We start from the raw sequence: 143,285 nt of genomic DNA, 5'->3' as shown, positions 1-143,285 counted from the left end.
CCGCTGTTCACAGTCCCCTCTGGACAGATGAGGAAACTGAAGCACGAGGAGGAAGATGCCTCTGGTCACAGGCGGGGACGGGGCGGGGCACCCCAGCCCGTTCCACGTGGGCCAGGCTCGCTCCCACCCGCCGTGCGCCGCCGCCACTGCCCCCGCCCACTCGCCGCCTCTCGCTCCCCTTCTTCCTGTGAGGCTGGCGCCTTCCCCTCCGCAGCTGGTCTCCCTGGACCCTCCTCACGCCTCTCCTTGTCCACCTGGGATCCTCTTTGAGCCACCACCCTACTTTATCCTTTTTTTAACATGGATATTTTAATGAAATTATTATCCTTCATGTGTGTCCTCTACTAGAGTGAGAATTCATTGAGAGATAAAGTGAGACTGTAGTCGTCGTTTTTTATCCCAAGAGTCTGACGTGGTGTTTGGATCACATCAGCAATTCAGTAGATTTTCGCTGATTGATCGGTTGATTTGCTGGCAAGGAGGGGAGAGAAGAAGGAAGGGAAGGAGGGGCCGGCTGGGGTGTGGACAGCGGGAGTGAGTCAGAAATGCACGGGTTGGAGCTGCGGTCTGAACACTTGTTAGCTGTTGTGCAGGTAACTGACTCTCCCCAAAACCTCGTTTCCGAATTTGTTTACTAAGCATAAAAATGACTATTTTTGCACAGTAATTATGAGAATTAGAGATGTATGTAAAGTGGCCTGCAGGCAATAAACACACTATGGCCACTATGCTTAATGACATTTATGCTCACAGTAGCATTTCCTTTGCTCTCTGGTAACTTGTACCCTGCATGACATGAAATCAGTCATTCTCACTTTCAGGAAAGGGCACCTGAAGAACAGAGGCAGCGTTGAATCCTCCTGAGGCCGCTCCTTTCCCAGCTTTGAAATCAAACGATCACCGCAAATGTGCATCACAGATACTGCGAGGTTAATCATTAAAATCACTGCAGGAATTCTGAGTGATTTCCAAGCACTGGCTATAGGTGCAATGAGGGAATTTTTTAGATAGTGTAGGCCTGTCATTTTAGAGCATAAGTATTTATGGTCCAGTTCATGGAGGCCCCAGCACTCTCTCCTGTGTCCTCGTGTCCTGTGCGGTGTCTAAGCCCAGACCACTGGGGACATCCCTGAGGACTTCAACAGGCAACGCTGCTGAAAGCTGGGAGGGGTGAGCGAGCCCTCGACAAGCCGACGGGCATCTGTCCATCGCCGTGTGGGTGTCTACCCTTCACTTAGCTTTCCTCCTCTTCTGCCCCACCAAGAGGCTCCCTGTAGAGGAACAGCCTCAGCCCGGGGAGGACCAGTGACAAGTGGCGGCCGGAGGGAGACAGCGCCTGAGCTCCCTGTGCTTGGTTATTTCACTTGGTCCCAAGCGCGTAGTGTGTCCTTACCAGACGGTCCTGTGTAAATGTCTCTCTCTTCCTAAGTCCCAAAGGGCTTGGAGCCGCTGTGCTCAGTGGCACAGACCTAGTACCAGAGGGCAGAACATGCATTTTCCTTTTACGCAACTCAGCCACACGTCGTCATCTCCAGCCCTCAGGAGATGCCCAAGCCCAAAGCCTCCTTCCTACTTATTTTCTTCCCGACTCACTTCTTGCCGGCTGCATCGGGTCACACTCTTGGTTTGCATGAGCCCTTCGTGAGCTGTGTGTGGTCAGGGCTTCATTTCCCTCCGTTAATGAGATCTCCCCGCAGCCAGCACTTGGCAGACAGGAAGCGTCTGCTCCCCCCAGAAAGACCTCAGGATGAACGGCTCCCCACCTGACCCCAACACAGCCACGCACCTCCCAGACTCGAGCGCCGTTGCCCGGTTACCTGAGCGAAGGGCATCTCAAAGGATGTCAGGATAGTTGGTTATCAGAGCAAAACAGGACAAAACGGCCCCAGGGATGTCAGTGGTTCTGAGGCAGAGAGAGTGAGAGGGAGAGAAACCCTGTTCCTACCAGGCCCTCCCTCCCACCGGTAAAAACAAGCCATTAACAAAAAACAAGCCTATGAGGACTCTGAGAGGTGAAAGGAAGAAGGAATTCGGCCCAGAAGCTCAGGACCCGAGGGCAGCACGGCAGGAGTCCCCTGGGCCCCCTCGCTGCCTCCCAAGCCTCTGAGAAAGGGTGCTTCTGAGGCCTCCAGTCCAGGACCACCACCAGCACAAAAGGAATTCCAGTAAAGGCTGGTTTCTCCCGGCCAAGAACCTGGAAGGGGGTGGCCAAACGACGGAAAACCATTTTGGAAACGTGTCCTCCAGGGCGGGCAAACACCAACAGAGGACACACCACTTTCTCCCCGTCCATCTCTGCGTTTCCAGTTGGCCAAAAGGGCATTTGGTCTTCCACATCCCATCCTGCCTGTGGGGCTGGGAGGGGCCACAGGACTGAGCAGGGAGCTGGCTTCCTTCCCCACCAGGGCCCTGTCCCTAGGCCCCTCCCGTGCAGGGGCCCCTTCTGCACCCTCAGCCACCCCAGACGGGTCGGGGCCCCAGTCGCCCCAGGCAGACCAACCAGACCAAACAAAGGCCACAGGGGCTCTGAGCTTAAACTGTCCTTGGAGCCAGAGCCAAGGACCTACTCAGAACCTGCTAGAACGCAGGGCTTGAACAGGACCCAGAGACTCCTGGTACCACAGGCAAAACTCCAGGGAACAGTCCAAATTCACCTGTCACACAAGAACCAAGAAACGTCACAAACCGAGGGAGGAAGGACGACCGACAGAGGCCGACACAGAGCAGAGGCCGACGTGGGGAGCAGCTGAGGAGAGATTTAAAGTTGTCGCCCTGAAAGCGCTTCCTGGGCAATTTCAAATCCTTCTGAAACTGATGAAAGGTAGAAATGGAAATTCTAGAAACAAAGAAAGAGACGTTCTCAGTGGAAATTAGGAAGCCGAAAAGTGCAAGCAGCAAAAAGGTGAAACCACCCCGAGCGGGCCGAGTGGCAGCACGGAGGCGACAGAGGGTAGAGGAGCCGCCGGACTTCGTGACGGATCAATAGTGTTTGCCCATCTGCTCAGAGGAGCGAAAACAAATAGAGAAAACGCAGAGAGTCTCGGGAACCAGAGAGAACACAGCAAAAGGTCCAACATCCATATTATCCGGGCCCCGGAAGGAGAGGAGGAGAGCGGGGCTGGGAGAGTTGCAAAGCAATAACGGTGCAAGCTTCCCAAATGTGAAAAGTGAAAGACATAAACCTACAATTTCAAAAAGCTGGGAAAACCTGAAATCGGAGGAATGCATGGAAACCAATGCCGGGACAGATCACGTTATCAGTTTATATCACTTAAACTGCTGAAAACAAAAAGCAAAGAAAAGAGTCCTAAAAGCCGCCAGAGGGAAAAACCAACTGGCATGAGAGCAGATTTCTGGTCCGAAGTCCTGGAGCCCAAGGGAGCTGCACAGGCTCCTGTAATTGCTGAGGGCAAAGAGCACAGAGCGGAGCCTACGACTTCTGTCATCTGCCAAAATGCCTTGCAGGAATGAAGGGGGATGGGAAGAAAACTCAGAGCACGCGTTGCTAGCAAACCAGTCCCTCGAGAGTGGACACTGAAAGTTCCCCAAGCGGAAGGGAAACGGTATTAAGAACTACTCAGAGCTTTGGAAGGAGGGAGTGAACCTCAGAATGGGTAAAAATGGAGGTGAATGGAGTCGATACTTCTTCTTGTGCTTTACCTAAATCATACTTAATGGTCGAGGCAAATTCTATCAAACCATCTGACAGGTGGAAGTAACACCTATGAGAACTGCATTGAAAGAGTGAGTGAGTCAAGGGGCCTGAGTGGAAGTGTGGCTTCCCCACTTCCCTGGAATTGGTACATTGTTGCCTCTGGCTGTGGCTGAGATAGCTTACCCGTGCAGATCGCGAGACTTGACGGGCCCCCCCGAGAAAGACGTACAAGACAAAATCCTAAAAGTCACTCTGAAGAAATCAAGAAGAATTGATCAATTAGGCTTAGTCAAAATTAAGAACTTTTTTCTCTGTCAGAGACCCTGTGAAAAGCAATAAAAGACAGGATAACAATTTGGGGAAAATATTCGCCACAAATGTTAGTATCTCGAATAGATGAAGAATTCTCAAAGCTCAACAGTAAAAACATAACTAATCAGATTAGACAACTGGTAGAAGATATGAAAACACCGATTCAGGGAAGACAAATTTGCACATGACAAGATGTCCCACATCACTAGCTATTGTGGAAATAAAACCACAGTGAGGTTCCCTATGAACGTGTTAGAATGGCTAGAACACACGCCTGTGAGGACGTGGGGAGGCTGGCCGCTCACGCATCGCTGGTGGGAAAGTCCAGCGGCGCAGCCCCTCTGGAAACAGTGTAGCGGCTTCTTATGAAACTAAGCTTTCAACTACCAGGCCGCACAGCAAAGCCGCTCTTGGAGAAATGAAAACTTTTATCCACAAAAAATCTATACCTGAATGTTTATAGCAGCTTTACCTGCAATAGCTGAAAACAGGAACAGCCCAGTTGTCCTTCAATGGGTGAATGATTAAACGCACCGTGGTCCGTCTATACTGTGGAATTCCACTCAGCCGTGGAGGAGAATGAGCCACTGGTACATAGAATAGCTTGGATGGGTCCCCAGGGAATCGTGCTGAGTGAAAAAAGGCAAATCCCAGCAGATTACACACTGTGTGATTCTATTCCTAAAACGTTCCCGAAATGGCAAACGTACGGAGATAGAAATATGTTAGTGATGGCATTGGGCCAGGGTAGGGGCAGGCGGAGTGCGGGGCGCGTATACAGATAGCACGGTGACGGGAGGCGGTGTCCCCTCAGTGAGGGAATGTCTGTGTCTACACTGTACTGGTGTCGGCATCCTGGTCCTGACACGGTATCTCAGTTTTGCAAGACGTCACCTTTGGAAGAAACCGAGCCCAGTGTCCACGGGAACTTCCTGTATTATTTTCACAACTGCACGTGAATCTATAGTTATGCAAAATATTTAAGAAAAAGGATGGACCCAAATTTAATCCCAACCTAATAAAATTAATGAACCAAAGGTTCTAATGCCATTAAACATCTGGCTAGTATTTGCATCTTCTGTTAAAATTTGAATGCTTAAATTAACTTTCAAGCTGGTCGTATATAGCAACACATTAAGACTTGTTTGCTCTTTAGAAAACTACATTTTGTTTATAGATTTTTATATTAATAACTCATCCACTTGGGCAACATGCCACACGAAAATTACACCTACAAGACAACACTTAGAACAAGAATGGAAACAGTTAAATGTATCAAACTGTGCGTAGGGTGGTCAGTAGAATAAATATTGGGGTCTGAATTTCTTTTTTACAAGAGAAACACTTTAAATAAAATAGGAAATTTAATTCGATTTGGAAAATATGTATCTTTTCAGGAAGATCCGTGCTGTTTAAAGCAAGAGTAAGGTTTCACTGGAAGGATTTTTTTTCCTGCTTTGGCCCCATGACATTCAGTTGAAAGCATGACACACAGTATGTGGCAGTCTCGGAATCCAATGTGCTGTTTCTTTAAGCAACATACGTACGGGAGAAGGATTTGGCTAGTTGACAGTGAACCGAGGTAACGGTCAGTATAGTTTTGTTTATAGATGGAAACAGAGAACTTAAAGTGATCATTCGGTTGATGGAGTTTAATCAGTGTCTGATGCTCACGTTTAGCTCTGGTCACTCCTTCAACCTCATTGGTCAAGAGTGGCTGTACCTGGGGTCACACCATCCTCAGGCCCAGGGGTGGGCAGACAGGGGCTCACCCTCAAGTGCCCAGTGTTTCCAAGCTCATGTCAGCAATTTGTGTCACACACACACACACACACACACACACACACACACATACAGTCGTGTCTCGGCCGACTTTCCTCTTCCAGCCAGCTCCATCACCAAACATTTGAAGACCGTGGCTACCGTAATTGAAAAGAACAGACTGGATATATCAACTCAATGGGTTTTTATTCTAAACGGAGCAGTTAGCATATTACTCCAACCTCTTGTAGGTAAAAAGAAAGCTCTTTTTATATATAACTGTTACTGTTATAGCTGTTGTATAACTGTTACTATTGACTCTTATTCATAAGGTCTTTGCCCAGGAGGACTCAAACGCTCAAGGAGAACGATCTATAGCAAGTTACATGCAAATCCAGCTGGCGAGTCTCACTGATTAACCAGGACCTCACCAAGGAAGTTTCCTCAACTTAGCAGCCAAGATTTAAAAAGAAAAAACATGTATACATAGCACAAATTCTTGCAGCATAGAATAAATATTATTTTAAAAATAATTTAGAATTTACCCCTTTAGCTCCATTCCCAAATGCATCAACTTTGAACCAAAATCATTAAACCTTCCAAAGTGATACGTAAACTAAAGATAACAGGAATTGGGCTGATTTGTAATCATACACATCAGGGGATTTTTCCTGAGTTTTTAGTGTACACTGACTTGGAAAGAAAGGAGAAGGGCCACCCAGAGAAGGATTTTCACGTTTAGACCCAACTTGTCTATTGGCTTTTCTATCCAGCATTCGTTCTTAATATTTTATCTTTAAGGTAAAGAATAGTTTTGACTACTTCAGGCCCCTCTATGAGTTTTTGTCCCTGCACCCTCTCCTGACCCACTATTTCATGTTATCATAAGAGGTGAAATAAGTGAAGCGATTGATGAAGTGTCTGGACATCCTCCTTCTGTCTGTGACTGCATCTCAGCACTCAACACCTGCTCAGGAGAAGCCAAGGGACAGAGACGGAGGGGCTTGGCCGGGGTCACTGGCTACTCTCAGTGTCTGGAAAGCAGCATGGGTCCCAAGACCATCTTCTGATATTTGCCACTGAGCCCACAAATATTTTACATGGAAAACGTTCACGTGGTGCCCTGGCTTTGGGGTCTGGGAGCACACACGAGGGACCTGTCCCCACCACCAGGTGTCTGCAGCATAGGTGACATGACGGCCCAGCAAGGACGCATCCCACACCCTGGGTCTTGAAGACGATGGAAAAATGGTCAAAACTCCCATAAGTTGCAAGGAATGCTACTTTTCCTTTTAATCTTCCCACCATTCTTCAAAGGGAGGTGGGTGATGACCTGACCAGAAAGGATGCCGAAACCTCAGGGGTCCCCAGGCCCAGGCAGGCAGAAGGCGCCAGTGACGGAGGTTGGAGTGACACCCCGGGAAGGTCAGGGCCTCCGGGGCCGGGAGCTCACGCCGCTCTGAAAACTCTTTCAGTGACGTTTCGTAACAGTGTAGAGTCCAAGCAAATCGTGACTCCGAACAAGATTTCATATGTGGCCCTCACACGACCAAATCTCGATCCCTGTTTTAAGCAAAAACAGAGCAGAGAACAATTTCACTCCCTTCGTTCACTCTCCCCACGAAGCAGCCCTGTATCATCACCGGCACTCTTATGTTTAATCCGAACAAAGTCTGAGAATGGAATACCGCAGTCCCCCTTCTACTGATGTGGAAACCAAGGCTCACAGGTAGGCGCGTGGCCCCGGTCCTACAGCGAGGAAGGAAGAGCTCACCCAGCTCAGCCTCCACGCTCTGGCCTCCGTGCTCTGCCTCAGCTCCACAGAGCGCGGCATCAGAGCAGGAGGCTTGGGCCTCAGCCGGCGCAGGGCTCGGCGGCCCCCAGGCACCGACCTGCTGCTGTTAAGGGGGGCAGTCTCAGCGGGGGACTGGGTCCTTGGGGTCCTGAACCAGAACCAGATGGCCCTGAGCTCCCACCCCAAGCCTGGCTGCCTGGAAGTCAGGCACGTATTTATCCCTCAGCATCTCATGCACAGGTGAGGGCCTTGGTCCAGGGCAGCCCCTGGACCCGCTGCCACCTGGCCATGACCTCTGCGGCCTTTGAAGAGCTGTGGGTACGGCCTGGGCTGCTCCTGGGGCGCCAACCAGAATCAGCTTTGGTCCATGCTTTTCTACCTCAACACTGAGTGCTGGAGTCCAGGGGACCCAGGATGGGGTCTGAGCTCCGCTCTTTACTTGCTGTGCGACTTTGGACAGTTTAGTCAAATACTTAAAATCTCGATGTTCTCAGGTAAAGTGGACCTAGTTATATTTCCGACTTCCTTGGATTGTCGTAAGGGTGAAATGAGATAATGCTTACGTTACTGGACCCAGGGCAGGGACAACCCCGTGCGGGTATAACCCAGAGCAGGTACATAGCTCAAACAGAGTTTTCTGTAAACTTGATTAATAATAACAAGCATCAATAGAATTGATTTTATTTCACAGCCCATTCGGATCAAAGCCAGTCTAATTTAAGACCTATCTGCATCTACTCCGCTTCATAAGTAAAAGAAAATAAACCTGAATTGTATTAAGCATCTTACGGAAAAATGGCATCAGACATAAAAGTTATGAATGCAGCTAGTTCTTGTTTTCACTCCACAAATCTTAGTTTGCACACTCAGGCCTCAGCGGTCTCTATTCCGACAGTGTTTGCTCCTTGACAGGTACGCCCATCACCCCAGCCCCTACCTCTGCTGCCATGTGGGCTTCTCCCTGTGTGTCCGTCTGTGTCCAAATGTCCCAATCCTTATAAAGACACCAGGCATATTGGATTAGATCCTACATGACCCAGAAAGACCTCATCGTAACTTGATTACGTCTGCAAAGACCCTGTTTCCACCAAGGTCCCAGCCACAGTATCGGCGTTAGGACGGGCACACATCTTCCTGGGGTCACAGCTCGACCCACAAGAAGCAGACGCCCGACCCTCTTGGCCTCTAGAAGCTGTCGTTTCCCCTGAAGTGCGCCTTGTTAGGTGTTGAGACAGCCATGCCTGCTTGCTCCTTTTATTATTAATGTCGCATGGCCTACCTTCTCCCGTCTTTCAAGTTTCACGTGCCCGGGTCGCTGTATTTGGAGTGAACTCATTACTGTTAGTCTGGGGGCTTACAGTGATGAAGGTTATCCATCACTCCTCACACGTCTGGCTGGGGGCTGGGGTGTTGCTCCGTGGGCTCCACGCAGAATAGGGCACGTGGTCATCAGCACGAGAGCGGCCCAGAGACGCACCGGCCACTTCTCTGCACGGTGCCCGGCTGACGCATGCGCGTCCGAACAGCAACAAGGTTGGATGGTCTCAGCCCTGCCCTGTGGGCTGCAGGGCAGCTGTGCTCTGCTCCCCACGTCGTCTCCGTCCTGGGGTCCGGGCTGAAGGCGCAGCCTCTCCCGACACCTACACGCCACCCTCCGGGCCTGGATGTTGCAGCGAGCTGACGTCTCATCTCCTGCCCCGCACCTGGACGTGTGTATCCAGTTCCTCGGGCTAACTCCAGGGCTGTTGGCCCTCCGTGCTCTCCAGGCCTGGTCGGTGTGTCGAGCAGCCCTCCTCTGCGATCAGGAGCTTGGCGGGTTCTCTGAGAATCCTCTGTAGGTCTCTCTCCCCTGCTGTTTGCTGGATGTGAACAGACACGGCTCTGTTTCGGTGAGTGGCTGGATCTCTCTGCAGCAGCACGGGCAGGCGGTGGACCGTCTCCTGGCTTCCTGCTGAGGCTCCACCGGCCCGGCAGGCGGCTTTCCACCCGGGAGACAGGACCCCGGACCAGCTGCCTCCTCACACAGCCTGTACCTGCTCTGGGGAAACCACTGGCAGCCTCGCCCCAGAACATTCTGGGGGCGTGAGGAGAATTTCTTGTAGACGGCATATTGTTGGATTCTCTCTGTATCCTTTCTCGCCAATTCTGTCTTTTGTTGGGACCCTCAGAACCCCTAAGGGCTGTCATCAATGTGTAGGGCTCGGTGTGCCATTGCATCTGTTTCTCATTGCTTGGTTTGCCTTTTCTTGCCTTTCTGTGGGTCACAAGAACACTTATAGGACTCCATTTTGATTTATTTATACTGCTCTTGAGTGTGTGTTAATTGCTGTAGTTATCACTGTACATGTAACAGATCGCACCCACTGGCATCGATCTTTCACCACCAAGGTGAAGTGTAGGCTTCCACGTGGGTCCCATCCACTGGCCTCTGCACTTTCACCGAACAGTTGTCTTCAGTATCACCTCCACACAGCCACTCAGCACCATATCACATGGAGGTTAACAGACACGATTTAGGATCCCTGTGCTTACTCATTCCGGTGGCTTTCTTCCCTTTCTGGTGTTACAAACAGCCCCGTCCTGCCGCACTGTTTAGAGAACGTTCTTTACCTCTTCTTCAAGGGCTGGTTTGCTAGCAGTCATTTTCCTATGTTAGAGAAAACCTAAGTTGTTTCCCCTTCATTCCTGAAGGCTGTTTTCACTGGACATTGAATTCACGGTTCACATTTATTTTTTTCCGGTACTAAAAAAGGTTGTGTCAGTTCTTCTGACCCCCATGGTTCTGGACAAGAAGTCCGCTGTCATGGAAACGTTGATACTTTGTAGACACTGTTCCCTCCTCTGCCAGCATCCGCATTGTTTCATTCCTCTACTCTTCAGCAGTTTAACGTGATCTGTCCCGGCATTGGTTTCCACGCATTCCTCCGATTTCAGGTTTTCCCAGTTTTTTGAAATTGTAGGTTTATGTCTTTCACTTTTCACATTTGGGAAGTTTGCACCGTTATTGCTTTGCAACTCTCCCAGCCCCGCTCTCCTCCTCTCCTTCCGGGGCCCGGATAACATGGATGTTGGACCTTCTGCTGTGTTCTCTCTGGTTCCCGAGACTCTCTGCGTTTTCTCTATTTGTTTTCGCTCCTCTGAGCAGATGGGCAAATACTATTGATCTGTCACGAAGTCCGCCGGCTCCTCTACCCTCTGTCACCTCCGTGCTGCTACTCGGCCCACTTGGGGGGGGGGTTACCTTTTTGCTGCTTGTACTTTTCGGCTTTCTAATTCCCACTTAGAACTTCTCTTTCTTTGTTTCTAGAATTTCCATTTCTACCTTTCATCAGTTTCAGAAGGATTTGAAATTGCCCAGGAAGCGCTTTCAGGGCGACAACTTTAAATCTCTCCTCAGCTGCTCCGCACGTCGGCCTCTGCTCTGTGTCGGCCTCTGTCGGTCGTCCTCTCTCCCTCGGTTTGTGGCGTTTCTTGGTTCTTGTGTGACAGGTGACTTTGGACTGTTCCCTGGAATTTTGTCTGTGACTAGGAGTCTCTGGGCCCTGTTCAAGCCCTGCGTTCTAGCAGGTCCTGAGTAGGTCCTTGGCTCTGGCTCCAAGGACAGTGTGAGCTCAGAGCCCCTGTGGCCTTTGTTTGGTCTGGTTGGTCTGCCTGGGGCGACTGGGGCCCCGACCCCTCTGGGGCGGCTGAGTGTGCAGAAGGGGCCTCCGCACGGGAGGGGCCTCAGGGATTCTGGGACAGAGGACGCGTCCCAGGCCAACACGCACTGTGGCAAGACAGCCCAGCTGCTGCCCGGCTGTCGCTGTCCCTAAAGAGGGGACGTGTCCCGGGGTGAGTGGTAGCTTGTGGCTGAATGTACGGCCCGCTGTGTGCAGGTGCCGGGGCAGCTCCTGCGCTGGACCTGCAGAGCACTGCCAGGTCTGGGCGCCTGTCGGAGGCTCTGCGAGGTCCCACGTGCCTCTAGGTGGGGAAGGGGTCTCCGCCCTGTGAAGACACAGCGCACGCACGGGCGAGCACCGCTCTGACGGTGTCTCCGCCGGGGCAGCGGGCGGGAAGGACAGCCCCACCCTGGCCTCTTGGTGTCGGCAGGACTTCTGCCACTCCTTCTGCCTGTGTCAACCCGGGGGGAATAAGCACACCTGGGTCTCCTCCTTTGGGGAGGGGCCCCGAACCCCCTCCGTGCTTCTCCTCCACAGTGCGGGTGGATTTCGTCCAGAAAGCCAGTTATAAAGGAAACGGGAAGACGTAAGCACATTTCTAAGCACACACAGCTCTCTTCTCCTGTCCATCCACTCACACGGCTGCAGCCCCTACAGAGCGGCCAAGCGGGCCAGGGTGTCGGCTGGCCCTTGTAAACCCCACCTTCTCACCTGCCCCCAGTCAGGTCGCGGATGTGACCCCTGCCTCATCGTGACAGGCCGACTCAGGACCCTCTCCTCCCACAAGCCCGAGGGTGGTGGCCCAGCCAGTCCGCACCCACCTTGGACGTCTGAGCACAGGTGGGCTCCCATGTCAGGGACCTCCCTGTCCTGCTTGTGGGCTCAGAGAGCTGCCTGGAAACCTTCATACCTGGAATCATTTCCACTCTTACCTGGAAGAGCCAAGGCATCCCCTGTAGAGAGAACGACGTGTAAGAAAGTACAGAGCATCCCTTCTACACGCGAACAGTCAGTGCCGTGGCCATCACATTGGTTTCTAATCAATCGGAGTATGACAAGGAATACTCATCGTAGAATTGTTGTAGCTGTCGTCTTAAAATATGCTTCTCATTTACACTGGATGAAGATTTTGCCTTAACCTTCTAGCAAATAAGCTCATTTTCGTCTTTTCTCTCTAACACTTTCTTAGTCTTTGTGGCTGGGGTCGGGGGAGGGGTGTGTGATGCCCGGGTCCACCCCTCCCCTGCCTGCTTCAGAAGGGTGCTCTGAGGGAGTGCCGGAGGCATGGGAGGGACAGGAGGGGACAGAGAGGGATTTGGGGACGCTGCCTCTTCCCCCAGGGGCCCGGCCACGCGGCCTAGGAGCTCATTTCATGGAGGGACCCATTCAGGCAAGACCCAGCCCCAAGTCAGTGCCACCAGGGAGCCCGCCACGGTCCCTTCCCCAGGATCCGGCTCTGGGAGCGCTTGGAAGGGGCCTGGCCTCAGGACTCCCGTCTGGTCCCCCTTTCCCAGCCCAGTCCGCTGCCGGCCTGGCGCTCAGAGGAGGGGTGCTCCCTGGCGGTGGGGCTCTGGGCGCAGCTGGGAGCCCAGTCCTGCTTCACTGGGGGGTACGCTGGGCCCACTGGCAACCTCATTTCCACGAGGAAAAGAACCCTGACTTTAAACAACCAACTCACGACTCAGCTTTGAGATCACGACGAGTTCATCAACTGCGAAATCCCAGCGATTAAAACTCGGTGAATAATGATTGTTGTCTCAGCAAAGTTGCTGCTTATGGAATATCACTGGTGGAAGCGAGGACCCACCCTGGAGGAGCAGGTGTTCCGGGTGTATTTTCTTTGCTAATTCTTACGTGTTCTAGCTGTTTTCCTGGGAAACCAGGTCTCTATGCCTCTGTCTCTGTCCTCCTCTGAGACTATCTGGAAACGCCTAAAGGAGCCGAGTTACTGCCAGCAGAGGCTAAACGTGCCGTCTGTGTGTGAATCGGGCAGGAATAGAAAAGACGGGATTAAGTATGTCTGGAAATACCAAGTCCCTGGACTGGTAACCTCAAAAAAAAGTAAAAGAAAAAAGCTGGGCTTCAATCTTCATGTGAAGCCCTTGCCCTGCAAACCCCACAAATTATCGTCCATTAAGTGACCACACGTGACGTAACCCCGGCTCTGCTGGTCTTCGTAAGTCCCTGCAGAACCACAGAAAATACAAGTGGCTGCCGGGCCACTGGTGTGAAAGGGAGAGATGATATCACGTCCTGGCCACTTTGCTGCTCAACCGAAACCTGTTTATTCCCATATGACCTGGGGAAGCACTTTGCAGACGGGGCGAAGAATCCACTCCTTTGAGCATATTTGATCAGTGCTTCCTAAAGCCAGCCTCCCCGTACAAGCAGCAAATCCAGTACAAAAGCCCAAGGAAAGTAACTTTGATCTTAATTAAGAAAAACTACAAAAAATGGCCCCAGTCTCCTAGCTCTTAAGATGTCAAATATAAGAAGAGTGCTAGCTAGTTTTCAGAAATTTACTGACTTTCCCCTGCAGTAAGGGGGTCTGTCAGGCTGGCGATACCGCCAGTAAGAGGACCCATCCCCTTCGCTCTGCACTGACCACCACGATCTCCCACCTCTGGAAGGCCGATGGCATCGTGGCCAACGCGAGCCCCTTCCCCACCTCGTGGCTCTCGCAGAATCAAAGGCGTCTCTGCGTGGAGGAAGCCCGGGGTCCTCAGTCATCTGTGGGTTTCTTTCCAACGTAAAGTTTAATTTTAGCGTCACTACTTAGAAAATACTTTTTAAGCAACATGTGGACACAGCTGTTTCTGCTTGGTAGAGTTTAGAGCTTGCAGTGAATTACATCTTCCTTTAAAAGGGGGCTGCTTTCTACTTCTCTGTGAAAGCAGAAGTCAAATAATTACAAACTGATAATAAACACGTCTGAACTTTCCTCTCCAGCCCCGAAGCCCCGGCGTCCGTCCATGGCCTCTGCTCCTAGTTGGTCTTCCCATTTTTTAGGAGAGAACTTTCATCTGCTCTAAAGTATGGACTTAATGCACAAACACCGTTTAGGTTTTAACACTCTTCATTTAGTTTGATAAACAAGAAGAAGGAAAAAAAGAAAGAAAGAAAATGCTACCAAAATTGAAAGGTCACTCTCTCACCAGAAAAATTCTGCTGTCAGGCAATCTATTAACTATGTAACATTAAAAAGGAAAGTGGGGGCTTCCCTGGTGGCGCAGTGGTTGAGGGTCCGCCTGCTGATGCAGGGGACGCGGGTTCGTGCCCCGGTCCGGGAAGATCCCGCATGCCGCGGAGCAGCTGGGCCCGTGAGCCATGACCGCTGAGCCTGCATGTCCGGAGCCTGTGCTCCGCAACGGGAGAGGCCACAGCAGTGAGAGGTCCACGTACCACCAAAAAAAAAAAAAAAAAAAAAAGAATGCTAAAAAGGAAAGTGAATATATTAAAATGCATTGTCTAGGGTGGTGAATGTGGAAACTTTGATCTGTCTGCCACCTTTAAAAGATCATGATATATAGTAACCTTTAAATATATGGCAACCTGGGCTTCCCTGGTGGTGCAGTGGTTAAGAATCTGCCTGCCAATGCAGGGGACATGGCTTTGAGCCCTGGTCTGGGAAGATCCTACATGCTGCGGAGCAAATAAGCCCATGAGCCACGACTACTGAGCCTGCATGCAGCAACTACTGAAGCCCACACACCTAGAGCCCGTGCTCCATAAGAGAAGCCGCCGCATGAGAAGCTCGCACACCAAAACGAAGAGTAGCCCCCGCTCGCTACAACTAGAAGAAGCCCACATGCAGCAACGAAGACCCAACGCAGCCAAAAATAAATAAATAAACAAATAATAAAATAAATAAATTTAAAAAGATATATATATATATATATATATATATATATATGGCAAGCTGCCCCACAGAAGTTTCTGCAGTGATGTGAACGGTCTGACCAATGCGGTAGCTGTTACACGCATACCTGTTGACCACATGAAATGCAGCTGGTCCCACTGAGGAGATAGATTGTTGATTTAATTCAATTTTAATTTATTTGGAGTGAGATAGCACCTATGGCAAGTGGCCACCACACTAGAGAGTTCATCTACGGAGTGCGATGGGGTTACGGAAGGGATTAAGAGCTGGATGGCCCAAGTGACAACACTGTGTGTGGAAGGAGAAACAACAGGAGGTGTGGGGAAGGTGCGGGCAGACAGAGTAAAGTCAAACTAACAAACACTTGCTGACGCTTGGCGCAGATGACAGCTGAGGTGCCCTGAAGCACGTCCCAGGCCATGGTGTTTTAACTCTGACTGTGCACCACCGACAGTGAGCCCTCGTGTAGTGTAAACTACAGATCTGGGCGATGATGACCTGTCAATGGATTGTAACAGATGTACCACCTAGGGGGGAGGTTGACACTGGGGGATAATGTGGTCAGGGGGGGATGCAGGAGGTGGGAGGCACCTGGGAAATCTCTGCACCTTCCTTTCAATTTTGGTGTGAATCTAAAACTGCTCTAAATAATAAAGACTATTAAGAAAACATCTCAGATGGTTAAGAGGGACGTGACCAAGATGTGGCGCGAAGGGTTTCAGAGAGCAGAACGGAGCAGAGTGGGCGGGAGAGGGTGCAGGGAAGCGAGAGGTGGGCTGGAAGTGGGGGTAAGAGGTGGGCTGGAAGGGGGTAACAGGTGGGCTGGAAAGGGGGTAACAGGTGGGCTGGAAGGGGGTAACAGGTGGGCTGGAAGGCTGGGGACAGGTGACCAGGCAGTGCACGGCCTGGATGCCACACTGGGGCAGTGGGACGTTTCTTGTGTAGCCATTTGGAAGGCTGGCCCTTGCAGCCCTCCCTTTCCTACCGTTGCCTTTGCTTCTGTGTGATCAGGGCACTGCCCAGGCGCAGCAATAAAGAAGGTTCCCCGTCCCTCCGGGCAGCAGGCAGCATCTTCTCATGGACCGAGGAAAGGACGTGGTCGGTCGTGGGCGCTGAGCCGGGTGTTGACAGTGGTGGATGGGCCATCCAGCGTGGAGACCCCGGAAGACGCCCCCCGGAAAGACGAGGGGCAGCTCGCTGACGACCAGAGCTCAGAGCGAGGGGGTGGTGCCACTGTCAGCTCCTTCTGGGGGGACACAGTGCACCTGCTACTTTCACACAGTCGTCGAGGGAGGGGCTGCCGGGACGTGGAGGACCCCCAGGACCCCAACTTCCTAGAAGGCGTGTACAGACCACCGACCCTCAGACAGGTTTGCATGAAAGGTCACCGGCATTTTATGCTAATGTCCTCTGAAACTTTAAAGACTGTCATCAGAGTCCAAGGGGGCAGACTTTGATCCTTCTCAGAGAGCTCACCTGAACCCCCGGGTCTTCACGCCTGAGTCTGCCTGGCTGGGACAGGAGGCCACAGGGCGGGCCCAGCGCTGACTCAGCCCAGACAGAGCAGGGCGGCCACCCTACCTGGCCCAGGAGGTGACACAGTGCTGAGGAATGCAGGCCCCTGGGAAGGCCAGAGCGGAGAAGAACAGTCACCTGTCACCTGATCTGCCAGGTGGGAAGGGGGTGTGGTCACGGCTGGGCCTGGCTCTGGCCCCGGGATTGCGGCAGGAAGCTGGCCCCTGCGGGTAGGATGCGATCCCCCCAGTGGCCAGGTCCTCCCTACTGGACCCTCCTCCCATGTGCCGATGTCACGGCAGGACCATCATCCCCTGTTGTTGGTTTGAATGGTGATGCCGTGTCACCTGTTTAAAAAGCCCTGCTCTGTTGCCCACAAGGAATCTGACACTTTGGGCTCCACCTTTCCTCCAGGAAAAGAGTCAGGATGGAAGCAGCTAAAGCAGGACCGGGAGAGGCAGCCAAGGGGCTGCCACGGTCTCGGCCCAGTGCATCCGCCCAGAGCCCCTCTGTCATGGACATGGCACGGGGCCCTCCCCAGGCATACATGCATTCATACACACGTGCACGTGTAAACACACGCACACACGACATGCACGTAAACATGTGCAACACAGCGCACGCATAAACACACATGCACGCACACAGCACACACATGTAAACATGCATGCGCAAACGCTCGCACACGCATACACACGTGCAATCACATGTGCACACGCATACATGTGCAAACACACATGCACGTATGACACATGCACGTGCAAACACATGTATGCATACATACATGGCACACACATGCACAGACACGTGCACACACACACACTCCTATGGCTTCAAGCAACCCCATGTGAGTCTCCAGAAGGTGCCTGACTTGTGTGCAGAGGGAGGGACAGAAGGACAGAAGGACAGTGGTGGGGTCACACACCCAGAGCCTGGGCAGCTCTGAGGAGGACGTGCCCTCCTCTCCCCTCAGGCAGGTGGGTGCAGGGGGGTGTGGAGATCCCGGGGGGCGGTGCCCTGATGGTGCTGGGAGCGGGGTGATGGCGGAGAGTGAGGGCTGGACCGAGCCACCCTCTGCAGGGAGACCCCGGGCCCCCAGCCTGCCGCCAACATCATCTTTGCATGAACTTCAGCGTTGCCCTCACATCTCATTTTTTTCCAGCTATTTCTTGAACAAATCTTTATGCTGGTAAATGTCAAAGGCCATTTTCCTGGGTGGATATAGAGCCTGGGTGGAGAAAGCACATTCCACTCTCTTCAAACCTCCTGGGGCATCACTGAGACCTTAAACAAGACGTCCCCAAGCAGATTCTCCGTGCGGCCGCATCCAGGGTGCTGTCGGCGGGTGGAACATGTCCTGTGCCCGGGGCGGGGGGGCACTGCGGCTTCCTCACCGCAACAGTCCCCCAGAGCCGGCCTGGCCCCGCCAAGCCCTTCTGCCCCCGGGGCCACACTGGAAGCAGGCGGGCCTGGCCTGAGTGCCCTGAGGCCTCTGTGCCCTGGGGCAGCGTGGGGTGTCTGGGCCGGGCGTGTTGGTGGGAGAAATCGGGCTGCCGTCTGTGGTCCGTGGTCCGTGGTCCCAGAGTCCTGTGCACCGCGTGCTGTCCCCAGGCCTTGGGCTTTGCGCTGACCCCTTGGCCTGGCTGTTCTGTGGGGAAGGCCTCCCGTGGGAAGGTGGCCCCGCCCCGGGCCTCTTAAAAGCCTTGGGGGAAAGCTCTCATTTGCCCCAAACAGCTCCAAGTGCAAAGCCAGCCACTGAACTGTGCTGGGACTCTTCTCTGTGGCCATGGGGCGGCGGGTGGCTCCGGGACAGGTGCCTCGTGCTAACGCCACGCCGTACCGGGCACCAGGACTCGCCGCGGGACTGGGTCAGCTTCCCAGCATCTCTGGGGGCCCCGACCCCTACGGGGCCGTCTGGGGGCCAGCAGCTTGGACGTGCGTGGCCCCAGGCTGCGCCCACACTCCCTCTGGGACTTCAGGCCCTGTTGTCCCCACCCATGGTGCTCACCTCGCTGGACGCCCCGGGCTTCCGAGCCTGCACTCCGGCTCTGGTTCTCCTGTGACCCAGACGGGGAGAAGGCATCCCTGCTCCCCCAGACCACGCCCCCTTTCCGGTTCTCGGGAAGCAGGACCAGGGGCATCCTTCTCGCTTGCAGGAAGGCAGGCGTGCTGTAAGGGACAGGCTGCTTAGTCCTGGTTGTGTGGGGCTGGCGGCAGCCTGGAGACCCAGGGAGGAGCTGCTGCTGCTGCCCGAGGGGGGCCCTCAGTCTTTTCTCTCGTCAGGCCTTCACCTGATTGGACGAGGCCCACCCACATGGCAGAGGGGCATTTATAGATCACATTTTTAAAACATCTCCACAGGACATCAAGGCTGGGTTTGACCAGGTGTCTGCAATGGTGAGTCGAGCCCTTTCGCGCTTCACGCTGCTCCTGCCGGGCTCTCTGTTTCCCCATGTCTCTCTCTGACAGCAGCTGGGGAAGAGGCCCTGCTTTTGAAGGGGCTGTGATTAGACTGGGCTCCCCAGGACAGCCCAGGAGAATCTCTCCATCTCAGGATCCTCCCTCACATTTTACAAGGCCCTCTGCCATGTAGGATAACATATTCCCTGGTTCAGGGCATCAGGACGTGGGCACAGTTGGGCCGTCGCTCTGCCTGTCACAGTCTGTTTTACCTTCTTGTTCTCTGATGTGTCTTTTCAGGCGGCTTCAGCCTCTGATTCACGGTGGGGGTGGGATGACGGGGCACAGATGTCCTCCAGAGTCCCTGATATTCCCTGAATACCACCGAGGTCACTCAGCGGGTACGTGGATAGGTAGGTGGATGGACGGAAGAAATTTTTATTAAAATCCCCCTGTGCCTTAGTGTGATGCTGGCTGCTTTCATGTATGTAATTTCATTTATTTGGAAAAAGAGGTCTTCTCCTCTGTTCTCACAGATGAAGAAGTTAAAGCTCAGAGTGTGAAGCTGCTGGGGTCACCCAGCTGATGGAGATGCGACCCTAAATCCAGACGTACCTCCCCTTTCATAAGTACGCAGTTCACGTTTTCTTTTTACCCTAGACGATCAGAAATCAATGGAAAATATCTCAGGTTTTCCGGCTGTAGTTTGTCACCACGGGAGATAAAAGGGAGAGATGAGCGGTGTCATGGTAACTTGCTCTGGAGGCAAAGCAGCATCACAATGACAATGCTTGTCATTGCGAAGCATCGTTGTGGAGATACAGGCTATTACTGAAAAGGCAGGAAAGGGAAACCTGCTCTGTTGTTGCCTCACATTGATTACGGCTTATGATGCACCAGTACCCGTGCTGAACGACTTAGAGATATCGTCTTGTTTCATTTCCTAAAACCCAGCAGGATAAAATCTCTTATCATCCCATTTCAGAATGGAAGTGACTTGCCCACGTTCACACAAGACATAAGCAGGTGCTCCAGGAACTGAACTCAGATCCATGCAGACCTGCAGGCTGTGCTTTTAACAACGGTGTCATATCAGGGAAAAGAAAACCCTGATACACGTGGTGCTTTAACAAAACTAGCCCATGATATGAAAAACATAATGAATTCTCTTAAGATAGTAACATGTTTTCCGCTAGACCATCAAAACAATTTTTACAAAGAAAAATCCAACTATTTCCTTCACCAGATACGGATGTTCTCTGCTGGTGACACCAACCTCCTCCTTTTGGAGCTTCTATCAAAACATTAATGAGAATTTATTTTAAAAGCTGTGGGTCGGGCTTCCCTGGTGGCACAGTAGTTGAGAATCTGCCTGCCAATGCGGGGGACACGGGTTCCGGCCCTGGTCTGGGAGGATCCCACATGCCATGGAACAACTGGACCCGTGAGCCACAACTACTGAGCCTGCACGTCTGGAGCCTGTGCTACGCAACAAGAGAGGCCACGACAGTGAGAGGCCCCTGCAAAAAAAAAAAAAAGCTGTGGGTAGAAGCTGCTGGCCCTGAGGGGGGCAGCGAGACACGAACACACGTGGCCAGAGTGTCCCCACCTCTGCCTCAGGAGGCAACTCAGGAGTGAAAGAGAGAGAGGGGTTCAGGGAACTTCCGCTAAAAGGAAATTGCTCTGGGTTCAAAATTCTCCAAGCAAAGAGCACAAAGGGTGACAGGGGACAGTCCAGAGGTGGGTACAGAGGAGAGAGCTCTGTGCAGAGCGACTGTCTTATCACCCGGTGGCCCCGGTCACCCGCAGGGCAGGGGGTCAGCACTGCTATGTCCCCGGGCTGGAAATCCCCCCCAGGAGTCACATTCTCTGCTGCGTGGACACGGCCCCAAAGCTCTGCTCCGAAAGGCTCCACGGTGAGATTTTTCTGTTGTATTTCAGGACGAGAGATAACGTTAGCCCTGGTCGTTTCCCATCACAATACATCACTATATCCTGTCAGCATCTCCATGACAGAGGAGTTAGAGGAAAGGAAATAGAGCGAGAAAAAATGTCACTCGTTAATCTAATGTCTTTTCTACACAGTAGAAGTTCCCATCCCATAACTGGGAGGCTGTCAGAACAGAGGGTCCCCCGTTCACGTATTAGATTTGAATATATATTTAAAGATCGAGGAACTGGATTCTTCTGAAACCTACCATATATGTCCCACACTGATTTAATCCCCATAGTAGATTTTTGTCATTATAAGAGTCAACGTGTAGGAATTATAAAGTAAGACCCTTACACAACCCAGAACCCGCGAGAAAAAAGCCTACAACTTAAATCCTCTTAATTCACATCCTCTTATGTGAATTGCTGTTGTTTCACTTCATGGTGACCATCCAGGTATAAACAGACACATACAAGTAAGGAGTAGCAATGACAATGGTTTGGAAAGCAGTGCTTTCTATGATGACAGCCGGGCGAGTCCGTCAGGTCAGGGCTCTCACCTGTGGGAGGTTTCCTCTCCCACACCTGGGTCCACATCATCTGTGCACCTGCTGACTTGAAGCCCTGGGCTCTGCCCGTCTGGCGGAGATCGTGGGCTGTTCTGCGCCCTCCCCACACACCCGCTTCCCATCCGGGCAAACTCACTGAGCTCCTGTTTGCAGTGGCCGGTGTGCCCCACAGACCTCATCATCTCCTCTGCTCCTCTCGCCGCCTCTGCCCGCCGTGTGCTGCGGCCTCGGGGACACGGAAGCAGTACCCTCTCTGCTGCTTCAAACCGTGTCCCCTCACCTTCCACGTCTCACGTTTCTGCTGCAATTTCCATCGCCTCCAGGAGTTAAGATTAGTTCTATATAAAGAAGTCAATCCAGAGCTTTCAGGACTCCAGGAGAAAGGAAAAGAAAATAATTTCTGGTGTCAAAGTATTCATACTAACTTTTTTTTTTGCGGTACGCGGGCCCTCTCACTGTTGTGGCCTCTCCCGTTGCGGAGCACAGGCTCCGGACGTGCAGGCTCAGTGGCCATGGCTCACGGGCCCAGCCGCTCCGCGGCACGTGGGATCTTCCCGGACCGGGGCACGAACCCGTGTCCCCTGCATCGGCAGGCGGACTCTCAACCACTGCGCCACCAGGGAAGCCCTCATACTAACTTTTATCTTTTAATCCTCCAATTGAATTTAGTATTAGTAGAGTTATTAGCAGTGGAGTACTAACTGTACGTGTGTAGTTAATATTAGTTCCAACTAGTATATCTTATCTTTCAAAACAATTAAATTTTAGATTAGTTCAGATGCAAATCTCTCTGAATTTCCTTTGGGCGTTAACATTTCAGACTGATAGAATGTAAGATTTATGTATAGTTTGTAAATCTATTAGATCGAGCAGAATAGTCTAATCATCTGAAAGTTATTATATGTTGTCCCATCAGTATGAAGTATTTTTTAAAATCTAAATGCACGTTTGAACTTAAATGTTATCTATTACAAGATCTAAAGATTGACAGTGCAGAGTGAGCTTTGGAAAAGGTCATAATTAATTGTACAGATCTTCCTCAACTAACGATGAGGTTACATCTCGACCGACCCATCAAAGGTTGAAAACACTGTAAGTCAAAAATGCATTTACTACCCGACCTCCTGGACCTCGTAGCTCAGCTCGGCTGCTTGAACTGTGCTCAGAGCATCTGAAGCGGCCGTGGGCTGCCTGGGAGCCGTGGCCGCCACCGCCCAGCTTCACGTGAGAGCATCCACAGAACGTTACTAACCCTGGAAAAGAGCAAAATTTGAAGCACGGTTTCTACTGAATGTCTATCACTTTCACACCCTCATAAAGTCAAAAAGTCCTAAGTCACATCATCACGAGTCGGGGATTATCTATTTACTGAATGTGTTTGCAGCCCATTATCAGTCATCACACTGCATTTCTCCCTAGAATAATGATATAAATAATATTCGTCACCAGCCCTTCCGTCCTATCAGCTGGATGCTGTCATCGTACCCATTCTTCAGATAAGGACGCAGAGGCATAGGTGAGGCTAAAACCTTGTCTCCATTCCTCAGCGAGTAAAGGGGGAAGCTGTTCGTCACATCCAGCACCTGAAGTGTTAAACGCTGGGTGAGGGACCTGGGTGGTACCTGCCCAGGGAGAGGCTATGTCAGGGGCCAGGCGCAGGGAGCAGCCGCTGGGACCCCAGCTCCCTCCCGGGCTCAGCTCTCAAGCTGCTGTCCACATGCGTGTGCTAGGCCATCCAGCTCCTCTTGGAAGGAGAACAATGCTGAAATACGCTTCGGTTCCATTTGGGACTTGCCCTGGGTCAGTGACGACTTTCTTACGAGGGCCCTGAGTCAGTACAACCACCTGCCAAACACTAAAAGATATTTTGGAAAGAGCTGCTCAGGAGCAAGGCTCTCCGTCCTGAAATGAACGCTTCACAGCCGACCGGGACAGAAACACGGGGACCGCTCAAAACACTCTGCCGGGTCCCGTCGACTCCTCCGGGGCCAGGGGCAGCTCCAACGCCAAGTCGTGAGGCCTCCTTCAGACGGGGCGTCTGCGGCAGCCCCCCCGGCCTTCAGGAGCCAGGAGCCTGGTCCTGTGCGGGCTGCTCTCCAACACAAGGTCTGCACACAAAATGTCCTGCAAGGGAAAGCCTAGATGTAACCCTGCAGGACAGAACAATTGCGCTGAGGTCCTCCGGGCCCAACTTACAGCACAACCAGCAGAAAGGCATCTCTTTAAGAAAGCAAGCCATTGCTTCGAACGAGCACGGCTACAGAACATGCTGGAAAAAGTCTAAATCTCCAAAGGTTGTCAGGCAGTCTCAGATCCTACGAACACACGCACACACACACACACACACACACACACACACACACACTGACTCAAAACCAAATAAACGCGCGACGACATGTTTGGGCCTTACTAACGCGTACTTGTGTGATAAGGGTTTATTTCCATCCAAGTCTAGCTATGCTGCTGCTACGTACACAGCCCATGAGTGGTACCTTGCAAATACTTGCAGTTTTTGGAGTGTGAGCACAGCAGCGTTCTCGGGGTGACCCACAGTCTGTTCCCTGCACCCACCTCAACAAGACGCATCACGCCCGCCTGGTGGACAGCACGCGTCCAGATTGCGTAACACCTGCTCAGAACAAATGTTTATTCTTTCCCTTTGTGTCCCTTGATTCAGTTAATTACGCTTCTTGGCATGTTGTCTAGCTCAGCACTGAAAAAGGAATCAAGCGATTTTATCAAATTACTGAAAGCAAACATTGTTCTTTCCCTTAGAACAGTGAGACTTTCTTATTCACCTTTAAAAGGAAAAATGTGCAGGAATAAAAATTCTAACATTCTTACATATCTTGCTCATGTCCAAATGTTCTTCAAATGAATGATCTAGATGCTTCCAGAAACTCTGTATTATCAACAGATACTATCTTTCCAGAGGTCAGAGAGGAAAACCTTTTGTAACGTGCACCCTCATGGTAACAGGTGCCCAACAATTCTGGTCAAGTTCGCAGCACCACCTCCCAGAAAAGACAGAGAGAGAGAGAGAGAGAGAGAGAGCTCTCTGGTGTGGTCCTTACTATTTGCCCCTTAGAGGAGAGCACTTTTGACACTCTCTTAGGCGGATGAGACCTCGTAATTGTTCTACCCTCTGAGTCATGAGTCCCAGACAAACATGTAACTGTTAGGACAAGACCTGCCAGGGCTCTCCCTCCCTGTCACCCACAGCTGACATCTCAGGACACTGCTGGCCCCAGCGCCCAGCGTGGCAGGGCCCCTGGGGAACTCCCCGGCCTGTCTGGGGCAAGCTGCCACCTCCCGGGCTGTGAGCCGGGCTGGCCGTTGTCCCAGCCCCTGCACCCCTGCACCGGGGACAGCCGGGTGGCCCCCGAGTCTAGTCTGGTGCCGGGTCTGCAGGGCACCAACCGCATCCTCTCAACCCCAGCCCCAAACTCACGAGAACTCGTACATGGCTTGCTCTGCAATGCCACCCTACCACAGAAGGGCACCGCGCATACACGCGGGCACACGTACCCCGACAGTGGAGGGGGCGGTCCTCGCAGCAGGGTCCCTTTTCATGCTCTCTCACTAACTGGTGGGCCAAGGGCCCCCTTCCCTTCCCCGGTCCAGCGACAAATTGCAGGACGACTGGTCCTCCAAGTCAGCTTACTAGTGGGTCAGAAAATAAGACAGAACGAAACAAAACAGACAGCATAAATCAAACCAGCTGAGTCCCCAAAACTACGTCACACCATCTTCCCACAATCTGAGTGAAACCAAACCTTTCATACACTCGGAGTTCAGTTAATGCCCTGTGAACAGATGAACAACTGAGTGAGCAGATATCCTCGACGTGCTCCCTGCAGCCTCTCCCCTCCAGCACGCGCTTTCTGGAATAATCCCTCTCGGGCTGAATCATGGCAGCTGGTGGAAAGGGCAGCTCTTCGCAGGGAAACTTGGGGGGGGCGTGCTTCGATTTCACGGATCTTACACTCTACAGAGTGAACTCTATGCTTTTCCCGAGGTAACAAAAGAGACCTCTGTTTAGCAAATTCCTTTGCAAACTGCATTTGTGAGATATAGTTTACAAGTTATTGAAAACAATCCATTTGGAAAATTTTCAGCTGTTACTTGTTTAAAGATGGGGCACTCCAACTGAAATCAAGTCTGAGCTCAATCTAAACATCCCTTAACAACCAAGGCTTCGCCCGAGTCGGCCGCCTTCATTCGGGTGGCCTTGGAGCAGAGAGTAGGAAATCCTGAGCCGGCGGCAAGGCCACGCGGGGCGCCCTGTCCCCAGCCCAAGGCGGCCCTGCCCTGCGCGGACGCACACCCTACCCCGGGTCCCGCAGAGGCGGACCCAGAGCCGGGGCTGGGGCGTGGAGTTGACTCGGGATGTGATCCCCACACATGCTGAGGAGGTAGGAAGTCGAGTCAGAAAAAAGAGGAGAGTCACAAAAGAGGAAGCAGCCGGTGGTCCTGTGGTCACCTCCGCGCAGACCCCGGGGGACAGACAGCTCAGCCCCCGTGAGGGCCGCGGAGGCTGGACGCGTCCCCACGGGCCCCTTTCTCGGCGGGAGGGGATGGCGCCGGCTTCAGGAACCCGGCAGGACAGTGGGGACCCGGCTCAGTTCCCTGCAAGGAGGCCATCGGCGCCCTCAGCCGACTGCCGCCAAGGGTCCCTTTCGACTCCTATTTGTCTCCTTCCGAGGACGCATTTTCCCTCCGTAGATTGTGAGTCGACTTCCTGACCTCTGCTGTCTACTCACTTGCCTTCTTGTGTAAAACACTGTCAGGGAATAAAGACACAGACGTAGAGAATGGGCTTGAGGACACGGGGAGGGGAAAGGGTAAGCTGGGACGAAGTGAGAGAGTGTCATGGACATATATACACTACCAAACGTAAAATAGATAGCTAGTGGGAAGCAGCCACGTGGCACAGGGAGATCAGCTCGGTGCTTTGTGACCACCTAGTGGGGTGGGATAGGGAGGGTGGGAGGGAGACGCAAGAGGGAGGAGATATGGGGATATATGTATATGTATAGCTGATTCACCTTGTTATACAGCAGAAACTAACACACCTTTGTAAAGCAATTATACTCCAATAAAGATGTTTAAAAACAAAAAAAAAAAGGTCAGGGACCTCACAGAGGTTTATGACATGTTTCCGTGGCACTTTGCAAGCTTCCACAGGTAAGGGAAAGCAAGAGGGACTTATTATCTCCGCAACGAGTCTAAACAGAAATTGACTAGGTATCAAATCAACTTAGCAGATACGGAGACAGAGGCTCACAGAAATTAGGCAAATTCCTTCAGTGCAGAGAACCAGGTAGGGCCCAAGTTGAGACTGATGGTTATTTCACTTACCGGTAATTTCTTGCAAATGTTTCAGGGAGCAGTAACATCAGTTTTTACATAAACTTTCTCAAAGAATAGAGAACAGAGACTAGCAGTCAACTCATCTTATGAGACCAGCATAAATCTCATACCAAAACCCGACAAATGTGTTGCGATTTTCAGACCAATCTCTCCCATGGACAGACATAAAGATTTTAAACAATATATTAGCAAGTAAATCCAGTATTATAAAAAGCATAATACCTGTGTTTCCTTTAAAAATGCCTTTTTTTCTCTGCAATGTCAAGTTTAGATTTCTTGTTACATTAATGAGCCACTGAGGGATTAGAGAATTGCTTCCTTGGTCAGAGGAAGCAGACTATTGAGACCATCAGTGAGATCCCTAGGCCTAGTTTTCTGATGCATTTAAAATATTACAGTCTCCACCTTCTCTCTTTCAGTTTCCCCCGGAAACCCCACAATATATCACTGATTAGAGGCACAGGTTGACGGAGATCTCGTCTTGGCCACACACCGGTCAGTTCGCACAACGAGCTGGACCTGCAGGGAGGTTAGAAGTGTCACCCAGGGAGTGAATCAGGACACCGGCCTCCACTTTCGACGAATAAACTCCTGACGCTCTTTCAGTTTCCTTTCTTCATGGACAGTGCAATCTGTGGAAAGTGAGTTGTTTTCCACGTCCATGTCAAATTTCTCAGTGTATGCAAACTCCAATTCGAGTCTCTGTTCTGTCCGCTCTGTCTTGACAAAGCCCCCAGGCGCCTGTCTGTCTCCTTGGGCTGCGGCCAGCTCCACCCCAACCAGCTGGGCCCCCGACCACCCAGAGCACGTGCCTGCAGAGACCTCGAAGCTGACGAGTCCAAAACCAGAGCCCGTCCCCTTCCGCTCTGCTCACAGCCCCTGCTTCTCAGCTGGAGCAACCCCCCTCCTCCGAGGCCAAAACCGAGCAGCCTTCACCCTTCTGTTACCAGGAATGAAGGAGCACGTGGTTTAGATGTATTCAAACAGCTGGGTGATCACTGAAGCTTTGATTCCATTTTAATTTCATTCTCCTAATGTGTTTGAGATGTTATGAAAGTACTACATAAGTAAGAGATGACTTCAAATTCAATCTACAGTCTTAGAGGTCGGTGGTCCCGTGGTGAACTCGCTTCGCAGCTCATAAAATGACTTCTGTGTAAAAGTTATGCTTCCAAGTTTTTTCATTTTCACTTTAGGAAGTACTATTTGGTTGTCCCCATACCTTGGCTATTGTGAATAATGCTGCAGGGAACACAAAGATACGGACGTCTCTTTGAGACAGTGTTTTCATGTCCTTTGGATGAATACCCCGGGTGGAATTGCTGGACGGTATGGTAGTTCTAGTTGTAACTTTTTGGGGCACCTCTACACCGTTTTCCACAGCAGCTGCACCGGTTTACATTCCCACCCACAGTGCACAGGGCCACAGCCTCACCTACACTTGTTGTTTGTTGCCTTTTTGATGACAGCCATTCTGACAGGCGTGAGGTGGTGCCTCAGTGTGGTTTTGACTGCATTTCCCTGATGATTAATGTTGAGCATCTTTTATGTGCCTGTTGGCCATCTGTATGTCTTCTGTGGGAGTCTATTCTGGTTCTCTAGGTTTGAAGTTTAAAGACTATGAAATCTAGGTAGAATCAACAAGTGAGTATCGATATTTAAGGATCAGATGTCAGCGTTTTCCCTTTCTTCAGTGTTTGAACACTGCTGACTGTTGCAGATACCAAATCCCTCCTGGGTGGGTGGGAGGGCACAGGGGAAGGTGCTGACACGTGGTACCTGCAAGGCCTTCGGGGAACGGAGAAGGGGAAAGTCTCAACCTGCCTGCAAAGGGGAGGGAAGCCTACTTCGGGAAAATGAAAGGCCTTCTATAGCAGACGGGAACACGAGGCAGAACGCACAAGCTTCGGGTGCCCAAGCAGGGGGCATCTCAGGGTGACGACAGCCCGACGTCCAACACAAAATCGAATCGCTTATTATCCTTTAAAAGCACGAGAACGACTTATGCTCAATTCCACCTAAACGCTTTAGAAAATAATTCTCAGCTATTTTACTATCGCTGGGCGAGAAGAGCCATTGAGCGGATCCCGACAGGGCGGTGATTCCCTGGAGGAAGGTGCCCGTGTGGCCGGGAGGCCCTGGGCCCCGTCACCGGCCCGTCTGCCCCAGACCTTCCTGATGCTTCTCAGAGCCCAGCGGCAGCAGGCCAGCCCTGCCCGAGGATGCTCACTTCACTCACCCAGGAAGTGGACTCTCATTGGATTTTGCAGCTCAGTGTGGGCTGCTGTCTTCCGACCTCTGCTGCACTTAGTCATTCACGCTGCTCTTTAAATTATATGCATTTAGTCACTTGGCTGTGTTCCAGCCTGGGAACCCTGTGTCAGGGAATCGTTTCAAAGCCTGTGTTAGGACAGGGGCCATGGCCTGCAGGCATGTCTGGCGGTTGGTTCAGGCCCTTTCTTGCTGGGTTAGGAGGTGAATTACCGGGAGGGTTGGGGGGAGGGGCAGGTGCACTGACAGCTTCTCTCCAAGGACGCCTCCGGGTGACAGGTGGGGCGGCCAGCGCCCGGCCGGGCGAACTCTGGGGGACTGGCCCCGGGCCCGTGGAAGGAAGGCGCCGGCGACAAACACCACGCCGTGTCCACGGGGCCCGGACAGCCAGGGTGGTGCTCTGGAGGGATTTCTCTCCTGAACGGCAGGATGCGAACAATCAATAGGTTAGCAAATTGTTAGGAATTCGCTCCAAGTCCAAAAATCTGAAAAATACCGCAAGCGATGCCACAATTCCTCTGTCATTAGTGGAATCTTGCGTCCCCTGGAGCAGCACAGCTTCAGGCTTGTTAGGAAGGGATCGCCTGCTTCTTGCAGTTTTAAATTACGTTTGCAAAATGCTTCCAACTGCAAAATCAAGAGACGAGTCCCCCAAACTCGACTTTGTCCGGGGTCCCTGAGTGTCTATGGAACATCGTGCGTGAGTTTAATTCAGAACAGCCGACAGCTGGTGTAGGGGCCGGGGCTCCGGCCGGCAGGGCCTCACGTGAGCAGCAGGAATGCCCCCTCCACGCCGCCACCCTGGAGAGCCCGCCCCCCGCCAGCGTTTGATGACACTCAGCTGACGGGCGCGAGGACGGGGCTGGGAGGTCCCCAAGGGCCCACAAGCCCGGTTGGAGCCCTGGATTCTGGGACTGTCTCCCATCTGCCCAGAGCTGGCTTTGGGCCTCCTGGACCCACTGCCCCAGCAGGTCAGGAGGCCGGGAAGTGACGGCCCTCAAAGTTCTGGGCCAGGGTCCTCCCCTGAAGTTTACCAATCAGGTTCTTCACTGAAGTAGCACAAACCACCCTCGAGTGCCCTCCATGACTGGCTATAGTCATTTTCCAGAACATTTCCACAGATAAAGGGAACACTTAAGGGGCACGAGAGAGGAGATTCAAATCATCACTCCTTGACCTTCCTGAGGAAAACAAAGGACAGCTTAAGTTTATCGTTTAAACTTACTTATTGTGTGAGAGAACCTTGTTTTCTTTTATTGCTTTTCTTAGCTATGTCTTAGTAAGAACTAGCCTATTAGACCTCTGGGCATAATTTATGTGAAGTGGTGAGAAATTAACCTGATTTTACGCATATTTGAAGAATATGACTGTAAAACTTGCTTGAAGTTGACTTAGTCATTATAAGTGTCATTAATAGACAATGTATATATTCGTTTCCTTTCTAACCTCCACTTTACCAAGGCGCTCAGCAAGCACTTCTGAGTAAACGGACTTACGTTACATCCACATCTGACGTGGACGCGTGGCTATGCCTCTTCGCAGACCCCCTTCCCACCTGGATGACTGTCCCTGAGAAGGTCTCCAGTGGAATCCAGCTTTCCTATCTGAACGGTGCGAACACTGTTCATTGTGTGTAAATGGAAGTATATCTTTAGGGAATACATTCCCTGAATCAAGTTCCTACAGGAAGAATGGTTTTCAAAAAAATATCTATCTCATTCTTCTCTTGAATTCCTTATTCAGTAACGAGGAAATAAAAGGAAATAGATTCAAAAAGAAAAGAACAAATCAGGAAAAGACAGAAATTTGAAAGGGAAGGAAAAAACTGAATGAGAGGTTGTATTAATTCAGTTAGCCATTCAACAAAGATTACATGTCTGATAGTTAAAGAGTTCTGGGGATGTAGGAATGAGTCAATCATAATTTCTGCCTTCGGAAAGTTTATAATCTAAGTGAGGAAATAAGCGAATAAGCAACTGACACGACGGGGATGACGGCTGTGGCACCGGCCCTGGGGGAGCCGGCCACGTCGGCGGGGCTCAGAGACCACGGTGGGCTCGGCGTCGGGAGAGCCCTGAGAAGGGGCACCTCCCCAGCCTGGAGGGTCAGGGAAGGCTTCTCTGGAGAGGTCATGCCTAACTCAGCTTGTAAGGCGAGTTACAATCAGCCAGGAGGGAGCTGACCACAGTAAGGTAAAGACTTGGAAGCAATGTTGACACATAACCCACAAAGGATTGTATCCTGAATATATAAAAAGCTCTCGAAACTCAATGTTAAAGCAAACAGTCCAAGTTGTTTGGGTGAGAGACGTGAACAGACATTCCACTGAAGACCACCTACAGATGGTAGATCAGCCCATCCCTAGCCCTCAGGGAAACGCACATTAAAACGGTAGTGAGAGGCCACCTACCAGAGTGGCTAAAATAAAAACCAGTGACAGCCCCAAGCCCCAGGGAGGGCGCTCCCCTCACACGTTGCTAGTGGAACGTGAGGGTGTGCAGCCATTCGGGGCACAGCGTGTCGGCTTCTTATAAAACCGGACCTTCAGCTATCATACAACCCACGTGCACAAGCCATTTATCTATTCCGTTTTTATAGCCCTGAAGAATGTGGGGCACATGGCTGTTTCCCAGGCTGAGCCAGAAGTGGGGAGTGCAGGAGGCTGTGGGTGCCACGCGGGCTCTGTGAGAGCCACAGGAGGGGTCGTGTGGGTCCATGACGGCGGTGGGCAGGTAGGAGTGGGGCTGAGAAGCCGCACAAGCGATAGGATGGGACGGAGCCTAGCGCACACACACCAGGAACACGGGAGAAGCTGGGAAGTGGGAGTAAGATGGGTGACTGCATCCACGTCACTCTCTCCTGCTTGGGATAAGAGACTATAGTTCCCAAAATGGTACCATTGGGGAAAAACAAATGTGTGGAAAGGATCTCTCTGTACTGTTTCTTGCAGCCAGATTTGAATCTATAATTATCACTATAAAAAATCCAATTAAAGTAAAAACATGTTAGTTACTGTAACTAATAAAACAAGATTTATAGACAGCATGTGTAAAACCTTGAGGGGGTTATTCCAGAGGGGGAGGGACCATGGAGAGGGAAGTGTGCAGCATCTGAGGGGAAGCGGTTGCCTTTTGCTGGGTGACCCTGGGTAACAGCAATTAAAAGCTCAGTTGTGGGGGGGGGCGGGGACTGTCCTCAGGGGTCTCACTTTTCTGCATCAGAACTGGCTCAGGCTCCCCAGCGGCATCTGGCCTGGTAGAGACAGAGAGAGCGGTCCCTATCCGAGCTCAGTTTTGCCCCAAGTTACTAAGGGCCTTTCTGGGAGGTGGCTGTGTATTGCTTTTCAGAGAAACACCCAGGCCTAAGAGTTCTCAGGCTTCAGGAACATTGTCAAGGGTCCTAATGTGAACCATGTGATGTTCTAAAGACCAGACGAGGATGCTGGTTGGTAGACAGACCACGAAGGCCTTCGTCAAGGGACAAGGTCAAGAGGAGGAAATTTTGAGTCTCTTGCTCTGAAACCTCCCACTTTTAGTCTTGTAGTTAAAGCAGATCGCTGAGAAACAGACCTCGCGGAGAGAGCGGATGTGATGCGTGCCTAGGAAAACATGCATTTCTCTACATACACGGATTCTCATGGAAACTGAAAAAGAACACACAAGTAAATCTGAATTTAACCAGACGTAGATATTTTCTAACATCTTATAGGTGATACTAAGGAAACATTTCAAGCCAAACCAAAAAGAAACATCACCGGGCAAATGAGGGTATTTCCTTCCGACCGCCATTTTCCTTTTCCTGTCATTAGTCACTGTTCACAAAGACAATTTCAAAACTCCCCAAAACTTTCTTTTCGTAATGTGCTTGCTTTACACAAATTTGAAGGTGTCTCATTCAGCACATTTTATCCATCATAATTTGCACAAATCTACAATGTCTGCGCAGAACGGAACTGCAGAGTGGTGAAACGATTCTTCAGTTTGGGGCCTGACTGTCAAACGTCCCTCCTCAGTTGCTTATTTATTGTACCCAGTTTCTACCAGTGCATTCCCACTGACGTATGCAATGGAAAGTCATTTATTATAACTTGGAATCTCCATTATTGAGGAAAATGGCAATGTTTCAGCAGAGTTCTCATTCAACTCGATGGCCAAGTGTTCATTTCCAGCCTTTCTGAGGCTTTCTTTTCCCAGCCAAGGAGAACAGCACACTGGGGGCTGAAAGGGGCTGACAACTGCCCTGTGCAGACCTCCTGCCTTTACCTCCGGCCTTTACTCCCGTCCACCCGCCTCTGGGTGGGACGCTGTCCCAGGACAGAGCAGAAAGGGAGGGTCTCTTCCTGCCAGGCCCCTGAAGCCCCTCCCCAGGCCTGAGCCTGCTGGACCCAACTTCCTTCAATGAGAGACATTATGCCTTTTTTCTTTGCATCTGTCCACCATCACCCCAAAATTCCTAGCACTGGGATTTTACATAAAAGTCTGCACTCAGAGTCTTACAACTTATGCAATTAATTTAGCATACATTTAATTGAGTCTGTTAGGAAACTATCCCAGTGTTATTGCATTTTAAGTTGTAATTACAGCTATTAAATGAATGTCTCTTTGAAGGATTTCCTTGATCCAGTGGTCACATGACAGTTTGAGGGTCAGAGAGCCCTCGTCCGTGGCTCTGATGCCCTCGGGGCTCACGGGGACCCGCTGAGTCCTGGTGAGGTGTCAGTGTTCTTCTGAACAGTTCATCGGAGGAGAAATCCACCTGCACTGTTTCAGGATCCAGGGACTTACACTCTACTCCATTTCTCTACACTGAGAGGCACTCGTTTGCTTTCAACTTTGAACAAAAATAAAGTGGTGGGAATGAAATCGAGTGAGAAGTAATATTTCTGAAGAAAAAAAGCTAATGAAATACTTGCCCTGAGTCCTCTGAGATAGGTAGGTTTATTTTTTTTCTTGGGATTTTAAACAATTCCTCCCTGTTCTTTCCCGATGGGGCCCCGCGCTGCCCATCAGACTGCTGTGAACCTTCTCCCTTTACGGCCTCTGACACCTGTTCCAAGATGCTGTCCAGTCCTGCTTAGTGCAGCACTTCTTTTCAAATCCAAAGTAACAAATAAAACTATTTAAAGAAAGTGTCATCTCAAGTCCTTTTTAATTCTTTTATATATATATAAAAAAGGAGACAGAGAGAGAGAGGAAGAAAGGGAGAGAGAGAAAGAGGGAGAGACATAAATCTCCGAAAAGTAGCTTTCCTCCAGATGTTGGAAACCCAGATGTTCAAGTCCTTTTTAATTCTTTTTTATATATATAAAAACGGAGACAGAGAGAGAGAGGGGAAGAAAGGGAGAGAGAGAAAGAGGGAGAGACATAAATCTCTGAAAAGTAGCTTTCCTCCAGATGTTGGAAACCCAGGATGTGACGATGAGAGACAGAGCTCGCACACTCTCCAGAAGCCTTCCCTTCTTGCCCACTGTGTCCTCCGCACTCCTCTTTTCTGTCTTCGAGACCTTATGCTTCGCCTTCTAATTATTTTTGTATCTATTACAATTTGGACAACATCTGCATTTACAGCTGGCTTGGGAGTCTTGGCTGACCTGGATATAAAACCTCATCTCTATGAGAACGAGTATCATGATGTTACGGCAGCGAGAGCATGATGAGAATTCCTAGGAAATGAAAAAGGGAAGAATCATGAAATCCTGAAATGTTCAAGTCTAGCATTTTTCTCTGTGTCATTCATACAGATTGATTCACCAAAATCGAGTTGTTTTCATCAGCTGATTTCTTTTGATCTCGGGACGATTTATCTGACATTTTTAAACATGGAACAAGGGAGTGGGGTGTGTAGAGCCCAGAGGGGCCCGGAGTGTTGGGTTTCTCTTGAGTTAACAGGAAAATAACCCCGATGGCAAATGACTTCAGCTGAATTCGAGCTAATAGCACAGAGACGCAAATTGCTTCTGGAAGAACTGGGGTAGAAACGCTTACTAAATAGTTTCCTTCCATTTCGGCCTGCAGCAGAACAGAAAACACAGTTGAGAGTGAGAAGTACAAACACAGAGAGCCAGCCAGCAAGGGCACATGGTCCTGGACACGCGCTGATGCTTGCAGAAGGGCGTGAGGTGCTGGAGGCCCTCAGGTTTGCATCAGAGACGCCCTCGGCCTCCAGCCAGCAGCCTCTCCCAGGCCCCGCGTGCCCATCATGGCATCACTTCAAAAATAAGCAGAAAGAGAAAGAAAGAAAAGTCTTGCCATTTACAGGTTTTAACCTTTAAGCGTTGAAGAGGAGGTGAAGTTGGTCACCCCACTGCTCCCCAGAGCCTCCCACTGCTCCCCAGAGCCCCCAGAGTTCCCCACTGCTCCCCACTGCTCCCCAGAGTCCCCCAGAGCTCCCCAGAGCCCCCCAGAGCTCCCCACTGCTCCCTAGAGCTCCCCACTGCTCCCCAGAGTTCCCCACTGCTCCCCACCGCTCCCCAGAGCTCCCCAGAGTCCCCCAGAGCTCCCCACTGCTCCCCAGAGCTCCCCACTGCTCCCCAGAGTTCCCCACTGCTCCCCACTGCTCCCCAGAGCTCCCCAGAGCCCCCCAGAGCTCCCCACTGCTCCCCACTGCTCCCTAGAGCTCCCCACTGCTCCCCACTGCTCTCCAGAGCTCCCCAGGCACCAGGCACCACAGGCAGCAGCTGTTTCCTGGCTTTGGTGGAGTCACATCCAGCGAGGGATGGGTCAAAATCAGCCCTCGGGAATTTGACTGCGTCCCCTGGATCGGAGCGAATCCCCCTGGGAACATCTACAGACGCCCTAGGTGCTGAAGGTCTGAGTCTCTGTCTTGCACTTTTCCACAGTAGACATTAAACCAAGCTCGAAGCTTCAAAGGAAGGCTATTCAATGTTTCTCAGCTGCACCTGAGGGAGTCTCCCCCTGCCTCCTAAGTGGACGTCGGGCACCTATGGGGTGGGCATAAGGGGGGCCCAGTGGAGGCTGCCCAGTGGTCTGGAGAGAAGTGATGACCGCGTGGCCAGGAGCAGCAGGAAGGCCTGTAGGAGACGTGGGTGCCCCCCTTCCGCCCTCCTCCCAGATAGGATCTAGTCTCAGGTGTTCGTCTGTCCTCCGAGGGGGTCAGCAGGGACCTCGTCTCAGGTCAGCCCTGATTTTCTCAGGTTCGTCCCTCATGGCCTTTGGGGCAGGTAATGCTTCAAGGGGGCTGTCCTGCGTCTCAGGGGGGTCAGCAGCGTCCTCAGCCTCTGTGCTCTAGCGCCAGCCCTCACCAGCTGCGACAACCCCAGACATGCCCGCGGCGGAATCACCCCGGTCCAAGCCGGCAAGCACAGGGTCCTCCTCTGAGGTCACCATCCCCCGGGCTCGTCACTCAAGCTGACACAATGCCCTGGGGACAAATGCCCCCCCCCCACCAGTCCCTCTAAAAGGAGGGAAAAGGCTGCAGCCTCGTTGGCAGCAGGACTCAGAGCCAGCCAGATCTGCTGGTCCTGGGCAGAAGCTGAGGACAGCAGGGCGTGCAGAACAAGAAGACGATAGCGACGTCCTGGAGAACTCACGCTGAAGCCGGTTTCCGGAGGGGCATCCTGACCCCGGCTGGTCACGTCGTCTGAAATGATCCTGCACGTGGATCCAAGGAGAGGCCTGCCGTCCACGGGTCTGCGTGACTGGACGGCTGTTTAAGGGCAGAATTCTCCAAAGTTCCGATCGCCATGCAGCCTCCACCTGAGCAGGCGTGTAACAGGCAGTCCGTCCCTGCCCATCCCTACCTGCACGGCTTTGCCCCTGCCGGCAGCTGCATCCCTGACAACCATCCTCACCACCAGCGTTCGTCCAGAGTCTGTCCTCTTCCTACAACCTTCACTGCTTCTGCTCTGCTCCAAGCCTGCACGGGCTGTCTTGGCACCGGCCATGGGCCTCATGACCGATCTCCCCCCACCCACACCCACTCCCCTCCGTGCTCTCAGGAGTGGCTTGAGCCATCCTGTGGACAGAGTGTCACTGGCTGGCTGGTCCGAACAGCCCTGGTCTCCAACCTGCTCTTCTCCCCGTGTTTCATTCTGCTTCGTAGCAGGTGTCACTACCTAACACGCTCTGTGTTTCCTCATTCGCCGTGATCGCTGCCCACCACCCACCAGGGCGACCCCTCTGGAGGGCAAAGTTGTGTTTGTCCTGCTCACAATGACTCCAGAGCCCAGAACGGCGCCTGCACTTAGGAGCCACATTCCACGGATGGAGGAAGGAAGGAAGGAACGTGTGCTCAGCACTGTGTTAACTGAACTTGTTATCATGCTTCCGTGGGGAAAGAACCAGTCCTGCACTTGACACACACCTAGAAATTCTGGGGAAGGGGAGCGTCACCTGGGTGAGGTCCAGAAAACTAACCAGCTGCAGGAATCCACGGAAAAACGCCTCCCGGGCCTCCAGCTTCAGGTTCCCACGTGAGGACCTTGGAAGCCATGCCTCCATCCTCAGGACAAGTGACAACCCGAACAGACTGAAGGATGGCAAGTACTCGTGGATCCCTCGCGGGGACACGGCATCGGCGCGAGTCCAGGCCAGCGTGGTGGTCATTCTTTCCCGGAGCAGAGCACAGGAGCAGACACTGCCGTGCATCCAGAGTAGGACCCGGACGGCAAGGAAAGGACAGCCGGGGCCCCACGTGGGCAAGTCTGAGAGTTAACGCTCCAGGGGGCCCCAGCCCCAGGCCTCATGATGTGGTGGAATCCTGGCCAGGTTCCCACGGTAAAAAGCAGAGAAAAGTCCCCCGGGCTTCTGGAAGGGGGAGGCGAAAGCTCTCTGAAAAACACCAGAGCACCCTGTTCTTCTCAACAAGGCCTGGCCTCAAGGAAAACTAGTTAACCAGAGTCTAACCAGCTGGGGTTTATCAGAGACTAACTGCCCCGGGGGAAGGGAAAGACCCAAATCCAGCCAGCTCCAGCCAGCCTGACCCCAAGGGGTTGGGGAAATAAATCCAGATTAGGAAGGAAGAAATAAGACCACCTTGTTCACAGTTGACATGATCAACTATGTGGAAAATCCAAACAAACAAAAAAACGGCATAAACTTAAAACACCATGAATATTTATAGCTTCATGTACATGTGTCTCCTCCCAACACAGGCTCTACGCTCTCACACGAAGGCCAATCAGCTGGACTTTCCTCTCTGTCCTTCCTCAACGTACCCATCTTTAAGATACAAATGCCAGCTCTAAGATGTAAAAGAAAGGGCTGTCTTGGGCACTCTGCAAGTATTTGGGAATAAACTACTCCCATATAGACTCTGTGGCATAGAAAGAAATTTGACCTGATTCCTTGAAGAGTATAACATCATAAAACCTATCCAAATGTCTAGAAACTGCAGACAGAACCTTGAATCCGAGACCTTGGTCCAAGGTCTCAGACTGATGCCGCTAGTGTCCAAAACCGTCACATGAGGTAAAGAATGATGTTTCTGTTCCTGTCACCTCTTGTCCATGTTCTATTTATTTTCCATTTCTCCTCCCCCGCATGTGTATACACCAAGCATCACTCGTTCGAATTACCCTTTGTTATTCCTAAATACTGGCAAAAACAGATGAACAAGAAGATGGTAGAAACAGAGTTAAGAGATACTAAGTGCCTCAATTGCATTGAAATTCTGGGAGTAAAGCCACATTTTAGGAAGTTTGGCATCAAGTCATCAGGTTAGAGATACAATGATGACGGGATACAGGGCCTCAGAGAAGGATGCCACATAATGGGAAGCTGCTACGTCGCCTGGACCAGGTTCCTTTAAAGAAGCACTTGGTGAACTTCTCTTACGTGTAAAGGAAGCTAGGAGATGAGAAAAAGGTGTGTCTGCAGCCCTCAAGGGACAGAATTAACCCCCCACCCCCGAGTCCCCAGGTTACAAATCTGAGTGTCGCTAGTTCATACCATTTCCAGCACAAACAGCTGGGGGCAGGTGCAGGGCAGCTGTGAATTAGGGCTGCTGCTCCCCGAGGGGCTGAGTCTTCAGGAAGCAGGCCCTTCTCAGCCCTCTCTCCCCAAGAAATCCAAAGAGTTTTACCCACTTCATTTTGCTTATTTGATTCACACCCTCAAGGGACCGTAGAATTTCAGGATTTTCAGATGAGGAATCAAAACGATAATTTTTCAAAAGATTCAGATAATTAATCCCAGATCCAAGTTCTAATATTTCTGGTTATCAAGAAAACTCTGCTTCCCTTGAGGTCCGTCTCTTGTTCAGATTCCCCCTCACTTACCCCCGGAACCCCTAGTTATGTGTAAAGGAAAAGAGCAAGCCAGTAATAGAGGTACAAATACATTTGCATTTTTCAATGTCATGCTATAAATCACAGTCAATGGCATTCTTTGATGCTGCATACCTTTAAGAAGACCGTGATTGGATGATATTATGTAAAAATACATTTTCAAACCCGATCTTGGATGGCAAGTCAGTGGGACCCAGTACAAATGCACAGGAGGTCGCAGCCACGTTGCTGGTCTAGCCGCAAGGCTGGGCGCTGGCCAGGGCACTGCTCTGGGACCCGCCGGCACGCCGGTGACTCTGGAGAGGACGGAACATTTTCCCAGAATGGGCTTTGCTGGGGCCACTGTCCCCGCCCACCGGGGCCACGCTGCAGCCTCTGGAGCAGGCAAAATCAATGTCCTCCATGTCGCGCAGCCCCTTTCCGCCCACGCTTCCGTCCACATCACCCTCGCTGTCTTGCAGTAAATGCCTGTCCCTGCCTGACCCACGTCCTCCCAGCCACCTAGAGCGGCCAGGGGCCAGTAAGCCTTCAGAGCAAGGTGTCAGGACATCGTACCGAGCCCCTGCGTAACCCAGCATCTCCTCCGGCAGCAGTGGGCTCAGGAGAGGAAGCGGGGATGTCGCCCTGCGGGGGGATTATCCCTCCGGGGGCCCTTCAGCGTCGCCTCGTCACTCTGCAGGCAGGTGTCCTGGGTCGGGGGGCTTTTCTCTGTCCTGTGGGGACAGTCACGTGCATTCGGTGCCACGAGGGGAGGGGTGACAGGACACAGCCTGTCGGTTCCCCCATCTCAGGCGACAGAAGCCCAGTAGTCCTGCAGGTACACACGCCCACGCAAGATGACACGTCTGCACAGCGTCTCCCCTCCTTTCCTCACGGATCCTCCACTAGGTCACCTTCCTCTGTCAAGGTGCCTTTCATGTGCATCCCTTACACAAAATATATTTAAGACTTTAAGGTAAAATCATGGAACGGCACTGCTACATACACTCGTTTATTATGAAAGCTCACCGTGGGCAGCCGGAGGAGAAGTCTAGGGGCGTTTAGGTCCCTGCTCAGTGCTCTCCACCGGATCTCACGGGTCTTTGTAAATCAAATTCTGGCTCTTCCAGACCCTTTATTTTGAACATTTCTGGCATCAAGTTTGGCCCGGGAAGTCACTGTGTCATAATTGCCGAGAGTCTAACAGAGACCCCCTGCGGTCAGGGATGACCAGGTGCCCGCTGCCGGGTCCACGTCCTGCAACTGCACGGGCCGCCACCTCCCAGCTGTGCGACAAGGTGTAGCTTTTCCTGTGCCCCGTAGCCAGGTGTGGTGGGAAGGAAGCTTGCCCGCTCCAGTCCGGAGCCCACGGACACGTGTGAGCGTGGGGCTCGGCTCCCAGGCACAGCCACGCCTGGCTCCCTCCCCTTCGGCTTGAGCCGCGCTCCAGATGGACCCGCGCGGGGTCCCTGCGGAAAACAGCTCAGGGGTCGTCCTGGAGCCGCCCCCCTGTGCCTGCGTGAGTCACCACCCACCAGCGGCGTGAAAACGCGGTCTCAACGCTCGGCGCGGGCGGCCACAAGATCCTTAAACTCATCCATCAGTAACGCGGATCCACATTTTATAAGCTGGTCTAGAAGGCTCCTCTCTCCGGGTTGCCCCCGGAGCACCGAGAAGGCGGAAATCTCGGACAGGCCCCCGGGGGTGGGAGGGGCCGTCAGGGTGAGCCGAGGCCCGTGCCCCTTCCCTCCGGGCCTTTGGCAGCAAACTCGGTATATTTTCAAATTTTTACTAAGTTTTTTCCCGAAGAGCTAACACTCCTTATAATTAAGCTTCTGGAAAATGTACGAAAATCAAAAGTCGGATATTTGCCCCCACAAGGATCATTACTTAATGCAGTTCTTTCTAATTAAAAATTTGTGTTTCTTACGGTGGGAGATGGAGTCGGCAGCAGGAACAAAGGGAACGTTGGCAGGTGCCGGTCCCCCACCTCACCCGGGGCTGAGCCCACGGCCCACAGGACCCCGACGTGACTCTGCGACCAGACGTGGCAAACCCGGAAGGCCGTCCCTCCTCTGCCACCCGCGGTGGCCACGCCTCATCCCTCCTTCCTCCAGCCTCTTCCCCTCCACCCCGAAGTCTCCCTGAACATCCCCCCGTGCGCTGTCACGCTCGCTAAGACTGGGAAGCAAAGACGAATTGCCGAAAACCGCCTAGAAGACGCCGAAGGCAAGAAGGGGGGAGAGAGGCGTGGACCCAGAACAGGAAACAAGACAGGAAAGGGCGGAAACCTTCAAAACACAAAGGAAGATTAATTCCGTCAAACCCCTTCCACAGGCTTCGGGACGAGGGGTCATACGTGGAAAGATGCTTCAGAAACTACTGACGCGGCCGACACAGACTAGGCTGTCAGCAGGCGGGAACAAGGGGGGAGGAAGAGGCTCTGTAACACCTTCCGCGGCTTCAGGGACAGAAGTGGCACCGCCGCCGGCATCGCAGCCCAGAACGCACCTCGGGACTCCACACGGATTTTCTTTCTTTCTCCAACCTTCTCCGATATCCCACAAGCCTAGCTACGATCACCTGGAGAAAGTCACGAAGGGCCACGCGGGTCCAAGCTGAACGCCAACTCCGCCTCACGCAGGAAAAGCAAAGAAAGAGGATGGAAGCTCCACCACCTCGCTGAACTCACTCATCACCAGGATGGGTCCAAGGAGTAAATACAAGCCAGACACAGGGACAGAGCGCGTGGAAAGGACACCCGTGAAGAGGACGGGACCTTGAAGACTGCGTGGTGGGGGAGATGGCCTGTGTTCCGTCAAAATGCAAACTTGGATCTGCAGGCGGGCACGAGACAGAGCTGGCCCAGCGCTGCCCCAGGAGATGGCTCTGGCCCTGCCCGCGCCCCGGCCAAGCCCTGCGGGCCACTCCTCCCTCTGGGCCACCCAGGCCCGGCCTCTGTCCAGAGCTTCCCTGGAGTCCTGGTCCGGCTGCCATTTCTTTTTTAAAAAAATAAATTTATTTATTTATTTATTTTTGGCTGCGTTGGGTCTTCGTTGCTGCGTGCAGGCTTTCTCCAGTTGCGGCAAGCGGGGGCCACTCTTCATCGTGGTGCGCGGGCCTCTCACTATCGCGGCCCCTCTTGTTGTGGAGCACAGGTTCCAGACGCGCAGGCTCAGTAGTTGTGGCTCACGGGCCTAGTTGCTCCGCGGCATGTGAAATCCTTCCAGACCAGGGCTCGAACCCGTGTCCCCTGCATTAGCAGGCAGATTCTCAACCACTGTGCCACCAGGGAAGCCTCCCAGGTGCCATTTCTGACACCCCTGACTCCAGACGCTGCTGGCCACCCAAGTCCCCTCGTTCTTCCTTGGAAAAGTGGCCTCCTTTGGGCTGCAGCATCCTTCGAACCCTTTGGTCAGCGAGGCCTGAAGCGGGAGCCCTCGCCTGGCACCATGGGGATAACACAGACTCAAGGCGTCTGGAAGACAGAACACACACCTCTGGCAGATGTGTGCACGCCCACATCCCTTCCTGCCGCTCCCCTTCTCCTGACCCCAGGACCAGCTCTCCCACCGTCCTCACCCTGTCTCCCCCTGCCCCCCGGGCAGTGCTGACGACGCTACAACAGGGATGCAGAGGGGTCTGGACCGCCCCCAGGGGCCACGTGCTGAAGTGGATGGAACTCGAGGCGGAGGAAAGAACACCAGCACCATCTCTGGGCCGGGGCTGGGCATCCGGAAAGGGTTTCTTTCCAGTAACACCAGCCCTTCCTCTGCCCCGACTGTAGTGCAGAGACGGAGTCAGCCCAGGACAGGGGAGCTTATGCAGGTCGCAAGCCTGAACAAATGCCGGGACTCGGGTGCAGACTAACTCTTGCCCCATAGTCAGGGCTGAGCAGGTCGTGGAAGGGCTCCAGGGGCGGAGCAGACAGCACCGCTGAGGGCCGTGTGCCCCGAACTCCTGCCCAGCCCCGCGCCCCCCAGGGCGAGGCAGGGCCTGCCCGATGGGGCCAGGCGGGGCCAGCCCCTCCCCAGAGTGAGCCTGGGGGCCTCAGCCACGTGCAGCCGCTCGGGTGGAAGGCAGACCCGAGCGCTCGCCTGAGCTCCAGCCCACGCGGGACGGTCCCAGCCCGCCCAGCGGCCAGCGCACCTGCGCGCAGTGCCCACCCCCGCCGCCGTCCAGGCCGCCCTTCCTGTGCTCTTCTGGTGCCCCATCATTCTTTGGAACAACTTGATCCTCTGCCCTTCCCTTTGACACTTTGAAAATCACACAGAGAAGCCCTAAACTGTTAATTTAAAGTGAATATCGGTCCAGTGTCCCAAGCCCCTTCCTTTAAAAGCAGATCAGTAACCTGGAAGAAGGAGGTGCACTTTGGCCCCACTGGACTTCACGTGCCGGGACGGCACCTGCAGCCAGAATCACGAGGAAAGCCTGCAGGTCCCACACCCGCTGGGCCCACCCACCTGCCACCCCCCCGCCGCCTGCCCATCCCCCCTCCTGGGGTCCCACCACGTGCCCATCCCCCCACCCTCATTCCCCCGCCACCTGCTGTGAGTCCCTGAACCCCTCCTGAGGGCCGGCCCACCTGTTGCTCCTGACCCTTCTGTTCTCTGCTGTCCCACTGGGTCCCAGCCGGATTATTTCCGGGGCTGACTCATCCGCCCGGCTGTCTGGCAGCCATCCGCCCTGGCCGGGCTCCACTGGGGAGCGGCTTGCAGGCGTGGACTCAGCCGCCTGGCGCTGCAGGGCCTGACCCGATGCTCTCACTGTGCCTCCGACCAGGCTCCCTGCGTCCAGAGCATCCGCCACCTGCTTGGAGCCCGGGCTCCCGGGTCAGCTGTTCCCGCATCTGCTCAGAATCCGCGCGTTCACGGTGGAATTCTCTCCCTCTGTCACGGCGTGGAATCCCTAACGCCAGGGCTGTGGCTCAGACCCAAGTTCACAGCCACGTGATATTTCGTGTTCTGTGAAAGTTAGATAAGATGTGGAGCTTTCAGAGATTCAGGGCGCAAGCCTGCCGGTGCACATCCTCAGAGGGGCCTGGGCCTCCTGGGGTTGCTCAGGGCGCGCGGAGGGCTGGCGGGGCTGACGGAGGAGGGGACCGGGTCTGACGCTTTGCGGAGAGAGGAAGGGACTAGATGTGGGGACAGGACAGATTTCCTTTTTATCTTACTTTTTCCAGTTTTACTGGGAAATCGTTGACGTGCATTGCTGTGTAAGTTTGAGGTGTACAGCGTGATGACCTGACTTACGTATATTGTGAAATGATCATCACGATAAGTTTACTGAACAGTCAGCATCTCATACAGACACAAAAAAGGAAGAAAAAGAAAAACTACATTTCTCCTTGTGATGAGAGCTCTTAGGATGTACTCTCTTAGCAGCTTTCCTGTCACCGTAGGGCAGAGTGTAAACTATGGTCACGGCGCTGGGCATCACAGCCTTCGTCCTATTCCTCCTGCAACCGGACGTCTGTTCATTCCGACCACCTTCCTCCAGTGTTACCCCTCTCCTCTCCCCTGCCTCTGGAGACTGCAAATCTCATCTCACTAGCAGTTCGGTGGGGTTTTTAATTTTTTTTTTTTAGATTCTACATATAGTGATGTCACACAGTATTTGCCTTTCTCTCTGACTTATTTCACTTAGTTTCACACAATTCCCTCAAGGCCCATCCATGTTGTGACAAACAGCAATATTTCCTTTTGCCTTGTGGCGGAACAGCGTCCCGTTGTGTACGTGCTCTCCACACACCCTCTTTATCCACTCATCCACTGAGGGACACTTAGGCTGTTTGTGTGTCTCGGCTATTGTAAACAGTGCTGCAGTGAACATCAGGGTGCGTATATATTTTCGACTTAGTGCTTTCCTTTCCTTCGGATAAATACCCCAAAGTGGGGCTGCTGGCTCCTAAGGCAGCTCTATTTTTAACTTTTCGAGGAACTTCCACACTGTTTTCCACAGTCGCTGCACCAACGTTGTACAAGTCTTCCCTTTTCTCTACTTCCTCGCCAACCCTTGTTATTTCTTGTCTTTTTGACGATGAGCATCCTGACAGGTGTGCGGTGCCAGGTCATTATGGTCTTGACTTGCATTTCCCTAATGATTAGTGATGCTGAGCGTCCTTGCAGGTACCTGTTGGCCATCTGCATGCCTTCTTTGGAAGAATGTCTCTTCCGATCTTCTGCCCATGTTTTAATTGGATTATTTCACTTGTTGCTATTGAGTTGTATGAGTTCTCTATATATTTTGGATATGATCCCATATCAAATATATGGTTTGCAAATATTTTTCCCGTTTGGTAGGCTGTCTTTTTACTTTGTTGATGGTTTCCTTTGCTGTCCGGAAGCTTTTTAGTTTCATGTAGTACCACTTGTTTCTTTTTTATTTTGTTGCTTGTGATTTAGGTGTGATTTCCAAGAAATCATTACCAAGACCCATGTCAAGGAGATTTTTTTCCTATGTTTTCTTCTGAGTTTCACGGTGTTGAGTCTTACATTTAAGTCTTTAATCCATTTTTAGTTAATTTTTGTGTAAGATGGGGTCCTTCTTTTACATGTGAATATCCAATTTTCCTAGCACCATCTACAGAAGAGACTGCCTTTTCTCCATTGAGTGTTCTTGTCTCCCTTATCAAACGCTAGTTGTGTCTATGGGTGCTTAGGGTTTATTTCTGGGCTCTTGATTCTGTCCCGTGGTTATTTTAAAGTAAATTACAAAAATTTCAGAAGAGCCCCTGTTTTCAACACCATCAGAGCAGAAAATGTGAGAAAACTTTTTTCTATTTACTTGGAATAAAGACAGGCTCCCATCTTGCATTTTCAGGGCCCTGCCTCACCCTCATCCCAGCCCTGGGGCTCCAAGTAAACTTTATTTACAAAAACAGATGACTGAAAAAAGAATAATAAATAAAAATACAAAAAAAAAAACCACAGGCGACTGGCCAGCGCACCGTAGTTTGCCTACGTGAATTTCTTTTTAAATATTGCATTAACTGTTATTTATCTTGGCTCCAGGTTTGAGGGGGGTCGTCTGTTCTTTGGGGTCCCCTTAAATACCATGCCTCACCCTTGTGCGGGCACACCGCATGACCCCCCCATCCCTCCACAACCCCAGGCCTCCCCTGGAGTCTCACATCCAGGCCAGGATGTGAGACTCTCTGGGGCTGCCCCTTCAGAAAACGTAAGAAAACTTTTAATTAGCGGATATAATAAGGCTAAACGATACTGCCATGCCATAATAAAAACTACAGTCGGTGCCTATGCTCTTGGGTCTCTTTTAATAACGAATAAACATGCAATTTTATCTTACCTCGTGCTTCCCTGACAGCTCCTGCATGGGGGGAAGCAGAGGACTCGCCGTGGTCCCCACGCCTCTTTGGATGCTCCGAGGCCCCGTTCTCTGTCCCCGGGGCCCAGACAGAGCATCGCGGCATCACAGGACGGCCGTCCTGCGTGTTAATGGGCAGACTTCTCAGGGCTGAAAGCACCTGCCAGAGGTAGTTCACATTTGCACCGAGCCCAGAGTCCCCCGACTGCCTCACTTTTTATGCGCTCACAAAAGCCAGATTTAATCAATCACAAGAACAACACAAACGGGACGGTTTCCTCACCCCGTGCGGCGCGCGCTGACACTCCCCCGGCGTGACGGCGTCCCGCCGCCCTGCCGCTCGCGGACACAGCTGTGCGTGCACAGGGTGCGCCCATGGGGGAGGGGGATGTTCTAGAATGTACACAGCAGTCACAGCTGGAGAGTCCCTGAAATACAATACCAGCCCCCGAGGGGTCGTAAGTTATTTTTTGACACTTATGAATGGTTAAAGAAATGGAGTCCACCTTCGGGAAATAATGTTTCTTTATGTCTCATCCTATCCCACTTTCCCCAGAAGGTGGAACGAATGTGTGGCCGTGTAAATCACGGTGGTGGCCCTGGGGCGGCCCTGCGGCCCCCTGGCCAGCTGAGCTGAGAGTGCAGACGGCGGCCCCAGCTGTGGAGGCGTCAGCAAGGAAGCAGGAAGGAGGGGGCCACCGGGCGCAAGGTGAGCACGTGAGAACCTGCCCGGGTCTAGTGTTCCTCCACTGCACCCGTGAAGCTCCCTGACCCACGCTCCCTGGCCTCCCTGCCGCCAGAGCCCTGTCCCTGTGCCCGGGCTGCCGGCCTCTGGCAAGGTCAGCTGCCCCGCTGGGGGCAGACTAGGAACGTCACAGCCCGAGTGACTCGCGCTGGTTTCCTGCTCTTAGGTCCGCCCAGCGGTCCCTGCGTTTAAGGAACACGTGGCCGAGTTCACTGCACACGAGCTGATCCACTACTCCTCCCGGGTTGACGCACTTCTCAAGTCCCCCTCACGTGCCCTGTGCCCTGCCACATGCCAGACGAACACACCCACAAAAACACGTGCCCCGTGCTCTCTTGCAGCCAAGCACAAGGGAAAAAAATCACCTTTCCACCACGCAAAGGATTATTTGCTTATAACTACGATGAACATGTTGAAGGAAAATAAATGCTGCTGTGAGAGTTTAAAGCAAGGGTCACGGGGAGCTCTGTGTCTACGTTTCCTGACAGCAACAGGGAAACTGAGGCTCCGGGGAATCAGGAGGAGTCGTCCAGGCCACAAAGTGCTGGCTGGGCGGGGGTGAGAGGGGCGGGAAGAAGCCGTTCCAAGACAGCAGAGGAGTGTGTGAAGACATCGCTCGAGATGGGCTTGCAAACGGCACAGAACCAAGGCCAGAGTGGCTGGCAGCGCCACCAGACACCACTGGGCAAGGGCTCTGCACAGCCCACATTGTCCACACTGGGAAGCCTGCAGCAGGATGGAGGGCAGTGAGTGTATATGCACGTGCACAACTCACATCGTCTACACTGCAGTAAGACAGCATGGACAGGAGGGCAAGCAGCAGCTGAGGCAGGACCTTGTACCCTTAGGAAGGCGTCTGGCTGCAAGGAAGAGGAAGACAAGGCAAGCTGGCCACGCAAACATGAACTTACTTCTCACGGGAAGAGGGTGGGATCGATACCCCTGGGCCACCTGCACTCTCCGCCCCTGCACAGCAGCACCTCGTGATGACTCAACACCTCCGGGACCACTTCCCTGTCCCAGGCAGGGAAGGGCTGAGGGGAATGGACAGGGCTGTAGGGCATGCAGCCAATTCTGCCCTCTCCTCCCAGGACACCTTTCCCGGGGACGTGTGGACAGCACTGGCGGGTGCCTGGCCAGCTGGAGATGCCGGTGTCTGTCACAGCCTCGCTTGACCTTGCTGAGGACGGGAGGCTTTGAAAGTTGAAGATCTCTAACCATTCACATTGTTCCACCTTTCTGATGAGCATATAAGCTTCTCGGAGAGGATGAGCAGGTCCCTGGCCCCTGGACCCTAATTCCACTCCAATCGTTCAGACTCCTCAGGGACATGCAGGAAAGGCACGCGCGGCCCCAGCAGCCAGCACCACGCTGGGTGCCGCACACCAGGAAATCCGTCTCCGTCCATGGGGCACACACATACCAGGGGCCACCAGGCACCACCCCAGCGCTGACATCGGAGGGTCCTGACGGCTCACCTAGGAGCCTTCCAGCCGGCAGCTCACTCAGCTCTTCCAGAGGGCGGCTGACGGGTCAGGGCTCCTCCAGGAGCCGTCTCTACGGAAGAAATCTCCTGCTACAACCTGGATGACGGGGTGTGAATAAGACACCACGTTCCTGTTATTCCCTAGAGTCGAGGTAAAGGGGCCAGGAAACCACATTCCCGCCCAAGCTGCCAGCCTCATCCTTGTCTGGGAACTGGAGACGCGAGGGCCACGCCACGGTTATCTTTCCTCTTTGCTACAAAGAGCAGAGTTAAATTCATCCCAGGATGAATGTGTGTTGTTACACCGTGAGAAGTCATACCCTGTTACAAAGCGGAGGGTGTCGGGCCCTCATCTCCCCCACCTTCTCCTCACCCTTGACGGCCTGATGGACGTCCCCGAGCGCCCACGAGTCTTTCCACCCGGGATCATCCGCAGGGAATGATCGATGGCTCGACATGCCTGCACGAGAGGACACAGGAAACTGGATGAGTGAAAGCACATTTTCCTTTTTAATAGTCCATGAAATGGAAGTGTTGCATGTCTTGAGAAAATCTGACATTTTACCAGGGTAATGCAGTAGAAAGTCAGTCTCTAAACTGCTTGACCATCCACTTTACCGTTCCCTGGACGATTGTTCTGTTTCCAGTCAGGTAGCCATTAAATGCATGGCGAAGCCAAGAGGGTGAAGAATATGTAAGCAGTACCGGAAATGAAAATTACAAGTCTACAGAAAGCTGGAATACAATCAGGTAAAGCCACCCTGAATTAGGTAAAAATGGTGAAAACATAAAGTAAGGTGTTTTGCCACCATAGTTGCTTGGGTAGAAATAGGTGAGAGAAGGACCAATTTGTGCGCGTCTCAAAGCGGTGATAAATCTGGTGATGAGGGCTGCCCGGCCTCTCTCAGTCCTCATGGTTGTCCTGTCTGCGTCCTCAGCACCGTCACTGTCACCTACAGGGTCGGGTGACCTGCACAAGGTCAAGGTCACACAAGGGGGAGGGGGAAGGCGGTTCTTGACGTCAACTCCAACTCTGGGTTGTTCTGCAGGTTAATATCACCATTCTCTTCAAAAGATGAAAGAAATATTCCTTCCAGTTTTGTTTCTTCTCACATTTTTAATAACAATAATAAATGCCAAAATCTGAGCACAGTTTATCTTTCCATTAGGGTTGCCTTCAATTTCTCTCATTAGTGTCTTATCCTTCTCCAAGTACAGGTTTTTACCGCCTTAGTTAGATTTACTCCTGGGTAATTTTTTCCCGTCAGTATGATTGTAAATGGGATTGTTTTCTTTACTCCTCTTTCTGATAGTTTGTTGTTAGTGAACCGTGTACAGAATACATTTTAAAAGTGGGCATAGGACCTGAATAGACATCTTTCCAAAGATGACACACAGATGGCAAGAGACCCATGAGAAGATGCTCAACATCACTAATCATCAGGGGAAATGCAAGTCAAAAGCACAATGAGACACCACCTCACACCTGTCAGAATGGCTGTCATCAAAAAGACAACAAACAACAAATGTCGCGGAGGGTGTGGAGAAAGGAGAACCTTCGTGCACTGTGGGTGGGAATGTAAATTGGTGCAGCCGCTGTGGAAAACAGTGGGGAGGTTCCTCAAAAAGTTAAAAATAGAGCTAACGTAATACGATCCAACAGTTCCTCTTCTGGGTATTTTTCCAAAGAAAATGAAAATACTAATTTGAAAAGATACGTGGACCCCTATAGCAGCATTATTTGTAATAGCCAAGACATGGGAGCAACCTAAGTGTCCATCAATGGATGAATGGATAAAGAAGATGTGGTGTATAAATACACAATGGAATATTACCCAGCCATAAAAAAGACTGAAACCTTGCCATTTGCAACAACATGGATGGACCTCGAGGGTATTATGCTGAGTGAAATAAGTCAGAGAGAAGGACGAATACTGTGTGATCTCACTTACATGTGGAATCTAAGAGATAAAAGCAGCGAGCAAACATAGCAGAGCAGAAACAGAGAAGAGGGGGAGGGGAGGAGAGAGACAGGGGAGGGAGATCAAGAGGTAAAAGCAACAATGGCAATATTATGACAATTCTATAATAAAGAAGTTTGGTTGTTTTTAATGAAAGTAAGGACGTCATTGTCATCACATTATATGACATACTTATCAAGTTATTAGTGGCATTTTAGGAGGAAAATTACGTAAAATTGCAGTGACATCAGGTATCAACATTCTCGTTGATGCCTGTTCCTTTATTGATTCAAATACATCGAGTCAAGTTTCAATTTTTCATCAAGACATCCTGGTCCAGTCTTACCTTGAACAGGTAACCTGATCCACAAATAAATGACTAGGAAACTATGACAGGGTTAGTTGTTAGGTAAGAAGGCTTATGGTGTATAAATCTTTGTTAAGAGGATAAAAATGTGTGTGTGTGTGTGTGTGTGTGTGTGTGTGTGTGTGTGAGATGAATGAGTTTTGGGAGTGGGGCTGATTTAACTTCAATTCAAATATGGCCTAAATGTCTCTTTTTCTAGAAAGACTGAAGGTAAATCAGTCCCAAAACTCATTTCCATTCATCCCTTGTGCACTAACTATATTCAACATGTTTTGAGAGAAGTGGACCACATGCCTTTTGATGTCTTTCTCTTTAAAAGTCAATCTTCCTACTGTCAGAGACAGCAATCCACTTGGCCAGCATAATATAGACCCCGTGTGGTCTGGATCCTGGATCTTGGTAGCAACCGTGGAACTCAAAGAATTCTCCAATATGTGGGTGTGAGAGTGTGTGCATGTACATACCATACCCCCATACAGGACTGAAGTAGTAGAAATATCTTATACTAATACTTGGAACCAAAGAAAAATGCTGGTCTACAGAAACAATATCATTTTCTAAAGATGTAAAGCCAGAGCTTAAAATTATTTAAACACACTAAGTATATATAGATCACAGATCTAATATTTATGCCTACTTCCTTCATGAAAAACGGGCTTATCCTGATACATATATAGAAGACTACATATATACATATGCATGCATATATATATATATAGAGAGAGAGAGAGAGAGAGAGAGAGAGAGAGAGGGAGGGAGGGAGAAGAAAAAAGGGTTTCAGTTCTCTTTGACAAGAAAAAGACATGCTGTGTGATTATTAGCAACACTGGTGAAATTGAAAACAAATTCAGAATTGAGATGTGTTCCTGGTGGACTGGTTCTTCTGTCATATAATGACTCCCTCTACCTCAGGTAATCTTCTTTGTTCTGAAGTCTGATATCTCTGATAGTAATATAATATAATCTGCTATTAGTATAATATCTGTCACTAATATAACCTCATTTCTTTCAAATACTATTTGCATGATATATCTTTACTATCATTTTCCTTTCAACCTGCCTATATTGCTATATTTGAAGTAGGTTTCTTGTATCCAGTGTAGAGTTTGGTCATGTTTTTTCATCTACGTTGTCAATGTCTGTCTTTGGTGTATTTAGACCAACCAACTGTAATGTAATTTCTGTTCTTAGGGTAAGTCTGACATTTTATTTTCTGTTTTCTGTTTGTTCTCTCTGGTTACCTGTTGTCATTGGTGACTGTCTGTGTTTTAGTAGGTTCAGGCTGGTATAACAAAGTCCCATAGGCTGGGTGGCTTATTTGTTTGTTTACTTCTCACAGTCCTGGAGGCGGGGAAGCCAAAATCAGGGTGTCAGCATGGTGATCTTCCAGTGAGGACCCTCTTCCAGGGTGCAGACGGCCAGCTTCCCTCTGTGTGCCTGCCAGGGAGGAGCAGAGCGAGCAGGTTGTCTGCCTCTTCTTACAAGGGCACTAATCCCACCAGGAGTCCCCACAGCCATGACTTCGTTTCCCGCTAGAGGTCCCACCTCCAAATACCATTACGGTGCAGATTAGATCTCAACGTATGAATTCGGGGCCAGCGGGGACACAAACACTCGGTCCACAACAGCCCGTTTCTCTGTTTTCTTTTTCCTGAGTTCCGCTGGGTTACTTGGGCATTTTTTAGGAATCCAGTTTTATTTATCTTTAGTGGCTTTGAGTGTATCTATTTAATGGTCATTGCAGGTGTCATACTGTACACCGTCCCAGTTCGCTGGTGTCATTACCTGCCCAGTTCCGTGATGTGGAGAAAGCTTGCTTCACGGCGCTTCCATTTATCCTCCCACGTTTACAATTTAATTATTTTCTTAAATTTTACTGAAGTATGGTTGACTTACAATGTTGTGTTAATTTCCACAATTGAATAATCTGATGTGTGTACTCTACATAAAATTAGAACCACATAAGATAGTGGTAAAGTCTTCGCTTCAGCCATCAAACGTAATTTACAAAATTCAAGACGAGAAGGAAAGCCTACAGTATTTACCCATAGTTTTGCTCTTACCATGCTCTACTTTCCTTCCTGATGTCCCAAGATTCCTTCCTTATCATTTCCTTTCTGTTTAGAGAATTTCCTAATAGTCGTTCCTTAGGATATGTCTTTTTTTTTTTTTTTTTTACATCTTTATTGGGGTATAATTGCTTTACAATGGTGTGTTAGTTTCTGCTTTATAACAAAGTGAATCAGTCATACATAAACATATGTTCCCATATGTCTTCCCTGTTGCGTCTCCCTCCCTCCCACCCTCCCCATCCCACCCCTCCAGGCTGTCACAAAGCACCGAGCCAATATCCCTGTGCCATGCGGCTGCTTCCCACTAGCTATCTACCTTACTGCGTTTGTTAGTGTGTATATGCCCATGACTCTCTCTCGCCCTGTCACAGCTCACCCTTCCCCCTCCCCATAACCTCAAGTCCGTTCTCTAAGAGGTCTGCGTCTTTATTCCTGCTTTACCCCTAGGTTTTTCATGACATTTTTTTTTTCTTAAATTCCATATATATGTGTTAGCATACGGTATTTGTCTCTCTCTTTCTGACTTACTTCACTCTGTATGACAGACTCTAGGTCTATCCACCTCATTACAAATAGCTCAATTTCGTTTCTTTTTATGGCTGAGTAATATTCCATTGTATATATGTGCCACATCTTCTTTATCCATTCATCCGATGACGGGCACTTAGGTTGTTTCCATCTCCGGGCTATTGTAAATAGAGCTGCAATGAACATTTTGGTACATGTCTCTTTTTGAACTATGGTTTTCTCAGGGTATATGCCCAGTAGTGGGATTGCTGGGTCATATGGTAGTTCTATTTGTAGCTTTTTAAGGAACCTCCATACTGTTCTCCACAGTGGCTGTATCAATTTACATTCCCACCAACAGTGTAAGAGGGTTCCCTTTTCTCCACACCCTCTCCAGCATTTATTGTTTCTAGATTTTTTGATGATGGCCATTCTGACTGGTGTGAGATGATATCTCATTGTAGTTTTGATTTGCATTTCTCTAATGATTAGTGATGTTGAGCATTCTTTCATGTGTTTGTTGGCAGTCTGTATATCTTCTTTGGAGAAATGTCTATTTAGGTCTTCTGCCCAGAAGACCTAAATAGACATTTCTCCAAAGAGGATATGTCTTTTGAAAACATATTCTTCTAGTTTTATGCTTCAAGATATGCCTTTTCCCGCAGTTTACTGAGACATAATCGGTATATAACATTGCATACATTTCAGGTGTAGAACGTGTTGATTTGATGCACTTACATGTGGCAAAATGATAACCACCATAGTGCCAGCCATCACCTCCATCATGTTTCATAACTACCATTTCTCTTCTGTGGTGAGAGCATTAAAGATCTACTCTCTTAGAAACTTTCAAGTCTATAATACAGTATCCTTAACTATAATCCCTGTGCTGTATACTAGATCCCCAGAACTTATTCACCTTCAAACTAGAAGTTTGTACACTTTGACCTACATCTCCCCATTCACCCCAACCCCAGTCCCTGGAAACCACTATTCCAGACTCTATTTCTATGAGTGTAGCTTTTTCAGATTCCACGTATAAGTGGTATCACACAGTATTTGTCTTTCTCTGTCGGTCTTATTGCACTTATTGCACCTTGGGGACGTATAACGTCCTCAAGGTCCTTGCATGCTGTGGCAAAAGCCACGACTTCCTCCTTCTCGTGGCTGATGTTCTATTGTATATACACCACATCTTCTTTATCCGCCCATCCACCCACTGGCGGCACTGAGCTTGTTTCCATATCTTGCCTATTGTGAATAATGCTGCAATGAACCTGAGAGCACAGATACCTCTTTGAAACACCGTTTTCGCTTCCTTTGGGTTTATACCAACAAGTGGGATTGCTAGGTCTTAAGGTAGCTCTATTTTTAAATGTTTGAAGAGCCTCCAGACTGTTTTCCACAGTGGTTGTGGCCACTATATTTTGGAAACATAGTCTTCTAGGTTTTACTTCTTCCAAATATGTCTTGATATATCTGAACATGTGCTTTCATTCTTGAAGATTAGTTGGTTGATATAGAATTTGCAGATGACAATTCTTTTTTTCAGCACTTGAAAAAGGCCATGCCAAATACAGTCCCAAGCAAAATCCCAACAAGATATTTTGTGAATATTCACAGACTGACTCTAAAGTTTATATGGAAAGACAAAAGATCTGAAATAACACCTCAGTGCGGAAGGAGAGCAAAGTCTGGGAATAGACACTACCTGACTTCAAGATTTACTGTGAAGCTACAGTAATCAAGACAGTGTGGTATTGGTGAAAGAACAGGCAGATAGATGAATTGGAACAGGTTAGAGAGCCCAGAAATAGACCCACATGAATGTAGTCAACTGATCCTTGACAAAGGGGCAAAGGCAATTCAGTGAGAAAAGATAGTCTTTTCACAAATGGTCCTGGAACAACTGGACATCTGTGTGCAAAAAAAAAAAAAAAAAAAAAGATTCCAGACACAGACTTTATAACCATCATGAAAATTAACTCAAAATGAATCACAAGAGCCAAGACACGGAAACAACCTAAGTGTCCATCAACAGATGAATGGACAAAGAAGATGTGAGATAGACGATAGTGTGTGTCAGAATATTATTCAGCCATACAAAAGGAAATCCTGCTATCTGTGACAACACAGATGGACCTGGAGGGCTTTATGCTAAATGAAATGTTAGACAGAAGAAGACAGACACTGTATAATCTCATTTATATGTGAAGTCTTGAAAAAATGGAAGAAAAGAAAGACAAACCAAATCCATAGAAAAAGAGATCTGAACCTCAGATCCGTGGTCATCAGAGGTGGGAGTGGGGGGAGGGTAACTGAAGGAAGGTGGTCAAAGGGCACGAACGCCCAGTTATACGATGAATAAGGACGGGGGATGCACAGCGTGGTGCCTACAGTTAACACTGCGGTATGGAACATGAAAACTGTTAAGAAAGTAAATCCTAAGAGTTCTGATCACGGGAAAAAAAAAAAGTACTTTTTTTCCGGCTCTCTATGAGATGATGGATGTTCACTGAACTTCAGGAGGTGAGGAGATAAATAAACCATGGGACGTCCACACAATGGAATGTGATTCAGCGCTAAAAAGAAAGGCGCTCTCAAGCCGTGGCAAGACACAGAGGAAAGAAGCCAATTTGAAAAGACTACACACGGTATGGTTCCAACAATATGATATCCTGGGAAAGGTGAAAACTATGGAGAGGGAAGGACGACCAGGTGGACCACAGAGGACCTTGACCTCTGGCTGAGCTCTCCTTATGGCTCTGCTGGTCCTTAGACGGCAGCTTTAGAACCGCATTAGAGCAGCAGAACTGGGCTCGAAGTGAACCCAATGGGCAGACCTGGCTCTCCCGGCCTCCATCTTCTGCTCTGAAGAATGGGGGTGATGACGCAAACCCACTGCAGAATGGCGCTGGTGGACGCCCGTAAGTGCAGCTCATGAGCCACTTTGATTCACGTATTTGTTTCAGGGCTCTGTCTGACGTTTCTCCTGTTTTCTTCCCTCGGGGTATGTGTCACCTTTAAATCTGACGTTCTATGTCCTGTCCTTCTTTTATATTTGTCCTTGTTCATGTCATCTCTCTACTCACGGGTGTGACCTTTTTGAACCTGACCTAAACAAACACACACACATACACATGCATATACACACATACACGTATATAGCCACATACACACACACATACACACATATATACATGCACACGCACACCATGCACACATGCACATACAGACAGACACACACATACACGTGTAGAAGTAAAACTGGAGAAATCTGAATAGGATTGGTGGGTTGTGTCAATGTCACCACCCTGGTTGTGATGTCGCAGAACTAGGGTTTGCAAAACGTTATAAGTTGAGGGAAACTGGATAAGGCCTACGATGCGAGTCTACAATCATGGAAATAGGAATTTTCATTTAAAAATCTTGAGCAGCTCCTCAGAGCATGCCCTCGGGAGCAGCAAGGAAGGCAGGCGGGAGCAGCCTCGGGCCCTGAGCGCAGCCTTTACGTGAACCAGGGCACATTCACGGTGGAAGGACGGGCCAGTTCATCACAGCAGAGCAATGACCCTCATAAACAGAAGCAGGATGCGGAGAGGCAGGAGGAGGCGGCCGCGTTCCTGCTGGGACCAGACGCAACACCTCTGCGGAGCTAGAATCTCCCCTCTGAGGGTCCCCAGCAGCTGCTGGGGGCCAGGGTTCACCTCGGGAACAGCTTCTTATTTTCAATAATTTCATTCGTATTTTTAAGTGATGCAAGAGGCAAGCCTAAGCGTACAGTGTGCTGACTAGCGACAGAATAATAGCGACAGAAAATAATAATTTTTGAATTAAAGCAACTAGAGAGACAATCAGGGAACTTTTGAACTCTGATCCCGAGGGCTGTGCAGTACAGTTGACACTGGGCCGTCTCGAGGGAAAGGACAGGGCGTGAAACCCCTCATGGACGCAACCGTGGGCTTGCTTCAGGAGCAAATTCAGGCCTCCTGTGCAGGTGAGATGCGTGAGGAATCATAAGCCCCCAGCCCTGCCTGACCGAGGCCGTCTGCCAGTGGGGTCCGGCCAGGCACCGCCCGCAGCAACAGTATCAGCGTCAGCATCAGGGTGAGCGGGGCAGCCTCAGGGCAAACCCCTCGCGCAGGAGGATGCAAAGACTAGGGGTCCGGTGGGGCCACTGTCTGCAGACGCCAAGGTCCGCCCAGGCTTCCTCTTACACACAGTGCCCCTCAGATGAGGGTTTACGCCACGAGAAAGTTCAGATCCGTCACAGAAAACCGAGCCACCCCTGGAGGCCCTGGGCTCCGTAGCACTCACCCCAGGGCCTGGGCTTTCCCCCTTTCTCTGCACCTGCGGCCGTGTTGCCTCAGCATCTGCTCCCATCACACGATCCAGGAACAGACGCACCAGGGGAGCAGATTGCATCTCCTCACCTGGCCGGGCATCTGTCTGTCCTGCTGCGGCTGGAACGTGACACCAGGTGGGCAAAACGCAGCCCCCGTACACGTCTGGAGGCCCTTTGTTCCACTCGGTGCCCCTGCTGTCGGGCCCCCCAAAGTTCAGGGGTCCAGGCCTCTATCGTGTTGGCCTTTCAAGACAAATGGCAGATCCCAGATCCCAGCGGGTGACACTCAGCTGGACCATGTGCCTCCTACACAGGGGTCCTCCACCACGGATCTCAGAGCCAGGGAGGAGCCTGGGGGCCGTGTGCTCACGTGTGTGTGTGTGTGTGTGTGAGCATCCCACCTCCGGCCAGGAGGCCACTTTAGGATCTGGTCCCTCGCTCTTAGCTCCCTGAGGCTCGTTTTGCCTCTGAGCTGCCTCTTTGAAGCTAAAATCTGGTCTTTCCTTGGGGCCGGTCCTCGGGATGCTGCCACCTGGGCCGGCACGTGGATGCTCACTGATGGAGCTCTTCCCAGGTTCCGGGCCCTGTGCTCCAAGCAACAGAGGAGGTGCGTACGTGGGGCCTCACCTAGCTGACTGCGGCGCACCTGCCCCCATGCGAGCACGGCCACCCCAGGCGCCAAGGGGAGGAAACAAATACGGGATCGCGTTGACCCGAGCGATGGCAACAGTCTTGTGAAGTAGATGGGCTTTGGAAAATGGTTAAGATCTCAACAACTGGCAAAGGAGGGGGGGCATGGAAATAACTGGAAAGGAAGTCAGGTCCGAAGAATGAGGGGCAGGGAGGAGACGAGGACGCAGGCGCGCAGAGCTCCCGTCCAGTCCAGCGAACGTGAATCAACTCTGCCTCCGGCGCTGGGGTCGCGGAGGTCTGCTGGGGGGCACAGGCACTGGAGATGATCTGGACCCGCTGGAAGCGAGACTCAGAGTCCCTGGGGCACCGTGTCCCGGGCTTTCCCACCTGGGGGTCAGCCTGCCCCATGCTCAGCACACACCCCCCTGGAGACCTGCCCAAATGGAGCATTCCCCAGGACCCAAAGAATGTCGTCGGGGGGTGGGAGAGGAGAGGGAGCCTGGCCTGGACACTCTGTGCCCTGCTCCCCTCCCAGCGGCTGCAGGCTGCCTTCCTCCTGGGGGTCCCCAGTTACTCGGAAGAGAAAGCCGGGGCCGAGAGCACGAGAACGCTTCCCTCTCAGCACCGACGGCTCCCCTGGGAAGCCCCAAAGCCCGTGAACTGGCCAAACAACAGGGCAGAGGCACCAGCTTCCAGATCCAAGGATGAGTCACATCCTCTCTCAGGCCCGAGGCCCCGGCCCTGCTCCCTGAGGACGCTGGCGCTGGAAGAGCTGCCGCGGGCCGAGCCAGGGCCAGGCCCGTCCCGGCTCTGCCGCCCCGTCACACCCACCCGAGCCGGGGACCCACAAAGAGCCCTCTGTGCTCCCGGCCACGAGCACCCTGTCTGCAGTTGCCTTGTAGAAACAGCACTTTTAGTTTTGACCAGGGTCTGTGGGCTAAAAGCTGAGGGAAACAGAATAAAAGAAAGGCAGCTGGACGCAACAACTCAAAGCCAAATTCTTCGTAAGTATATACTTTTCAAAACTATGAGAAAACGGACAAGGCTTTTGGAGATTCCTGTGGTCAAATCCAGTGACCACTGACTTTAGGGACATCTCGTTTTTCTGATGACAGAGCACAGCCAGCACCCGGGGGCACCAGGATACTGAAAGCGCCTCTCACAAAGCCCAGGGGACGAGCTTCTGACTTTTCAGTCGAGAGAAAAACGCAGACGGGAAGGGGAGTGTTCCTGTCCGCCCAGAGCCTGCTGGGCCACCCGCCCCTGCACTGTCCCCAGGCTGACCCCCACGCATGGACGGCGTGTACGCAGGGGCCTGGACGGCTGGCAGCTGAGGAAGGGGCTCCTGGCTGAACTGCTCTCCTCGCACAGAAAACTCTCTGCCTCCCACTGGCCACGGAGCCTGCAGGCACGGAAGGCTGAGAAAGCAGGGAGGAGAGTGATTCATTCTGAGCTGAAAAGTGACTCAAAAAGGAAACTGCAGGGTGAGCCAGGATGGCGCAGTTCAGGGTAACCCACCGAGAGCAGACCCCGTGGCAGGAGCCGTCAGGGAACATGCCGGGCACACCCAGGCCCCGCCGACACCCGGGTCCTGGCTGGCCTGGTACTTCTGCCCACTCCCAGCCACCCTGCTCGGGCCCCTAGACTCGAGGAAACAGTTCAGATGTGAAGACAGGACGCACATCCTCCTGGACGCTGGGGCCCAGGAGGGCGGCGGGGAAAGCAGGGAGGCCGCGTGTGCCCCCAGCCCTAGAGCCTGCGCTAGAGCTTCCTGCCTCAGCTCAAAGCTCACTCCAAGCCACACGCAGGAAAAGGGCCAGAGCTCCCTCCTGTTCTAACGATTCACTTTCATTCTTTCTTTTGTCTTTTCTTTCCTTCTCTTTTTTTTTTTCTTTCTAAGATAAAGGGACTTTTATACCTTAAGCCTTAAAATAGCTCAGGTACTCTGTGAGTCGTTTCACCCCTGAAAAGTAAACATTAGAGTAAACTAATAGAATATTGTAAGTCAACTCTACTTTAATCAATCAATTACAATCAATGAGTTTATTTACAAATATGTTTAAAAATAAAAAGTAAAAATGAGGGTAAAGTCTACAAAATTACCATTTTGGCGAGTCAACGACGAGTGAACATCCTCATTTTTCAGTCTAACGGACGACCTGGGGGAGCGGCCGAAGCTGCTTCAGAAGCCGCTAGCCACCTTTCAGCAGCCTCCTCGGCATCTCAGGAGACGTTAGCTTGCTACCAAGTGCCGTCATTGTTCCTCACCTGGCGGGTCTCCCCGCAGGCCCCCGTGCTCCCTGGAAGATGGTCAGCATCCTTCCTTCTCCCCACACGGGACGAGCTGACTCCAGGGCTGCACCAGGGCGTTGACCTCTGGGCAAATCCACACCCTGCCAGGCTCTCGGGTTATGGACAGCCTGCCACTGACCCCAGAGGAGCCTAGACCTGGCCTCTAAGGGAGGGACAGAGGGGCTGCCAGCTCGTGCTACACACAGGACAGGACCCCAGGGCTTTGCCACCGGCAGCGCTGGTGGTGTCGGCTGAGTACTCTGCCTGCCTTCCTTCCTTCAGTGAAAACTCATTAACTGTTTACACGACGGCAGATGCCTGCTAACAAAGTCATCACGGCTTGGTCTATCCCGGGAAAGCTGAGATTCTGCACAAAGACAGGCACCCCGTCGCCACCTGGGCGACGGGGGGTGTGCGCGGTGAGGATGGAACGGACTCGCAGGTGATGGGTGAGGGAGTGGGTGAGTGACCAGGAGAGGAGATGTCGGGGAGGCAGTCGAGGTGCTGGGGGCAAAGCAGTGAATGCAATGGACGCCAGCTTGACGCTGGATCACGTGGATTTGACAGACATGATATTTTGCGTTGCATTTAGAAAAAAAAATACAGTTTTTTAAAAAGAAAGCAGGATAAATAAAGTTGTATTTAGAGAAATATAATCAGGGTGATATTTTCAGAGGAAGCAGGAACATAAGGATTTTCACCAAAAGGAGCAGCTTGGGGTCATGGAAGCACATGGAACGGGCATACACAGCCCAGGCAGGAAAGCTATGAGATCAGACCTCTCAGAATCTAGAGCACAGGGAGCGATACTCAGTATTTTGCAATAACCTATTTTGGAAAAGAACCTGAAAAATATATGTCTATGTATACCTGAATCACTTTGCCGTACACCTGAAACTAACACAGCATTGTAAATCAACTAGACTTCAATCAAAAAATTTAATAAAAAAATAAATAAATAAAACCGTCAGAATCTGATGAATTTTAGAAAGAGGAAAAGAGTAACACGTCCTGGCCTCTGCTTAGGACCCTGTTAGAGGGGTGATCAGCACACCCAGACCTGCCCTAGTCAGCAACACGGAAGGAGAACAGAACGGAAACAGGTCTGACGGTTCGCTTTGCCTCCGGCCCAAATCTCCCGAGCGGCCCCACGGCTGGCGTGAGCGCTTGGGGGTGGGCTGAACGGTGGAAAGGAAGAAAACTGCCCACCCTGCAGGAGACCCCTCCCCAGTGCTCACTTCCCCCACGGGGCAGGCTGAACGGTGGAAAGGAAGAAAACTGCCCACCCTGCAGGAGACCCCTCCCCAGTGCTCACTTCCCCCACGGGGCAGGCTGAACGGTGGAAAGGAAGAAAACTGCCCACCCTGCAGGAGACCCCTCCCCAGTGCTCACTTCCCCCACGGGGCAGGCTGAACGGTGGAAAGGAAGAAAACTGCCCAGCCCTGCAGGAGACCCCTCCCCAGTGCTCACTTCCCCCACTGAATATTCTCGACATCTCTGTCGAAGAGCAGTTGACACGTGCAGGCGGACGCACTCCTGAATTCTCTGCTGTCTTCACTGACTATCTACTCTTAAGCCAACAGCACACCACCACGATTAATACAGAGCTACAGGAAAAAGCGTATCAGACTGTCAGTCCTCCAATGGTTTTCACTTGTCGGCTTTTGTTGATTTTCTTAGGTGCTGTGTTTTCCCAAATATACTTTAGAATCAGCCGATCTATTTCTTTTGAAAAGTACCCCCTGAGATTTTGATTGTGACTGTGTGATCGCTACATCAATTTGAGGAAAATCAACAACAGAAGGTCCTCCAATCAATGAACATGAGCATTATTCTCCACTTACTTAGGGCTTCTGTCATTCCTCTCAGCGGTGGATTCACGTGTCTTTTCCTAAACTTACTCTTGTGTCGTATTTGGTGTGTTGCTGTTGTACACGGGATATTTGTGTTCTGTTTTCTAGTTCTTTGCTTACTGGTAAATAATGTAACTGATTTTTGAAAACCAGGCATTATCCTGTGACCTTGCCGAATTCACTATGGGCTCCAGAGAAGTTTTAGTATATCTGTGTAAACCACCATCACATCACCTGCAAATGAAATAATTTTACTTCTTCCTTTCCAATCATACACCTTGTGTTTATATTTCTTACTGCACTGGCTACAACCTCCAATAATAGGTTGAATATAAGTAATGAGAGTAGATATCCTCATGTTAGTCTCAATCGTTGGAAGAAGGCGTTTAATGTTTCACCACTAAGTATGGTGTTAGCTGTAGCTTGTTTTTTTTTATATAAATTTATTTATTTTATTTTTGGCTGCATTGGGTCTTTATTGCTGCGTGTGGGCTTTCTCTAGTTGCGGCGAGCGGGGGCTACTCTTCTTTGCGGTGCGCAGGCTGACTGCGGTGGTTTCTCTTATTGCAGAGCATGGGCTCTAGGCGCGCAGGCTTCAGCAGTTGTGGCACGTGGGCTCAGTAGCTGTGGCTCACGGGCTCAGTAGCTGTGGCTCGTGGGCTCTAGAGCACAGGCTCAGTAGTTGTGGTGCATGGGCTTAGTTGCTCCGCGGCATGTGGGATCTTCCTGGACCAGGGCTCGAACCCGTGTCCCCTGCATTGGCAGGTGGATTCTTAACCACTGCACCACCAGGGAAGCCCTGTAGCTTGTTTTTCAGTCGATATTTTTTACAGACTTGAGGGCTAAGACCCACGAGCTGAGGTAGCTCTGCCAGGGGCCTGGGAAAGCAAGAGCCTCAGGCCACTGTAATTTGACCCTAATGGTACAACAATCTTATTCATTCATTCGTTCTTAAATACGTATTGAGCACGATCTATGTGCCTAGCTCTGTGCTAAGTGCCAGAGAAACAACAGAGAGCAAAGCATCCTGCCTTCGTGAGACTCGCATGCTCGTAAAATGGCATTATTCGAGTAACACAGACATCACGCCTCACTGCAAAGTATGATCTGTGCTCCGCAGGGAAGCATCACAGCAGCTCCCGACCAGGCTGGGCAATGGGAGGGGAGGAATTCTCTGGGGGAACTTGAAGGTGGCAGAGGGTTTGGGGACGCAGATGCCCAGGATGACCGCCAGGCTTGGTGGGGGGCTGCGGGGGTGACGTCCACACGCAGGGGCAGCAGGTGGACGGAGTGAAAGGAGGGCAGCCCGGCCGTTCCTTCCTTCCGTCACTCGGTAAGTATCTCATTCATGCTTGAAGGCACTAAGCCCTGTGCCAGACAGGCCTCCATGTCAAACCCTTTCACTCATATTTTAGGTCCCTTTTCATGCATAATCTTGAGATTCCAACACAAGTGGCACATTTATACAAAGCACAGCAGCCAGGCGGTGAGCTTGCATCTTTCTAACTTTTGTCACACGCAGTCGAGCTCAGCAGACGTGCTCTGGGCTAAACGCACAGAAACAGCTCCCTAAGCAACAGGTGGCGTCTTGTTCTCCGTCTGCCTGCTTGTCCGCTCTCTTTTGTTACACGTGTTTTTTGCTTGATTTTATTTTAATGTCAGAAAGAAGCTGTTCAGCAAACACATAACTTAGAGGGTGTGGGTGTCTTTCTTGAATAACAGCCTCTGTGTTTTTCATCCTGTGAGATTCTAGACCCTTGAAAATCATTTAATAAGTAGAATGTTTTTTCTTCCTGCAAATATACCCCTTTAACTGTTTATTCTAGCATAAAAGCTTTCCTATGTCATCAAATAAACACCACAGAAAAATTTCAATTGAAAACAGAAATGCTTATGCTTTGTCCCATCCCCACCGGTGACTATATTTATTCATTTCATAAGTCCTTCTGAAGTGGTTCCTGTATGGTGAGCCAGACACTCTGATAACTTAGCTAAACAACTTTTACTGCCTTCAACTTATAAACGTGATTAGAAGATTCTTCTTCCTTGAAATTACACGCATGCAGATATTAACTCTATATACATATAGGTACATATGTGCAACTATGCAGCTGTAGACGATCACTTGCAGATTCTTAAAAAGTAATTACTTCTTACACTGCAGAGGATCTTCAGTGAGTCTAGATAAGAGACGCAAGCGCTTTAGCAAGAAAAAGAACATCGTATCTGTTTTGCATATTGTATAATAAATTATCTCATGGAACTTTTACATGTGTTTCCCCTGAATTAAATCTACAACGTGAAAAAGAAGAAAAAAAATACTGGGGAGAAAAGCAAAATCAATGTCTGAGCAGACTTTTCTCCCAGCCTGAGCTCCGTGGTCCCGTGGCCGGGAGACGGCGGCAGGTCGCAGGCTGACTCAGCCCCATCTCCACCGTGACTGCTGCCGTCTGCCGGGCTGGACTCATCTTCTCATCACTGGCTTCTTAGGTCTGTGCCCTTTTGATGGCTTCAGTCAAGAGTCCAGTCCAGCCCAGGTCCGAGAAGCGATCGCCAGTGAGCAGGGCACGAGAGGCCAGCCCATCGGGCCCCTCCACCTGCCCTGCCGGGGCCTGCCTGTCCGCCTTAGCCCCCGCTAGAACCAGGTGAAATAATGAACCAGCGAACGAACTATGCTGCCACAGGCGGGGGACAGGTAGAGGGAGAGTGTGCACCTGGGATGAATCCGGCTGCCCTGAGTCCACTTAAAACCAGAGCCCTCAACCGGCGCCAGGTAAGCCCCTGTGATACTCTCCAAGTCAGAGGCCTTTCCGGGAGCTCCCTCCGTGGCTGTGAAAGCGACTTCCTTGTCTTGAAAAGTTATGAGGAGCTTTGAACAAAGTCTGCCTTAGTGACTGTAAGAAATGGTTCTCTCGAAAACGTATAAAGAGCTTTGAGAAACTTCATCAAAATATATTTATGGAGACTGTTTCTTAAATGTTTGACCTGAAGTTTCTCAGACCTGGAGATTTTCAGGTTTTCTCTCCAGACGAGAAAGAGAAGCTGCTCCGGGTTAAGAGCTGCACTTGCAGCAGGAACGCACCACGGCGACAGTAAAGGAGCTAAGTTTGCGCATGCTCTCTTTTTCTAACATTATTTATTTGAGAAACACTTGAAATATCTGAGAAACAAAAGAGTAAGACTGCGAAAAGTTCATAAAACTTGAATTAGGCAGGAAATTACAACGCATTGCATTTGAAAGTAACAACGCACCACAGAGCTAAAGAGAGGCTGCACGTGACCTAGCAAAGTACAAACATCTCTGCCTGGGTCACTCTGGAGGTTTGGAAAAAGAAAACGAGACCCTGGAAATGAGGTGATATTGAAGGAGGAAGGCGATGAACTTGTTTTCTTGCAGCACCATAAAGCCTGTGAGCAGCTGAACTTCCATGAAGTCAGTGGATTATTGCAAATAATTTTAAGAAAAAAGGATTTGTTTTAATGGCTCAGGCGGCAAAAAGGCCAGAACGGGATCTTCCAGTTCCATTCATTTGACCTCTGTTCATTCTTCTGGGTCCTAATTCCAAAAGTCACATGTCAGCAGTGTCTTTCTGTGACAAGGGGAGAAGATTTGCCTCTTTTTTTAAGTCTCCATTGAGAAGAAAACTGCTTCTGTAGCACCCCCCGAGCGAGAAGATTCACGCACACCTGTCCTGGGATACAGGCTGAGGCTGCGATGCTGCCTTCCCCGGGCCGAGAGCTGAATTCGCACTCAGAACGTGCAGGTCACGTGTTCAGCCCAGGCTCCCAGCCTCTGCCCGTGTCATGGCTGTGACGTGCGTGCTGTTTTCCTTATGACGACCCAGATCAGCGGCTTTCTCCTTTGCACATGTCCTTTGACTTTTAAATGTTCGAGTGCATGTTCCAAGGAGGATGTTGCTTTAAAACTAGCAGAACAAATATGAAGCAGGATGGATGGTCAACACACAGTGACTTGGAAGACAGCCCTGGCATGAAAGCAACTCAGGGTTACGCTTACGATGCACACACTGCTGCCAGGCATTGCGTCCTTGAACGCTGCAAAGCCCGAAGTGTGTGTCTATATCTGGGAAACAAGTAAAGTTCCCATTAATTTCTCTTGCCTCTTCCTGAAGACCGGTTGTCTGTGATTAGGACAGAAAATGTGGTATTTCGAAGAGTATCTGGCTCTTTGGGCAAAAGAATAGTCTTTTTGTAAGTGGGAGTTTGTCAAATGAGAAATCTGGAGAGAACGCATAAGTCAACACATGATTCTGTGCGCAACTTCACTCCAGGCGCCAACACGCTAGGAAAGTATGACCACGATTACATCAGGTCATTGTGAAAAATCTCTACGGACAGTAAAATGAGAAATCCTGAGCGTGAAATAAATGTGCTTCCCACTGTAAGAGGACTCGCCAGGCAAACCTCTAACCATACGTTTCCTTTCTAGCTAAGACGCCTGTGTCCCCTCGAGCTGGCGAAGCCTTTGGGCCCCGCTCTCTGAGGAGCAGAGCTGCTTTCCATTCAGGCCTCCACTCCCTTTGCCGTTTCACCTTCGAAGGACAGACATCGTGGCTCGGGAAAGGCCACAACTGCGTGCCTTAACCGAGCGCCTGGACCCCTGACTTTCCCTGGCAGCTGGGTCCCCTGGGGAAGTGGGGGCCCTGGAGAAAAAGCAGGACCTGCTACCCTTTTTCCCTGACCTCAGGGGGTCGGCAGCCTCCTTCACGCCCCGTAGCCGCAGCCCAGCCCTCAGCGCCTCTGGCACCTGCCGGTACCACCGCGTCCACCAAACTCCCAGACCCCAGCGCCTGGAGTCTCCCCATCCACCACCTGGAAAATCCAAACTACACTGAGAGCCGCCCAGCACCCCAGCAGATCTAATCTCAGCAAGAGAGCAGACCATCCGATTATTCCAAATGGGTACGTTCATTGTAAGAAGAGAGGCAGATGGACCAAATTACCAGGAACTCTGCCTGCTCCGGTGGTCAGGGCGGTGCTCCTGGCGTCCTTCACGTGAGGCACTTTGGTTGCAGGAGTAGGGGCGCAGCTCCGCGGGGCCAGGGGACCCCAGGCGGCCCGGCAGAGCGTGGCCTGGGGAAGCCATGCCAGCTCGGAGCCGGAGCACAGCTGCAGGGAGCGGGCGGGCTGGGCAGAGGGAGCTTCCGAAGGGGACCCTGGGGGCTCCTGCCAGGCGCGGCAGTGGCAGCGCCAGGTGTGGGGTGTGGCCATGGGGGGCCTTCCTGATTTGGAGAGAGCAGCGGCTGTGAGGACAGCGGCTCCCAGGGCTCCCAGGGCCCCCTGGATTCATTCCAGGATTGAGGAAATGCAGGAGAAACTGTTCTGGGGGCGGCGGTGGCGACTGCAGAGGCCAGGGTGCCCGCCGCCGCGAGACAGGGCAGATGCGCAAGGGCGCACGGATACACGGGAAACTGGGAAGGGGCTCAGAGCCTCGGACAGCACCCCGGCAGAGACCCCATCCCCACCCCGGCTAGAGGGGAAACAGAGCCCCGAAGTGAAGACTTGGAATAGAAGAAAACAGTGGCCACTTTTTACAAAACAGCTCAGAATTCTTGTTGAACTGATTGTATTACACAGAATAAACACATCAACTCCGTGGCTATGCTCCATGGCTCTTATTTTATGTTTCCCTTGCCGGAGACGGGATTCTGACCCAACAAACAGACCGTTATGAAATAGCGATCCACACCCTTTGTGGTTGAATAAGAGGAACGGTTAGACACAGTTTCCATTTCGTAGTCCCCCCGAAACTAGACGTGAATTTTCCAGTATTTCTTCTGCCGCATAGTAGAAGAGGTATATCTGAGGGCCCAGGCATTAAACACGGCCGCAGGAGCCCTGCCCGGGGCCACTCCTCAGCTGTTATAGGGGAACGTTACACAGCATTTGAAAGATAAATGTCCATTTCCTTTAGTGCCTTGCAGACCACATGCCACTTAGATGGACTACGTTTTGAAAAACCAATCTATTGATTAATTTAAATTACATAAATTCAATTATAGTAACTGCACCTTAAACTTTTAAGGTAACAACAGAGTAGATTATGTTTTGAGGGGTTTTTTTAAATGAAAGATGCAAAATAAAGTATCTGTGTTCTTTCTTCGAGTTCCTAGATTCTTGTTCCCAAGTCCAGGAGACAAAGGTCAACAGCAAAACAAGCGCAGAAGGTGACAAACTGTGGGAACTGGGCAAACTTGAGGAGGAAGGACACAGGGTTTAAAGTGTTTACGGTAGCACTTGAAGAAAGCCAGAGAGGGTGACAGAGGTGTAAGAAACCAAAGCTTCCCGTGAATCTTGGGACCGAGCCGTGTCCAGGAAAGGCCTTCTCCTCCAGCCAGTTCCCAGTGCTGGTCTGTTCCCTGGTGCTCTTTGACCTTGGTCGGTCCAGAGGACAGAATTTGGAAACACAGAGCAAAAACAACAAAGAAGACAATTTTTGGAATAATTAAAAGAGACGCCTCCTGCTTTAGCTGGTGTTTACAAGCCATTCTGTAGAGTGGGGGTCTCATGTAAAACATCGATTCTTTGAAGGAGCTTCAATACTGCTCGTCTCTCTTTTGATGTTTAAACTTGGTCTTCCTTTAAATTTCAGCTTTATTGAGGTACAACTAACGCAACTGTAAGATATTGAAAGTGTGCGCTGTGGTGACTTGATACACGTGTACACTGTGAAAGGACGTCCCGCACGCGGTTAACTAGCAACCGTCACCTCACGTGTATCTTCGTGTGCGAGGACTTTTAAGTTCTGCTCTCTTAGCAAATTTCAACGATACAAAACCGTGATCAACGGTAGTCACCACGCTTTACATTCAATCCTCAGAAATTATTCTGCTTTTAGCTGGAAGTTTATGCCCTTTACCAGCCTCTGCCTGTTCCCCTACTTTCCTGGTCCCTAGTAACCACCATTCTAGCTCTGTTTCTATGATAAACTCAAGTCTAAAATGGAAAGAAAATAACCCACAAAATGTAAACAACCTAAATGCTTGTCTTAAGACAAAGTATCTACAAGAAGCAGTTGTATTTAGAGAGACCTGGCTATCAATAAAATCAAAAGTTCTGTTTACTAGTAACAAACCACTCTAACTTTATGGTTTTTGTTTTTTGTTTTGAATAGCCGGCCTTCATTTGATACTCCAAACCCTGTAAATTTCGGATGGGCTGGTAAATGCAATCCACCAACTAAAACAATTATAATAATATAAACATTTTGTTGTATTTAGAAGTGACAGAGGCAGGATTTGAACCTGGATCTGATGCCCCAGCCTTTGCTGATTCCAGTAGAACCAGTTGTTTTTCTTAGTTGACATGTTGAAACAAATTGATATACTCCGGTTACAATTTTCAGACTGTGCATTTCCCTGGTGCATTGCCCTGGGACCCTGGTAGGATACGCTGGGGACCCTGGTGGGTTGCCCTGGGCCCCTGGAGGCCCTCAGTCCCTGCCCAGCTCAGCCTCACTGCCCACTTGCCCACCAGGAGGACAACCAGGCACTGAGAGTCTACGTCCTCACCTGCTGCTCTCAGGAGTGAAACCTTCTCCAGGCATGTTCTGAGCAGCGGTCTGTCTAATAACCAGCCAACACACAACCTTCTAGAGTAAATCAAGGTCAAATGAAAGGCACTTTTAATGCTTATCGTCGGCTCTGCATTTTGCCTATATTATATTCATGAAATGTATCGTGAAAAATTAAAAATAGAACTGCCATGTGATCCAGCATTCCTACTCCGGGGCATACATCTGGAGAAAACCATAATTCGAAATGATACATGCACCCCAATGTTCATAGCAGCACTATTTACAATAGTCAAGACACGGAAGCAACCTAACTGTCCATCAACAGATGAATGGATAAAGAAGATGTGGTACATATATACAATGGAATACTACTCAGCCATAAAATAGAATGAAATAATGCCATTTGCAGCAACATGGATGGACCTAGAGATGATCATACTAAGTGAAGTAAAAAGAGAAAGACAAATATATGATATCACTTATATGTGGAATCTTAAAAAAATGGTACAAATGAACTTATTTACAAAACATAAATCAAGTCACAGACGTAGAAAACAAACTTATGGTTACCAAAGGCGAAACGGGGGAGGGAAAAATTAGGAGATCAGGATCAACATATACACACTACTATATATAAAATAGGTAACTAATAAGGACCTACTGGAAAGCACAGGGAACTCTATTCAATACTCAGTAATAACCTACTTGGGAAAAGAATCTAAAAAAGAATGGATATATGTTTATGTATAACGGACTCACTTTGCTGTACACCTGAAACTAACACGACATTGTAAATCAACTAAACTGCAATAAATAAATACTTACCAGCAAGGAAGAAAAAAGAAATGTGTTGTCAATTTGGGTGCAAAATAATTCCTTTTGAAACTAGTAATAAATTGCTGGTTAAAAACAATATTTAAGAGACATTATAAAAACAGACATGATGCTCTTGACTAGCTTAATATGAAATTAACTGCATCAAATTAACTAAATTAAATGTTTGCTGCTGTGGACCACAGTGACAACATGTGAAATGACAGGCTGGATGCTGGCCTTCCAGCCAAGTCAACGGCAAGAAAGGATGGCAAAACATACCCAAAGATGGGAGGGAAAAAAACCTAGTCCTCGCGGCAATTGGTACTGTGAAAGTTTGCAAAATAGTTCCAGGGTATCTGCCTGGGGTGTGTAAAAAGTTTTTAAAACACTTTTCTAATGTGCAAAGAAGTCACGGCTTAATATTATTGAAAATGTCTACAAAATTCAAACCTCGCCAAAATGAGTTTGTAGAACTGTTCCGATTCGCTGCATAGCCCTTAAGAAAGAAATGAGTCAGGTTATACAGAGCTTATTAAAGCTTCTACTGGGATGTTGTAATGAGTATAACGATGGATCAGACGGCTTACAAATGCAGTCAGCGTTCTGAATAATCCAAAAGTTATAACACCTGCTGAGTTAGTTTGAGGTTTAAGCTCACGTGACATCTTTACAATTCAAAAGGGCACACACACACAGATGTCTCCTTCCTGGCATTTTTATACAAATTCACACAAACTTGAATATGCATTATTTTGCTAAACTTCTGACATACATACAAGAGAAGAAACAATTTTAAGAATTTATGATAATTTGAAAAACATCATCTATAAGTTGACCAAAGCGTAGCTGAGGAAGCCACACAAGGAAGAAACTGTAGTTATGGGTCCTTTCAAAACCTCTAGGAAAACTGAGTTCTCTGTGTATAGAAAGATATTTTTAAACACTGACTGTTAAAATGATAGCATCTTTCGAAACTATTGAATAATGACATACAAATTGTCATTTTTATTGGCTATGGTCTTTCAATTTCATACTTTTCCGTGTGTAATGTTTTTGTCTGGCAATAAAGAGGCTTCGGATGCTGAGAAGTTTGAAAACGTTTAGAACTTGAATTGCAGTATCTCTGGAATGGAATGTCACTGCCTGAAGCATGTCTTTGCGAGGTGAGCTGAGGGCCTCCAGGTGCGATGGGCTGCGTGTCAGTCACTCACTGGGCTCCAGGTCCTGTGCTGGTCACTCCGTGAGTGACCCCAAGTCTGAGGAGCAGGAATGAGCAGCTCCCCTGCTCTGCAGCTGAGGACTCAGGCGGGGAACCATCCACAGCAGCTCAGCCTTCCCAGTGACAGGGGGCTCTGTGTGTCGCAGCAGAAAAGCAGGCGGAACACAGGCAGTGGGGAGCCACTGGCGGCACAGATCCCCAGGTACTGGGTGGACGGGGCGGGCTGTGGATGGACGCCGGTCACCTGGGCTCAGGCGGCATCTGAAGCCCAGGCTGCGCTCTGGGTGCAATGTGGGCCTTTTCAATAAACGCCCCTACGGTAGAAGTGACAGCTCTTAGGACAAAATCAGGGACTCGGTATTCTACACAGAGGGTAGCAAACCTGAGGAAGTCAGGGTCCTGGCAGGTGCAGGTGGGCACAGACCCAGCGGCCGCCCCCTCAGGGCTGGTGCATGCTTGACCTTCTGCAAGTCGCATGACATCACGCTGCCCACACTCTGTATTTGTAAAATGGAACCACTGTCCTTTTATAGATTAATTAAAAATTATTTTTAAATCTTAAAAACAATCATGCGTCTTTGAAAATACATACACATACCTTTTCTATTCTTTGACTAGAAACATTTCTTTGTGTAAAATTAGTCTTAGGCCAGGACCCTGAAGTGTTTGTCCTTCCTTGGTTTGCCTAAGAATTGCACCCTGACAAGTCCCTTCCAGATAACACTGCTGTTCCTCATTTAAATAATTAAGGTGCTGATAAGGACCAACAGGACAAAGACAAAGGCCCCTGTGTGTTACCTGAGAAGCAGGGAGACGAGTGGAAAGATGAGAGAATCAGGCACATCGCCTGACCTGCAGCTTTGAAACGAGAAACAAGTTCTGAGGAGGGTGAAAATACTATTCAATGCCCACCAACAACATAGACACTTCACAGAGTGCGCCATTTATTAAGAATCTTCTCCCACCATGAAATAACCCTCAGAGAAACACACTGGGCCTTCTTAGGAATTAGCCCAATGCCTGAGGTCCCTGGAGCTATGAAATTCAAAACAAATAAATAAAACTGAAGAAATACATAACATGCCGGGCAACCTGGCTCAGCCTTAAACAACTTTTCCTTGTATGAAAACTTTCAGAAAGAAACTGCTGTGACGTTGACGTGAGCGTTCGCCCTACGGGTCGTGCTGTGATAGTTTAATCACCAGGTACACGGAATGGTGACTGATCCAATGACAGAAAGTCTCGGGGCTGTCCCTTCCGCCCCTTCCTCAGGTGCACGCACGCGCGCACAAGCTCACACACACACACATACGCACGCACGCATGCACACGCACGTTATATTTATTTTTAAAAACTGAAATGCATTTAGACACTGATGAGAATTTAGAAGCGTCTCTCCTGCTCCTCTTGTATTTGAAGCTCTGATGCATGTTTTAAACCTACAATAGGCCCTATTTAGGCTAGGCTGGCAGAGACCCACAGGGACTGGGGGCCCTGCCTGCAAACCTAAGATGGGGGAGAATTACAGATAAAATACGATTTCATCCAAACCCTTTCCCATAAGAGATGCTGATGCCAAACCAGAACTGCTTTGAAGAGCATAATAAGAGAAAACTGGGTTAACTTTGGGTTTTGCTGCTTTTAAATGATGGTTAGTCTGCAGTGTCTGCACTTCTGAGTCCCCATAATAACTAGGTGCCATGAGAAAAACGCCAGGCCCACCCCCAAGCTGCCTGGCAAACATTTATTGAGTGCCTACTGCATACCATGCACAAACCAACCGACCAGCAACTCCTCGGGGATCTCTCAGACAGGTAATGCTTGGGATACAGGTGGGATAAAATGCAATATTCCGCTTAACATGCAGTGTAAGGAAACGGTTTTCACCACGTTTCCCATGCTTCCCAGTTTTCTTTCTCTCTTCCAGACAGGGGTCCTACAGCTTGGCATTCTTCTTTGAGAAATCTGTGACCACAGTTATAAATAACTAGCTATTTGCCCACAAAGGGACCTCTGTGTGGGAATCCGTGGGTGGTCAGGGCCCTGCCCACAAATCTCAAAGACCAAGAGGGAAATGGAGATTCTGCAGGGCAGGTAGCCCCAGCCAGACTCCTGGCCCCGTGTCCGTGCTGCCGGGCTACTCACGGGCCAGAGGACAAGCCTGGGTTCCGAACAGCTGAGCATCCCAGGACCCGGCCAGGCATCTGAACGCCGTCCCAACACCAGAGCAAGTAGTCCCACTGGCCGAAAGCCTTACCTTCCGTTAAATAATAAGTAACAAACAAACTAATTAATATAATAAAACAGCTACTTGGACAGTGCAGATCCACAAAATAACCCCTGTCAAAAGTGAGGCTTTGGAAAGAAAAGACGGTTCTGCTTTTAGATTCTCTTCAGACCCCAGCCCTGCACTCACTGGCCCCAGGAGGCTGTTGCATTACCCACGGTGACACTCACTCTCCTGCCTAAACTGGGCGGTTCACCTGCTCACCCACGAAACTGCTGCAGGCCCAAAGGCAAGGCGCTTAGCGGGCACCGGGGCCATGGCCGGGGAAGGCCCCTCTCTCGTCAAACTCCTCCTTGGCCTACCCAGGAGGCACTTCTGACATCCACCCTCCTGCACACGGCCGCTGGCCTAATCCGGCAAGGGCTCGGGACCCCGTAGCGGCCACTGGGTGCAGGTCGGGGGCAGCTTCTGGAAACAGGAGTTTGTCTCCTAAGGGAAAGACACTGGGAGGGCGCATCAGCCCTTGACTCCCTCCGGACCTGACAGCTCAAGATGAACGTTGTAACACGAATGCTGAGAATGATCAGGGAGAAGGAAACGGCCTGGATATTGGTACACCTGCAGTGTCAGTGCAGCTGACCTCTGGAATTCTCATCGTATGAGGGTTGAATCAAGGGTTAACTTGCACGCAAAAGCTCCCTAATGACTCAGAAAACACGCACTGTCCCTGCGGCCAAGGTACCTGCACCGGACACGTGAGTCCGAGCTTCTCCAGAAAGCAGAGTTTGAAGGACTGGCACTGATCAGAGTACCAGTCTTTGACTAAATGCCAGTATTTATTTTGAAATAAGTGTCGCTTCACATGCAGTTCTGAGGAATAACGTGGAGGTTCTCGTGCACCTTTAGGCAGTCCCTCCAACGCAACATCTTGGAAAACCAAAGCACAAAACCACCACTTTTTCTAAATATATCAACTAATATACACGTGATTTTTCTTCTTTAGCCTGTTAGTATGGTGTATAATCCAGATCTATTTTTGAATACTGAACCAGCTCTGCCTCTCCACCATGTTATGGTGTATAATTCATTTTATATAATTCTGATTTTATTTACTACAGTTTTGTTAAGGATTTTTCAGTCTGTATCCATGAAGGATATGGGTCTGTAGTTTTCTTTTGTTGTACTGTTTTGTCTGGTTTTGATTTAAGTATGATGAATTGGGAAGAATTTTTTCCTCCTCTATTTTCCAGAATAGAGTTTAAACAATTAATGTTAATTCTTCTCTAAAGGTTTGGTAGCATTCCTCAGGGAAACTATTTACGCCTGAAGATTACCTTTTGGGGATGCTTTTAGTTAGAAATTGGACTTCTTTAATAGTTGAAAGGCTACTCAAATTCCATATGTCATAAGGGTAAGTGGTGGTCATTTGTGCTTTTCAAGGCATCAGTCCACTCATCTAAGTTGTAACATTTATGTGTGTAGACTTGTCCATGTTACTCCCTTATTATCATCCTGATGCCTGCAGGATCTGTAGTAACATCCCCATTTCATGCCTGATATTGGTAATTTGTGCTCTCTCTCTCTCTCTTTTTTTTGGTAAGACTTATTAGAGGTTTGTCAGGAGTGTTGATCTTTACAAAGAAAAACCTTCTCGTTTCATGGGTTTTCTTTATTGTTTTCGTGCTTCTAATTTCATTGGTTTCTGTCACTTTCCTTCCATTTGCTTTGTTTACTTTGCCAGGTTCTTGAGGTGGAAGCTTAGATCACAGACTTGGAAATTTCCCTCTTTTCTGAGGTAAGCATTTCGTGCTATGAATGTCCCTCCCAGCGCTGCTTTAGCCACATCCCACACATTTTATTATGTGGCATTTTCATTCAGTTCAATGGACATTTTATTTCTCCTGAGACTTCCTCTTTGACCCATGGACTATTTGAAAGTACACTGGTTAGTTTCCAAGTGTTTGGAGATATCCCCCATTTTGGATTTCTAGTTTGGCTCCATTGTGGGCAGCAAGCATTCTGTATGATTTTAATTCTGTTAGATTTGTTGGCTTTGTTTTCTGACCAAGATACGGTTTCTCTTGATGTGTTGACTAGATCCTGTTGGTTGATGGTGCTGCTGAGTACTTCCATATTCTTGGTGGTTTTCTGAATAGCTTTTCCATCAAGTGCAGAGAGAGGCATGTTGAAGTCTCCAAATACCGTTGTGGGGTTGTTGTTTCTCCCTTCAGTTCTATCAAGTTTGTTTCACAAATTATGCAGCCCTGTTGTTTGGTGCTTACACATTTGGAATTGCTGTGTCTTCTTGGTGGCCTGACCCTTTTATCATAGTGCACTATCTCTGTCACTGGTCATTTTCTTTGCTCTGACATCTCCATTAACTGATATGAATATAGCTTTGATAGCTCCTTTTGATTAATGTTTGCATGATACATCTTTTTTCTTTCAATTTACCTATATCACCCATTTGAAATGAGTTTCTTGCAGGGATTATATAATTAGATCATTTAAAAATCACTGTGTCAATCTCTTTTAATTCATGCACTTAGATCATTTAAATTTAATGCAATTATTGAACTGTTAAGCCTTAAGCCTGTTATTTTATTTCTTTCAGTTTATTCTGTTTTTCTTTCTTTTTTTTTTTTTCCCCTTTTCTGCCTTCCTGTAGGTCACTTAAACCTAATTTTAGAATTCCAATGGGAGTGTATCCCTTTGTATGCCCTTCAGTGGTGGGCGTATAGAAATTCCCACAGTCTCCCGGGGTAGATGTTTTACTTTTGAGTGACGTGTAAAAAGGTCACATCATTTTTATATCCCCTTTCCTCCCTCACTAAAAATATAATCATCTTAAATATTTCTTCTTCTCACATTTAATGCCACATGCAGAAGTTTTATAACTTTTGCTTAGACTGTCAAATACAATTTGGAGAACTCAATAAGAGAAGGAAAACACACTGTATTTTCACATTTTCACTCTTTCTCCTCCATCCTGCCCTGCTTCCCAGTCCTCCTGGGACTCTGATGACTCAGAACTGGCCCCTCCAACTGGACTCCCTTCTCAGCATTTGCTGGTGTGTGTGGGTGTGGGCGGAATCAGTGGTTGTCCTCTAAAAGCTCTCTGTTCTGCAAGGCTCTCATCCCTGATCCTCATCTGCATCTCAGGTTCTGGATTATTCTGCCCCAGGTCTGGGATACGAGGAGAAGGGAAACCAGGGGCCCCTGCTTCCTGATGCTCTCAAGACTTGATGCCAAGTCCCGACCTGTCCACCCACCTGTCTCCAACTTTCAGTCTCCCTTCACGTATTAGACATTTAAAGCCCATCGATTTCAGCTGTACTTTGTGGGAGGAACAGGAAAAGTGCGTCTAATTTATCCTGAAAGCAAAAGTGCCTCCTCCTCTCTCCACCCTTCTCCTCTGGTCACAGTCAGGGCAGGTTTTGGTTTTGCTTTTTGATTGTCGGTTTAATTTGTTCTTTTGCAAACAAGAATCACAGCATTTCTGAGAAGTAAAGACTTAATATTTTCCCAGTCTCAGAATGAATTCCCGATTTTCTGAGTGAAGCAGAGAGGCATCATGTAAATAAGCTAATAATTCAACCAATCTATCCTAAATAAATGATTCAAATTCATTATTAGCTCAGCCCAGCTCCCCTAAACAAACAAGTCACATAAGCAATATGCAAATAAACAAAGAGAAAATGAATAAATAAGTGAAACACTTGAGCCAAGATGCCCTAGGTCTAGGGCCCCCACGTACCAGCGGGCCTCACAGGTAACACGCCTGGTCAGGGCCACCTTTTCTGCCTCTTTTATTTTTGCCTGGGTATTCAAGGACAGGTATAAATGACTCTGTTTCCTACTAAAATTTGACCAGTGAACATCATATGTGCTTATTCACATCCAACAACGAGGCTCCTGCCCAAGACACAACCTCATCTCCACGTGCAGGTAAGAGAAACGTCCAGCACATGTGACGTGGGTGCCTCCCCAGAGCGTGCGTGAACGAGATTAGGGGAAGAACTCAATTTAACAAAGGTGTTTTCGACACTCAAGGTGTCAGGCTCTGCAGAGAATTTTGGAATTTAGGTCTCTCAGGCTGGCAGGATAAAGACTCCTTGGGGTGCACTGTTAGCTGAGCCGTGAAGGTGCTCAGCCTTTATGCTGAGGGTCCTGCCTCTGGTTCCTCCTCCGGCCTCAGGTCCAGACAGAGAGGGTCCCGTGGGAACGAAGGTCACACCCCGTGGGGCTCCGGTGTCGTCACAAGTAGGAAGATGCAAGGCTGGACTCAGTATTCCTCTTCTGGCCTTTTCCTTCCCAGTCACCCGTGTATCAGAGCCACACGGAACACCAGAATTCACCAAATAAATGCTTCCAGAACCACACCTGGAGCTTTCAAGACATGCCCTTCCCGAGGCTTCCCCAGCACCAGTGAGAGGCAGCTCCTGCTGGGTCAGGGCTTGGGGGCCTTGACGGTTCTAAGGAGCGAGGAAGGCTCTGATGCAGGTCCCACCAGCTCCTTAGAATCCGGGGAGCTGCCAGCTAAGCACCAGTGGCAGCTCAGAGTTGCAGCCATCGGGGTTGAGGTCCAGTCCCAGAGCCGGGCATCTGCAGAGGGGCTGGCGGGGCTTCATCCCCAGCCCCAGGCATGGAGATGGAGCAGGGCCGCGTTCAGGGCCCACATGCCCGCATCCTTGTGTCTCCCTATCCCCACAGCCCTGCATCCCCACATCCCTGCAGCCCCGCATCCCTGCAGCCCCGCATCCTCACGCAGGCGGCCAGCCCTGGAAATCAGGCCGAGGCTCCAGGGTGGACCGTGCAGACCCAACGTGAACAAGGCCCCACCGGTGCCCAGAGCCCCCAGCAAGGGGGAGGCACGCGCACAGTCCCCCAGCCACGGCCCCGCCTCTGGGTTCTGCTTCCCCAGGCAGCTGGTTCAGGAGGAAGGCCTGCTGCTCCGTCGCTGCTCGGAGAGCCGTCAGGGAAGCACGCGTCCAGAGGCCGAGCTGTGTGTCCAATCAGGGAGGGAGTGAAAGCCCCTTTCTTCCTGCTCTGGGCTCCCGAGTTGCCAGTTCAGCTCCCCAGCCAAGCAGGAGGGGCCTGGCAGCTGGGCCGGAGCAGCAGGAACTCCCCACGCAGACAGCCAGTCTGCGGCTGGTGGCCCACAGAAGGCCACTCTGTTCCCGGCCCCCGAGAGCACCCGCGCTGCACAGGCCGCAGGAGGAGGAGACTCTGAAAGGAGTGTTTTTTTCCTAGAATACACAGTGCTCTTATTTCCTTGGTGGGGGCAGGGTGGGCAGTAACACTGAGCCACGACCAGGTTGCCAAATGCAGGGGGAGTCAGCAAGGACACCTATCTCCTGGGCCGGGGTGGCTGGGACCCATCGCCAGGACAAACTTTGAACGCTTCAATAAATCATAATGAAATTAAAATAAGAAAGCATTTGCTAACCATGTCTGGTAGGAGGCTTTCATGCCGCTCTTTTTTTCCTACCAACTGCTGCTCGGAGAATCCACTGGGCTGTTGGAATTCAGCAGAAGATGTGTATTTGTTTGAAGTGGGGAGGAAGAAAAGCAGTTCGTGCTCGGACTCTTGGTTTACGTGGGTTTTTGAGGTCAAAGAAAATTCAATTGGTAAATCTCAGAGCATATGTTAAGTATAAAAAACAACAATTAAAAAAACCAACCAAGAATATATCTCCAGGATATGTGAATTCTTAACACGAAGGTCTATTGAAATGTACCATATCATTTGTTTTCTCTTTCATTAAAATGTAAGAATCGATTTCCTTAAAAATCTGTGAAAAGAAGCCATCATTCTTTCATGAAACACACTCGTGAGTGCTGCTGGACAGGCAAGGACTCCAGAAGCCTTCGCCGTAGGGGGGACACCCCCTGGGGGCTCGGCTCCCTTCTCTGCAGGTTAGAAGTCGTGGTTTGTTTGGAGCAGGAAGTGGAACCAAGTGAGAGCAGAGGCCCCTTCCAGCCTGGAATTCGCCCCTTCGTGACGCCGGCCCGGCCTCCCTCGAGCCCCGGCCCTGACGGCCACCTCCGCCAGGAGCCTGTCTGCAGCCCAGGCCTGGCCGCCGCGTCCAAGTCAGGAGCAGTGGGCGGGCTAGGCTGCGGCCTTCCCTGTGCTGTCTGTGTCCCAGGCTCCCGTCAGGGGCCGAAGGGGGTGCCCTGGACACTCAGTGCTGAAGTCCTGACCCCAGGACCTCATAGGGGATGACTTGGAGACAGGCCTTTAAAGAGATGATTAAGGTAGAGTGAGGTCACTGGGGGTGGGTCCTGACACAACATGAACTGCGTCCTTGTAAGAAGACGAGATTCGGACCCAGACACACAGAGGGAGACGTGTAAAGATGCAGGAGGACACGGCCGGCCACGAGCCCAGGAGAAACCTGCCCTGCCAACCCTTTATCTCAGACTCCCGCCTCCAGAACTGCGAGAAAACACACGTCTGTGACAATTGTTACGGCCTCCCGGCAAACAAACTGCCTCTCATGCTCTGTGACACCCAGCTCCTAGCTCGGGCAAAGGAGGACTCAAATCTTGCTTATTGGTGACTCAGTTTGCTATATATAATACACAATAATGTAAATACATGTAATGGCGTATATATTACATGAAATACATATGGAATTATATAAAGTAATACAGCTATGTATTATATAATTAATGTATAACATATTATAATTATATATTATGTATTATAATGTATATAATACATTAAATTTATGTAATACATATAGAGTAATACATTATGTAATATAATACTATATGCATTACATAGCATGATATTAAATATACACACAGAGGAAATATGAGTGTGAAAAAGAGAGTTGCCATTTTATGAAAACCGCACAAATATACTGAGTCCTAAAATCTTTCTATAAGTAAGATGCTTGTAAAATTTTTAAAATAGAAACTAAAAATCTAGCAGCCTTCCATTGGACTTCTGCTTCCAGAAAGATGTAATAGACATGTTTTTCCCTTTTCTTCCTGCTAAGTACAAATAAAAATAAACAGTATATACAACACAAACCTAAAGGTAGAGCGGAGAAGGTACGCCGCTCAAGAACTCAGGACCCAAGGGAGACGGTGGCGAATTCCATGGGTTTCCTTTTTGCCTTGTATCCCAGCCCCGGAGCTGAAGAACTGGCCACCCAGAAGTGTGAACAGGCACAAACCAGAAAAGCCCCAAGGAAAGCCTGCCATCTCCAGCCAAGGGGCTGGAAAAGGGGCAGCCTGTCAATAAGGAAAGTGTCTAGACAACAAGTGCTCCACTCTTGCCAAACGCCAGAGGAAAACTGTGGCCCCAACCCCACCAGCAAAGGCACAGGGAGGGGCCTGCTCCCTGTTCCATCCAAGTGTAATGAGATGCCCTGGACACCTTGCCAGGGTGTGTCACAAAAGGCCAAGTAATGAGTGGGCTGGGAATTGCATCCTGAATGGGGGTATGAAGACCCCCCCCCACTCCCCAGTGGGGTGATGCCAGTGTAGCCAAGTGGGGAGCAGTAACAAGGCACCCTCAGCATCCAGGCCAGGCTGGTGTCGCTGGAGGCCTAGTGGGAGCCAGACTCCCACATTTAACCAGCTGTACAAGGAGCCTTTCCTCCCTTGGTGCCAGTGAAGGTGCCAGTGAAGGCCAAGGGGGGACCCTGAACTTCTAACCTCATCTGGCAGGACCCAGGCAGAGGCCCCTTCCCCCTGCTGGAGTGATGCAGCTAAAATGGAAGGTTTAAGTAAAATTCAGATCTCATAACATAATACCCAAAATGTCCAAATTTCAGTTGAAAATCACTCACTATACCAAGAATCAAGAAAATTTCAACCCGAATAAAAAATAAGACAGTCAACAGACACCAACACCAACATGCCAAGATGTTAGAATTATCTGACAAAGATTTTTAAGCAGCCACCATAAACGTGCTTCAATGAGCAAGTACAAACACACTGGAAACAAATGAAAGAACAGAAAGTCTTAGCAAATAGAAGATACAAAGTAAAACAAAAGGGAAATTTAGAATAGAAAAATACAATAACTGAAAAAAAATTTTTTGACTCAACAACATGAGGACAAAGGAAGAATCCATTAACTGGACAGTAAACAACAGAAATTACCCAATCTGAACAATACCAAAAAAAGTAGAAAAAAGAAAAGAAAAAGATGAACAAAGTCACAGGGAACTGTAGGCAGATTTAAAAGAAAATTCTCACATTCATGGCATGAGTTCCTGAAAGAAAGGAGGAAGAAAGTGTCTGGAAAACTATTCAATGAAATAATGACTCCAAAATCTCCAAATTTGGCAAAAGACATAATCCTACAGATTCAAGAAGCTGAGAAAATCCCAAACAGGATAAGCCCTAAGACATCCATTCCAAGAAACATCATATTCACATTACTAAAATGTGAAGACAAAGAAAAAAATCTTGAAAATAGCAGGAGAAAGAACACTTTTTCTCTAGGGGAAAAACAATTTGAATGAGAGTGAAGTTCTCTCCAGAAATTAGAGTCCACAATATTTTTTAAGATGTAAAAGAACTATCAACCTAGATTCCTATACTCATAAAATACCCTTCAAGAATGAAGGGAATTCAAAGACTTTCTCAGATGAAGAAAAAAATTGCTGCTAGCAGAACTAACCCAACAGAATAGCTAAGTGAAGTTCTCTAGACAGAAAGGAATTTCTGAAAGAGGGAAACTTGGAAGGGCAGGAAATGAGAACAATGCAAAGAGTAAAAATATGTATCTAGACAATACATATCCTTCTCCTACTGAGTTTTCTAAATTACCCTTGATGGTTAAAACAAAAAGTTGTAACACTTTCTGATGTGCCTCTAAAAATATGTAGAGAAAATATACAATACAATTGTATTTTAAACAAGGTTATAAATGGGATATAAAGGGAGGTAAAGTTTCCAAACTTTATTCAAACTGGAAAATATTGACACCTGTAGACAGGGATTAAAACAACAATAACAACAACTTGCAGAAAGCGATACATTTAAAAACACTGAGATAAATCAAAATGGAACTCCAAAATGTGTTCAACTAACCCAGAGAAAGCCAGAAAAAAAAGACACAGAGAAAAGAAAAAATATACATAAGTAGAAAAGAAAAATGAAATGGTAGGTTTAAACCATAACAATTAATAATTACATTAAGTGAAATGATGTAAATACAGCACTTATGAGACAAAGATTGGCCCAGTGGATTGAAAATTGTGACACAACTATATATTGCCTTCAAGAAACTATATAGAAAAAGATGTATCATGCAAACATTAATCAAAAGAAAGGAGCTCTCAAAAGCTATATTCATATCAGCGAATGGAGATGTCAGAGCAAAGAAAATGACCAGTGACAGAGAGGAATAGTGCAATACGATAAAAGGGTCAGGCCTCCAAGAAGACACAGCAATCCCAAATGTGTATGCACCAAACAACAGGACTGCATAATTTTTTAAACAAACCTGATAGAACTGAAAGGAGAAAGAGCAAACCCACAACAGTATTTGGAGGCTTCGACATACCTCTCTCTGCACTTGATGGAAAAGCTATTCAGAAAACCACCAAGAATATGGAAGTACTCAGCAGCACCATCAACCAACAGGATCTAGTCAACACATCAAGAGAGACCATATCTTGGTCAGAAAACAAAATCAACAAATCTAACAGAATTAAAATCATACAGAATGCTTGCTGCCCACAATGGAGCCAAACTAGAAATCCAAAATGGAAAATAACCTCCAAACACTTGGAAACTAACCAATGCACTTTTAAATAGTCCATGGGTCAAAGAGGAAATCTCAGGACAAATAAAATGTCCATTGAACTGAATGAAAATGCCACATAATAAAATGTGTGGGATGTGGCTAAAGCAGCGCTGGGAGGGACATTCATAGCACTAAATGCTTACCTCAGAAAAGAGGGAAATTTCCAAGTCAGTGATCTAAGCTTCCACCTTGAGAACCTGGCAAAGTAAACAAAGCAAATGGAAGGACAAGGACAGAAACCAACGAAATTAGAAGCATGAAAACAATAGAGCACACCCATGAAATAAGAAGTTTTGTTTTTTTAAAAAATCAACAACCCTGACAAACCTCCTATAAGACTTACAAAAAATAAAAGAGAGAGAGAGAGAGGTCACAAATTACCAATCAGGCATGAAATGGGGATGTTACTACAGATCCTGCAGACATGAAAATGATAATAAGGGAGTAACATGGACAAGTCTACCCACATAAATGTGACAACTTAGATGAGTGGACTGATTCCTTGAAAAGCACAAACGACCACAACTTACCCATTATGACATATGGAATTTGAGTAGCTTTTTAAGGAAGCTATTCCTTAACTATTAAGGAAATCCAATTTGTAACTAAAAGCATCCCCAAAAGTTAATCTTCAGGCACAGATAGTTTCCCTGAGGAATGCTACCAAACCTTTAGAGAAGAATTAACATTGATTGTATAACATCTATTCTGGAAACTAGAAGCACAAATTACACCTCCAGGAGGAATGAATAGCCAAGTCTGAGCAACTGCCAGGGGCCAGGAAGATGCAGGATCCCTGAGATCCCCAGCATCTGGAAGGACTGTGCTAGGCCTTCTGAATAACTGACAGAGTCACCGTGTTTATGAGAAAGCAGATAAGAAGAAAATAATTAATATAGAACCTGATAAGCATTCCAAAGCAGACATATGAAGGGCACTGATGAGGCCACAGGCAGGGGTAAGATACAAAACACAAACATTTTGGATTATAATAAACTTTAAAGTGCTTTCCTGTCAGATCTTTTCAGGAATTGCACATGTAGTAATCTGAACCATTAAAAGGTTGGAGGATATGAATGAAGAACTAAGTCTGTGCTGTAATTAGCACACAGATTTGCACGTAAAGCATAACTGAACACAGAAACGCGTCTATGTAGCCCCAAGCCTTGGGTGTGTTATTCATTTTAAGCAAATAATTCTTCACATCTTTAGAAAATTAAATTGTAACTGCGTAGGATGTGTGACATGGGGCAGCCTGACTCGATGAGGTTTTGCTATAAACACCAATGAATTTTTGGTCTGTTTGAGAAAAGAGGATTCCTTGCCACGAAGTGAGGTCGAGTCTAAAACATCATATAAAATGTGATCAGCTATACAAAGTAATCAAGTGTGCTCATGTGCCCTCACAAATAGATGTTTACTTTTCAGATTCTGGCCTTCGCCTTGAACGTCTCTGGCAGGAAGAAGTCTGCTCGACAAGGCATATAATAGCATAAACTAAACCTGTCCTCGGCCGAGAAGTCACAGCCTCCACAGAGCAGCCTCGGAGCAGGACCCGGGCTGCATCGCGAGCCCCCACGCTGGAAACACGCCACGGTGCGTCCTGTGGAAACAGCATTGTCTACCCAGAAGGCGCCATCCACCACATCCGTCTCCCAGGGGAAAGGCTTTCCAGAGACCACAGGCCAGTAAGAAATGGCAGGTGACACACGAGGCACCAGCACCAGAGAACAAGCGGCCCCTGGGGATGGGCGAGCCAGTGAAACCGTGCCTGCAGTCATGCCGGCATAGGCACGCCCATCAGAAGCATCATACAAGAGTGCACCACGCACACACACACGCATGCACGTGCACACACGCACAGGTACGCACGCGCATGTGGCACAGGAACAGCCACCAGTGCGCTTGGAAAGGACACAAAGCCCCTGCGAGGTGAAGCTCACCCTTTGCCCCCAGCGTGAAGCAACCACACCTCTCCGGGCCTCAGCTTCCTCCAGCGCAGCTCAGAGGGGAAAACAACCTACCGCCCAGGGCTCACCTGAGGTCGGATGCTGTAAAACAGATAAAATGCCAAGAGTGCTGCCTGGCACACGGTCAGTATTGAATAACCGTAGCTTGTTCTTGAAAGCAAGATGTAGGTGTTTCCTGCCACCTTTCTGGTGCCTACCCTCCACCTCCAGGCTTCTACCTGTCAAAACACGCTGCCCTGGTTATAAGTGCTGGCAAACTCCGATTAGTCAAGCTCAGAATTTGTTCTCAGGAAACCTTTATCCTTCACCGACGTGTCCAGGCCCTCGGCTGTGTTTCCAGATGCTCAACACCCTTGATTCCTCCTCAAGGAGAGGAAGGGCTCTCCCTTCCTGCTGGTCCCTGTCCCCTGCCCCAGGCACAAATATCTGGGCAGCGCAGGGCAGGACCGAGGCAGCCCGGCCGCAAGAGCGATGCCTCACAGGCCCAGGGGACCGCTCTGCTCCAAGGCTCCTCCTGGAAAAGCACCGGCTATTTTTGAGACCAAGTACTTCCTCAAGCCCGAGAAAGTCCACATTAGTAGAAGCACGGGGACCGCCTGCCGACTCTCCCTCGGTGACCTCCCTCCCGGTTATTTTCAGCAGTTCCTCTCTCCGCACCAGCCCACAGCGGGAGGAAGTGAGCGTGTCCCCAGGGCGACGGTGTGACCTCACGGTTCCTGCGGCCACACGGTCCCAGGGGGTCACAGGGCGGCGCGGGAATCAGTCTCCCGCCCGGCGAGCGGGTCTGCACCGCGGGACGCGGCCGAAAGGGTCTCAGCCCTGGACACGGTCCTGGGGGAGGGCAGCCGCCCAGCGCCCTGTATGTAAGAGTCACCCAGGCCGCCTATCTCCCCTCGCCCTCGGGGGTTTCCTAACGTGCGTGGCCGAGCCCCAGGGGACCACATCCCGCGGGGTCCCTGGAAGCCACCAGCCTGCCTCCTCCCTCCCCGCAGGGCCAAGTCCCCTGGAAGGAGGTACCACTTCTCCTCCGGGTCTGTGCGGCGGCGGACCTGCTGCGACAGGGTGGCCGGGGCTGGGTACAGCGGCGCCCATTCCAGCTCTTCCAAACGGGGGAGGATGCTGAGCTGAGCTGAGCCCAGATCACCAAACGCAGCCCCGGGAGCTGACAGCTGGCTGCGGCTCTCAGCCACGGCGACGTGGGCACAGCTGGCTCAGCCCCACTGTCACCCACGGCCCCCGGGCAGCGCGCCCCACAGGCCTGGGCCTCGGCCGCCGCTGCCCCTCTCTGCAGTGTCCTCCAGACGCCTTCCCTGTTCCCTGGGGCCTCTTTTCCCGGGAGGCCTCTCCCCTGACCCCCGGTGCCCGTCAGGCTCTCATATGGTGCACGTGTGACTTGTGGCTGGTCTCCTGCAGGTCTTAGAGCACCACCCGCACGCTGAGCTGGCAGAGACCCAGAAACAACCCGCCGGGTTAAAACAGACACGGTGGTTTCCCTTGGATCCGAGGTGAGCTCCCAGCCGCGGGCGGCTCTGCTCCACGGGACCCTTCAGAGACTGAGACCCTCCACGTGAATTCCCCTCCGTCCCCGCAGAGCTGGGACCCTTCAGACTTGAGACCCTCCGCGTGAATTCCCCTCCGTCCCCACAGAGCTGGGTCCGGGCAACAGGAAGACTCTCCATCCCAGAAGAGGAGTAAAGAGGGGAGACGGGGGCTGTGCGTGCACCACTTTCTGCGGGGCCTCCCAGGCTCAGCTGAGCCGTGAAGGAGTGGCTGATGGGTCCACACCACACAGGGGCCAGCTGAGGTCAGCAGAGGGGCCGCGAGCCTCCGACCTTGCGTCCGGCAGGAAGTCGGGATGACAGAGCTGTGGCCCCGGGGACAGCATAGCGGATGCAGAGCAGTCCTGGCTCAGGTCCAGCCCTGCCTCTGATTGGCTGGTTTGTGCATTATTCTGACCATGGGCTTCTCCCCCCAGAAGATCAGGAAATGCTTCCGAGGGTACCGCTGAGGAGGGAATACAGTAATGGCTAGGAAGCAGACCGGGGTCCAGGGGCTGTAGGAACGTGGCTGTGACCCGGGCCAGACAAAGGAGGCGCCGAGCCCCAGCTCAGGGCACACGGCTGGGGAATCTGCGTTTCTCTGAGTGAGCCAAGGAGAAAAATAAACCTAGGCATTTCGTGACCATCTTAGAGGCAACATTTGGACTGTTTCACAGTTTCTCTCTTTCCAACGCTGCTGTAAATGTAAACACATCTGTGCGATGCCTCACAAAGACCCAGCAGGCTCAGAAGTCTGCGGCCTCAGAGGAGCAGGACCAGGGCCCGCATCCAAGCAGTTCTGTCCCAGAGATGACCCGGCAAGTCAGAGGTGGCAGGGGAACGGGGGACCAGCCGGGTTCAACCCACCGCCCACTTGGAAGGAAAGCCGGGGCCCTGTCGTGAGAGGGAGACGGTGAGGGCGCCCAGGGCCAGCTGGAGAGGACACCCCTCTGGTGGGAGCGGAGACTGCCCTTTGCGGTTCTCATCAAAGAGCAATTTTTCAGCAACTCTTAAGAGAATAACTCCGAAAGTGCCTCAAAATATATTTGTTTATACGAAACTCACAGTTCTCCTACTAGAGCTGGCATTGTTGGCACAGCAAAGCCTCACACCAGACCTTCCGCAAAGTTGGGACCAGGACCCTGGCATCACCAAGGGCGTTTCCGAGTCCCTTCCCTGCACTGCATTTCTCCATGACCCAGAGCTTTACTCATAGAAAGGAAGTGGGGAGATGAACCATTTTTAAATCTAAATACGGACTGACTTGACCATCTATTACCAGATTATGTGGACACACACACGTAACGATACACATCCACGACTGAAACAAGACTTTGAAACAGAGACTTTTAAGAACTTGATTTCCAGAACAAGAAGGAACACTGCAGAATTGAATCAACGTGCAAGGCTCTGCAAACCGGCTCACTTTTGTCTAAATGCAAGGTTCTCCGACCACCGAAGAGAGGCCACATCTCAGTCCTCAGACTGAATGAGAAATGAATGCGCCAGAGCTCGGCCGATCCCTGAGAGCAGCCCTCCATCCACCGCGAGGAGGCGACCTGAATCACTCTCTTTCTACTGAGACTGACGTCTCCTCTCCTCTCCTGAGCTCCTGCTGGTCCCATCCCATCCCTAATCCCAGCAGCATCGACACTCCCAGCCACAAAGCCGGCTTCTCAAATGCAGCATTGCCTTCCTCAGAAAAGCAATCCGTCAGTGCCGCGGTGATTATAAGACAATGCTCTTAGTCAGGGATTTAGCCTGTCTCTCCTAAGACAGTGGTCTCATTAACCACATGCTCTAAGATCAGTGTTAGTCACACTTCGTTTCATAGGTTCCCAGGTCTGAACTGAATGGTTCTGTTTCAGGGGAATCCAAAAAAGTACAACAATCGTGAAGTTTCACTGACATGGAGTCAGTTGATAGGCGAATGCTGGAGATGTTGGGGAAAGGAGCAGAATCAACAGCAGGCTTGGTCCTGTGAGCCCTTTGCCTACAGTGAGTCCCAAACAGTCAGACGAGCTATAAGAGATCTGCCAGCAGCAGAACTTGACCTCAATCAGGAACTGATTTCACCAGGGATGAACAGAGAAGAAGAAGGAGGAGGAGAAGGAGAAGGGGGAGAAGAAGGAGAAGAAGGATGTATTTGATTCCTCCTAAGCGCTCCCTGAACAAAGTAAATTCAAATGTGTAAAATCTTATTAAAGGAAAGAATCCATTGGCTCTAACCCTCTGAGTGTAGCAAACTGTGCTATTTCTACTCGGTGTAAAACCCACTGTGGGATGTAAAAGAGAAAGTGAAGGTTCTTCTCATCTTGAGGCTGAAATCCACCGAGCTCTATAAAGTGATGACGAACAGCCAGAAAATTGTAGGAAACTAATTATCTACAAACTCGAACCAAACTTTGACATGTCGCATGATGTCATTATAACTGAAGCTCTAGCTGGGACTCTTTATTGTTTAACTGGATCTCTCTTCAGCACAGGATGTGATATCACCTCGCAGAATACAATACGGTTCAAGGTAGGCAGATGCTCAGAAACAATGGGGATGAAAAAAATAGAAAACCTATTTCCAAAGTTTCAAGGATGTCATTGAAAAGGACACGTGAGTTTAAGCTAAAAAAACTGAAGGGAATTTGGTGTGCTTTTTGGAAACATTATAAAGATTCTTCTTCTTGTCCGAGAGAAAACACTTCCTCTGCTGACACAGGAAGGAAGGGTAGGTGGACTCCCTGACGGTAGCTGGGGAAGATGTGAAAATTTAGAAAGTTCGTGAAGGATGACCTCTATTTTCTGTCTGAAGTAATAGGCGAGGCTACATGCTCAGGTGTGACACCTCAGAGCATCGAGAGGGACAAAGAAAAGTAGCAACAGCTCTCACAAGTCACTGAGAAACAACTGTCCCACCGTGAGTTATTATTAGAATGAGTTTTTGTTGCTGTTGTTTAAGTGACAACGTGTATTCCAGGGCAGGCTCTCAAGGCCATGTGCTCTCCTGTTTGTAGGACAGTCACATGCGTGTCCTAAGAGCAGTATTCTGAGATGTGCGGGAGAGGATGTGACCCTTTATTTGTTTCCCTGCTTCCAGAGTGTCACGGGCATTGCCCTTAAACATGTGCCTGGTTAAGCGGAGTTGGGGATTAAATTCTCTGGTTTTGACTGAACTAGCCCTGAAACAAAGGACGAGTAGGTTGAAATCATTTCTTCGCAGAAACCCCGATCTGAGGGTAACAGTGACACAAAAGGCACAAGCCCACGAGCAGGGAACAGAGGAGCCCGGCCCCCTCCCATGGAGCTCTCCCATCGAGAGTAGGACGATCTAGTCAGATCTGCAAGAAGCTGGCCACAAAGAAACACACATTTATAAACTAGAAAGATTCTCCCATTTATGAGATTACGAATGAATCGTTGGAGAGGAAGCTTGAACTGACAGTGCACTGGGATTTACAATATAAACTAATGACAGCATGAGCGTAAGACAATTAAAAGTAAGCGCGTACAATGGAGAGAATAATATTTACAATTTTTTAAGATATTTAAGGGTTGGGAATACTCAACAGAGTACTTTATTTTTAATTAACTTAACGAGAAATATTTGGGGTCTATTGGGGTCTATTGCTTCATAGTAAGAGAAAAAAAGCCAAATAGCTTTGGGGCAACACTTGCTCCTTCTGGAGACAGGATGTCAAGATTATAAATCATTCATTCCTCAGCAAACGCAACCGGAAGATGCACATAAAGTAGCTATGGTCGTCTGAAGCATTAAAGATGGCGTGTACCCCGTTCCCGTCGGGGCACTGGCTGCCCCACTTTGCTGGATGGTGTGTATTGCTCAGGGTAGGCGATCTGTAACATGTGACCCCAGGCTCCAACGCTGTAGAGCAGTGAAGATCTTCCACTCACTCAGTGTCCACACAAGGTGCCCCTGACCAGGACGCTCTAAGCAGTGTCTGTCCTCCAAGGATTTACCGCGGAGCCCCAGGCTCCGGAAATGTGTACCCCACCCCCTGTCCAGCTGCTCGAAGGGGACCACGCAGAGATCAGTGGTGTGGCCAGGCCGGGGCAGCCCCTCTCACTTCTGCCCGCGTCCCGCTAGCCAGGACCCGGTGATATGGTCCTGTCTTGATGCGAAGGGCTGAGAAGGGTGGTCTCCCCACAGGACCAGGAGGAATATAAAGGGTGCGCTGCTAACCATCACCATGTACGTCTAACACGTCTAAGCTTATGGTGCTTGATCCACTGTGTTTCAAGAGAAAAGTGCTGAGTCTCTAAATAATAGAGATGCCAAAGAAAGTATATTCTCACACAAAAGGAAGTAATAAATGAAAAGACTGTTCTACTGAAAATAAAATGTGAAGCTGTGAAGCTCTGACCACAGTGAAAAAACAAAACAAAACAAGAACCCCTGAGTGAGGCCATAGAGACAGCACCAGACAATTAAGTCAGTCGTTTGTAGGCTTTAGTGAGGAAGTCAGTTCAAAATGACCGAAGTCAGTAGTGTAGTCAACCTTATAAAAACGGAGACTTAAAATGCTACAGAACTTTGACAATAATTCACAACGAGGGAGGGTGGGGACATGATGGTGGACCCTTCTGTGCTGCACTGATGCTTACTGCTCAGAGCACTGCAGAGAATGCCAACACTCTCAAGGTCCAGGATGAGCTGTGAGTCATCTGTTTTCCTCAGAGGCAGGCTCTCCAGCTTTGCCTGCGTTTTCTGTGATGCGCAGCTCAACTAACAGATGCTGCCACTCCCGGCAGGGGGAGGCGTGGACGAGCAGTAAAAACTCAGCAACCCACTGATGACAAACACGCTCAGGAAATCTGGAATAGATGACCGCTTCCTAATCTAATGTAGGACATCTGTGAGAAAGCTACAGCAAACAGCACGTGTGATGCGGAACAATGGGCACCTTCCCTCCAACACAGGAAGCAAAGCGAGGGTCCGCTCTCGCCACCGCCTTCAGCATCACGCTGGAAGGGGGCAAAAGCAGGGACCTCCCTTTGTTCCCTGTGTTGGAGGGAACGTGCCCAATGCTGATTTAAAAAGGCATACAGATTGGAAAAGAAGAAGTAAAGATGCCTTTATTTGTAGAGAACACGATCATCAATGTAGAAAATCTTAAATAATCTACAAAAAATCTAGTAGAAGAATATACGAGTGTAGCATGTTTCCAGCATACAAGATCCGTGTACACATATCAGTTATATTTTATGTACTATCAAAGAACAGTTGCAATATTAAACATTGCATTTATATTAGCATCAAAAATACTATAAATACATGTACACATGCTCCGATGTGTACACTTAAAACCTCACAACAATGCTGAGAGAAAGTAATGAAGACCTACATAAATGGAGAGACGTACCAAGCCCATGGATCAGAAAAAGCAATAGCTTAGTGAAGACGTCAATTCTACCCAAATTGCTATATAGATGTGATGCGACACCTCAGCAGGATTCTGTTTCTTTGGAAATTGACAAGCTGATTCTAAAAGTCATATGAAATGAAAAGAATGTTAATTAATCAAAACAATTTTGAAAAAGAACAACATTACAGAATTTACACCCCCTGATTTGAAGATTCACTATAAAGCTACAGAAATGAACACAGTGTGATACTGGCCAAAGAACAGCCACAGTGATCAATGGAACAGAATAGATAGTCCAAAACTAAGCCCACGAGATGTATTTGACAAAAATGCCAGAATAATTCAATGGAAAAGGAAGAGTCTTTTATAAAAATCAGGTGCCCATATGAAAAATAGGGAACATTAACCCTTACCTCAGACACATACGAAAATTAACTGAAGGAAACCAGCGGTCTAAATGTACGAGATAAAACCATAAACCACGTAAAAAATACAGGACAAAAATCTTTATGGTTTTGGATTAGGAAAATATTTTTAAGCAGCACACAAAAAGCATGAACTGTAAAATTAAATTGTGGTAGACTGAACTTCATCAAAACTCAAAACTTTCGCTTTCAAAGGCCACTAGTAAAAGAATAAAAGTCACAGACTTTATTCTGATAACGGTGTTCCATTCCTAATACGTAAAGAACACTTAACAACCTAATATCAAAAAGAAATTCAATTCAGTAGTCATTGGGAAATGAAAACCACAAGGAGTCTGCACTACACACCCACTAATGACCAGACTGAAGAAGGATGGCAATCCTGAGTGCTGGTAGGACCGCGTGCAAGGGAGCCCTGGGCAGATCCCAAGTCCCTGGAGGGTGATTCAGACAGCACAGTGGGCAGAGCCAGCCTCTGGGCCCGGGACCCAGCGGGCCACAGGAGGAAGCCCAGTGGGTTCGTCAGGACATCACGGGCAGCTCCGTGAGGCTTGGAGGGTCAGCTCCCTTACTCAACCTGCTGACTGATTGCTGCTGTCACAGTAATTACTTATCACAGGCCACTCCGTAGTTTCCAGCATCAGAAGCATATGTAAGACGTGAGGTCCCCAACCTCAGTAGACCTCGGGTGTCTGCCTTCCCCACCATTCACTTGCTTAAGGTTCCCAAAAATTACCTAGAGATGTGTTAAGAGCAGTGAGTGTTTGGTGTGTGTACTCGGAAAATGTCTTCTTCGCTCCCAGCCCTCTAAAGGCCCTGCTGTACATTCACAGGGGTCTCCAGGACGGGGGCTGCGGAGGAAGGGGCTCGGGGTTCCTCCCACTCAGGCGACTCCTCTCCCTGAGTGTGGACCACGGAGCCTGGGCTGTACTGGCAAATGCAGAAGGATGACAGACAGGTGCCAGACAAAGGGATTCAGAGATAAAAACAGACACAAATGCGAGGAGAGAGGGATCATGTACTTCACAGTCCAGTGGGGAGGAGAGATCAGAGAAGGAGAGTCATCACTCAGCGTGGCAAGTGCTGGAAGGGTAGTCCCGGGGCAAAGCAGGAGGACAGAGGCAGGAGGGATTCACTCACAAGAGGGGCCTCAGGGGATGGAGTGAAGGCCTGGCAGCAGTCCTGGAGGGAGACGCCCCGTGCTGTCAGGGGGCTGGGGGAGCAGCACAGGGGAGAGAAAGCGGTGAGAGACCAGAGGAGGGTCACCTGCCCGAAAGGTTGGCTCAAGTCCCCACAGAACTTCCCATTACTCGCCCTACAACATAAAACTGGTACAAATGAATAAAAATTATGTAGATAACTAACCTTTATATTTTCCTTTCATTAAAGTAATTTCATAATAGACTTGTAATATACTTGGAAATCAATTCTGTGATGTCATTTCCCACAGCTTCCAAACGCCTCCATCGTAAAAGGTCCACACTGAGGGAAACACTTTCATCAATTCGACGTCCAAGCTCTTTATTATGGCAAAATTCCAATTAATTGTGAGTCTAAGAGAAAACTGTTTGCACACAAAATTAAAGGAAGCAGTTATAACTTTCATAGTCACTTTAACGTACTTTTGTGTTCACGAAAGCACCCATCTCAAAGCTGCTTGAACTTTGGAAAGTTCTATGATCACTTCATGCACAGCACAAATTCAGCCCAGTTTTTGATTATTCTATTACTGATTGATTCGATATGAGGTAACTGTTCAGGCCTAATTGCCTCTCTTGGAAAAAGCCCTTGGGACGCAATGCTGCATCTCCTCCCCACAAGCAACCAAGTCTATGGACAGAAATTACCACCGGCTCTGAGATGCACTCAGCAGACTCTACCAGGCCCACAGCTCGTTCTGAGGTCTAAAAATATTAAGTTCAGAATGTCACAAGAATGTAGAGAACGCTCTGAGGTTTGCCAGTATGTGGACAAAAGCCGCCCCTAGTAAATGCCTGCTTTCCCTGAGAAAGGTTTGCAAGACCGTATGGTGAGGCCAGTTCCACAATGCTCTCAGAGACATGAGAGAGACGCTATGGTGAATTTGTAAAGTTTTGGCTAAAAGAATAACATAGAAGGAAGACCGGGGGGAGGGGGAGCTGGGAGTAGGACGCGTCACCAAGGTTTCTCGGCAGGTGCAGGGTCTCTGCTGCTAGAACAGATCTGACTCCTAATCAGCCTTCTGTGGCACTGCCCTTCCATTGGCTTTTCCACTCTAAGGGAACACAGATGGCGGGGCCCAGGCCTGAAGCTTAGGAAGGAAGAATGGATTTGCTCCCCAAAGGTGCTCGAGAAGCTTCCAGTGCATGAGGTCTGCCCAGACGCCTGAACTCGCCCAGAGAGGAGGTTGCTCCCCAGACACGCCGGCAGGGAGTCTGTTCAGCACACCTGGTAGGGACGGGAGCGGCTCCCCTTATTAGCCCCAGACAGCCACGCTTTGGGCTGCTTGCCTTTCTAACGAGCACCCCAACGATCTCTAAGGACTAAATATTTGCCACGACTCTGGCATCTGACAGATCACTAAGGTCTCGCAGCGCGTGTGTCAGAATACATCCATCCCCATTTGTCCCCTACAGTCCTATTAGAAACGCCGCACCTGCCGGACAGGGGCACGGACAGGAATACCGCTTAACCGTTAACGGTGGCAATCTCACATTCACTATCACGTCATATTAGTTAACAGTTCTCAGGGAATTTGCTTCAGGATCATACAGTGCCTGCCTGCCTTCCCCAAGCATCCTCGACCCTGGATTCAAGCAGCACCCCAGTCCTCCATTCAACAAACAAATGAAACAAGGAAAGAGAATCAGAGACCTCATGTGCAGTTGTTACATACCGTTGGCAGAAGTTTTCTGCTTTCAGTTTAACAATGACAGTACACACACTATAGAATAATTTGTATTCAAAAGCATTTTGCCTTCTGAAGCGAAACAAGTGACATGTGGGAGAATATTGTAGGTTTTTTGCTCCTGGCTGAGCTGACCCATGTTATCGCTGTCTTAATTCAAAGAGGGTGTTTCATCTGTGTTAAGAGCAGAAAGTCCTCTCATAGTAAAGACGTAAGGACTAGCCTTTGCAGTCAAAGAACCTGTCTTTCAAATAAGTAGAAGATCCATTTTACTGAGATATTTTCCAGAAAAGCAAGGTCAGGCTGTACCCCAGAGCTAGTGTCAGCTGTCAGCTCGTCTTTATTTGGGAGGTTGCCTCTTTAACAAGCTGAAAAGTTGCCAGGGGCTCTCCCCAGACTCCACGGACAGCCTCCAGCCCCACCTCAAGAATGAATGGGGGGGCGGGGAACTACTCCAAGCGCCTCTTGCTCTCTGCAGCATCACCAAAAACTTGAAGATATCCTGTGGCAGACTCCCTCCTGGCAAAAGGACTGGCAACCTGGGAGCGAGCCCCTCACCCTCCCGTGCCTGAAAAGCCGTCGTCTAGACCACACGTGCTCATTCCTGCAACCCCCGGGTTCCCAGACCTCGCTGAGGATCTGAAGCCTCCCTGGTGTCGCGCTCACCACCCAAGACATCCCCACAGAATTCAGCCCTGAGGACTCACGGTGCATCTCATGAAAGGGGTTGTGAACTCGAGCCAGCCACACCTGGAGGGTCACCCGCCGACGTCACAGTCGGAACGCGGTCGCAGCGCGCCTGGCCGGCCCTCCCAGGGAGACAGTGCCGGCCGGCCCGGGAGCCAATCAGCTGCCGCCCAGGCGTTGCCATGGCTCGTCGCCCGGTTAGGATCACGCCCACCCCAGCCCGGCAGCCAATCGGCGGCCGCCAAGCCGTTGCCATGGCCACGTCGCGTGTTAGGACCGCGCACGCGCACAGGGGAGACTCGCCGGCAGCCCCAGGCCCAGGCCTCGCGAGGGACCCGGCAGGCGCCCCACTGGACACGGGCCGCGACCCGGTTCCCTGAGCGGCCGGCATGAACCGCAAGAAGCTGCAGAAGCTAACGGACTCCTTAACTAAAAATTGCAAGCACTGTAAGTAAGAATCAGGTGCCGGGTGTGCAGAGGCTCCTGGGCCAGGTCCTGTCCTGCCCGGTGCTACTGTTCCGCCTGCAGAGCCCGAGCGCAGTCGGAGCCCTCTCCACGCCCGACCCTAAAGAGGAGTCTGGAAGGGAACACCAACATCAGCTCCTTGGGGCGGGCACTCCTGGCGCCCATGATCTTAAGGCGCATTTCCAGTACCCAGGTATCTAGTGCTGTACCCGCACACACGCACATACTTGCTTCTCAAACCTTCTCTTAACTTACCCTTACGCTATAGAAACGTGATTTATATACCCTGGAGACACATGTGGATTCAGCTTCAGACACAGGTGGAAAACAAGCACTAAAAACCACCGCACTCAAGAAAAGTAGCCCAACCAACAGCTCTTCTTAGAGCAAATCAACTGGCAAGGTCCAAGTTTTGGGAACTACCAAGAGACCTATAAGGGAAAATGGTTATCAGGGGTTGAACATCCTTAGGACAGACACGGTGAAGTGGCCCAGAAACTTGTATCTCAGAGCAAGGAAATGTGCCTGGAATCCAAGGAGCTCAACAAAGCTAAACACACAGTAAAGGATCTGTTCCCAACTCTAGACCCAACTTTCCAGCAAAGTGAAGGATTAGACTTGGCAGGTGGCAAGATGGACACCTATTGAAGACATCTGCTCCCATCTCACACATAGTCTGAAAAGTGGTCCTAGAATTTCACAGGTAACTTTAGAATTATATTCAGACTGAAAATCAGGACTGTGCTTGGGCAAGGAAGCTATGGATATGGCTTAGATGAGGGAGATATCTGACGAGCAATCTTAGAAGTTGAGTGCTTATTGCAATAATCCCATAGCCATAATCCCAAGACTACTCCCACTGTGCAAAGAAAGAACAAACATGTTTTCATGTAGTCCTAGAGATTATGGGATCTAGTGCCTTCTAATCATACTCAGTATCTTATATTATGAGTGGTAGGAAATCCTGTCAGGATGGTGCTGGAAATAAAAGTTACGTCTAAAAAAAGTCATCCTATAATTTAAGATATTATCATGGTTATTACAATCTGATGAGAGTTTTGTTCTGTTGTTTTTCTTAAAATACTTTCATTTGTGGGAAAAGGCCAGATCTTAAACATCTAGTAAACATTTTAAATAAACAGTGCAATAACTGCTATACACAACGAACACTGAATTTGATTTAGTTCCTGTTCAAGTGAGTTTGCAATGTATTGCAGATATTCTGTGAACATATTAAAAGATGTGAGGGCTTCCCTGGTGGCTCAGTGGTTAAGAATCTGCCTGCCAATGCAGGCAACACTGGTTCAAGCCCTCGTCCGGGAAGATCCCACATGCGGAGCAACTAAGCCCGTGCGCCACAACTACTGAGCCTGCGCTCTAGAGCCTGCGAGCCACAACTACTGAGCCCTCGCGCCGTGACTACTGAAGCCCGCGCACCTAGAGCCCGTGCTCCGCAACAAGAGAATCCACTGAAATGAGAAGCCCGTGCACTGCAATGAAGAGTAGCCCCTGCTCGCCGCAACTAGAGAAAGCCTGTGCGCAGCAACAAAGACCCAACGCAGCCAAAAATAAAATAAATTTATAAAAGGAAAAGATAAGTGAAAACACAGCAAGAAAACCAGTCAACTCTTTTGATTTTTGTCCTACATAAAAATTTTAAAGTGAACCTTAAGAACCTTGATGATTACCAGTTAAATTCTATAGAAATAGTGACTGATCATGGGCATTATAATAATTTTGAGTTTCTTTAAACAGAGGACCTTTCTTCTAAAGTCAGATTGCCTTTTAGTTGCCAGGTGATAATCCCACCAGGATGAAGTGGATAGATTTTGTAGAATCAAAGAAGAAAGTATCTTAAATGTTTGTCTAGTTAATCCACCATTCTGCAGATCTGATCTGCACAGCAGACTTACACCAATCCAAAAAGATGAAAATCCATTCTCGAATTTCCTTAATTTCATTTAGTATTCTTTTTTTCCCAATATTTATTTATTTATTTGGCTGCGCTGGGTCTTAGTTGCGGCACGTGGATCTTTTAGTTGCGGCATGATATAAGAAACATTTCAGCAAGAGAATTTTTCCTGTGGAAAAATTACCCCTCTTGGATCTTTTGGGGAATAAATTGAGCTAATACTCTTTCATTTTTATTTCAGCTGAGATGGGAAATGGCTAATCAACATCCCCTCAGCTAGCATTTCATATATGTGATCAGACTGCATCATTCTTCATGCAAGGTTTTCTTCCCCAACCATTAACATCACTTTTTATTTTTAGAGTTTTTTATTGTGGTTAAATAGACATGACATAAAATTTACCGTTTTAATTATTTTAAGGGCACGGCTCAGGGGCACTAAGTACATTCACATTGTGCAGCCGTCACCACCATCCATCTCCAGAACTTTCTCATCTTTCCAGCTGAAACTCTGTCCCCATTAAACTGCTGCTCCCCACTTCCCCCTCCCGCAGCCCCTGGCACCCACCGTCTACTTGTTGTCTCTATGAATCTCACCACTCTGGGTACATCATATAAGTGAAATCAAATAATATTTGTCCTTTTTCGTCTGGCTTGTTTCACTCAGCATGATGTAGTCAGGGGTCAGGCAAGTTGTAGCAGGAGTCACGATTTCCTCCCTTTTTAATGCTGACTCATGGTCCATTGTATGGATGGACCACATCTTATTCATCCACTCATCCACCCATGGACGCCTGGATTGCTCCCACCTTCTGGCTGTTGTGACGACTGCTGCTATGAATAATGGTGTACAAGTATCAGAGTCCCTGCTTTCAATCCTTTGGGGCAAATACCCAGAAGTGGAATCACTGGATTCTGTAGTATTTCTATGTGTAATTTTTTTTTGAAGTGACATACCATTCATACCGTTTTCTGTGGCAAGTAAAGGCTCTTTTTAAAATTATAACCATTACATTATTTCTACTATTTATCAATTTATTTACTAAATCATTTGTTTTCCAACGTTTTCAATGCTCGTCTTAAATTGTGGCACCCCAAACTGGAACTCGCCCTCAAGCCTCTCCTGGCCTGCAAGATGAGGTGGGATTTATCCATTTCTTTGGGCTGTCTTCCTTTACATGCACACAGCTTCCGTCCTTGCTTTTAAAAATACTCAACCTTAATTTTGTCTTGTTTTGAAATAAGATCTTCCCCATCTTCCACCTTTACCTCATATTGAAACTCACCTTTATGTTCTTAATGCCAGACACTAATCCTTCCACCTACACACCTCGGACAGCGATGGGGACACAATTAGCTCAGTGCTAACAGCACCACCCTCTCTGCAGTCGTGTGTGTGCAAGCATGCATGTGTGTGCACACGCTTTAGACACAAAAGTCCTTCCTCCGAAGTGCTGCTGCACGGCTGCCTGTTAATTTCCATCCCTCACAGCGAGAACCTTCCTGGGTGCTAGGATATGCTTAACTCCTTCCTTATTGGAAAATAGGTGACTCTGCTTTCCAAACTCTGGCTCACGGCTTCACGAAGGCTAACGTGAGATGAAAGTTGTTGCCTGTTTTGGGGGAGGCTGGTATCTATTTCCAGGGAAAAGTTAAACTGTAGATCTCACGAATGCCTATAATCAAAATGCTGGGGGAAAGTTACCATTTGTAACATCGCCATGGTTACTTAGAATCAGACCCCACAATCCGCATTCAGGTGACCTGGCTAATATTATCGTCCTTTTTCTAACTGTGACTGCACTTACATCTGTTTGGAGGGACGGCTGCTGCCCTTACTTCAGTGGGAACTTCTGGGTAGTGACCATCCTCTGGTAACTTGAGGGTCATGAATCTCAAAAGAGGACCATCTCCTGTTGACAGCTGCCCATTCATGATTCCAGTGTTGTTTGTCTACAAAACTCATTTGTGCAAAGTTTAAGTTGGACATTAAAGATTAAAAGGCGTTTTTGTTACATCTCAATTTCATTCTTTCACAGTTAATAAATTTGAAGTGAAATGCCTTATCAATCTTTTCTATAACTTGGTGGGTGATGTGACAGAGCGGCAGGGTTTGGACGTCGGGCTGGATCGGAACGCCTTTCGGAACATCCTGCACGTGACATTTGGGATGACGGACGACATGATCATGGACAGAGGTGAGCGGACGTCAGTGTCTAGACGGGCCAAATCCAGCCATAACTGGGAAAAATAGTTTGGAGTTTGGACAAACTCTGGGCGGGAAGCTTCACGTTCTGTGTTTCCAAATCCATTTGAACATAAAAGTTTAATTTTTACATTCATAGGGAAGCACGGTAGGGAAGAAGGTAGCAACCACTCTTTCTGTGGATTTAGGAAGAGGACAAAGTCAACTTGAATCACTAGGTTTCCTTTCTTTACATCAGAAAACCCGAGCTATTTATATTCCTACTTAGTAAATAGAACAATAAATAATCGTTTTAAAAGGACATTTAAACTTCCTTACATCATCAAGAGTATTCCAATAAAAGTTAAGATATAATCTTATCTATCATGTAATAGCAGTACTTTTCTTGGGTAACAAAATATAAAATTATATGTTTTATGTTAATATATCAACAAATTTAATGTACCTATATGTGTATATGTTCACTGTCGATTCATGTATTTAGCTATTCAGAATTTACTTGTTCCCACAAAGTATGAAGGGAAACGTGAACGCTTAAGTAAAAGAGTTTTCCGATGTTACGACATCTTAGTTTCCTCCTTTATCAAATGAGAACATGGGACCATATGGGCGTGAGGTTTCGCCTAAATTTCAGAAGTGCGTAGCCCTGTGCGGGTCCATCACCGAGAATAGAAACGCAGCACAAGTGTCACATTTTTTACTTCTCTCTTTTTTTTTAGTATTCCGAGGGTTTGACAAAGACAATGATGGTTGCATAACTGTATCAGAGTGGGTGTATGGATTATCCGTGTTTCTTCGAGGAACTCTGGAAGAGAAAATGAAATGTAAGACTTCGTGTTATCCTATTGGTTTGCACTTTACGATAAGTACCTCGAAAGAGTGAAAATCATCAATGTCTTCCAGCCCAGCCAGTGGGGTGGGTTTGTGTGTTGTTTGCTTGGTGTGAATTCCCATCAGCCTCTTTTACGGAGCAAATTCAGGTCAATAATAAGGGTTGAAAAAAATTAATAAAAAGGCAAATCAAGAAGTTCTGAGGCGGAATCCATGCCAAGCCAGACCGCACAGGCAGGTGGTGCACGTGCGGACCACGTACACATGCGTTTATGTATGAAGGTGGTAAGTGCTTTACATATTTTGTTACTCAAATTGTCATCATACAACATCGATTCAAGTTTCTGATTCTTAGTTAATTCCTAATTCATCCCAATGAACTCTGTTTAAGAGGCGCAGTTCAATCCGTTTTCCAAGGTTTTCACGGTGAGAATGTTAAGTCGTTGCTCCTTGGCCTGCTCTTTGAAGCTAAGTGTAGGAAACTTTCTAAGGATTGTTGAGTATGTTCAGTAAGCGGACATCAGGCATTTGTTAGGGGAATTGATTGCACTGAGGCCCGAGGCTTGATGTAAACACCACTGGAGCCCTGGGCCTTGAACACCATCAGAACCAAGGCCGCCTTCCTGGCTGCAGCACATTCGTGCCGGTTCTTTCTTGAAGATTGCTTTGACGTGTTTGACTTGAACGGCGACGGCTTCATCTCGAAGGAGGAGATGTTCCACATGCTGAAGGATAGCCTCCTGAAGCAGCCATCCGAGGAGGACCCCGACGAAGGAATCAAAGACCTGGTGGAAATAACCCTGAAGAAAATGGTACGACGGGTAATTTAGAGTTTTCTCTTGAAATCCACAGATGTGGGGTAGAAATAAGAACTCAAATTAGAGTAACTCTCAGTTTCCTGCCTGGTGAAAGACAGCACTCGGACTGTGCTCTTTTATCATAATATGACAGTTCCTTTCAATTTCAGTACTTAGCCTCATACTTTTCTGACGTCTTCTTTGTGAACGCTGGGCCATGAGAAGACAGTGTGTGTTTGTGATGTTTTCCATGTTAACTGCGGTGTGGCCGGTTGCCCCCAGGACCACGACCACGACGGGAAGCTGTCCTTCGCAGACTATGAACAGGCTGTGAGGGAGGAGACTCTTCTGCTGGAAGCATTTGGACCGTGTCTTCCTGACCCAAAGGTAACGGCACTACATTCACAGAACAGTGACCAAAATGTCACGTAGGGGGCTTCCCTGGTGGCGCAGTGGTTGAGAGTCCGCCTGCCGGTGCAGGGGACACGGGTTCGTGCCCCGGTCCGGGAGGATCCCACATGCCGCGGAGTGGCTGGGCTGTGAGCCATGGCCACTGAGCCTGTGCGTCCGGAGCCTGTGCTCCGCAACGGGAGAGGCCACAACAGTTAGAGGCCTGTGTAACCAAAAAAAATAAATAAGGAGCACGGAAACAGGCTGCAAGGAGATGGGGGTATGGCTGGAAGGACAAGGAAGTGTCCCCGGGTCTTTGCGGACACAGCGGTCAGCCGGGGAGAAGGGCCCAAGCAGAGAGAATGACATGCATGAGCGAGGGAAGCGGGGGATACAAAGGAACCTGTATTAGGTTCATGAGACTGATGATGAAGCGGGAAGACACAGAGGGCCAAGTCCATGGAGCTCGGAGCTGGATTTTGTCTTGAAGATCACGAGGATTTGTTGGAAGATTTTAGGCAGATGGAGGGATGTGATATATAAATATTACCCTATACCCACCCACCCCAGTCTCTAGTCCGTATCTCCAGCTGCCTTCTCAACATACGGAGTAAATGATCTCAATAAACTCTTGATTTTCTCCCAAACTTGCCCCTCCCCCAGTCTTCCCTAACTCAATAAATGACACCCCCCGCACTCAGGTGTTCAGTCAAAACCCTAGGAGTCATCCTTAACCTCTCTCTCGTAACACTTTTCGCTACTCTTTCAAAATAAACCCTTGAATATAATCTCTTCTCCCACGTCTGTTGGCCACCAGCCCCCATCAAGTCGCTGTCATCAGTCACCCAGCCCAGGTCATGCTTCCACTGCTGTCCCCCTACTGACTGCCCTCCACAATATCCAGGATATGTAAAAACACAAAGGCTCTCAGGCCCCTCTGGTGCTCGAGCCCCTCCCCGGCGGGCCCTGAAGTCTGCACGAGGCCCCTTTCTCTCTTTCCAGCCACGTCTCCTGCTGTGTCCTGTCCTCTCTTCCCCTGGAGCCCCCCCGGCCACCTGCCCTGCCTCCCTGGTGCCCTTGTGCTCGCCGTGACCTCTGTCCAGAATGTTCCCTCCAGACCTCGCCTCGTTCAGTCTCTGCTCAGATGCTGTTGATCATCTTAACTTCTCCTCCCCTCCATCCCCGACCCTGCTTCTTTCTCTTCACAGTTCTTATCGTCACACAGAATATATTTACTCACTTATTGTCTGTCTTGACATGTAGATGTAAGGTCCCTAAAGCAGGAACTTGGGAGGTTTTCACCATATTTCCTCACATGTAGTGTGTAGCACATGGTGGGTCCCTAGTAAATGTTGAGTGGAAGGATGGATGGACAGGTGGGTGGATGGACGGGTGGATGGGTGGATGGATGGACGGGTGGGTGGATGGACGGGTGGGTGGATGGACGGGTGGGTGGATGGATGGACGGGTGGATGGGTGGATGGATGGATGGGTGGGTGGATGGGTGGACGGGTGGACGGGTGGATGGATGGACGGGTGGATGGACGGGTGGGTGGATGGATGGATGGACGGGTGGATGGACGGGTGGGTGGATGGATGGACGGGTGGGTGGATGGATGGATGGATGGGTGGATGGATGGACGGGTGGATGGGTGGATGGGTGAACGGGTGGATGGATGGACAGGTGGATGGGTGGATGGGTGGATGGATGGATGGATGGACGGGTGGGTGGATGGACGGGTGGGTGGATGGATGGACGGGTGGGTGGATGGATGGATGGATGGGTGGATGGATGGATGGGTGGATGGGTGGATGGGTGGATGGGTGGATGGGTGGATGGGTGGATGGATAGACGGGTGGATGGATGGACGGGTGGGTGGATGGGTGGATGGATGGATGGGTGGATGGATGGATGGATGGGTGGATGGGTGGATGGACAGATGGATAGCTGGATGGAAGGGTGGGTGGATGGATGGATGGGTGGATGGGTGGACGGGTGGGTGGATGGGTGGATGGATGGACGGGTGGGTGGATGGACGGGTGGGTGGATGGATGGACGGGTGGGTGGATGGATGGATGGATGGGTGGATGGATGGATGGGTGGATGGGTGGATGGGTGGATGGATAGACGGGTGGATGGATGGACGGGTGGGTGGATGGGTGGATGGATGGATGGGTGGATGGATGGATGGATGGGTGGATGGGTGGATGGACAGATGGATAGCTGGATGGAAGGGTGGGTGGATGGATGGATGGGTGGATGGGTGGACGGGTGGGTGGATGGGTGGATGGATGGGTGGGTGGATGGGTGGATGGACAGGTGGATAGTTGGATGGAAGGTGGGTGGATGGATGGGTGGAGAGATCTCAGAAGTGCCTGAGGGAGAGTCCTGGATCTATGTCCTTCCATCTCCTCAGAAACTCCATCATTTACCTTCATCTTTACCCTACATCTTCAACCTCCTTCCTCACTACTAAAACCTTCCCATCAGAATTTAAACAGACCTAAACCTGTCACATGTGACAAACAAAAGGGAAGGAAGGGAGGGAGGGAGGGAAGCAAAGGAGAGAACTTCCCCTAGTTCCACACCTGCTTCTATTTCCTGTCCAAGGCTTGTTTTGTCACAGCCAAGCGTCTTGGAAGAATTGTCCATGTTTATGACCTACACGACCATCGCTTCTTCCCGTCCCCTCTTGCAACTGCTCTTGCCAAGGTCACCCCCACCTTGCTGAGAAAGCCCAGGCGGTAGGCCCTTGGGTTCTTGTCTCGCTCGACCTCGTCCCTCCCCCACCCCCTGCTCTCCATCCAGAGCCTCCCGAGCCAGGAGGCATCTCCCTTTCGTGCTGAGCCCCCTGGACCCCTGATGCGCTCACACTCCTGCAGCCCCCACTGCAGTGAGCTGAGCTCCCGGCTCCTGGCTGAGAGCCTAAGCTCATGGCAGGGGCTCCTGGGAGCCAGGCCATGTGGTCTCGCCCACCCTGTGGGCCCAGAACCAGCGCTGGGCTGGAGCAGAGTCCACGCCTGCGGGTGAACACGCAGCCCCTCCCAGGTCCCCGACCCCACTCCTCCTCGGTCACTGCCCGTCTCTTTGGATGTTAGGAGGCCTAAGGAACATTTTTTGTTTATTTTTTTGAAAGTCTGTACTAATTTGAACACTTTCATTTTGCAGAACCAGAAAGAATTTGAAGCCCAAGTATTCAAAGATCCAAACGAGTTCAACGAGGTGTGAATTCCTAAATGTCTTGTTGTCTCAAGTGAGTAGAAAAGGAGCCTCATCCGTGTTGTGTATTTTTCCTGCTTAGCTCGGAACGTGGTTGTGAATTGCGTGTTTGGTGAGAGGGGTCAGGGCTGACTAACGTGTATCATTCAACTTTGGCGTAAGACGCCACTAAGATAGACGAAGACAAGGGGTTCCTTATTAGCTGTGGTTGGGTTTGGCCAGACGAGTGAACACTGCGGAGACAAGGTATCACCTAGACTGTCTGTTGACACATAACTGTCATAAAATGTTTGTATGAATGAAATGAATAGAGAGACTATATCATCATGAGTTATTTTCCTCACGTCAGAAAGATGCTGGGCACGCGTTTAAAAATCACTGAAACTCTGTGTCTTCCTCCCACCCTCCCTGTCCCACGGAGACATATGTATACGTACAGCTGATTCACTCTGTTATAAAGCAGAAGCAAACACACCATTGTAAAGCAATTATACTCCAATAAAGATGTTAAAACAAAATCACTGAAACTACTGAGTTTCCTCTGGAGCAGGAAATGATCAAGGTGGCACCCAGAGCACAACGGTTCTGGCATTTAGCGTTGAAACGTCTTTCTGCTGGGCCCTGAGGGAGACTCAGAGACACGGAGCCTGTGTGCATACGATCTGTGTTACTGTTTGAGGCGTCTGAGGGCACAGCCCGCTGCCCAGAGCGGCCCTGGGTAAACACCAGGGATGCACAGTACCACGAGGCACCAGGAGGCAAACCCACCTGTGGGTGGGCAGAGGCAAGAGTGCTCTTCCCTGGACCTGAGGGGTGAGGCCCGGGTGCGGCTCTCAGCTTCCCTCTGGAGTCAGCCGGAGACCGCCCTTGCCGGCGGATGAGGAGCTCGCTCTCTGTCTGGCTCCGCTGTGTCTCCACCTGGACCCCATTCTTGGTCCCCATCCCCCGCCCTGCCCCTCAGTGCATTCCCCCCACACCTGGGACTCCCCTTGTGCGGCCCCTCGTCTGGGGTCACATCCCACTGCACCCACTGGCCAGGAAGCCCTGAAGACAGCCCTGCCTTCCCCCTGCCCCCCACTCTCCAGCAGGTGCCCCTGGGCGTCAGGTAGCAGCTTGAGAAAGAAGGGCTTGTGAGGCTCTTTCCCTGCCCTTCGCGTTTAGATATTGCCACATTTTTGCTGTTACAGATACTTCCCGAAATGAACTGTCCTTGTAGATAAATCTCTTCACGTGCATCGTCGCTTACTTACTTGGGGTAACTTTGTAGAAGTAGGAATGCTGGCTTTCAGGCCTGCATCATTTTGAGATTTCCAGCACATGTGACCTCACACCCTCCGGGAAGACCGGCTGGGCCAACGCGTGAGGACAGATCCCGTCCCTGTGCCGCACCGTCTTTTAACTTCTTTGCCAACGCGTGGGCCCTAACTGACCGTGATTTGAACTCATGATGCAAAGAACTAATGCTTTGCGTCTGTCCCTAAACATCGTGTTGTAGGTTGGGTACAAATTGACTTCCACGTGGATAACCCTGTTTTATTACTTGACTTTATTTAAAACTAAAAAAACCTTTAAAACAATTCTCCGTAACTGTGGTGGAACTGAAGAGGATGCCAGCACCTGAGGGAGAAGCCACAGCCTCCCCGGGCAGCTCAGAGCATGCCCTGCCTCCTGAACCCCTCTTCAAGATGTGCCCCAGTCGCCTCCCCCTGCACCTTGCTCGAGAGTCCCGGCCTCTCTTCATGCCACCACTGTGGTAACTCAGAGGAGTTTAGCACCAAGGAGTCACTCGACTCCGGGGCAGCTCATCCGAGTACCCGCGTCCCTCTGAGGACCCCTGTGTCCTCGAGCTCCGCGCTGGGCCCCGCTGCCGACCTCCGCCCAGGCTCAGCCCATCCTGCCCGCTCGGCACGGCGCCTGCCTCGGGCGGCAGGGTCGGGCTGCGGGAAGCGGTCGTAACCTGGAGAGTTGAACGCAGCCTTCCTCTCACTGGCTCCTCTGAGTGGGGCTTCCCTCCCCTCCCACCAGCCCCCCGCGCCGTGGGAGGCCCCTCTGGGGGGCTGCGTGGCCTCCACGCAGCACAGAGAGATTCTGTTTGGGAAACAATCCTTTTGTTTTTCAACTACAGGATTTGAAAGCTATCACTGAAAACTGGTAGTCCTGCATTCTTAACCTGCAAATATCTTTGGGAACAAGATTGCACTTGTGAGAAGTCAAGCCTGCAATTGCCTGCGAGTCCCACCTCGGGCTAAGCCGGGAAGGGGGGGTAACCCAGCCTAAGACTAAGTCAGCCCCTGGCCTCGCCCGGTCCGCAGTGTCGACGAGGGCTCCGCGCCCTGCGCCGCCCCTGCCGCCCCCACAGCACCAGGCATCCCTGCGACAGCCCCTCCCCCCGGCCCAGCACGAGTTATGTCACTGAATGAAAGGAGATTGTTCAAGGGAATTCCCACCGCATACGCTCGGAAACTGTGAAGACAGCCGCGTCTAGAGAAGGTTTCTCCAAGTGTATCTTGCCTGATGTGTTTTCTCACCGCCCCCAACCCTCCCAGTTGTCAAGGTTCACATGCAGCTGCCGTAAAAGATACACAACGGAATAGGCTTGTCCCCAGACTAGCGCTCGTTACGACGCACTGACTGTGCAATCGCCTGGCAATGCCCAGAAGGGCTGAAGTCCCATGTGTCCCCCACCTCAGGGGCCGCGCTCCATCCAGGTGGAGCACAGGACCTCCTGGAGCGTCGCCAGTCTCGGTCACCCCTGAAGGAGGAGCCGTCCCCAAACACACCTGAGAGCCAGCCAGGAGGTGCCCATTTCCCAGCAAGAGGAGGGGCGGCCGGGCTGGGGACGGGCTGGGGACTCCACATCGCATCCCCAAGGCATGCAGCGCTCAAGGTCCCTGCATCCCAAGTGTGGCTTCCTGTGCCCTGTGCCGCCCACTGAATCCGCCAGGAAAACGCTCCTCCCCCGAGACCCGCATCCCCTGTCTGTCTCCACTTCCTGCTGCCTGGCCGGACTCGGCACCCCTGCGGGAGAGGCTGTCCACCCAGAGGGCATTTGACAAAATTGGGTGGCGTCCAGGTCATCCTGCCCTGGACCTTGTGCACCCGTTTCCTGTCCCCACCCCCAAGTCTCGGTGTGGATGACGGCACAGTGGCTCAGAGCCCAGGGCGGCAAGCAGGGACGGAGCAGGCAGAAAGATGGGCACGTCCTGTCTCCAGTGGCAGCAGGGGCCGAGCCACCGCCTCCTAGTGGGAGCGGTCAGCCTGGAGCTCAGGCCCGTCCAGAGGCTAATGGAAACCATCTGGTCCTTAATAACCTTTAGAATACAACGGGGTCAGAAGAGGAATAACAGTCCCTGTGATCTCAGTGACACATCATACAAAACCCCAACGAGCACTTTTGCTTGAGGTGTCACGCTAAATGCTACGCGATCACCCCACGCTTCCCACTCAGTCCTGGGGGCAACCAAGGGCATGACCTCCCGTCTCATCCGAGATCCACTGTCCCTCCAATGGAGGGAGTCAGGGTTTAGGGAAATCAAGAAACTTCCTCCGCGCACCGAAGTGATACAGAGCCAGGCCACACTCAGCCCTTGCCTGGATCTAAGGGTAAACCTTCCCTCACGGTCGCGGAAGGGGACGTCCACTCTCCTTGCTGCTCAGGGTGACCGAGGACAGCTCCCTGCAGGGGCTTCCTGCTTCCCTTCCTGGCGGCCGGGCCGCCACGTGGTTTATGCGCGCAGAGGGGGCCGCTGGGCCTCTCCAGGGCTCTTCACGTCAGAAACACCTGGGAATGTTCTTTCTTTCGTTGAATTTCCAATTTGCATGTAAAGGCACCCGTTTCCGGAACAAAGAGCAGTCAGGACACTAGGCTGGGCCCCGCCCAGTCACGAGGGCAGCCACGCACAAGGCGGGGTGGGAGGAGAGGTGAGGCCACTGTGGGCTGCTGGGGGGGATGGCAGAAGTCCTCTGGGATGGGGGGGCTGGGCCCCTCACGGAGGCCAGGGCAGCGTAGAGAGGTTTCCATCCGGAGAAGCAGATGTCAGGAGCCGAGGCCACGGGACCCAGCAGCAAACGCAGACGTGGTGACGTGGCTCTCGCCAAGGGCCGGGAAGCAGCCCAAGGACCCCAGCTGTGGGGAAGGGCGGGTTTGCGCCAGGCCCCGCCTGTGGTCATGCTCTGACGGCCCGACATGGGCCACGTGGACTTGAACGTCTGACAGAAGCGCAGAGTGGTTTGTGGACGGTGGGGCCAGAGTGTGCACCGTGCATCCAGACTGAGAGGGGAAGCTGTGGTCCTATCAGGCCCGTGTGATTGGGGCTGTCCTGCAAAGCTGGGCCCACGGTCTCCCGACCCACAGGCTACAGATTACCCCACAGGTGCATCTCAGGCTACAGATTACCCCACAAGTGCATCTCAGGTAAAGCGGGAGCAGCGCCTACTCTCTCTGCCTCCATTTCACCTCACAGGGTCTTTGAGAATGAGTAAGGATCAGCCTACAGTGCCGTTCTGTAAACTGTAAAGTGTGATATGAATACGAGGTTAATAAAGGTATGTGGTGGACATGAGGGCCAGTGTTCTCACCAGGGGCTCATAGGTGATGAATAAATAAGAGCACAGGCAGGGCTTCCCTGGTGGCGCAGTGGTTAAGAATCCGCCTGCCAACGCAGGGGAGACGGGTTCTAGCCCTGGTCCGGGAAGATCCCACATGCCGCAGAGCAACTAAGCCTGTGCGCCACAACTACTGAGCCCGCGAGCCACAAGTACTGAGCCCGTCAGCCACAACTACTGAAGCCCGCGCGCCTAGAGCCCGTGTTCTGCAACAAGAGAAGCCACTGCAATGAGAAGCCCGTGCACCACAACAAAGAGTAGCCCCTGCTCGCCACAAGGAGAGAAAGCCCGCGCACAGCAACAAAGACCCAACACAGCCAAAAATAAAAACAAATAAATAAATAAATTTATAAAAAAAAAAAATACAGGCAGCCTTGACTTGAAGAACCCAGCTCTGGGTCCTCCCTGTGGACAAATGTGGGGCATCGCTTAAGTGACGGAGCCAAAGGCAGATGAAGGATGTCTCTAGAAATGCCTTCAATAATCTAACGTATTTAGAGAAATGAATCTCATGGAGCCAGGATAAAACTCCAGAGGAAGCGTCACTAGGATTTTCACGAACATGACACGCTTGGAGTCTGTTTTAACGAAACTGCCCCCCATTAACACACACACACACACCACCCTCATCACAGACTCACAGAAACATACAGCACTTCATTCCCTTCAAGAGGAACATTCGAGCCCCTTGAATTTTCCTCTCACCCCAAGACGCCACCAGCCCCAAACAGCAAGCACTGTCCGGCTAACGTCTCTTCCTGACAAACCGCACTCAGCGCTCAGTGTGCTTGTGGTGCCGGCTCTAAGGTGCTGATATCACAGAGGAACTAACAGGCTGTAGGGTTTGCATGAAAGCACAAGAGCCCAAAAGCCCACTGAGTAAACACGAGCTGCGTCCAAGTTATGTGAGCTCGAGCCGGCCAAGTTCACACCTGGGGCTGCTTGCCACGTTCCTAACTGGGACAGGGTAAGTTTGATTAAGTGCATAACAGGCTTCTTGCCTCCTTGCATTTCTAAATATGACTTGATGCTGATTCTGACTCGTAAAATTCAGGAAAGAGCACAGCAGCCCCAGAAACTAGGGTCAGTCATCAGCTGGGAAGCGGATGCACCTCCTTCTTGCCGAGGACTCTGAAAACCATCCTGCTGGATTTGGGCACGGTGCCCCAGGTCCGGTGTCTGCAGACCACAAGCCAGGCGAGAAGAGTCCCACTGTCCCACCTGCAGGGAGCACAGAGTCCAGGAAATCGGAGCCGCTGTTGTCTCAGAAAGAAGGAGGAGGGGAGGGGGCGATGGAGGGATAGGAGGGTCAGGAGGAAGGGGCTGGGGGAGGGCATTCCCTGACTGGGAGCACCGTTTTCACCGCGTGAATTTGTTTTAAAGAAAACAGGTAAGATGGAGAGTTAAGGGGCGGCACGTCCCCCCCCCCTCCGTGCCGGCTAGGAAATCCTGGCCGTGCAGAGTCTCGCCACCGCGGGCACAGCAGGATGCAGAGCAGGCCGGGGCCTGCAGCCCAGCGCCAGGTATGCGGCCCCGCGGCAGGCGCGCCCACGGCAGGTGCAGCGCAGCCAGTGCCGCGGCCCCGGGACGGGAGCCCTGCAGGTGCGGTCGGGACACGTCCCGGCTCTGCAGGAAAGCCACGCGGCTGCCGAACAGCCGAGCGCCCTCCGCCCGCAGGTCCCGGGGGTGACGCCCGCGGCGGCTCCGGGACGGGGCGTGGGCGGAGGCGTGCCCGGGGCTCCTCTCGGCAGAGGCCTCTCCGGACCCCCGGCGCTGCCCGCCCAGCCCTCGCACCGGCACCCTCCCGTCCACCCTCGGCCATCCCTGGGCACGCGGCTCCCCCAGCCTCCCGGCCCCGTGCTCAGAAGCCCCAGAGCCTCCAGCTGCAACCCGAGTCCCCTTGGCGGGCCCAGGAGCCACCGCGTGTTCACACCCACCCACCCTGCGGGGGAGTCGTGGTTCTTTGTTGAAGGGCCGCTCAGCCCCGATCCCGACCTGTAATCAGAGGCCGTTTTGCAAACAAGCAACTACCGAGTACAGCTGGGGACAGGAGGCAGAAATGGAGGCGCGGGACGTCTTCAGGCCCCCAGCGCTCGGAAGGGGGGCTCCCAGCCCCCCGGGGTGAGGCTGCTAGACTCTAGGGGCAGGGTGCGGGCATGGCCAGGGCACCTTACACCGTCAAAAATCCCGCGGGGCTCTGAGGCTGCGGAATTGCTCCAGGGCTGGGTCCAGGGCCCCGGCAGGACGGAGTGGCTGGGAAGGGAAGTGTGGGCGCAAAGAAGGCGCCCAACGGCAGCGAGTGACGACGAGGCGGCAGGAGCCGCCGGGCCTTCAAACCACCCGAGTGGCCCAGCTCGGGGCCCCAGAGCCCTGTGTCTGCCGTGTCGGGAGAGGCCCAGGAGAGGGGCAGGCCTGCTGGGCAGAGGGGGCCTGCAGGAGCGGGGGCAGAGCCGGCCCCTCACAGGCCCCGCGTCCTGCGGCCTGCCGGCCGGGGAGGCCTCACACTCCTCTTGGGTCTCTCCTCTGACGCCACGCCTCCCCTGAGCTCCCGGCGGCGGGCTGCACCTGGGCAGCTGGGCAGAGCGGCACCCCTGGAGGGCGGGGGTGGTGGGCTGCATCCCCGTCGGGTGACTGTCTCCCGGCAGCCCCACCCGCCCCCTGTGATCTTGGTGCCCGTGGTCCACCCGGGGCGGCTGCTCCAGGCGAGCCCTGTTGGGACCTGCTGCTGAGGGGGAAGAATGCCAGGCGGTCACGTCCCTCAGGTACAGATGGGGTGAGTAGTCACAGAAAATCAAAATCGGGACGATTCTGGGACCCGGGATCCAGAGGTTGTGATCTGAGGCTTTTCTCCCGGAGTACACAGAGCTGCAGGCGGTGCAGCCCTGCGCCTGGGCCTGGGGGAGGGGGGTACAGGTGAGCTGGAGGGGCACTGAGCCCCCACCCTGCCAGCTCCGGGGCTCCCCTGAATCCCCAGGGTCAGCAGATGCGCTTCTGGTCGGACACCGGGCAGGAGCCCCTCTGCGCACCCGGTCCCAGGGCCCCAGGTCCCTCCGGGCCTCACTTCACCCCACGCACGCATTTGGGCCACAGGGATGCCCGCCCGCAGGGCGTGGATACCCAGGGAGGGGGCAGATGGGGTGTACCTGGAGAGCACCGGGCACAGGACGGACGCTCCATCCAGGTCGGCCCTGGACTCAGCCACGCGGGACTTGGACCCGCCGGGCTCTTGGGAGGGGCAGTGAGGCCGGGGCTCCTCGGTCACCCTCAGCAGACAGACCCACTCGCAGGGGCCCCCGCAGGGGTGGGCGTCTCGGGGGGGTGCCTGGAGGAGCCGGTGTCGTGGGCAGTGGGATCCTCGGACAGGATGGAAAATGCCTTACGCGCACGTGACTCGGCGACACGGTGATACACTCTCCTTCCCCAAGCTCCCTCCTCAGCACTGCCACGTCCCAGGAGCACACAGGTGACAGGTGACGTCCAGGGACAAGCTCCTGCACCTGCCGTCGACCTCCGACCCTGTCACTGCTGAGTGGGTCTGAGCGCTTGTCTCTGGTCCCAGTGTGAGCTGTGGCCTTGCGTATGCGTGTGTGCATGTGTCTGTGCGCGTGTGTGTGCAGGCATGCCTGTTCGCGCACGCGCACCTGCGCCCCCAGCAGGCCTCCTCCCTCAGACGCCGGCACGCTCGCCCTCGGCCCCGCCTGCTGTGCCCTCGCCTGGCGTCCTGGGGGCACCTCCAGGTGTGAGGAGAGGCATCCCCTCCCGCCTTTCTCTGTGTCCCCCCAGGAGAGGGTGAGGGCGAGGGGGCTGGGGCTCAGCCTCCGCCCTCAAGGCCATCCCGCGGAAGCGGCTCTACCCCCGGGTGGAGGTCCCGCCCCGCGAGGACCCAGGGCTGCCGATCTCAGAGAGGACGGACAAGGCAACCCCGTGCAGTGAGGCTCACAAGCAGGGTCGTCCTGAGCTGGTCCCTTGAATTCCTCTGCTTGGAAGAATCCTCAGCCCTGAAAAGTGTGAACAGGTCGGGGGGGGGGGCACAGCCATCCCCCAGAGCCCACAGGGGGCAGGATGAATGGGGGGAGGGGGAGGCAGGAGGGGAGGACTGAGTGATGAGAACAACGGGGGAAGGGGCCGCCAGGCAGTTGAGGACATGCGTGTCCTGGGGGACATGAAGGGGCAGCTGAGCACAGGCTCCGGGGAGCAGGACGGGGCCACCTGGCTCAGTGGGGTCCCAGGCCCCCCAGCGCGGGCACACGTCTTGTAACCCAGGGCAGGTGGCACAGATCTCTCGGGTGGACGTGCCCCTCCCTCGGCGCCAGCAGGAGTGACGGGCAGTGGCCCAGGTAAGCACGACAGAGCGCCTGGCCGTGCGGGGAGCCATGTGTGGGGCCCGGGGGCTCATCCAGGGTCCAGCGAACGCCGGTCTGAGGGAGGCGGCCCCTCTGCCTGCAAGGGGAATGAGGCCGCAGAGCATCTGCACGGCCCCCGGTGCGACCACAGCTCAGGAAGCTGCTTAGGATGCAGACGCGCGGCCGCACGCACCGGGCTGGTCCCACAGTGACGCACGAGGTGTGGGCAGCTCGCTCGGCTTCACGCCTGGAGACCAGTGGGGCCCCGGGGGGACTTCACAACACGCCACAGGCGGCAAAAGGAATCACGTATTTGGCCTGGAGAAGTGAAAACTGAGGTTTGATTTGATCGCAGGGGCCCTAAAAGAACAGCAACAAGAAAATGTGGGCGGGGGGCAGTCATCCAGACGTTAACCTAAGTGTACACACACGCAAAGGCGTTTTCTGAAAAGCAAAACGGCATCGATTGCAGCCAGAAATTATGTCAAGACACAGCGAGGGGACTTCCCTGCACGGTGGTTAAGAATCCGCCTGCCAATGCAGGGGACACGGATTTGAGCCCTGGTCCAGGAAGATCCCACATGCCACAGAGCAACTAAGCCCGTGTGCCACAACTACTGAGCCTGCGCTCTAGAGCCCACGAGCCACAACTACTGAGCCCGTGTGCCACAACTACTGAAGCCTGTGAGCCTAGAGCCCGTGCTCCACAACAAGAGAAGCCACCGCAATGAGAAGCCCGTGCACCGCAACAAAGAGTAGCCCCTGCTCGCCACAACTAGAGAAAGCCCGTGCACAGCAACGAAGACCCAACGCAGCCAAAAATAAAGACACAGCGAAGAGGATGGTCCTGATGGACTGGAAGTGGGGGGATGGGGGCTTATGACGGGGGGGTGGAGCTGCTGTGCCCTCGAGGGGCTGCCAGTAAACCCGACACTGGGAGGCTTCACCCCAATAGAGCACCACGTGGACGAGGTGGCCCGGCGGCCACTCACCCGCAGGTGCAGCACCGATGAGCACGGAGATGCTGGGGCTTCTGTAGACGCCCCAGAAACCCCTCGTGTGTCTTGACATCCCCACACTGTCCCGACCTCCCCTGGGAGCCGAGCCACAGGGCCCTGCGTTTGCTGTGTCCTCCAGCCGAGATTTAATCCCGCAAGAAAATGCTCCTCCCCCAAGACACACATCATGGTGTCAACTTTCACCCCCTCCAGCCTCATCGGCCTGCACGGCCCCCACCACATGGCCCAGCCACACATGCACACACGCACACGCATGCACACACACAGCACACACACGCAAACACACACACGCACACACACAGGGTCCCTGTGTGAGGGGTTACCAGCAAGAGGACGTTTGGAGAAAGGGGTGAAATAGGACGCTTCCTCCACGGCTCCGCCCCAGCTCCCGCCCAGCCCCCGCGGGCTCTAGCGTCCTGCAGCCCCCACAAATCCAACGAGCACGAAGGACATACAAATGCCCACATGGAAAATTCCAACCAGGAAACGAGATGTTAAACTCCCACCACTGGCGAATACTCTGTGCAAGGCAGTCACCGCTGTGGTCAGAAGAGCTAGTGGCAGGTGCTCTGTCCTCAGCAGAAAGCCTTCCCGCTGCTCTGTCACTGTGGCACATCACAGAAGCAGGACGACGGAAAACCCTGCAGCCAAATCCTGGTCCACGGGGCAGGCGGTGGATGGCGCTCGGAGTGGCCTCGGAGCCTCAGCGGCGTCCCCGCTCCCCTCCGGCCATGCACGCTGCCCCCGGGTGTGTGCTGTTCCTTCCATCTCAGCACCTCTCCCCCGGTCGCCCCGAACAAGCCCATGCCTGGAGATGTCTCTCAGAGCCCAAAAAAACTACCAAAACGTTCAAGGTCCAGGAGCAAACAGCACTTGACTTTGCATAAAGCTTGTGTGTGGGTTCTGATAGGAAAGCACGACTAGCTGCCCCCAAAGAGCCTCAGCAAAGCCCTGCTTCCCTGGCGATTGGTGTCCCCTCCTCCAGGGCCACCCTCTAGGGTCTGAGCAGTTCGCTCTTGAGAAGCCGCGATAAGCAGAGGAGCTGACAGCAGCAGAAGGACGAAGGTGAGGTCACGATGGGCCATGCACGGGGGGAGGCAGAGGGGGAGCCCCCCCTCGCTTCCGTGCCGGCTAGGAAATCCTGGCCGTGCAGAGTCTCGCCACCGCGGGCACAGCAGGATGCAGAGCAGGCCGGGGCCTGCAGCCCAGCGCCAGGTATGCGGCCCCGCGGCAGGCGCGCCCACGGCAGGTGCAGCGCAGCCAGTGCCGCGGCCCCGGGACGGGAGCCCTGCAGGTGCGGTCGGGACACGTCCCGGCTCTGCAGGAAAGCCACGCGGCTGCCGAACAGCCGAGCGCCCTCCGCCCGCAGGTCCCGGGGGTGACGCCCGCGGCGGCTCCGGGACGGGGCGTGGGTGGAGGCGTGCCCGGGGCTCCTCTCGGCAGAGGCCTCTCCGGACCCCCGGCGCTGCCCGCCCAGCCCTCGCACCGGCACCCTCCCGTCCACCCTCGGCCATCCCTGGGCACGCGGCTCCCCCAGCCTCCCGGCCCCGTGCTCAGAAGCCCCAGAGCCTCCAGCTGCAACCCGAGTCCCCTTGGCGGGCCCAGGAGCCACCGCGTGTTCACACCCACCCACCCTGCGGGGGAGTCGTGGTTCTTTGTTGAAGGGCCGCTCAGCCCTCTGGGAGGGCTCTCCTCTCCCTGCTGTGACGTCAGAAACCAGACAGAGACCCGTGTTCCTGACGCACATGCGCATCCAGCCCTCTGCTGCCTCCAAAAGGCCTTTGATCCTCGGGCAGGATTTCCCATTTCTATCAGTTATGCTGTGAGAAAATGGGAGACGTGGCGCTAAGTGGAGGGATGAAAGCCTAGAAGACAGTGTCCCATCAGCCACCCCTTTGCTGCAGCTGCACTAGTTACTAACCCCCCCTCAGCGCCCCGAAGGGAAGCCAGGGCTTAGTGCACCGCACACCACCGCACCGCCCGTCTCTGCTTTTCTCTAATTTCCTATTTAATTATCTGACGTTTTTTTTCATTCTACAAGAATGTACGTCCATGAACACATAGATCTCACCAGTCTTATTCACTCTTGTCCTCCTGGCTTTTCAGAGAGTTGGCGCTTAATAAATATCTGCTGAATGAGTCGATGACTGAATCCCAAGGCCTGTGTTGTTGGAAAACCTCTTTCTGTGTGAGTTTGTGTGCCCAGGGTGACGCTGATTCCTGAGAAAGTCGTTGGGACACCAGTACGTACCCAACAGCATAAAGTATGACAGAATTATCTCCCTGAGGTCCAAGGCAGCCCTGACGGCCCACAACTCACTGTGGGAGATCAGGACCAGAGGTCAGTGGTTAATTCTGCCCATCATTTCAGGGGTGTCAGCAGCGACCTTTCATGGTGGTCACCAAACAAAATTAAAAATGGTCACTCGTGGACTTCCCTGGTGGCACAGTGGTTAAGAATCCACCTGCCAATGCAGGGGACATGGGTTCTATCTCTGGTCTGGGAAGATCCCACATGCCACGGAGCAACTAAGCCCGTGCACCACAACTACTGAGCCCGTGCTCTAGAGCCTTCAAGCCACAACTACTGAGCCTGCACTCTAGAGCCCGCGAGCCACAACTACTGAGCCCGTGTGCCACAACTACTGAAGCCCACGTGCCTACAGCCCATGCTCCATGACAAGAGAAGCCACCACAATGAGAAGCCCGTGCACCGCAACGAAGAGTAGCCCCCGCTCGCTGCAACTAGAGAAAGCCCACGCACAGCAACGAAGACCCAACACGGCCATAAATAAATAAATAAGTAAATAAAATTTTTTTAATCTATTAAAAAATGGTCCCTCAGAGACAAAAAGCAGTAAACCAGGGACACTTGGGCACCTGGAAAATTCACTAGGATGAGTATGTATGTCTTTGCCCAGAGAAGAATACTAGCTGATTGAGTGCCTTTATTTGACGTTCACAGTGTAAGTTTATTACATGGAATACATCTTCACAAATGGAGCAAAAGTAAATAGACTCCAAGTAAAGTACATAGTAAGTATGACTTGAGTTCAATAAAGATTATTCTATGGACTAGAACAACCTAGGACAATCTGCTAAGAAACTAGCATCCTTAGGAAACTTAAAGGCCTTGCCGCTGGCGGGAGGGCACTGCAGGATTTATGCCGCCAGGGCGGCGATCCCACTGATCCAGGCCCCGGGTAAAGTTATGAGGTCAAGGGCTTCAAACTCACACGTTTTCAGCACGCGGCTGGCCACAAAATCTTAACTTTTAAAGGCAGAGAATGTGCAGGTAAACAAGATACGAAATCACCTGGTAGAAGCCACACGTCCTGAGAACAGCCTCCCTTCCTTGGCGGGTGTGTTACTCTCTCAGAAACACGCACTGTTGTGGCCGGTTAGAAGGTGTTCTGGCAACTTGGGGCACCCGAGAGGCCACCCGGCAGGGCTTTGCCAGGACGAGGGGCCCCTGGAGCTGACACCCCTGCGGGCCTGCGGCGCCTCACGTCTCCTCCCCTCCCTTCCCGCCGGGGTCCCCCTCCCTGTGGACCTACCCGGTCCTGCAGAGGGGTCAGCCCCGAGCCGCTGCCTGGCCCACTCCTCAGCTTTGCCCTCGTCTGCCAACTGACTTCCCTGGGCCCGTAATTCACGGCAGCGCACTCATCTGGAGGGTGACCACCCCCAGTGACGTGACGGATGTGTGAACACTGTTCTCAGACCAAACTCGCGGACTCCGGGGGACTCTAACATTTCCCCCAATGTTCCCAGAATCCAGATCTCCTGCCCCAAGAATGACAGACATTCGTGTGGACGGTCTGTCTCCGCCAGCCTCTCGCCCTCTCGGGGAGCAGCGCCTCCACCCCTCCTCCGGAGTCTTCACCTCACCTGTTTCAACCTCCGCACACGGCCTCCTGAGGGCCTGCCTCTCAGACCGCGTCTCGTTACACTTTACCTTCCACGCTGCACATACATCTGCTACCGCATCCTACTGCCTCCTTTTCTCCCAGGTCACCAGCTGGTTCTGACCTTACTGTCTACTCTCTTCCTCCCTCGCCCTTGCTCCACCTGGGTCACTCCATCTCATGCCCAGACCTGCTTCTGTCCGGGTCTCTCAGGAAACTCCGGGGGTCCCCATCACCCCGTCACCAGCAACCCGTCAGAGTTCAAGTTCTTGCTGGTATGTGCCTGTACCCGACAAAAGACAGGCTCCCCAAGGACAAAAGGTACCTCATTCACCTGCAACCCCAGGCCGGTAAGTGACTGTGTTAATCTCTCACCTGGTATGAAGGTTCTAGAAGCAGCCTGGCAGGGCTCGCGGACGGTAGCGAGTTGTCTGGATCCTCGGAAAGTCGGACCCCCAGAGTATTGCTATGATCTAAAGAAAACCAAACCCATTTGGGTCCTTCCCTACAGGCTTCAAACTCCAAATGGGAGAACCAGCCACATCTTCTTTCAGGAGCTGATGCGCGTGAGGAAGTCACCTCCACCACGTCCACCTGCAGCGCAAGGCGGCCACCAGCTCCCTGAAGACCACGTTGCATCTAAGGTTGATCTGGGGTTTTCCCGCAACGACAGTCAACACGCATGCGCATCTCATGCACTATGGGTACAGAGCACACTGCAAAGCAATAGGGCGTCCTGGGCACACCCCAAAGTGTGACTCACATTGGCACTGGCAGTGAGCCATCCTCCAAGCTCACCCACCTTCCCTCTGTCCACGGAGGGTCGACCCGTCCGCGACGGTATGCGTCAGATACGGTCCGCGGCGCTAGAGGCATCAGTAAGAACCAAAACTGAAAGTGAAAGTGGGCAGGGATTCCCTTCTCCGTCCTTTGCATCCCTGACACCACCTTTGTCCTGACTCCCAGATTGGCGCTGCCTGGTGGACACAGGGCTGTGAGGGGCTGGTATTCACCGGCTTCAGCACCGACAGGCACCTGCCGTCCAGGTAACAGGCGTCCAGTGTGTGTTGGTGAGGAGGGCGCACCGCTGCTGGTCTGAGGACGCTGTGGTCCAAGCACCCTGCACCTACGCTCCTTACACAGGTGCCTCAGCCAGCAGGAAACCAAGCCTGTTCCCCGAAGTGCTCACTGAGGCCCCACACACTCAGTCACAGTCGGCGGGGCTGGTTCCCTGACCCTGTGCCCTGACCCCAGCACCTGCAGGGTTTTTGTTATTTGAGTGGCACTTTTATACTTTGCAAATCACTTTTACACCCACGACTTCGTGTGATCTTACAGCCTTCCCAGAAGTGGACAGGCAGACGGTATGATTAATGGTGAGTAAACCGAGGCACGGACAGGTCAGACCTCAGCTGCAAGGGCCACGCGGGGAGGCGCCCACGGACAGGGTCCCGGCGCTGGCCTGGAGTCACTGCAGCTTCGTAGGATCCACGACATTCACAGGCAACCATGTGGGAGCGTGGAGGCCACTGGGAGGGGTCTGGCTCAAGGGCAAGAGACACAGGGCTTCCCGAGTGCCGCAGCTTCTGGGGCGACAGGGGCTTGGGAACGCGCGCTGGATCATTAGGTTTGCTTTAATGGCGCAGCGTGTGCTCCGGTACAAAGGCTTAACGATTCCAGCACGGCCATTAGTTCCCACCCGGCAGAGACAACACCAGATGTTATAAAGTCACGTCTCCCAGCCATCGGCCCACCGGGCCACAAGGACACGTCAAAAGCAGCAGCAGCTCCCGCCAGGAGCGCTCCCCATGTGTCCTAGGACATCAGAGCCCAGGTGACTGGAGGTGTCTGGGAGGCGGGGCAGCAGGGCAGACAGCGCCCGCTCCCAGCTCCCGGACGGACCAGGCAGAGCTGCCCCCAGAGCAGAGGGACGGGCTGCCCAGCTTCACACAGATGGACAGCTCCCATCCAGACCCAGAGCCGGTGTCGGGAGCTGCCTGAAAACCTACAGGGCTGGAAGGGAATCACTCATTTGACTGGAGCGCAAGATGTGCCCAGAAGCCCGTCCAGCTTCTTGCTGCCACCACCAGGAAGCCGCAGAGAAGGGGCTGCACGGCGCGGCTGCCATTGCGCAGACCTCAGCGCACAGAGCAGGCACCAGCCTGCCCGCATTCCTCTCTCCCGCCCGGCAAGGAGCAGCCAGGAAGACTCAAAGGGCTGTGGGGAGTTCAAAGGCTGAGAAACTGGCTGCTTCGTTATTACCAGCACTCAGACACTGGGAGCTGAAAAATCCGCCGCAGAGGTGATCAGAGGTCACTTTCTCTCGGCATCGAGCACAGCAAGGAGGTTTCCTGGAAGCGGGGTCTCCAAGGCTCAGTTTGTTTCCTATACACGTGCACACACACACCTGTCTCTTTAATAAGCAGCCTGCTGGAAGGAGAGGCCTGGAAGACGAGGCTTCTCTGCAGAAACCGTCCTCCTGACAAAGTCTCTGCCTGCTTACTCAGAGCAGCTTCTCTTCTCACAGCCGCCAGCGCAGAGGAGCATCTCCCCCAAAACTGCAGCGAACGCTTCCCAGGCTTTTTTAAGTGAAAAACACCCTGCCACAATCGCGAGAGGAGAGCAGATTCTGTTTGAACAGAGCTGAGACCCGCGGCCACCCGGGGCACCCGGGAGTGGACGGGGGATGGGGGTTGCTCCACAGCAGCACGTCGTGGAGAATCGGACTTAGTGAGGGGTTCCTGGCTTCCATGCTTTGCTCTTTTTCCCACGTGGAGACGTAAAAGAAAATCTAGGCAGGAATGGAGTCCAAGGACCTGGTTCTTAGCTCAGGAAGAGGGACAGGAACTTGAGAAAACCTGCAGAACTCAAGAAGACTCTGGAAGTACATCAATTAAAAAATAAGCAAACACAATAAAAAAAATTAAATAACCATCAAAATATTAACAATCAGCACGTTGGCAGGGCCAGCTTTGCACCAGAGGACGGTCTGTTGCAGCCCCTTCCTGAGGACAGAAAGAAGGTGACACACCTGGAAAGAGCCTTGAAACAGCTGCCCGGGCCCAAGGCCGTGTCTCCAGGACCCTCCCTCCGCCCCATCTCCTCTCCCCGCGAGGGCCTCCACCTTGGGGAAGGTGGGATTGAGCTGCCAGGATTGTTTTGTGGGGAGGGTCAGTGATACACGTGGTTTGGTGTGTCCTCAGCACAGCGCCTGCTGTTAGCTCTCATCTGTGTTACCACTGATGTTAGCAGTGTATCCTTTTCTGATATCATTTTCTCTGCTCTGTTTTAGTTCCTTCGACACTGTTTCTATACCTTCATGTTGTTTTCATGGGAAGGTTGTTAATTCTACGTTTGGCCCGACTTTAAGTAATCAAACTTTCTTTTTATTGGTCCCACTTAAACACCACAGTCATTGAATGAAACGTGGCCACTGCCCCGTGAGATGACCCTGCAGGGCTTGGAGACCTGCGCGTGCTGGGTGCCCGAGCTTGGTGCCGGTGTTTAGATTTGCGGGTTTTGTCTCAGGCGGAAGGGGAGGTTGGCAGTCGGGCCCAGAGCAAGGAGTTGCTTGCTGTGGAACAGGACCCCATTCCTGCAAAGGTTCCACATTTCCTTCCCGTGACAGGCACTGGAGTGTGTGCTTATGTGCATGTGCAGACCCAGGAAAGGAGGCTGCGGTTCCCTGGAAGGACGTGCAACCCCTGTATCCCGTGGACGGGGCAGTTGGGCTTCTCGGTGATGGAGCTGCAGGCGGACGGCGCCTCGGACTCAGTGACTGTCCACGGTGCACATTGTCCCCTGTGTCAACTCAGTGACAGAGCCCTTGTTCCTCGGGTTCAAAGGGAGCAGCTCCCGGGTCCCAGCTCTTCCCAACAGACCAACCAGCCCAGGGAAGCCTGCCCGGTGCTTTCCACACTGCTGGTAAATGTGAGACCCAATTTTATAAATACAAGTGGATCGTGTGGGGAAAAAAGAGATTTAAGTTAGGGAGAAAATTCTTTACCTTTGCCTAAAAAGTGAGGTAGGCATTTAAATCTCACTGCACAGGACCCTTGCACAGCCGACCGGGTGGCCAGGTGGCGAAGGAGTGACGCCCCATCCAGGCTCCAGACATGGGCTCCCGAGGGTGCAGAGCCCGCCAGGCCCCAGCCAGGTCGGTGGGGAGTTCTGCCCCAGACACGGGGCTCCCCTTTGCCTCTCCTCCAGCCACACCTCCAGTGGTCCATCTGCTTCGTACACTTTACCTATTCACCCTTTACTCCCCGTCTTCTGGAAAGTCACACAAATGTGTGAGCCAGCCGTGCCGCCCACAAGGGAGCACGTGGTCCGAGCTCAGGATCGGGAGCAAAGCTCTTTAAGGGGGCGGAACGGAAAGCAGGTATTGAGACAACTGTTTTGTGTTGGCTTCACTTGAATAATCAGAGAATCCCCTAGACAGTTTTAAAAGTAACCTAGAGGCTCAAAGTTTTCACACGCATTACATTTTCCGTCTTGCCTTCATATCTGAATTCATCCAGTGATTGTGGGTCCAAGGTCTACCTTATATGTTAACCTCAGGATTGGTTTTACCTTTGTTACATGGTTTAAGTCTGGGTGACACAGTACCTTGATGATCGACTATCAGTCATTTTAGACAGAAATGATCAGAATAATACTGGTTACTTTACAAGAATTTAGAGGGGCCAGTCCCCAGACCCGTGGATTTACTGTCCACATTTTGAGTAGTTCCATGCTCACTGTCAATATGCAATTCACAATGTCTAACATTAGTAACTCGGCAATCAATTGGCTCACCATTGCAACATGTGTACCAGTTTTGCTATATTTCAATAAAAGTCACCACAGACGTCATGAGTTTCAAAGGTGATTCCGTGAAAGGAATGTAAGGGACTGATCTTGTCAGGAGACACTGCAAATAAAATATTCCATTCTAAAAGGCTTTTCTAAACCCACACTCATACTTAATTTTAATTGTTGAGCCAGTCACCAGACTCAGCTGGGTGATTAACCGTAACCACGGAAAGTACACGCCTCGCCAGGAGCAGAGGAGGCTCGGACAAGCTCAGGGAGCCTCGCGGGAAACCCGTGTTAGATCTTCAAGAGACGTTTAGCTGCTTGTTAAGTTCTACCATGATTGACTTTCTTAAATTATAGAAAAGTACACCTGAATAAATTATATTCAATGCAAAAATAATAAGAACTCAAAATTCATCACTTCCTAAATATTTTATTCCGTTTCACTGTGCCCAGCGTGCCTGAGGCCGCGTGTGGATCACAGCAGGTGGCGGGTGGCAGGCCAGGGGCTCCCGGGCTCAGCCAGCTCTGAGCTCACTCGTGTCTCGTGGGTGAGTGGGCTGCTCCAAGCTGGGGCGTTCACACCACAGACAGCAGCAGACATCACAGAGCAGGGCTTGAGTCCCAGGTGAAGAAAAGGAGGAACAAAGCATTTACGATGCAAACGAGACCTGAAAGCGTGTGTCTGACAAGCACGACACGTGGAGCGCCTGCTCCTCCCACGTCCACCTGCTGTCCAGTCTGGAGAGAAGCCGCGTCGCCGCCCAAGAACAAGTGAAGTCCGGCTCCCCCGCCATCACTCCCCTCGGCCGCCCGAGCCAGCGTGAGTAGGAAGACGCCAGCCCATGGTCACATCTGTCCACAGATGCAAGATCGCAGGAAAAGTCAGCGAAAGCAATCTTTGAGAGGGGATTCGTGATAAGGAGTGTTGTCTGTTACTGTCCGGCAAGTGCTCTCAGCCTGAGAGGCAGGTGACCGGGGTCCCCGCGACCTCACCGGGGCTCCCGGGGCCGCACAGGGGGACGAGGGCCCAGGGCCGCCCGACGTGTGGGGAGCTGCCCCGTCCCACCCGTCATCACGAGAGCAGCTCTGAGCAGTGTGTTTCCATCCCCTCGCTTTATCTTTAACTCCAGCTGAGTGTGCTTTTCTAAATCAATAAAACCCTCAATAAGGACTGGGAAAGTGAGGTCAGGACAAGGGTATCACCACGATGTCTGCCTGGTGCAGATGTGGACTCACCGCCAGGGTGACCCCCTCCCTACAGGAATCCACCAGTAAAGGGGCACACAGGGCGCTCCATCCAGTTTAATAATGATATTTGACGCGGTGACTTCCCATACACTCAATTGGTTATGCTCTTCTACTTCTGAAATATAGCGGGGCTGTGTGCAGACTGCGTCAGGAAAGCTTCCGCATCAGAGGCCAGAGGGTCAAACGTTCAGACAAAAACTAAAGATGCCTTTTTCTTTAACAATGAAAAATACAGCGTCGCGATTAACTCAAGCACACCACAAGACATCTATTAATACGATAAAGCTTTGAGGAATATAAAGAATGCCTTGACCAAGCCTCAAGGAAAAACATTTGCCTGTTCCTGAGACGCAGGAGAAGTTGAAAACGTTCGTCTACATAAAATATGACTCTCCGAGTCTGCCGAGGTCAGCGAGACCCGGGACGGCCAGCGTGATCTGCAGCTCGTTTGCACTGGTTCCTCCCTTCTTGTATCTCTGTGTCTTTCTTTTACTTCCCCTCCATCCCTCCAACTTCACCCCCGAGGGGCGCACACCACCCACAGTGAGGGCAGCGTGGTCAGGGTCCAGCGCTGAGTTCCTGCCTCCTGATTGGACCCACTGTCTTCGTCTCCTGGTGGCCCAACTCTCGGGGCAGTGGGAGGACAGACGCAAGTTAGCTCAAACCAGATTACTTTGCTACAGATTAGTCACAGGTTCCCTCACCACGGCTTGTCTTTCCGAGTTCCTATTTCCTTCGGAATTTTTACAAGCCGGCATCTCTCCACAGGTAAGATGCTGACACACATGCTCACTGGCAGGTTATGGAGAATGTGAGTTTGACTACAGTTTAAAATTATATGTTCAGGGGACTTACCTGGTGGGCTAGTGGTTAAGACTCCATGCTCCCAATTCAGGGGGCCCCAGTTCGATCCCCGGTCGGGGAACTAGATCCTGCAGGCCGCAACTGAAAAAAAAAGAAAAATCCCACATGCCGCAACTAAGACCCAGTGCAGCCAAATAAATAAATATTTTAAAAATAATAATAATAAAATAAAATTATATGTTCAGGAAGGAGGAAATAATATCTAAGGTTTTTAGTGGATTCATAGATTTTAAAGCCTACTGGCAAATATTAAGGTAGTTTAAGCTTCAAATCCTCTCCCAAAACAATAATTGCTTCCTAGGTGTGCAATTGAAAACACTGTACAACTTTCAGAAATACTGGTACTTCTTTAAAAAACATCTGATGTAGTCATGGAAACAGGAATATGGTGAGAAGCAAGAGAGTTTTTTCAAGTCTTTTAATATAAAGTAAAACAGAGTTTCAAGCCAGAAACAAATGATCACAGACTAGTTTCTGATGTGACCAAAATCACAAAAGCAAAAATGGCAAAAGGATAAATCAGCATTATTACGGTACTGCCGGGAAGAGAATGTTATAAAGTTGCATAAATATTTTCACCCTAAATCCCATTTATTATTTTCCTTCATGTATAATTTTCTGAAAAACAAAGCATTTTCCCTGAAAACTTTCCATGCTATGATTTTCTCCTTCTCCAGGGGTCACTTATTTACATTTTGGAAAAATCTGAGTAACATCTGTTCGAGGGCTTTGGCTTTTAGGGAGGAGAGAAGTGGAGGGAGCACAAGACAATATTCTTGTCCCTGAAAGCTATTGACTCATTGTAACTTCAGGTCCCTAAACGGTAAAGAAAACCAATGACTTCTTCACATGCCTCGACAAGAAAGGCAATTATGTGAAGTAATTGAGCCTAAATGGAAACGTATTTGTATGAGACCTTGAGTTTTTCTCCTTACATGTGATACTCTTTGTAAGTCACTCCCGAGCACCACGTGCCAGGCGCTCCGTCTTGCCCCTGTTTCTTTAGTCAAAGGTGGTCTTGAATCCCCTGGGACAGATGCTGAGGGCCAGCTGTGCAGCCTCAGTGTGGCCTTAGGCCAGCCTGGATCTGGACGGCTGTCTGTCCCCTGATGGCTCCTCATCACTCACGTTCCGTCACGGCCCCGACGCCTGGCTGAGCCCAGCAGCACCCGAGGTTGGAGGGTGGCCACCCACCCAGCCCGGGAAGCTGCTGAGAGCAGGACACAACACTGGCCAGAGTCTCTCTTGCCCTGAACCTTCCACATCCATATCCATTGAATGTCTACGCAATCTTTCTCCAACATTGAGCTATTTTATTATCTTTTTTCTTCAGAACTTAATATCTGACATTAAAGTTTTTTTAAAAAAGAAAATGTTATGGGATGTTGAAATTGTGGATGATTTCTGTATACTTTAAGGTAGGTATTATGTTTTAAATTTTGTTGTCAATTTTTAAAATGTTTAAAAACTAAGCAATGGGCTTCCCTGGTGGCGCAGTGGTTGAGAGTCCGCCTGCCGATGCAGGGGATGTGGGTTCGTGCCCCCGTCCGGGAGGATCCCGCGTGCCGCGGAGCGGCTGGGCCCGTGAGCCATGGCCGCTGAGCCTGCGCGTCCGGAGCCTGTGCTCCGCAACGGGAGAGGCCACAACAGTGAGAGGCCCGCGTACCGCAAAAAAACAAACAAACAAACAAACAAAAAAAACAACAACAACAACAACTAAGCAAGAGTTTACTTTTGTGGCATTCCTCGGACAAACTCAAAGCGGTTCAGACCGCACACCTCATTCATCTGAGCGTCCCAGCTAACCCAGAGAGTGCTGTTGTCAGAACAGGGCAGGGAAGGGGAGTATTTACCACAAACCTTTCCTCGTGCTCGCCAGGGCCGCCTTCTGGCCACTGGCCATTTGATGATGGAGAGAAATCAACAAACAGCGCATCGTCTTTGTTTCCGCCCCGGACTTGATGTGACAGCCCAGGAGCCGTGCAGGCGGCAGCGCCCTCTGTTTCTGTAGGAAACGGCACCAGCGGCAGGAAGTGAGCCCTGGGATCAGCTTCCCTCCTCAGCTAGCAGGTACTTGGCAGTTTTCCAGCTTTTATGGCTCGGGTAAGAAAAGTGTACTTTTCCACTATTACTAATGTAACTGTGGTTGTGTCTTGAAACCACCAAATACTTATCATCGCCTGTGACCCACATGTAAGAAAACTGTATTCGTTCTTCTGGAAAAAATATTTAACCAAAAACTATCTTCAAATTCTAGTATTGGAACAGACCTCAGAAAGGCCTCATTAGAATGACAAACCATCGCGTATCTTCTCTTCTTATGGCCCAGGTTGAAGATTCCACCAGACTTTCTTTTTTTTTTTTTTTTTGCAGTACGCGGGCCTCTCACTGTCGTGGCCTCTCCCGTTGCAGAGCACAGGCTCCGGATGCGCAGGCTCAGCGGCCATGGCTCACGGGCACAGCTGCTCCGTGGCATGTGGGATCTTCCTGGACCGGGGCACGAACCTGTGTCCCCTGCATCGGCAGGCGGACTCTCAACCACTGTGCCACCAGGGAAGCCCCACCAGATTTTCTTAAACAATCTGTTTTAATTTTTGATCTGTTCTTCTCTCTTTTAATCTACTTTCTGCAAAAAATAAATTACTTTGTTATCCATATATTTGAAAGCAACCTTAGCCTTTCCTCCTTTAGGTTAAAACAACTCCAATTAGCTCAACCTACATTCCAATATTCAGATTACTAATATTCGTATTACCTTATGATTTTCTTTGATAATCTTCTCTACTTTTTACATATCTTTCATAAAACTTGAAGATCAATACTGAATTTCTACTCCAAGAACCAGGGCCTGAGATGTTACAAAGAGGCCATCTATCTGGAGACACAGGCAGACTTCAAGGGAAAAAAAATTCAATTCTTACAGTACATCAGGATCAACAGTGATTAAAAATCCCATCCTTTGTTTAACTACCTTACTGAGCACCTTACGTATGTCAAGCACCATTCTGGGCAAAGAGTTAATTAAGCAGTTTCTACCCAGAAAATCTTCAATTTTCTTGTGTAAAAATGAGATAAAAAGTCCCACCTGGGAGAGGAGCTTCAAGATGGCGGAAGAGTGAGACGCGGAGATCACCTTCCTCCCCACAGATACACCAGAAATACATCTACACGTGGAACAACTCCTACAGAACACCTACTGAATGCTGGCAGAAGACCTCAGACCTCCCAAAAGGCAAGAAACTCCCCCCATACCTGGGTAGGGCAAAAGAAAAAAGAATAAACAGAGACAAAAGAATAAGGACGGGACCTGCACCTCTGGGAGGGTGCCGTGAAGGAGGAAAGGTTTCCACACACTAGGAGCCCCTTCGCGGGCAGAGACTGCGGGTGGCGGAGGGGGGAGCTTGGGGGCCACGGAGGAGAGCGCAGCCACAGGGGTGCGGAGGGCAAAGCAGAGAGATCCCCGCGCAGAGGATCGGTGCCGACCGGCACTCACCGCCCGAGAGGCTTGTTTGCTCACCCGCCGGGGCGGGCGGGGCTGGGAGCTGAGGGTCGGGCTTCGGTCGGAGCGCAGGGAGAGGACTGGGGTTGGCGGCTTGAACATAGCCTGAAGGGGGTTAGTGCGCCACGGCTGGCCGGGAGGGAGTCCGGGGAAAAGTCTGGCCCTGCCGAATAGGCAAGAGACAATTGTTTCGGGGTGCGGGAGGAGAGGGGGTTCAGAGCACCATCTAAACGAGCTCCAGAGGCGGGTGCGAGCCACGGCTATCAGCGCGGACCCCAGAGACGGGCATGAGATGCTAAGGCTGCTGCTGCCGCCACCAAGAAGCCTGTGTGCGAGCACAGGTCACTGTCCACACCCCGCTTCCGGGGAGCCTGTGCAGCCCGCCACTGCCAGGGTCCCGGGATCCAGGGACAACTTCCCCGGGAGAATGCACGGCACGCCTCAGGCTGGTGCAACGTCACACAGGTTCGCCCCACATCCGCACCCCTCCCTCCCCCCGGTCTGAGTGAGCCAGAGCCCCCGAAGCAGCTGGTCCTTTAACCCCATCCTGTCTGAGTGAAGAACAGATGCCCTCAGGTGACCTACACGCATAAACAAAATTGATAAACCATTACCCAGAATCATCAAGAAAAAAGGGAGAAGACTCAAATCAATAGAATTAGAAATGAAAAAGGAGAAGTAACAACTGACACTGCAAAAATACAAAGAATCGTGAGAGATGACTACAAGCAACTATATGCCAATAAAATGGACAACCTGGAAAAAATGGACAAATTCTTAGAAATGCACAACCTTCTGAGACTGAACCAGGAAGAAATAGAAAATATGAACAGACCAATCACAACACTGAAATTGAAACTGTGATTAAAAATCTTCCAACAAACAAAAGCCCAGGACCAGATGGCTTCACAGGCGCATTCTATCAAACTTTAGAGAAGATCTAACACCTATCGTTCTCAAACTCTTCCAAAATATAGCAGAGGGAGGAACACTCCCAAACTCATTCTACGAGGCCACCATCACCTTGATACCAAAACCAGACAAGGATGTCACAAAGAAAGAAAACTACAGGCCAATATCCCTGATGAACATAGATGCAAAAATCCTCAATAAAATACTAGCAAACAGGATCCAACAGCATACTAAAAGGATCATACACCATGATCAAGTGGGATTTATCCCAGGAATGCAAGGATTCTTCAATATACACAAATCAATCAATGTGATACACCATATTAACAAATTGAAGGAGAAAAACCGTATGATCATCTCAACAGATGCAGAGAAAGCTTTTGACAAAATTCAGCACCCATTTATGATAAAAACCCTGCAGAAAGTAGGCATAGAGGGAACTTTCCTCAACATAATAAAGGCCATATATGACAAACCCACAGCCAACATCGTCCTCAATGGTGAAAAACTGAAACCATTTCCACTAAGATCAGGAACAAGACAAGGTTGCCCACTCTCACCACTATTATTCAACATAGTTTTGGAAGTTTTAGCCACAACAATCTGAGAAGAAAAAGAAATAAAAGGAATCCAAATCAGAAAAGAAGAAGTAAAACTGTCACTCTTTGCAGATGACATGATACTATACATAGAGAATCCTAAAGATGCTACCAGAAAACTACTGGAGCTAATCGATGAATTTGGTAAAGTAGCAGGATACAAAATTAATGCACAGAAATCTCTTGCATTCCTATACACTAAGGATGAAGAATCTGAAAGAGAAATTAAGAAAACACTCCCATTTACCCTTACAACAAAAAGAATAAAATATCTAGGAATAAACCTACCTAAGGAGTCAAAAGACCTGTATACAGAAAATTATAAGACACCAATGAAAGAAATTAAAGATGATACAAATAGATGGAGAGATATACCATGTTCTTGGATTGGAAGAATCAACATTGTGAAAATGATTATACTACCCAAAACAATCTACAGATTCAATGCAATCCATATCAAACTACCAATGGCATTTTTCACAGAACTAGAACAAAAAATTTCACAATTTGTATGGAAACACAAAAGACCCCGAATAGCAAAAGTAATCTTGAAAAAGAAAAATGGAGCTGGAGGAAGCAGGCTCCCTGACTTCAGACTATACTACAAAGCTACAGTAATCAAGACAGTATGGTATTGGCACAAAAACAGAAAGATAGATCACTGGAACAGGATAGAAAGCCCAGAGATAAGCCCACGCACATATGGTCACCTTATCTTTGATAAAGGAGGCAAGAATATACAGTGGAGAAAAGACAGCCTCTTCAATAAATGGTGCTGGGAAAACTGGACAGCTACATATAAAAGAATGAAATTAGAACACTCCCTAACACCATACACAAAAATAAACTCAAAATGGATTAAAGACCTAAATGTAAAGCCAGACACTATCAAACTCTTAGAGGAAAACATAGCAGAACACTGTATGACATAAATCACAGCAAGATCCTTTTTGACCCACCTCCTAGAGAAATGGAAATAAAAACAAAAATAAACAAATGGGACCTAATGAAACTTAAACGCTTTTGCACAGCAAAGGAAACCATAAACAAGACAAAAAGACAACCCTCAAAATGGGAGAAAATATTTGCAAATGAAGCAACTGACAAAGCATTAATCTCCAAAATTTACAAGCAGCTCAATATTAAAAAAACAAGCAACCCAATCCAAAAATAGGCAGAAGACCTGAATAGACATTTCTCCAAAGAAGGTATACAGTTTGCCAACAAACACATGAAAGGATGTTCAACATCACTAATCATTAGAGAAATGCAAATCAAAACTACAATGAGATATCATCTCACACCGGTCAGAAAAAAATCTACAAACAATAAATGCTGGAGAGGGTGGGGAGAAAAGGGAACTGTCCTGCACTGTTGGTGGGAATGTAAACTGATACAGCCACTATGGAGAACAGTATGGAGGTTCCTTAAAAAGCTAAAAATAGAACTACCATATGACCCAGCAATCCCACTACTGGGCATATACCCTGTGAAAACCATAATTCAAAAAGAGTCATGTACCACAGTGTTCACTGCAGCTCTATTTACAATAGCCAGGACATGGAAGCAACCTAAGTGACCATCAACAGATGAATGGATAAAGAAGATGTGGCACATATATACAATGGAATATTACTCAGCCATAAAAAGAAACGAAATTGAGTTATTTGTAGTGAGGTGGATGGACCTAGAGTCTGTCATACAGAGTGAAGTAAGTCAGAAAGAGAAAAACAAATACCGTATGCTAACACATATATATGGTATCTAAAAAAAAAAGGTCATGAAGAACCTAGGGGCAAGACGGGAATAAAGACACAGACCTACTAGAGAATGGACTTGAGGACACGGGGAGGGGGAAGGGTAAGCTGGGACAAAGTGAGAGAGTGGCATGGACATATATATACTACCAAGCGTAAAATAGATAGCTAGTGGGAAGCAGCTGCATAGCACACGGAGATCAGCTCGGTGCTTTGTGACCACCTAGAGGGGTGGGATAGGGAGGGTGGGAGGGAGGGAGACGCAAGAGGGAAGAGATATGGGGACATATGTATATGTATAACTGATTAACTTTGTTATAAAGCAGAAACTAACACACCATTGTAAAGCAATTATACTCCAATAAAGATGTTATATAAAGAAAAAAGTCCCACCCCACCAAAAAAAGAAGGGGGGCTAAATAAATCATAACTATTATTAGCTATTATTAAACATTCGTGGTACAACACAATATTTTAGCAATATGCAATCCTTAATCTCAACTCTGATTCCCAGGGAAGCAATTTACATTTCATATCTGAAAACTTAAAGCATTTATGTTGTAATTTTCTATAGCTGTGTGTGGACCATTTCTTCCTAGAGATGCAGCTGAACCAACCGAGCGTCTGCCCTACTTAGGCCTGGGTCCGAGAAGAGGAGAAAACGAAGCTCACGGGTGCGGCCAGCTCTGCTGAGACATTTATCGACAACGTCCACACAACGCAGCCCAGAGCTCCCCAGGGCCTGAGCACCTGAACTCAACCTTCCAGGTCCAGCGCCTCCATCACTGACGTGGGACCCAGCTCCCACATCCCGTCCCGCCCAGAAGTCCCTTCCGCACCTGCTCCACAAATGCACGCTGTGTCTTGGACAGGTGACAGTGACCACAAAGCATTGGGCACAGGATGGCTGTGTGGCAGCGATGGAGAGAAACCCGCACAAAATTAACTGCGGCAGGACTGTGACTGCCCAAGGTGCCGTCAGTGCCTGGGAACCTGTGTGTCGGGGAGAGACAGGCGAACAGGTGGCATGGCCACCAGTCAGCGCTGGGACAGGGGGAGGTGACGCCTGGGAGAACAGTGGCGGACGGTCCCGTCCAGATACAAGGAAGCACTGACACCGGCGTGAGAACCATGCCCTGGGCACCGGGGACCTGCCCCTGGAGATAACTGCATGGCGGCCTTGGTGGAGCCAGCGTGCTGCAGGGCCACGTGCCCTGTGGGGACCAGAGCGTCCGGGTGTCACGAGGGGGATCCAGGGCGGTGCTGAGCCACGCCGGCCGAGCGGGGGGTGGCGCGACCCTTGTGTTACAGGCCGGGGTCCTGAGCAGGGGACACAGCCCCTGGGGGCTTGGGGTGGGCTCTGGGGATCAAGGCCACCTTCCTGGGACAAGGGCTTCACTTTATTACAGAATTACAGGTCGGTTCTCAAAGTGAAACGGGACGTATTGTGTAGTAGAAATAAGAATCATTAAAATTGAAAAGAAAACGCAGTGGGAAATTGACACCCACAAGCCCCCTCTGGTCAAGCACTGGGATGTCCCACCCGTCCCCTCCTCACCCTCCCAGCTCTTGGGTGAAAAATGTGGACTCTTATCCAATCCCAAAGTCAGTCAGTTCTACCTGAAAGCAAGACAGCTCTCCCCACCCCGTCATCCTACTCGGAGAGAAGTCACTACCCACTACCACCCATGAAGTCACTACCCATGACTGGGTGCAGATGTACAACTGCTAAAACTTTACCCCCGATGAAACTACCCACCCTGTGCCCAGCTTGGTGACTTAACAAGAAAAAATGTATTTAAAACCCATCCTGGGCTTCCCTGGTGGTGCAGTGCTTGAGAGTCCGCCTGCTGATGCAGGGGACACAGGTTTGTGCCCCGGTCCGGGAAGATCCCACATGCCGCGGAGCGGCTGGGCCCGTGAGCCATGGCCGCTGAGCCTGCGCGTCCGGAGCCTGTGCTCCGCAACGGGAGAGGCCACAACAGTGAGAGGCCCGCGAACCACAAAAAAAAAAAAAAAAATCCTAAGTGGATTTCCCCACTGTGGATGGCCTGAGGGCCTGGACACCTCAGGATTAAAGCCAAACAGAAAAAGAAACCAACGGTGACTGAGCTTAACCAGCAACGTCAATAAGAGGAAAAGTCAATGCAGGCATTGTTGGAAGCTGTTAATCTCCCGCTCATAGGAGGAGCTCTGTGTGTTCTCGGCCGCTCTGCTGAGTAAGGCACACATGTCCCATTTAATCTGGGAGAGAAGGATTACTGGCTGCAAGGAGCTGATATAAATCTGTGGGACTTAAAGATGAAATCAAAGGTTTCTAATGTCCCTCTTGAAGACTCTTCCTTCAGAATGAGCCGCAAGCTTCTGAACCAATCGTTACGTGCAAAGGAAGTGCAGCGATGCTGTCTTTCCGAATCAGGGCAGCGTCTGCAAACTGCTGGGTCTCTTCAAGTCCAGGCCTCTAACACCGGGGAAGGAAACAGTTCAAGCTGTAAAGTGGCCGAGCACCCCGGCGCAGCCTGGCGTCTCCTCGTCCAGTGGCTTGTTGTTTCACTTGTAAGTAACAGTTACTGGGCCTTTATGGGTCTTGCTGCCCATGGTGCCTACGGGATGTTGAGGGGCCTGCAGAGCAGAGAGAAGGGCAAGGAAGCTGCCCCTGTGCGGGAGGCGTCGTCGGAGGGGAGGGTCCGGCCAACTCCCCAGGGCCCCCCCTTGGGTGTCTACTCGTCTCCAAAACTAAACAGACACTCGACCAACGTCTCACTGCTCCAGAAAGCTTTGTGCCTGATGAGATAAGGAGGGTGTTTCAATGCACTTAATTTCTTTTAAAATATTCTGATTCATCCGACCATCACACCCTGGCCTGGAAGGGAACTGTGAATGTCACTGTTTTGAAGCTCACCTGGTTTACACGCCCTGGGAGGAAGGTAAACGTGCAATTAAAACGACATCTCCAGCCCTCGTTGCTCCCTGGGATCCACGCTGAGGCCGGGGCCGTGGAGAGCAGACCCGCCTCTTGTTTCTTCCTTTCTTAGGCTCTAGGCTCCGCTGAGACCGAAGGGCCAATTTCCTCAGCGACTTGCTTCCTTAGGGAGCCCAGCCTGTGTCCTGCACATCAGGCCAGGCCTGTTTCTGACAAAATTGAGTGAGTGGTGATGGCCAGTCATTTTCCCTTTGGTAAGATTCAATCGACCAGTGTAGGAACGACACGGTGATGCTGAGGTGACACTAGCTGGAGACCAGCACGACCCGTGACTGAGGACTGAGGCCCTTCCTTAACCTCTGGACTCACCCCGACCACTCACCACGGCCGCTGAACCCGTGGACGGCCGGGACCCTCAACTCCGTCCAGCTGGGCACGTCCGTCCAGCTGGGCACGGCCTCGAGTTCCCCGTGGCTTTCTTTTCTAATTTCAAAGCCCTCGGCTCTATTTTCTAGGCTCTGTTAACCTTCCTGATGTATTGTCTGAAGAATCTTTCTTCTTCCGTAACTACTCAGGATGTCTCTGGTGACAGCCCATTACTCAAGGAAAAGGCGCCATTTGTAGCTGGTGCGGGAACGCAACAGAAGCGGAGACGATCTAATGATGGGAGAGCAGAAGCTGCTGGGACCAGAAGAGATGCGGTCTCACACACTAGCACAACCTCAGGGGCCCCACCCGGGGGTTGGGGGGGCTGGTCCCGGAGACCAGCCGAGGGTTTGCTCACCGTCAGACTGGCCCTCAGTTTAGGCTGATGGTCATCAAACGTGAGTGTTTGCTGATTAAATTCCCCACGTGCTGCTCTTATTAAATGAGAGAAAAACATTTCCCTCGAAATTTGCTTTGTTAGCCTAAGATTGTCTGCAGAGTAACTCTGGAAGCGCTCTGCTCGTATTCTGATCATCTTCCTGTAACCCTGTGCCGAATTTGCTAATTTTGTTTTGATCGTTCACTTTCTGGATCAAAGACAAAGCACCGCTCTTTCCTCGGGGAGCTCAGTCTCTTGGGGCGGCAGCCTTGCTGGGGACGGGCCGCGGAGGCGCTGGCTGTACCAAGTGTCAGCTCCCAGACACCAGCCTTTGGGGCTAATTGCATTTTCCCACCTATGTCCGTGTCCAGTGGTATCTGGACCTTAGTCCCTGGGATCCCAGGAGCCACTTACACCGTCTGAGAAAGCGTCGTATGCAGACCAAGCTTCACATCCAGTAAAGGGCTGCTGGCCAGACTCTCCTTCCTGGGCACCGGAGCCCTCTCACTGCCCTGGGGACTCTGGCCTGCCCCTGGCTCCCCAGGATGCAGACAGGGTGGGAGCAGAGCAGAAGCTGGGCTTCAAGGACACGGCAGGGAGCGAGCTTTGTTCCCAGGTGCACCCGGGATGCCAAGCTCTAGCCTGAAGTCTTTATGGCAGAGTTCTAAACCCCTGAAAATAAGTTTATAGTGGAAATTCTGCCAGACATTTTAACTATAGTGACGCTGCCGTGGTACTCAGAAGCGACTCCTTCTCTTTCCAGACACACGTGCTCCTTTAGGTGGACCTCCCGCCTCCATGTAAACACGGCAAATGGCCTGCTTCTCCTCCCAGACGCTGGATGCCCCCCTCCATCTGCAGAAGATGGCTGGTCCCGGGGTGGCAGGGCGGCTCGTCCCGGACGCCACAGCCCCCTTCCCTCCCGGCTGTGGGGTCAGTCAACCTGCACATCCTTGAGTGTTTTCTCACCATTATTTCTTTCAGTGATGCCCCTGAGGGGAGTGGCAGGGTTTGCAGACAACCCGTGAACCACTGGGTCTGACAGAATCTGACCGTCGGGCAGGGTCTAAGTAAACAGCGGAGAGGCCGTGCACATCAGAGAAAGGCCCCTCAGAGGCTGACAGCTTGTCTGGTCCAACATGCGTGGGTTTCCAGGGAAATGGACTACTTAAAAGTGATGAGAGGTGACAAGGGCTTCCTAATTCTTCTGCGAGGCCCTCCCAGCCTCACCTCCCTAGGCCCCGAGTCCCGCTGGGCTGGGACCTGAGAGGCGGCACAAAGGCCGGCAGGTGAGAGGGAAATGGAGGGAAGGAGATGCCTCCTCCTCCCGGCAGCCCTCAGGGGGCAGCCAGCTCCTGACGACCCCCGTCGTGGGAGGCCACATCTGCAGGGTGGGCCAGGCACGCCCATGGCCAAGCGGCCCCCAGAACCATGAGAGTTTATTGCTGGCTTCCTGGCCTGAGACTTTCAGCTAGAAATGAACCAGGGATCGGAAGCAAAGACTTGGACACAAGCATTCCGTTGCTAGATTCCAAGATCATGGAAATAAGTGAAAATGTCACCAGTGGGCACCGAGGGGCAGAGTCAGGGGCGCTCCGGTCATCGGCCACCGGCATGGCAATCGGGCCACCGGCATGGCCATCGGGCCACCGGCACGGCCATGGGGTCACCAACACGGCCATCAGGCCACCAGCACGGCCATCGGGCCACCAGCATGGCCATCAAGCCACCAGGTCACCAACACGGGTATCGGGTCACCGGCACGGCCATCGGGCCCCCGGCACGGCCATGGGGTCACCAACACGGCCATCGGGCCACCGGCACGGCCATTGGCCTTGCCAAAAGTCCCCAGCTGAGCGCCATCTCCCAGAATTAGCCGAGAGCCCCGCTGAGGATGGCTCATTGTGACACACGCAGCTCTGTGACCATGAGGGACACGGACGCCCCTCTGGGGGTGGGGTGTCCGAGCTGAGGGGTGCTGGGTAGGCAGTGGCCCAGTGGACCCTCCACACATCACGCCGAGCCCTGAGCCTGGTGATGGGCAGGCGGGGTCTGGTGTGAGGACCACCCAGCCAGGTTCACGCGGCCCGTGACGCAGAGCAGCAAAGTGCTGCAGACCAGCGGCGAGGAGCCCGCAAGGCCGCAGGTGCATTTCCGTCCCTGGTCGGCGGTGTCCGTCTGCAGCTGGACCAGCGGCCGTGCGATCAGGGAAGGGAGCTGCCACGAGTGGTGTGGGCCCATCCACTCCGCCAGCCCGCCAGTGCTCTCGTGTCCAATGGAGGAAGGTAACCGGCTGGCTCTTTGGTGTCTGGCTATAGAGGCAGGCCAGAGCACGGCTTCACTCCCAGCCGCGTCCTCGGGCTTCCCCTGCACGCGGCCGCTTCTCCCTCTCATCTCTGGCGTCGTCAGCACAGGAACTTGTTCAGCTACTGTATTCGGACGGGACTGAGACTGTGCATGGGGGTGTCTAGTGACATAGAAATGTGTCCTGCCCGTGGCACCGACACAGCAGGAGGCCCCACGAACACATATCACGGAGGGGACCCCCAGGACGCCTCCAGCCCAGGGAGGGTCACGTCACAGGGAGCACGTGCAAGGGACTCCCACATCCTCCTTCTTTGTACCAGACAGGACGACTGTCAAGGAAGGAGGGGATGCCCCCCTTCCAGGTGGGGGGTGTCGGCTACAGCTTCAGGACCAGAGACGCAGCCCTCGGCAGGTCACGGGCCGTTCCACGTGGTCCAGCATCTGCGCACACGAGCGGGGCCACCTGCCTGGGACAGTACCGTCCCTGGGCCCCGAGCCGACTAATTTAAGCCTGTGTTTTGCAACTGGTCTATATTTGAGGAGTTGATTTCAGATAACCCTGGAAAACAGGAAGCAAAGGCTATAATTTTAAAGAACTATTTGGCCATCAACCCACGAAGAACAACAATCCTAAGATTTTTAAGTGCAGGGGAAAAACTCAGAAATTTAATGTTAAAAGTTTTATGTGTCTTTTCCCTAGAGTTTGTCAGCCTTCTCTGTGGGAGACATGGGGGGAAGAGGAAAGACTGAAAGTTGCCCAAGCAAATAAATAACTGAAAATTTCCACAGTCCCCCTTCTCAAAAGAAAGGCGACATGATGAGAAATCAGTTTACTTCCAACTGTAACACATCTTCCTTGAAGGAAAACAGAAAGGCTCATTTTGCAAAGGCAAAACGAAAGCTAACATAATCTTCATGCTGAACATGAAAGAAAAAATTAAAATAACGGGAAGAATGTTGGTTCTTTCCCATAGCATCGCAGGGCCGGAGGGCAGAGGCACTACGTGAGGGGACGCACTGCTGGGCCCAGCACGGAGGTGCAGCATGAGAGAAACAGTCAGAAAACAACCCTCATGGCTCAGTGCTCGGACTGCACATCGCTAATCTCGTGCAGATTCAAAGTTTGCCTCTAAGAGCAGGACGGACAAGTCGGGGGACAGGGGGAGTAACCCCCAGGCCCAGGCATGGTCGTGAGGCTCAGGAGACCCTCCCCCTCTGTCAAAGGCAGCCACGCGCAGGTAGGTGTCTCATACCGGCTTCCGTCCTCCCCCCAACACACGACAGCCTCAGACACTGGGGCGGGGGGTCTCGCTGATCTGACCCCCGCCCCTCCCCCAAACAAAAGAGCAACGGGACATCACCGTGCTGAGTTTTCTCCTTCAACACATTGTGTGTCTTCCCGGGACTGTCTGTAGGTGACGCTGTGACAGAGAACCCAACACAAGTGACCTGGATACTGAGTGGGTGAAGGTCAAGGTCACTGTTCTGTGTGAACGGGTCACCGAAGCAGCACCTCCCACCTGGGTTCAGGGCCGCCCAAGGCCTTCACCAGCTTTAACGGGAAAAGTCACAATCTTCTAATGTGACTTGAAACCACGTCCTCTAACGTTCTAATACAATTTTCTTCCATAAAACCACCCTGAAACACACTCTGTAACAGCCGAGGACACGCCCCACACGCCCTTATCAAAGGATAGCCATCCATCCGGGAACATCGCTCTGGGTTTGGCTAGGCCTTTGATGTAAATGAAATGTAAACCCGAGGGCCCAGCTGCTGGGTGTTGCACAGACACCCAGAGGGTCATCCGGCTTCGTGTAATCATCCTACTTTGAGTCTCTGCGATGTGAATAAGCCCCTTCTCTCTGATGTCACTTCCATAGCAGTTAACAGCAGCTAGAATGTATTCAATAGATAAAGTTCTGTGAGTACAAACCTGGCAACGCGATACACTTTCAGTTTTGCACATGGAAAGACTCAGCTGTCAGACACAGCTGACACCTCAAGATCAAAATTAAGCAATAAACCATCGGATGCAAGAGAAAAAGGGAAAAGCTGGGCAAGATGTGGGTGAAAGAGTAGGAATGGTGTGTATTTAGACTGAATGAGTCTGCTTCTCTTGGGGGGTTACACCACACCCTTTTCCTAAGTGTGTGTTGAAAACCTGGCTGCAAATGTACTTAAGACATGAGCATTTTGTAGCTTAAAAAACCTCGCTGAAATGGAACTTGCTAAAGCTTTCTGGACAAGCCTTCATATTTTAACTTTAGGCTTAATTAAGTAAATCTTATTGCAAAAAAATAAAGACACTAGATCAGCGGGGATTTCTGTTACTTAAAGAGACTCCAAGTTTTAACCTATCCATCAAAATGTGACAAAACTATGGACTACATAAGGTAAAGTAGGACATTTTTATAAGATGCTTTCTAATCGTACCCTAAGAGATTCGCTTCCACAGGTTCTTTCTCTTTTGGTAATTTTTTAACG

The 143,285-nt window shown here is 50.9% G+C and overlaps 2 protein-coding genes across 18 annotated transcripts; one reads left to right on the top strand and one right to left on the bottom strand.

Moving 5' to 3' along the window:
• Positions 1-34,379: 34,379 nt before the first annotated feature.
• On the bottom strand, positions 34,380-121,742 carry LOC132508132 (uncharacterized). Of its 17 annotated transcripts, XR_009536438.1 has the most exons (8): positions 121,462-121,742; positions 84,266-84,348; positions 49,278-49,364; positions 48,897-49,001; positions 48,194-48,278; positions 46,957-47,101; positions 46,656-46,833; positions 34,380-34,784 (listed from the first exon to the last, which is right to left on the bottom strand). XR_009536438.1 is itself a non-coding variant. In XM_060128045.1 (5 exons), the coding sequence occupies exons 1-5, from the start codon at positions 121,723-121,725 to the stop codon at positions 34,641-34,643; spliced, it is 696 nt and encodes a 231-aa protein (XP_059984028.1). In that variant the 5' UTR covers positions 121,726-121,742; the 3' UTR covers positions 34,380-34,640. The 17 variants fall into 17 exon arrangements, 4 of the variants coding, with proteins under 4 accessions (XP_059984028.1, XP_059984030.1, XP_059984031.1 ...); XR_009536444.1 differs by lacking the exon at positions 48,897-49,001; XR_009536435.1 differs by lacking the exon at positions 84,266-84,348.
• On the top strand, positions 97,692-107,691 carry CLXN (calaxin). Its single transcript, XM_060128051.1, has 6 exons — positions 97,692-97,840; positions 101,810-101,968; positions 102,696-102,800; positions 103,468-103,619; positions 103,887-103,991; positions 107,164-107,691. Exons 1-6 carry the CDS (start codon positions 97,783-97,785, stop codon positions 107,221-107,223), a joined length of 639 nt encoding a protein of 212 aa, XP_059984034.1. The 5' UTR covers positions 97,692-97,782; the 3' UTR covers positions 107,224-107,691.
• Positions 121,743-143,285: the final 21,543 nt, after the last annotated feature.

This window comes from Lagenorhynchus albirostris, chromosome 17, assembly GCF_949774975.1.
Source record: "Lagenorhynchus albirostris chromosome 17, mLagAlb1.1, whole genome shotgun sequence".
Classification (NCBI taxonomy): Eukaryota; Metazoa; Chordata; class Mammalia; order Artiodactyla; family Delphinidae; genus Lagenorhynchus; species Lagenorhynchus albirostris.
The sequence above is the reverse complement of the archived record's forward strand: the minus strand, read 5'-3'. Positions and strand labels throughout refer to the sequence as shown.

Coding starts and splice junctions, on each gene's coding strand:
- CLXN (XM_060128051.1), top strand. CDS start 97,783: ATGAACCGCAAGAAGCTGCAGAAGCTAACGGACTCCTTAACTAAAAAT. Junction 102,801..103,467: donor TCTGGAAGAGAAAATGAAAT/GTAAGACTTCGT, acceptor TCTTTCTTGAAG/ATTGCTTTGACGTGTTTGAC. Junction 103,620..103,886: donor AAATAACCCTGAAGAAAATG/GTACGACGGGTA, acceptor GGTTGCCCCCAG/GACCACGACCACGACGGGAA.
- LOC132508132 (XM_060128045.1), bottom strand. CDS start 121,725: ATGCAACGTGGTCTTCAGGGAGCTGGTGGCCGCCTTGCGCTGCAGGTG. Junction 48,279..49,277: donor CGTCCATCAGGCCGTCAAGG/GTGAGGAGAAGG, acceptor TCTTCCTTGCAG/CCAGACGCCTTCCTAAGGGT. Junction 34,785..36,671: donor CTCCGGAAACCGGCTTCAGC/GTGAGTTCTCCA, acceptor TTCATTTCCTAG/GAATTCTCATCATGCTCTCG.